This window comes from Equus caballus, chromosome 16, assembly GCF_041296265.1.
Source record: "Equus caballus isolate H_3958 breed thoroughbred chromosome 16, TB-T2T, whole genome shotgun sequence".
Classification (NCBI taxonomy): Eukaryota; Metazoa; Chordata; class Mammalia; order Perissodactyla; family Equidae; genus Equus; species Equus caballus.
In genome coordinates, this window is record NC_091699.1 from 95,838,639 (window position 1) to 95,974,449 (window position 135,811).

At 38.5% G+C, this 135,811-nt stretch overlaps 1 long non-coding RNA gene across 4 annotated transcripts; it reads right to left on the minus strand.

Moving 5' to 3' along the window:
- Nucleotides 1–13,064: 13,064 nt before the first annotated feature.
- On the minus strand, nt 13,065–94,858 carry LOC138918284 (uncharacterized). Of its 4 annotated transcripts, XR_011427415.1 has the most exons (4): nt 55,974–56,071; nt 23,955–24,122; nt 14,542–15,059; nt 13,065–13,233 (listed from the first exon to the last, which is right to left on the minus strand). It is a non-coding gene; the product is annotated as an uncharacterized lncRNA (long non-coding RNA). The 4 variants fall into 4 exon arrangements; XR_011427416.1 differs by lacking the exons at nt 13,065–13,233; nt 55,974–56,071 and adding an exon at nt 94,752–94,858 and having other exon boundaries at nt 14,304–15,059; XR_011427414.1 differs by lacking the exon at nt 13,065–13,233 and having other exon boundaries at nt 14,304–15,059.
- Nucleotides 94,859–135,811: the final 40,953 nt, after the last annotated feature.

A 135,811-nucleotide genomic window follows, 5' to 3' on the forward strand; every position in this document is an offset into this window, starting at 1 on the left:
GACAACATGGATAGACCTTGAGGGTATTATGCTAAGTGAAATAAGTCAGAGAAAGGCAAATATCATATGATTTCACTCATATGTGGAAGATAAAAAGATAAACACATAGTTACACAGAACAGATTGGTGGTTACCAGAGTGGAAGAAGGTAGGGGAGGGTAAAAGGGGCGAAGGGGCACATATGTATCGTGACAGATGGAAACTAGACTTTTAATGAACACAATGTAGTCTATACAGAAGCCAGAATAGAACGATGGCTACCTGAAATTTACATAATGTTATAAACCAATGTGACCTTGATAAAATAAAACGTTCAAGATATACTGCTGAATGAAAAAAGTTAAATTTCAGAACAGTATGTATTATATAACATCTTTCTGTAAAAATAGGAAGGTAGCAATATTAGTATATGTGCAGGAAAAAAGCTGAAGGACTATGCAGCCAGCGACTAAAGGAGTGGGATTATGGAGGATTTTGACTTCTTAGATTATTCATTTCCTTAATATTTGAATTTTAACTTTGTCTTACTGTTAAAATTATAAAAAAAATAAGGCAATTTGAAAATTTATGTCAGTAACATTGTCTTTCTCAGGATTTGACATCAGAAAAATTATGGATCAATTTTGCAGCTTCTGTTTTCACACCAGTTAGAACTTCCAAGCTCAGTAGGACTAACACCATTAAACACTGCTAGCCCAAGTCAGTCCCTAAATAGTTTTTAATTAGTCCTTCCTTAGAGAAAACATGGCTGCTATAGAGTGAAATTATCTAAACTAAAATGATTTAAGAATTCACATCATAAGACTTACATCCGCGGAGTATTTGACATCTTTCTCTGCAAATTTACCAGGAGTTTAACATTTTTCAATTTCATTTTTTAGTGACTGTATTTGTGTATAATTGCACTGTAAATAATTCTGATGAATTACCAGGAAATTTTTCTTGGCTTCTTCTGTCTATTTTTCCCCATTGAATTTTGATCTCTTTGAATTAATGAGGTTGAAAAAAGAAATGCAAGTTAGTAACTGTGCTTAACCCATGAAACCTTAGTCTAGTTGGATATTTGCTACATCAATTACAGGATGAAAAATGTGAATTATAATCACTTTATCTCGGAATGTGATGAAAATTAGACAGCCCAATGTATAGGTCAAAACAACTGTTTGAAGAAATCTTAAAAATCTTTATACTTCTCTAAAATGTCATCCAAGGTATATTTTCACATAGAATGCTTTGTTACTTCTTGTTAATACATGACACAGACTTCAGGAAACTTTCAGTTAAAGTTGACTAAGACCAACAAGCTTTCACTACAGAAAGCTACATGTAAGAGCTCCTTATGAATATAATAATCCAGGTGCGTTTCACTTTAGTCTAACGACATGCTGAGAAAAAATGCATGAAAGGCACTTTTTGACAAACGGTAAATCTGAACTATGCAGGGTAAATTGAATAAGTTCAATAGTCCCTTGTGATGTTCTTTGTAAGCTCATGATATTATTGTCTTCAACACCATTAATGTTATCTTACCGTTCTTTAGCCAATTCAGTATTAGGAGAGTGAAAGTTAAATGTTACAGAACAAATAACAGAATGTTGTGTAGGTCATTAATCACTGGAATGCAATATTTATGCACCTGTATATACAAGGAGCACCTCCAATTCTACCTTCACGGTGGCCCGGGGCCAAATCCAAACACGTGCACCAAGGCCACAATGTCCACTGCTAGACTTTAAACAAAAGTTCTACTTGTTGACTAAGCCAATCATACTCAAATTCTTAAATGCATTATTCTTAAATATATTAGCCTATCCGATGGCCATTTTTCAGTTCATACATTCCGATTATAGCCCAAAGATCCCATTGGCACTCATTGGTAGCATAGCCTTCGCTTTACCAAACTACTATTTGATCACGTAGAACCGGCTTCTAGCCTGTTCTTGGAACATTAGAGATTGTTTCTCAGAGTAGGTATTATCTTGGCGAAAACAGAATAAAAAGACGTTCCATGAGAAGAAATAATAAGTATAAAGGTTTAGAACAAAAAAAAAAATTCAGAGTGGATTTAATGCAGAATTTTCTTTAATTAATTACCCTGTCATATCTCTATAGGGCAAATATAAGATTACAAATTATTGTTTTTGTTTTTTATTTCCTAAAACTATAACATTCTTAGTATTAAACATTGTTTTCTAACGGGTTGAGCTATTGTTACAATAGTTTTTAGGAAACTAGTAGCAAAATAGCGTGTTGATAGTTATTACACGAAAAAGAAAATATGTTTCTCAATGTGCAAATCTTTTTAAAACTAGTTCAAGTATCCATTGATGACTGTTATGTTTTTCTAATGTGAGGTGAGTTTAGTAACAATTATAGCTTAAAATTGTTGTACAGATGTAAGTACTGAAGGCCCCTGTTCGCATAAATAAGTAAATGAGCATTGTTACAGCATGGACACATAATTGCCCGAACTCATTCATTCAGAGTTAAATGACAGAAAATACCATAATCAAAATTTATAAACTGAAATGTCAATTAGATCCTGCTTCAATCTCATTAAGAGTAGTGGATAAAAACCACCAAACTCATGAAAGTATTAATTACTCAGTCGTTGAAACTGCCTTTGCCCAAACCCACATGGGCTCTCCCTGTCTCTTTGCTTGGCAGGAAGAGCTTGCCCCTTGGGGCAATGCTCCTCAGTAAGATCACTGGTGGAGGAGACAGATTTTTCTTGTGTTATTTGAGAAAGAGTGATTGTGAAAAGGGAGGTAAAACTGAGAGCCAACACATGCCAGACTGATTCATTTTAGGCGTAAATATTTTTTTTATTTAAGATCAATTTTTAGGAAGCTGAGAATCAGAGAATTACTTACTTTAAAACTATCCACCTCCAAATACCATTTGGAAGTTTTCATGCCTTCTTCCTGCAAGAGTAGGATCCTTCTGGTTTGAAGGATGCAGTGTTTTGGCCTAAGGCCAAGAATTCATTTACAATTCTCTTCTCCAAGTGGGACCAGGGCCTTGTCGCCTGCCCCAGTTTCCTACAGCTTGCTACACAGCCGCAGCACCCATTCACTTACTTCCCTCTTTATCTGTGGCACCTGAAGATGTCACATGCTTCCATGTGTGTTCAACTATACATTTACAAAAATATTGGTTACAGAGTACCAGCAGTCCTGTATTGGGAAAATTCTTAAGTTATCTTAGTCTGCCATTATATCTGAATAAGTTTGTTCAATCTTCAACCCAAATTATTAAAAAATCTCTATATGGGAGAAGCTTAAGGGTGCATTCTGGCTGAAATGTAGAATCTAGTCTTGACTGCACAGCATGCATACTCCATTTTTTTTTCTTTAGAGTATATGTTATACATCAATAAAAATAGAAAAATTTAATTATTCTATTCATACTTGCATAATATTTAGAAACTATCCAAAAAGACATCAAGGCAGGGGTGGGGAGGATGGGGTGAAAGGGGCTAATACACCTTAATACACCCCGTGATGCCTCCACTCGCTGTGCCAAGAAATAAAGCTAACACTTTGGTAGCACACGCCAAGAATTAGGTAGTGAACCCGCTATCTAGAGAGGCACTTAATAAACACTATTTGATATTGATGAGTTACAATTGTATGCTTTGAGTTGATGGGAAAGAACATATGTAAAATAATTGACTGAAGGGTAAAAGTTTGCTCAGTACTAAATAATAGCAACAAAATTTTGAATTTGTGTAGCTTTATAACGTGTATCCTTTGAGCTCAAGACAAAAGACTTCTTAAAATTTTGTTTATTACATACCATTTACCAACGGACCGAGAATATGGGATTGCTTACTAGTGTATCCACATTGCCATTTTCCAGTTCCTGATAGGGCATACTAAAGAAGATACTTAAATAAGTAAATAAATAAATGGAAAACAAAAAACAGGTCAACAAGAATAAAAGTGGTAAACTTTTTGCTGGAGAGAACCAAAGAGGTATTAAAATTACTGAGTCAGAAAAATTGAATCCAGATGGTCTTGCTGATGCAGGTGGTATAATTGAAGTTTGGAATGTTGCTGGGAGGCGGCAGGAAAAGGCACAAGCCTGGAGGCTCACTTTACACCACGTCTTCCCTTATCCCGCAGGGGTTCTTGGATTACCTTCTTCTCTATTCTTTGATCCAGAATGTTCAGGGATGATGAAAGGACAAGGCAGAACTGTGGCAATGCATGGTGAGTAGTATTTTCAGGGCTCCCCAAAGCACCACATGATTTTCTTTCAATTCATCTGAGAATAAGCTGTATCCTCTATTTTCAGAGAAAATTTTGTGTTGAACAGGGTGGTTTTTCCCCTGACTTTTCATTTACATGCACTGAGATTTTAGAGTCTTTGTTCTTGCCCTTTTTAGCTTGGCGGTAACTTCTTCACTGAACACGCCTTCACTATGGAACCACTTCTTGACCACTCTTTGCGACACACCCATGAGAGATCACACACCTGCTTCTAGATCATGTTCTGGATCCTTAGGATCTCAGAATCCCATGTCCAAATGGTCCTGAGTTTCCTCCAGGCTCTATCCTCTCAAAGGCACACTGCACAATTCTGTGTATCCCAAGGAGATGGGCTTGGGTACAGAGTCCACATCTACGCACCTACAAAACAAAGCGGAGTGGTGCTTGGGGTCTGATCCAAAAAGAGGAGATAGGATTGAGGCCAAGTGCTGGCTCCCTCTCTCCATGACGCTATGTTCTGGGATGAGAATCCAAAAACTCCAAGAATTCTAACTTCAGTTGGCCTTCCAAGTCTTTATGAAGATATTTGTCAAGGTAGGAGGGTACATATTTTATTTAACAGTTAATTAAGTTGAATTATTACTGTTACATTTAAATACTTGTGTAGAATAAGGGCCTGCTTTGGTGGCTGATTTTTTTTTGTCCCTGGGCCTTACGATAGATGAGGCCAGGCCACTAAACATCTCTCCCAGCTAAGACAGCCACAACAACAACATCACCAGAGCTTCACAAGATATCACATTTTTCTGAAGATTCGGATGCACACCCAAATAACCAAAGTGTAAAGCAGAGTTTGCCAAGTGGAGATTTTAAACACAGTACAAAGGCAGCATAAGTTAGAAAAATGTCTTAGCCTGCTTACCCTCCACCCCCAAACCAGAATTTAAGACTAAAGTTTTTGTGAAACTAGATTATTTCAGAAAGTGATCTCCAAAAGTGGAGAACTGGAAAAAATGAAAGAGAAAAGGAGAGAGAGTCCATCTAAAGCTGTGTTGGTGAGTGGCTTTCCTTGGGCCGCCAGAGTTCAGTTCTGCTGGGGGCCTGCTAGCTACTCTGTGAGATGTGCCTCGGAACTGCCCACCCAAGGAAGGGTACAGAGGAAGATTTTTCCACTGGTTCCCATCTTACCATTGTTCCCATGGGTGCTAACTCCTTTGCTCTTTCAGAATTGCACCTGTGTCAGTGTGGCTGAGCAGCGTCTGTGGTCTGCAGAAGTCCCACTGGTGGAGGCAGAGAAGGTTATGGGAAGAAAGCAACAGATGCTCTTCAGTTGAATGAGATGCTTTCAGGTTGCATCTGTAGGCAGCTGGTTGCCATGGAAATGGCTAGAGCAACAAGGTAGGCTGAGAGGATGTGAGGTAGTGGCAAGAGGTTCCTGGCACAGGAGGCAACAGTTGCTTCAGTGAGGAATCAGGGAAAATAGCGATTCCATTTAAACCATGCTCCAGAGAACAGGCAGACATTGACAGTTGCAGATGGAGGATGCATTAGTTTCCTAGGGCTGCTGTAACAAAATACCACAAATTGGGTAACTTGAAACAACAGAAATTTATTTTCTCGTATTTCTGGAGGCTTGAAGTCCAAAATCAAGGTGTCTACAAGGTGGATTTCTTCTGAGGCCTGTGAGGGAGAATCTGTGCCATGCCTCTCTCCTGGCTTCTGATGATGGCCGAAAATCGTAGATACATCACCTCAGTCTTCACAAGGCATTCTCCCAGTGAGTTTGTGTCTTCGTATGGCATCTTCTTAGGAGCAAGCACCCCAGTCGTATTAGCTTAGTGGCCCACCCTGCTCCAGTATGACCTCATCTCAACTAATTACATCTACACTGACCTTATTTCAAAATGAGGTCACCTTGTGAGGTATTGGGGCTTAGAACTTCAACATAGCTTTTTTGGGGAACACAATTCGACCCATAACAGGGGAAGATCACTGTAGGCTGAGAGAATTTATGAAAAATGGTTCAGATGCTTAAAGCCATTCAGGAAATTTCAGTAAAGGTTGTGATGGGAACTTCAGGTGAGAGAGTGGAGATGGAGAAGTTAAGAAGGCATGGGCCAGACCATTAGAGTTTGGAAGGCAACAGTGTGGACTGTGGGTTTGGTCTTCCAGGGACCCATCAAAATCCTGTTCACAAAGAGGATGTGGTCTGTGTTTACTTCCTCAGGATCAGGTTGGGGATAGGGACTAGAGAAGATTCAACTAATATTTCTTTTTATTTTTCATGTTTCTTTAAAATCAAGGACTTTCTGCAGTCCTCTTTGTAACTTTAAGTTCTGTAATATACTTTCAATGGTATTAAAGTTTAAAAATAAACTTCTCCAGAGTACTCCTACTTCAGAATCCTTGATCCCTTTCACAAAAGAATGATACAAAAGATCAGTACTGCTTCCACGTGTTTCTGTATCTTAAAGATCAAGGTCAGCTTTGCAAAGAAAGAAGAATGATATGAAAATACTAAACTTTTTTGGTGAAACTTTCTGTATCTTTATTCAAATATCATTGGACACATAGAAAATCGATACACTTATTACTTAAAACCACAGTTACAATATGTAAACATTTAAATCACAATGGAAATACAGCATACTGGTTAATAATATTAGTATTATATTACATTAGTGTTATAGCATTATAATCACCTTTAGAACTACTAGAGTTTTAAAAACATATCCTTTATAATCTTGGGGCAAAGGCACTAAGAAAAAAAAGCTAAACAGTATCCATAGAACATACTACTCCCAATTAATTCCAGTGGGGAGACATGTGGTGATTAATTCCACTGCCTTGAGTGTCCACAATGATAGTTTGTGCTCACGACTTGTTGGAAATAGAAGTCAGTGAGTTAAAACACAGGAAAACATGATCAAACTTGGCATAATTGGTATCTTGAAGGGCACCTAACTCTCCCAAGCTTCACTGTCTCTCCTCCCCTGGGCTCTCCTAAGTCAGTCTACACGGTTGGAAGCCAGAGTATCTGCTCTCTACACAGGGTCTGGTTTAAGAGCACCAACAATGAAAGCGAGAACTGGACTCGGTGTTCAAAGGGCTGATCCGCATGTGAACTGGGCGTGCACAATAAGAAGGGAGCCATTTCCATATCATCACAGGGCCAGGAACAGGCAGGCTTTGACAGGGCATCGAAAATGTGGGGCCTCTTGCTGGTACCCATTCTCCTCTTGTCACAGACATCGAAGCAAGTTGGCTTGGATAAATGCAGAACTCAGCCTCACGTGGCGCTCCTCCATTACACACGTCAATATGTGGAGATTTCTGCCTGAAAGGGAACCATGAAAAATGGAAATTCAACATATGGTCGATGAGGGCTGCAAAAATCATGGAGAGGAACAGTGGCACTCCTGGGGCTCTCAGTGGCATTTTTAGGTAATTGCTTAATTGAAATTTTATTCCTTTCATTGAACCTCACAGCAGGAGAGAATCTACAATTACAAAGCATGTTTTGATATTTCCTTCCCGCCCTTTATACCGATGGGTGAAGAATGGGCATTGATTAAGGGACAGCCACAAAACACATTGCTCTGGAGGGGAAGAAGAGCGAGAGAGAGGTGTGAGAGTCAGAAGCAACACAGAAGAATTTTCTTTTTCCTTTGTATTTGTATCAGCAACATAGGAAAATAACTTTACTGAAAAAGAGTTTATCCTTTATGTGTATAAAACAAGGGCAATAATTATAGTGAAACGTTTTTTTTAAGTCAGTCCCAGTCCAAATTTTGTCATTCACGGGCCAAGTGACTGAGCAATTCATGTCACCCCTCAGAGCCTGAGATATCTATAACAGAGGGTAATGATGCAAATGTTCTACCTTCTAGGATGGCTGTGAGAGCACAGTGAGATAGCACCTGGGAAAGCATGTTGCAAATTGCAAGGCTCCTGTTCTCAGGAAACCGAATGGTTGATTCAGAGAAGGGGCTAGCCATTAATTGATTCTCTAACAGTGTGGGGGAGGGAAGTGGGAGCCGGGGAGGAATCGATAGACCCCTTATTATACTGGAATGGACTTCAACTTTACAAAACTAGTATGTAAAACAGAAACACAGTCATTCTCCTACCAGTAAGTAGCCACAGGAAAGAATTTTAATGGGAATGAATCTTGAAGGTGCTTTGGGAATTTGTTTAGGTATGTCCTCAATAGGAGGAACTGGAAGTAGCGTTGAGTTGACAGTGTCTCAGGCCCACTCTCTGGATCTTAGGCTATTAAGAACATAAATTTGTTGTTTTTACTTGTGGATGATCTTATGAGATTATTGTGCAGCTGTCATTAGTCTCGTAAATGTTCAAAGGCAACATCTGTGAGTAGTTCTTCAGATGAGTCAAATTTAAGGTTTAAATAATTTTCCAAGTTTCGTAAAAAAAGGATGTTCTTAGAAAATTGAGCAAAATAAAAGTGGATTTAGATGAACAATGACAGATAGGGTCAGCTAAGAGAAAACAGACTCTCTCTCAGTGAACCCTAGTCTCTCTATTTTTTCTCATCAGAATAAATATATACATGGTTTGAAGACCATAAGAAGCAAATAATTATAAAATAATAAACAAAGACCACACTGGGCTAATTATAATTCCACTGCATCTGATGTTGACTAATATTTTATTAAAATAACCACGTTCACATGTTTCTATCCAAGACAGAACTGAATGGATCCGTACATAGTATCCGTTTTCCCCTTCTGCTTTAGGAACAAACAACCCAATGTTATTAGGAGCAGTGACAAAAATATTTTATTTCCCAATCTTCCTTTTAGCTGAAGTTTCCATGTGATGATGTCCTGACCAATGAGTTATAAGTGGAAGTTTGGGAAGAGACTCCTAGAATGTTGGTGCCCCAGCAGGTGTTTTAGCACTGAATTGCCTGGAGGATGGAAGCCATTTACTATGTGGTGGTAGAGAAAATATCTAGATGGAGAATGAATACAGTGATCCTGGATCACCATACCAGCACTGGGTTATATTCACTTTTATTTTATGTTAGAGAAAAATGATGTGATTTTTAAAATCTTTTTAAACATTTTTAGTGCTGACAACCTAATCTTAACTGATATACCACAACAGAACAAAAGTTCTTTAAAAGCAAAGACCTTTTCCATTTTGTTCAATGCACAGCACACAGGTAGGCCCATAATAGAGGCTCAAAAATATTTGTTGCATCTGAACACCTAAATCTACCTTTTCCTTTTATGCAGTTGTTGAATAACTCTCCTATCTACCTCTCCTCCTCTTTGCTACTTTTCCTACGATAACTTCTAAATTATTTTCTTTATTGCCTTTTTGTTTGCTCTTCCACCAACCTTTCTCCTCAAATTGACCATTGTGGATATCTTGTCCCTTCTTGCTCAGACGAAAGTGTGCCTCGATGAAGAACAAGCAAAATACAAATCCAAAGGAAATGACAATTCTTCTTTGTTATTCCCTTTCAAATTTGGTTTAAAAAGAGACCAGAATGGTGGGCCACTGTATCATTCCTTAAGAATGTTCCTAGTTTAAAAAATTATAGTTCTATCTTCCCAAATGTAAAATAAATATTCCCTACATCCTTATAAATATTTTATAATGGAACTATGACTTGAAAACAAAGATTCGAGTTTCATAGTCACTGTGAACTTGAGAACATCAAGGTTTGTATGTTGGATGTGTCACTGGGGGATGTGTTTGGAAGAAAGTCTGAAGAGTCATGAGAAGATGACAATCAAGTTGGAGAGTTGGTCCCAAAGATTAAAATTCCCAGTTGATCAGGAAACAAGAGTCACATTCTAATATCCAAAGTAAAATTATAAATGGGAAAAGAATTCATGCTAAAAAGAAGAAAATGAATTAAATGTCTTCAAGCTGATTGTAAAGAAACGTGATTCTGACATTTAAATTATCCAGCCCTATGCACTTGTTTTGCATTTTTTAAAAAATTCCTAGGATAAAGGAACACAAGATGAGTTAAATTAGAGAAATATATCACTACAGGGATGTGATAAAATGAGAGAAGGAGAGTTCTTCACTGCTTGTCTGAAAACTTAAATAGTGTGTTTTTTTCCTTTACTCTGACTGCTTTTAAGATTTCTTCTTCTTTTTATTTTTTCATAGGTTTGATTACAATGTGCCTCGATGTGATACTTTTGGCTATTTATGATTTTAGGGAGTAGTAGTGCTTTTTAAAAGTCTATCTTGATATCTTTCTTCAGCTTTGGAAAATGTTTTGCCAGCATCCCTTCAACTGCTGCTCAGCCCCTTCTCCCTCCCTCCCTCTCTTTCTCTTCTACATGGATATTACCTTATTTCCAATGTCCCTTATGCCTCCTCATCTGTTTTCTCTATTTTCCAGCTTTCTTTTCTCCTTGCAGTTCGGTCTGGTTATTTTCTCCTGACCTACACTTCTGTTTTCTTATATCTAATCTGCTGATAATTTACTCACTGAGTACTATTTCAGTTATTGTATCCTTCCGTTATAAAACTTGCATTCCATCATTTTATGTATATTCCCGTACTTTCTGGAATTCTCCATCCTGTCATCTATTTTACTGAACACGTTAATTGGTTATTTTTGAGTCTCTATTTTATCATTTCAGTACCTAGATCATCTGTGGGTCTGTTTCTAGCACTTATTCCTTCTCTTGTTATCTGATCATTGGGTACTGTTCTCCTGTAGGCTTTTTTGCTTCTCTTTTTTTAAGTTGAATTGTGAACACTATATAGAAAAGGCTGCCATGGTAAGAAGTTCTGGATGACATTATATTCCTTGGAGAAGATTTAATTATTCTAGCCAGCAATTAGAGTAAGAGTAGATTCCCTTGGTCTAATCAAAGATTGATATAGTTTGAGAATACATTTCAAACTTTGTGAGAGCTTTAATATTTTAACTTTGCCATATTCCTGAAAATTTGGAGTGTTACCATTGCCTCTCGTCCTCAACAGACTCTAATTCCCAAGTTGTGCTCCTCCTGTGTTGATAGACTGCTAAAAGTTTTCCTTAGCCTTTTCCCCTGCTTTCTTCTTAGTTTCTCAGTCTCTCACACCCTGGCAGTTTAATGCTTGACAAATGCCTCAAGGACAAGAATGTTAGCCTCACTTGTCTACAGATTCATTTCCTGTAGATCTTGGTCTTTTGGGTCCTTTGGGCCTGTCTTGGTGGCCATCACATTTTTATCATCTCCTCTCAAGAGCTTGACAAAAAATCTAGCCAGACACTTTCTGCTTAGACTCTGTGCCCCACACTGTGAAATGGCAAATGCTTCAACGGGAAAAAGCAATTCCTCCTAATATGTTTCTCTTCTCTTTTGGCTCTGTTCCTCCAAATCTGGCTGCCTTTACTTGCTCTCCAGTGCCTAAATAAGCTAAAAAATTTTAACCAAGATTTTGCAGTAGCTTCTGACTGAAGGATTTGTGTGATACAAGCTATGCATCAGAGTCAGAAGATATTTTTGGAACCAGTGTTTTGACCTTTGGCTTTCCCTCTAGATCTGACTTTTTATTATGTGGGTTATCTTGTATCAAGTTGGAATTTTTCTTAATATACTAATAAAAATTTTCTTATGTAACATTTTAGAAATGCTGGCAAATTTATATTAAAAATGTGTTTCTTAGTTATTTTGTCCCCAGTAAAAGAGGAAGAAGTTGGGAGGAGGACATAAATTTATCCCTGTGGGATAAATTGTTTTTATTTATGTGCTCAGAGAGGAGTATATAAGAGAACTGGTTAAAGTTGAACATTTCTGTTTTGTTTTCCTTAAATAGCAATCCCAAAGGAATTAAATTATATTTTGGCCAGCCTCTTACATTTATTTGCCAATGGACAACTCCAAATATGAAGAAATTTTCTTTTTATTTGGACTGATATAATTAGCCTGTCTACAAATAGATTATTTATATCTGTATATTTCAGCTGATGACTTGTCTTATAGAAGATAAATCCTTACTTTAAAATGTCCAGAGTGTTGAATAGAAGATCAAAAGGAAAACAAATTTGCTTCTGTTAGTGTAGTGTGCATGCTACACTAAGGGAAATGAGGGGTTGGGTGCAGAGTGAGTGCATATACATATAGCGGAATCTCAAAACTGACATGCATTACAAAATGAGTAACCATGAAACATACATTACAAGAAAAACTACCCAAGGTCATAATAGAACCTGAGAGAAGGACATAAAACAAGATAAATTGTTTATTGGAATTTTAGGAGTAAAAGCTTTATGGATGCTTTTGCATGATTTTGACTAGATGTGAGAATATAGTTTCATAATGTTACCTGGTACATTTAACGCTTTACTCCTATTCAACCCAACTGAACTGACATAATTGCTACTTTGTGACTTAATTTAAAAAAATTATGCCCATTATAGTTCTTGTTGCAGAAATCCTTTGGTATTTTATGTTGTGCTGACAATACTAAGGTACTTATCTCAAAGAACCGTATTTTGATGTGTTTATTGACTTTTCTCCTCAATAATTGTAAATGGAGAGATACAGAAATAAAAGTTCTTTGTTCTTTGTTCTCATGTGATAGGTGTGAAGGTGAGATTCAAAAAGTGTCTTCAAAAGAGATGATCTCAGTGACAATTGAGAGAACAATGCCCGTCTTCATGGCAGCAGTCAAATTCTAATTAAACATAGCTTTAATTAAACAATGTCACTAACTATGCAGCAGTTTGAAATAAGGCATTGTATCCAGTCTTGCATATCAATTTTATGTTATTTCAACCTTTTTTTGAAAAACTATTGGAGGGGTTATTGCTTTTAAGCTTCAGGAAATTCTAGAAGCTTGCTGTTTCCTCATAACTCACCTGAGTATAGCTGAGAGTTCATGGTCATATACAAAGTCAGGAATGTGGCTCAAGTTTCAATTTATAGTCCACTGTCTTCTTTTTAAACTCCACAGTTTATTAATTAGCAATAGAAAATAATCAAACAAAACAGATTTTATCTTCAATACTCCTTCCAGTTTAATCAAACATGCTCTGGAATGGAAAGATTAATAAAAATTATAAGATTTCATCTTTGCTAATCTCCTATTGGTGAAATTGTTAGTGTAATTTCCAATCAGTAAGAATACTTGTCTTCTTTTTGCTCTTGTGGACTATTAAGAAAATAGTGAAGCAGAGTGGGTGATTACCTACTGTAATAGCATTATTCAGTCTAATACAATAATGTGTGTATGTATGTATATGTTCCTCAAAGACTGCCACAAGGATATGCACACCTAGATGGATAAGGAGCTGATTGCTAAAAAGGAGAATATGAGAAACTATAAAATGCAAAATGAAGAGATATGACTGAAGTGGACTTGAAGAAAACAGAGAATTTTCAGTTTTATTTTCAACCAATCAAGAAGGATGTATAGAACAGGTGGCATATCACACAGAAGAAAACCAGATATTTTGATCATTTGGCAAAGAGAAGGCACTTTCAAAGCAATTTTGATTCATTTGTAGACTTGTCCTAATTTTAGACTCTCTTTGTAATTTTTAATTTGCTGATAAAGTACAATTGGAAACTAACGTAAATTTTCTCCTCTGCTTTAAGAACCTTGACATTTAGAACTTTATTTTAACAATACCTCTCATATAGTGTCATTTCCTTTTATAGTCATTTAAAAGTCACTACACATTTTTTTTTAAATTTTCTGCGTTCATGGAAAAAAAATAAAAAATAGTATTATAATAAGCTGACTATTCAAAGGCAACAAAAGGGTTCCAAGTCCCAGATAGCTGAGTATACAGAAAGTTACATACTACTCTTAAAAAAAATTAAATTATAGCTGTAAAAATACAAATGGCTCAATCTTTTGTTGATCTAGCAGCTTGTTGCTATAAAAATACTGACAATTATAAATATAGCCCTTTCCCTTCTGCCCATGGGGCTGTCATATCTTCCTATGAAAGTCACAAGTGAGAGATGAATTTGACATCTTGGGCAGAAAATTAAATAGAAGCAAGAAATCAAGTATACATTCAAATCTCTCCCCTGACTCTCACAGGAACATATGAAAGTGACTTCCATAACAGTGAGATTTTCTGAGAACATTAAATTAGAATTTTAAGGACATGTTTATTCCAAATCAATATGACTCAAGAGATTTCAAAAATTCATGCCTTTTGAGAATAATGCACAGTGTCACTCTGAATAGGCAAGCCATATTTAGGAAATGTCCTAAAGAGCAAAGAGGAAAACAGGGGGAAATATTACATTTATTTTTATTCCAAAATCTGCCCAGAGCTTAAGTAAATTGAAAAGTAGAATAACTCCATCCTCGTTATGTTACCAACCAAATTCTCCCTAACTGGGGAGAGATCCAAGGAGGGGTCTCTTGCCCTTCCTCTTCCGGTTCTTCCTCTGTTCAGTAGCACAACTTTGAAACAAGACTGAAGCTGAGAGTTCAATAGCACAAGCTTTATTCAACGGTCAAAGAATGGAGAAGTGGAAACGAAGTTCACAAATCAACTTCTTAGCTCCTGGGGTGATTAAGCGGCTGTGATAAGGGGTCTAGGTGTTGAAGGAGAGGACCATTCACAGTTGTTTCTGGAAATTGGCCAGCTTTTCTGGGGAGCAAGGGGGCCGCCTCTTTTCTTTCTTTATTTGGTTATATCCTCCCATTTCCACGGCAGCTGTAAACTGTCATGGCGTCAGTGGGTGTGTTCTATAATATGATTATGTATTACAATGAGCGTATAATGAGCTGTGGGGTCTCTGTCAGGTCAGGTCGGACTGCCGTGGTGCGTTCAACCAATTTTGAGTGGTTTTGTTCATCCATCTTGTCCTTCCTTTCTTTGTGGTTTCCTGCAAGCTAAAGATAACATGTTAGGATTGTTCTGAGCAGGGTTGTGGTTAATCTTATGGGGCCAGGGGACGGGGTGACAGATATTTTTATAATCATTTCTGAACGTTTATTGAGTGCCTACCAAGTATAGAACAGAGCACTAAGTGTCACCAGCCCAAAGAGATATGGTTGTCTCTACCTGCAGGGCGTACTGTCTGGTTGGAAAAGAGGAAGAAAGTTTAAACGGACAGATGTTCCTATTACCTGTGTTAAGCTCTTGCCCTCTTTAGAACAAGACAATTCCAATAATTTTGTGGGCTTTCATTTAATAGAGAATTTTATTTCTAATTCTTGGGACAGGAAAAGACAATGGAAGTTATGGGAAAATCTACCTCAGATCTCAGTGCATCACACCCCACCGTGTCCTCGGCAGGGACTTCAGGTATCAATAACTCCTTACTGAAAGCAGAATTTAAAGGTCAGTGTGAATTGACTTAAGTTTGTGCTACAGAATTGCAAGTCCCCAATCTAGCATCACTAAGTACAATGAGAAAACACTTTACAGAAAATCTAACTTTTAATATTTTTACAGCTATATCATTTGCAGAATATGAATCATGCTGTCTAGCCACCTAGCAACTATTTATTTGATATGAAATTTTAACCTCAAATAGACATTTTTCCCAGGACTAAATTCTATTTCAAGTCTGTCACATCTAATTAATTTTCACGTGATGCCCTGATAAGAACCATGATAACTTAAACTAGAACAGGCAGGAGAGGGATGTGCTGATGGCCAGTGAAGGCTGCAGTGGGAGCTGAAGCAGCAGGTGCTGGAGGTGCTCGCTGACTCCGGACATGCTCAGGATGTTGTTTCATGGACCATGTTCAGAATGAGAAGAAAATCAATGGGCACATTACTGGATTAAACTTCATCATATGTGAGCCTAAAGAAGAGAAAAACGTCATGCGTCTTTCTTTATCCTTTGCTTTCCTGGGCTTCCCTTTGACATAGCACTCATCGTGTTTTATTGTAATGACGTCTTTCTGTCTTTCTACCGACCTGAACTGTCGGCTCTTTAAGTGAATAGAGCCTATCTTACTTACCAAAAGGTTGGCAAAGTGCTTAGATCAGAGTAGATTTCAAAAATGCTGAGGCCGGCCCTGTGGCCAAGTGGTTAAGTTTGCGAGCTCAGCTTGGGCGGCCCAGGGCTTCACTGGTTCGGATCCCGGGCGCGGACATGGCACCACTCCTCAGGCCATGTTGAGGCGGCCTCCCACATGCCACAGCTAGAAGGACCCATAACTGAAATATACAACTACGTACTGGGGAGATTTGGGAAGAAAGAGCGGGAAAAAAAAAAGAAGAAGAAGATTGGCAACAGTTGTTAGCCCAGGTGCCAATCTTTCAAAAAACATTTTTTTTTTAAATGCTTAAATTGTTGAAGGGGATGAGGATCTAAGATGGTGTGATATCTGTCAGAGAAATAATGAACAAGAAGCAAATAAGTCCCAGGATCTTAAGGTTCATGATTTTATACAGCCTGGCATTATTAAGCAATAAGAAGTGTAGAGGCTTTGGCATCCATCTAGAGATGGAAAGTTACTAGCCACAATCTTGTGATTTACAGAATAAATATTTCACAAATGTGGAAAGACAGACTGAACAGTTCCCAAGCAACCCCGGCAAACACAACTTGGAGTTGACTGAAATGTTGCTCCGTCACCAGTCTGAATCTCATGTATTCTAGAGAGCTGGTGAGTCACCTCGCTGGTGATGGAGCCCAGCCTTGAACTTCTTAGCCAATGTTTTGTCAGAGCTGTGAGCCCTGAGAGTTTGATCCTCTCGGCTCTCAGACTGTAATGCTCTCTATGTCCCAAGACACGAGAAAAGGAAGAAAACACCAACGTAGTCACTTGTTCACCATCTACTTCTCAGGGCAACTTTAATTTTCTCTGTTCGTCATTACTTACACAGTAACCCTCACAAAGAGATTAAAAGCTTCCTTTCGGTGTGAAAATTGCAGCGCATGAAACCTTTTAAATAAAGCTAAAAAGATAGTGAGGTGATGTGAAGAGGAAACATTATTCTCCCTGGAAATAGCATTTAGGTGAGAGCCAGGCTCCTGTAGGAACATTGTAGTACACGTAAATTTCAAGTTTCAAGAAAATTTTGAGATTTATCGTTCATGAGTTTCCCAAGATGACCGTGCATAAAGGGGGAAAGGGAAGGCTATTTGGCAAACAGGGAAATGCATTTATTGAACACCCACGTCGAAGTCTCCTACGAAGCACTCGTCTGCAAAGGAAGAAGTTATTTAATGAAGTTCAGAAAATCTGACTCTTTTCCAAAGCCCGAATAATAAATTAAACGAGAGATCTATTTTGGCTGAGACAAAATCAGATGACAAAAAGATAAACATTGAATAAACCGATACCATGATTTTTTTTTTTTTTGAGGAAGATTAGCTCTAACATCTGCTGCCAATCCTCTTTTTTTTTGCGCTGAGGAAGATTGTCCCTGGGCTAACATCCATGCCCATCTTCCTCTTTTTTATATGTGGGATGCCTGCCACAGCGTGGCTTGATAAGCGGTACATAGGTCCTCACCCGGGATCTGAACCAGTGAACCCCAGGCTACCAAAGCAAAGCACGCAAACTTAACTGCTGAGCCACTGGGCCGGCCCCATGATTTTCAAAAGTAGAAAAGTAACAAAAGGCAGAAACTGAATTAACTTATATGAGAAAGAAGACACAAATGCAGAGATGAAACCAAAAGCAGTGAAAGCTTAAATGCCAGAGTGTCACGCTCATTAGAATTATCTTGTGCAAATTCTATCCGCAACTGTCGTTGGAATTGGAGACACGTGTAGTTCTAATCAAGTAATAGAAATAGATGCATTTTCTTCTAAAATGTAGACATTGTACTTGTGCTGATCATCAATAATATTTATAGCTCTCCTTCTCTACACTTGTCACAATTGTGCTTTATTATTTGCATGATTATAATGATAATTTTCTCAATAGATGGAAAGCTCCAAGAGGTGAAGACCACACCTGACTTGCTCGCCATTGGATCCCCAGTGCCTGACATGGGATGTGACGCAGAGCAGGCACTTGAAAAATACCTTATTGAACTTGTAAATGAGCAGTGGTCTGCACTGGTTCTGTGAGGATTCAAGTGTAGACAGCAGTAGCTTTAATGATCACTAAACATTTTAAATTTGAAAGATAAACAGTTATGCCTTTGTAGTTTTCTTCATGTTTCTTATAGTTGGGGGTCCACTGAACTTGTATCTGAGAATTCTGAAAATATTCAGTCTCTTTTATCTTGGTGTTTCATTTTGGATAGTTTCTATTGCTCTGTGTTCAGGTTCTCTAATATTTCCTTCCACCATTTCTAATTTGCTTAATCTCACCCAGAGTATTTTTCATCTCACACATCAGCGTTTTATATTGAGAAGTCCGATTGGGTGGTTCTTATATCTTCCATGTCTCTACTTAACTTACTGAACGTGTGTAATATAGTTATAATAACAGTATTAATGTCCTTGTTTGCAAAGATGGATCTCATTTTATTGCTTTTTCTCCTCAATGTGGCTCATATTTTCTTACCTCTTTGCAAGTCTATAATACTTTTGTTTTTGTTTATTGCCAGTCATTGTGAACTTTATTGAATTCTGGATAGTTGTGTTTTCATATAAATATTCTCATGCTTTGTTCCAGGATGCAGTTAAGTTACTTGCAAACAGTCTGTTCCTTTTGGATCTTGCTTTTATAGTATTAGGCAGGATCAAAGCAGCACTTAGTCGAGACCAAATAAATATTCCCACTATTCAGCCAAGTCTCTTTCATATACTCTACCCAATGCCCTTTGAATTATGAAGTTTTCCACTTTGGCTGGTGGTAACAGGCATTACTCCTAGTCCTGCGTGAGTGCTAGGCACTGTTACTACTAATACTCTCGGGGGCTCTTTCCCCAGTCTGGGATACTCTCCTTGCATGCGTGTGTTAGTCAGTACTAAGCTGCATACACAAGGAGTGTCTTTGCTAGGTTTCTGGAGCTTTCTCTCTCTGTGGCTCTCTTCTTTCTGACAATCAGTCCTGCAAACTCTAGCTACCCCAGTCTACCCACACTCAGCTCCATTTCCTCCCACAGGGAGTCTACTGGGCTCCTACTGGGTGTCTCTCTTTTTACCTGGAAACTCTTAAGGGAGCAAGTGGCAGCATTTATTGGGCTCATCTCTTTCGTTTCTTGTTTCGTAAATGTTGCTATCCTTCATTGTCTGATATCTAGTGTCTTGAAAACTGTTGTTTTATGTACTTTGCCCCTTTTTGGGAATTGTTTCAGATGGGAGGGTAAATTCTGTCCCTATCACTCCCTCTTAACTGAAAATGGAAAGATCTTCTCATGTCTTTAAAGTCACATTTGGAACAAATGCCCTTTGAATCTCAGCCCTGCTATAAAGCCAGTGATTCTTTCACAACTTCATCTCTCAGCTCACCACACCCACTTATGTGCCGCCAACAGGCTCCTCTGACTTCTGCCCTCCAGACCTCAACTACCTGTCCTTGTTCTTGGCCTGAGCAGCCTACGTTCGACTCACACAATTTTGGGGGTGATAAAGTCTGACTACTGCCATGATCACTACAGATAGAGAAGCCCCCAAACTGGCAAGCAAAGACCATCATCCCTAACCATGGCCAGGTCAGAGCTGTGGAGGCTGTGGCTTCTTGGGCTGCTGTGTGAAAGAGTTAGGGAATACAAGCCAGGAGTGTGGGTGAGTCCATGGCCCCTGGGGTGGACTGGACCAGTGAGAGACAGCAGAGCCATCAGATGAATCACTCTTGCTTCTGCCCCAACCCCATCCCCACCTAAGAGGTACTCTCACATGTAATGATTCATGAAGCTTGTGCAGAGATATCCCATGTGACCAGACAACTGACTGCATTTTCTTGTGAAATCACAGACAGCTGGATTCATTTCCGCTCCCTTCCCGCCTCATTTCCCTTTTTCCTCCACTCTCTTTGCCTTTTCACAGAGCCATCCAACCCACCAAAGAGCATTAGTGCATATGTTATGGTTCAGACTCTGTTTTCCAGGGCACTCAAGCTAAGAGAGTGGGGAAATAAGAGAATATGAGAAAGACATTCCATTATGGAATATCTACTTGTTCCATTTTTATACAAAAATTTTAAAATCTGCTCTAGATATTTTAAATGAAAAAATAAAAATAATTTAACATGTTGAAAATTTAACCCGACTTTGCAGAGCTGGGAGAAATATTGTCAGAAACTATTGGTCTTGCTGAAAGAAAAGTTATAATACGTGGATTCTCCATTCCAGATCAGCTGCCAAACCAGGGCAGGCAGAGAATTCCATATGCAGGTGCAATGCCACTGTGAAAGCTGGAATTTCAGAGCTCTTATCTGGAATATGACCTAGAAAGTTTGTGGGAGAATGATGATCTAAACACTTGAGGCAACCTGCAGTCTGCCTGCATTTGTAAATACCAATGTGACTTTAAATGGAAGAAGCTAAGAATGTTTTCGCCTCAGTGCTCTGTCCTGTGTCACAGCTTTGTGATTTGTTTAAACAGGTTTCTTCAGCACAGTGGAGTGAGATTAAGCATGTAACACCTCATCCAAGTTACAGACTGTGCATTAGTAGAAGAAAAGATCATTTGGTAAGTATGAATTAAAAAGTAAGTAAATAAATTTTAACAGTTTATGTAGACAGTACATTTCTAACAAGAAACCCATGATAATGTCAGATTTATTCATGAAATACTGGATTAGCACAGTGGGAGTCCTAACCAAATTACGATGTTTTTAACTTTCCTTTTATAAATTATTCTTGTTTATTCATAGGAACCAAGAAAGGAAATACTGAAGCTGGAAGAAAGATCTTCCCATTTTTAAAGCAATGTTTTCAAAGAACCCCAAGACCTGGTACTGTGGGTTGAATTGTGTTCCCCAATAAAATATATTGGAGCCCTACCTCAGTACCCGTGCATGTGATCTTGTTTAGATATAGGGTCTTTGCAGATCTAATCACGTTAAAATGAGCTCATCCTGGGTTAAAGTGGGCCCTAATCCAGTGACTGGTGTCCCCATAAAATGAGGGGAATTTGGGTACCGACACAGAGAGAGAACACCAGATGAAAACACAGGGACAATGCCATGTGATGACAAAGGCATAGACTGGAGTGACACGTCTCCAACCCAAGGCATGCGAAGGATTGCCAGCAAGCACTGGCAGCTAGGAAGAGGCAAGGAAGGACCCTCCCCCGGAGCCTTCAAAGAGAGCATGGCCCTGCTGACGCCCTGATTTCGGACTCCAAGCCTCCAGAACTGTGAGGGAATAAATTTCCATTGTTTGAAGCCACCTACTCTGTGTCAATCTGACACAGCAGCCCTAGAAAACCAGTAGACTTAGTTACAATTTTTAAAGAACTTTTTTGTATCATATGGTAGATTTTATAAAAATTCAATAAAGTTAATGAAGATTTATTTTCTGGTATTATTGGAAATTACACTAAGTTAAGGAATCTTTGAGGCTTACATTTGAACTCGATGTAGATAATTTTATTGAAAAAGATCTTTTCTTCCCCACCAAGGAATTTCCTATAACTGGTATTCAGCCTAATTTACTAGGTTGTTTGCAGTTACCTAGCTGTGAATAGTGCTGTTTGTGGTTGTTGTTTTTGTAGGATGTAGGAGATGATTTGACTTGTTTAAAAGTCTTAAGGTGTAAATGAAGAGAAGGGTTCTATGCGTATTTGTTGTGGGTTCAATAACGTCCCCTTAAAATTCATGTCCACCTCGAACCACAAAATATGACCTCATTTTGAAATAGGGTCTTTGTAAAATGTAATGAGTTAAGATGAGGTCACCCACAGCTAGGAGAGAGCCATGGACAGATTCTCCCAGTGACTTGAGAGGAAACCAACTCCACCAACACCTTGACTTCGAACTTCCGGCCTCCTGAACTGTGAGGGAATAAATTTCTATTGTTTTAGGTCATCTAGTTTGTGGCAATTTGTTATGGCAGTCCCAGAAAACTAATACAATATTGAACAAATCAGGAAAATATTCTCAGAAATCATCAAGGCCAACGGGCTATAATTTTAGGACCCTATGGGATTAGGACCCCATTCTTTTGACCTCATTTTACCTTAATGGCCTCCAAAAAGACCTTATCTCCAAATACAGTCATCTGGGTGTTGAGGTTTTAATGCATAAATTTTGAGGGGCCATGATTCAGCCCACAACATTGTGATTGGTTTTATTTACTTATTTATATGTTTTTCACTTTTGTCTTCCCATAATATGACCTCTTCTTTCTGTAACCTTTTTCTTCTTGGAACCAAACTCACTACAACACTTGGCTCATATGATTCATGTAAAAGTAACCATGCCCCCATCCAAGGGATGGCACAGGCCGTACTCCCAACCATTCAGAAAACTTTATCTTTCTGTCCAGAAATGAGCATGCGACCCAATGAAAGCCTTTGTTGGAACTCTCTACAAAGAGATAGTGGCCACTATAGATGCTGTTCCCCTGGGATTGCCAGAATTAATCTTTATACAGTGTGGAGTGAGCCTGCCAGAAAATGAAGCCACATAGAGGAAAGTGAGGCTAGGGAGAGGAGAGACAGACAGAACTCTGCTAACAGTTGAACACTTGATGCAGTCTGTCAGAAGCTGGACTCATGCGTGACTTTTGAGTTACTCGAGTCAATATATTTCCTATTTTTGTTTAATCCAGATTTAGTTGACATTCTGTTAGTTGATGCTAGAGTCCTGACTAAAACTTCCAGAGTTGTAGAAAACTTGCAAATATATGTCATAATCCTCTATTTTCAGATCAATAATGATAAATCATGTGATAGGTAGCTAGTCTCCAACAAGCCTCATCTTCTAATGTAAGATGAAATCTCCTCCTGTTAAGTATAAACTGGACTTATTGATTCACCTTTAAAGAACAGAACACAGCAGAAAAGATGGGGTCTCAGTTCCCAGATGAAGTTATAACAGATTGCATTTTTGGTCTTTCGTGCTCTTTCTTGACTCATTTACCCTGTGTGGAATGAGCTGCGTGACTTGAGGCCCACCTGGGGGGACCACATGAGTAAGATTGGAAGCTGATCTTCGCCCTAATCCCCAGACCAACTGAGCCTTCAGATAGGACCACTGCCTCAAGCTGACAGCTGGCTGCAACCACATGAGACCTTGAGTCAGAGGCAGCCAGCTAAGCCATACTTGGATTTCTGATGTACAGGAACTAAGAGATTATAAATGTTTGTTGTTTTAAGCTGCTGTGTTTTGGAGTAATTTTTATACAGCAATAGATTACTAATACAAAACACTTGAAAAATAATAAATCATCAAAACTATTGTAAATGAATATTATATGGTATATTAAAATATGCTATAATATATTGTCCACAAATAGAGATAAAGCTATTGGCCACCTATGGGTTGTTTTCTAGATAGGACCCTGGTTTTCATTAACACAGAGGGTCTCATTCTGATAATCCTAGTAAAAGGAAGGAATCCTCAAAACATAGTATGAAGACAGCAATTTCTGCTTCAAAAACTTGAGTCTGAGTGCTAGGTCGACCCCAACTAACTAAGTGGCCCTGGGCAAGTCATTTAAAGTCTCTGTGCCTCAGTTTCCTCTTCTGTATAATAGAGATAAGAAAACCTACTTAAATCTACTTTCTGAGTATTAGAAATAATGTGTGTGGTGCACTGAAATCATGAGTGGGAACATAGGGCTGGAGCTCAATAATTGACGGTTATTATTCCCTTGACTGAGCATTTATCTTGAAGGTGAAAGACCAAATTAGCAATGGGAACGCATTCCTTTAAGGTTGGCACGACATTTGGATGTGGACCCAGCCTGTGAGCACTCACTTGTTAGCGTTGTGTTCTAACGGACTGGCTGGCCCCAGACCACGGACCTTATCAGGGATCATACGGAGCAGGTGTAGGAGGCAGTGACGTGCTGGCACACAGTCCAGGTTCTCAGATAGAAGGTTACTTGGAGTCTTCCTTTGAAACTTACTGGGAAATTATATTGTGCTGAGGAGAAGACATACATGTATTCAACGTGTGAGCCAAGTTTGTTTTTCCCCATAATGAGACTTTTCTCTTGCCGGTATTTAATTGAGTGTCTCCATATCCCTTTAAAATGCCCCTTTCTGTAAAGGTATTAAAGCATTTCACAGATTTATCTCCCTATTTATGCCACAGTTGCGTCTACGATTTTCTATTAGTCTAAGTTACACCAATCTTTACCACATCACCGGAGGCCATTTAGGCAAGCTTGCATATCATCAGTTTGCAAATGGGAAAATCAGTACATCTAGAGGTTAAAGCCATTTATAGTCCAGAAAAATCAAAGCCTATTATTGATTTGGAAAAATCCCTGGAGAATCTTGTCTTCTCTCTAGTTTAGAAATTTGTGAAATAAGTATTACATTACGTCAACAGAAGCATTGACTGTAGTAAACTTGGGGGTTTTTTCTCAGTATATTCAAGTCTGGTCAGATTCTTATTAGAGAATAGTGCCCAGTTCAAGAATTCATAAATAAAGAAGATTCTTCAAATAGTATTGAATAATACAAGAAAAATTAAGAACTGAGTTTTAAAATGAAGCATAGCCACCGAATTGCCATGAAGGTGGTACCTGAGCACACCAGGTATGGGGTACAATGGAAGATTTTGTTGTGTATGAACCCAGTATTTGATGTTTATTTTAACAGACCAGTAGATAGGAGTATTAAAATTAGAAGCATCATTTTTATGATTCCAACCATATGTACTTATAATTCCAACACCCAGAGATAATTTATTACAATTTGACATATATCTCTATAGTCTTTCTAAATGAATACTATGTGTATTCACTGAAATCTGTAAATCATTTATTTGGAATTAGACCAAAGATACAGTTTCGTGTGAATACTACTTTATTTAACAGGAATACAGTGTCAAACCTGGTTCAATGTTTAATATGCCCTTAAAGCAGGGTACTGTGTACACAAGTGTAGGCGGGGCACTGCCCAATTCTAAAGGACATCATTTACATCGACTCTGACACACCTCCTGGAGCTGTGACGTGACAGCCTATATTAAGCATTCTTAGAAAACATTTGAAATGGTTACACAATTGCTCATTACATGACTGCCATTCTTTATTAACTATTAGTCTACTATTGGATGTTTAACTTATTTTCATTTTTATTGTTATAAATAATGCTCTGTGAACTTATCTCTGCACTAATATTTGTATTCTCTGTGCATTCATTTAAGGAATACCCTTGGAAGTAGAAAATACGTAAGTCAACGGATGGGCAATTTTAAAAGTTCTCTAGGGCTGGCCTGGTCACGAAGTGGTTAAGTGTGCACATGCCACTTTGGTGGCCCGGGGTTGGCCAGTTCGGATCCCAGGTGCAGACATGGCACCGCTTGTCAAGCCATGCTGTGGTAGGCGTCCCACGTATAAAGTAGAGGAAGATGGGCACGGATGTTAGCTCAGGGCCAGCCTTCCTCAGCAAAAAGAGGAGGATTGGTGGCAGACGTTAGCGCAGGACTGGTCTTCCTCAAAAAAAAAAAATGTTCTCTATACATACTGAAATGTTTAACAAATGCTTCAGACTAATTTCTGTGGGCTCTATTCTTTCACTTAAGCCTGCATGTCCACTACAGTTCCTTTGGTTTCAAGTAAAAGAAATTTATTTCTATTAGAAGAAAAATTTATATCTATATCTATATCTATATATGTGTTTTGTATATAAAACATACAAGAAAATATCACAGAACCCAAGGCACTCAGGACTAGTAAAGAAATGGAACAGGAATTCAAAAGCCATTAAGAACTTAGGCAGTAACGAAATCTCCTTGTCTCTCCATTTTCATGGTACTCTCTCTCTCTCTCCCTTCCTCCTTCTCTCCAGCTTTTGGAATTTCCCAGGGTCAAAAATGTCCACATCACAGCTCATTTGATATCTCCACTCAGTTGACCAGTTCAGATCAAAGTAACATCTTTGATCGATGCTACATGTTCCTACAAGCTAAACCTGATTGGATTTTCTTATGCCAGTTGTAGCTTCTCATTCAGTTGATAACAACAAACATTGAAGAGCCACGTAGTACAAACATGACTATTATGGCCCATCACAGGAAGAAATTCTAAGAGAAAGGCCAGCACTGTGATATGGACAGACACTATAAAATATGACCACACAACGCCATAGTAAATAATCTGATTGATAGAATTGTGGATTCTACACTGATAGAACACTGAAAGTAGTCCAGTGGTTTCAAATTACCTACAGTTCAGCTCTTGGGGTCCCATGGAAGAACCACAGATGCCAACAGTGAGAGGGAAAGTAGAGAATGGATACATTGACTCTGGTACTGGGACCCTTGCTCCAACTACAGCTGTCTGCTTGTATATGTTTTATATATTGGCCTGTCTTGTAAGCTTTCAGAGAAAGAGAGAGAGTCTGAGAAAGAGGGAGTGTAGGGGATAGGAAAGGAGGGGGGGAGAGGGGAAGGAAAGCAACGAGAGAAGCATTTTGTGGCTAAAAATCACTTGAAAGCACTTCTGTACTCCACTCTCTTTGTTTTATCTAAACAGGATCTTTTCCTTAAAAGGATATGGAGGTATGGATACCCAATATTGTATTTGTTTCATCATAGGATACCACCTCTCACTGTTTCTAAAATCCCATTGATCTTACATTAAGCTCTCTCTATAAAGGTTCCTTTGGGGAGCGTCTTTTGGATACTCTTCCTTAAGACTAACACTCCTTTATAAAACATCCAAGAATAATTCTGAAACTACCCAGGAACTCTAAAGAGCACTAATCTTGCTGTGGCAGCCAATGTAGGAATTATTCTGTTTCTCCTTGAACTACCACATGCTGGTTTTAGTAACCTCCCCTCTGACGACCCCCTCCTCTCTTTTCCTCTCTCCCTGAAGCAACAACCTTGTGATCAGTCACCATCAATTCCTCTGAGGTCTTGCACAGGCATTAAATGGCACTGGTTTATCGCCTCCATCTCGGACAGGAGAGGGACGCTGCCTCAAAGTCTCAGGGTTCTTTGTTTGTTCCTCAAAAAATGGTGGAGGAAGTGCTGGTCGCCTGGATGGATGAATGAAGGGTAGAAAGACAGTGGGATTTTCCATACTGGGCTGTATTTAGTATTCTCTTATAATATCTAAAATCAAATCTAAAATTTCCTTTGAATCCATCCTTCCCCAAGACAAATTTATATTTTCCATTATCTTAAGGTTTACTATTTCATGTAAACTAATACCTGAGCTTATTATATTAAAGCCTATTTCCCATGGCTTGCAAGCTCTGAGTTACTTAAGAAAGTATCTTCCATTAACTTGACAACGAAAACCATTATCAAATAAATTATTTCTCACTTATCTGGGAGGCTAAATATTATTTTACTTCCTCGTATGGGGATAATTAATATGTTTAATATAGGGAGAAAAGGCACTTAAAATAAATCAACATTAAATTGGCACTACAATTTCATTTTTAAAAATAAAGGAAAAGATTTTGACTAGAACTTTACCTTGAAAAATGAAACCAAAATTGTAAAAATGTGATAAAATATAATCTAACATTTAACTACACTTAGTTTACAATGGCAAACATGGTTCAAAAATATAATCTAACATTTAACTACACTTAGTTTACAATGGCAAACATGGTTCAATTCTTAGGAAAGACAAAGAACAGTATTTTCTTCTTGGTATGATTCACTGACAAACTTGTACTATTTCATGATACCGTATTCTGCGCAAAACATTTTATTTTTTTCTGTATGATAATAAAGAGGATTATTTTTGCAAATATGTATATGCTTTATCAATTTTTGCAAAGATCTCTCTTAAACCCTTGATTTTTAAATCATTCTCTTTGAAATACCTATCCTGTCCTCATCCTTGTTCACTTTGTCCTCTTCTCCCATGTTAGCCGCTCATTTGCCAATGGCCTCAAGAGAGATTTAAGTATTTCCCTAATAACTCTTTCAGGGTCTCCCTGGAATCCTGTGTCTTTGGCAAAGCTTGAATTTCATCTGGCAATAAATCTGCAATATATTGGCCTTGTAAACATTGAAGAATAGAGGCAGGCCAGGCCACAAGGAGAGGGGAAGTCGCAGAATAAGGCTAACGAGAGTCCACTGTTAAAGCAAGATGGAAGTTAAAGGATGTTCGAGGGAAATCTAAATTTTCATGCGGTTTGCTTATTCATGAATTTTTTTGATTCTCTATGTAATCTTATAATGCAGATTCTTGGAAACCAAAAACACAGATAAAAAGGGAATCTGCATATAAGAAAAGTGAGGTACAATTCAATTGACCTCCCAAGATCCCTTAGAGAATTAAGGAGAAAAAAATCTAGCTCTACATTTCTTAATTTAATCTAGCTTTGCAAATCTTGATAGATTTATGTAGATTACGCAGTCAAAGTTCCTATTAAGTCATGTGTAAAAGTGGTAGTCCAAGCAGTTGAAGATGTCTGTAACTGTCTTCCAGGTACTATTAGGGCAGGTCTGGGCAAAGCTGTAAAGTAAACTGAGAAGACACTGGTGTTTACCCTCCTCCAATTCCTGTGAGGTAATTTTCTTAGGTACTTCTGTGCTTGCTCTTTCTTTTTCTATCCTCCCAATCTTGATTTTCTCGTTATCTATGGTTGCATAACAAACCACACCACAGTTTGGTGGCTTAAAGCGGTGGTGTACTATTATCTCTCATGATTCTGTGGGCTTATTGGATCCAACTCACTTGCAGTCTTATATGTAGTTCCAGGCAGAGTTCAGCTGGGGCAGCAGTCATCTGAAGTCTACACTAGCAGGACATCCCAATGACTCACTCACAGGGGAATTAATGCTGGCTGTCAGCTGGGAGCTCAACTGGACTGTGGAGCGGAGCACCTAACTCTCGCCCTCTCTGTGTTGTTTGGGCTTTGCACAGAATGGCAGCTGGGTTCCCAGAGGCAACATCCCAAGAGTGACCTCTCCAAGAGATCTGGTGGAAGCTGAAAGACTCCTTGCGACAGCATTGGAAGTTACAGAATGTCCGTTTTGTTGACTTTCTACTGGCCAAACAAGTCACCAAGGCCAGCCCAGATTAAGACGACGAGGGACAAGTTAGACTACACCTCTTGAGGTGGGAGTACTGCATCATGAAAGGACTTGTGGAACTAGAGATGCTTTTGTGGTCATCTTTGGAAAGCACATCTTCTCTGCCCTCCAAGTTGCCTCCAGAAATCAGGGCTCCCCAGTGTGTGAGCTCATTCCAGACCTGCTTTCCGTAGATATTCCCCGTTGAAAGCCTCTTTTCATCTTCTCCTCACACAAATGCACTTTTCATATACTTATGGCCTATGGCCATGCTTTCTTCTAGGAAACTGAAAAGTAATGTCAGTTAACCTTTTAATGACTACTGGAATGTGGCCTAACTTTGGTTACATATTTATCTTCCAACTCATAGTTTTCTCAGGGCAAATGATTTAACTCAAAATAATTATATGAAGAGAGAAACTTGGGAAAGTTTCAAAATATACCACAAATGGCAAATGACTTCTTAGAAGCCATGCAGTAAACTCAGAGGTACATAGAGTAACTTATTTATCTTCACAGAAACCCAATGAGTTAGGCATTATTTGTGTATCCATTTTACAGGTGAGGAAATTAATGCTTAGAGACAGTAAAGGACTTGACGAATGTTTCATAACTACTAAGAATTTCTTGGGTTTCTTCCCAGATGTGTGCAATATCCAGAAGTTGCTCTCAACCACTTAGAACACTACCTCCCAGGCTTACAAAATCTGTCCCCATTCCCAAGAATATAGAAACATTCCAAGCTCCCTTTCCTTTTAGTGTTTCACAAGCCCTTAAACTTTCATCATTTTATGAGATTATCGAATAAGATACAAAACATAATTGACTTTAACTCATCCTGCCCCTCATGATAGACACAGCGCGATACATAACAGCGGGATGGGAAAAATAGTCAAATAGGTTGATATGTTTGTTATTTGGTCAACACATGTACATGCATGCACAAACACACATTTACATTTTTATTTTTTAAAAAAAGCAGAGCCTTTAAATTTGGAGTTTGTCAAAATATTGTGCTTCAGTCAAAGCAGGTGTACCCCTATTTTACTCAAATTACGCACTACTTACATTTTGGAACCAGGGCTCAAAATTAGACTTAAGCTATAAAGTGATGTTTCCCTATTAAGAAGTACAAGGGAAAAATAAAAGAAATACAACAAAAGATTTCAAATACGTCCAGAATCTCTGTCTCAGTCTGTAGAAACTTCTGAGTGCTATTGGTATTGCACGCCTCTTGAGGCTTACTTGCTTCTCATTCTCTGTCCTTATGATTTAGGTGCAGCTGACCCACCCTTCAGTTCTAGGGGTGAAACCTGACCTAGAACTTTCCAAAAGAGTGACTGTTTCCATGGTTACAGTAATTGATTCAGAGATAGCCAGTGAAAAACCCTAACAATCAGAGTCCTCACAAAGATATTAGCAAGAACACTTAGGTAGAAGGTACTCCTTATTTGCTCTGAGAAAGCTCCTTACGAGAATGATGTAAGCTAAGCTAAGACTTACCCTAGGCTGTCACGAAACTGTGACAAGTTGTCCTCACTAACCCTCCCCTCCCTGTGTGCACGCCCTTTGCAACGTGACTGCTACTTCTTCTATCAAGAGATTAAGTGTTTTAAAACTATGTAGAAAGAGTCTGCCTGTGAATAAGTCCATTAAGAGTAAAGCAAAAAGAGATTAGGAGAAAGAGAGAGACAAAGAAAGTGAGAAAACTAACAGCTTCATTTTCAGTCCTAGGTCTAACCATGCATGAAGTCCATCAGTGGATTTTGTAGACACACGAGTAGATAAAATCTATTTTCACTTAAACTATTCGGAATGAGGTTTCCATCACGTGTCCCCATTGATCTTGGCTTACTCTCCAAATTATGTGTTCTTACTAACCTCAACTTAAAACTACATAATTCTTTTGAGACATTGAAATAATGAAATACTTGAGATAAGCTTCAAGCAGTAATTACTATATATATATATTCTTTAACTATTAAACATAATAGTTAATATTTATATATAATATATGGATACCATTTAAAAATTTGTTATATAGATAGATGCAAATATGGAGATTTGATTCTCTATTACTTTTCCTGATATTAGCTGATGTATTAATATATAATACATGGGTAACATTTAAAATTTGTTATATACATATACACATATATGATTCTTTATTACTTTTCCTGATATTAGCAGATCTATTAATAAAATTTAAAGCTAGTATCCTCAGATTCCAAACTCATAATATTTGTGGTTACTGTATGCCCAACTTCTTGACCCATCCTCAAATATTGAAATATAGCTTTTATCAGTTTTTTTATTTTTCAATGACTTTATACATTTTTAGCCACTCAGCAAATATTCATTAATCATATTTTTAAAATGTTTATTGAGCATATATCATGTGCTAGACACAATTCAAAGTACTAGAAATGCCTTAATGAATAAGATATATAAAGTTCATTTTCACACAGAGCTTAAGATTTGTTGGGGATGAGAAACAATAAACAAATAAATAATTAAACAAAATCATTTATAAATTTTGATAAGTGTTAGGAAAGATGAGAGAATAAAGTGACAGAAAGAGAGGCAGTATTTTGGGGTGATTGAGGAAGACCTCCCTGAAGTGGTGACATTTTAGGAACATAGACCTGAATGAATTATGGGAAGGAGCCAGCAATGAAAATATCTGGTTAAAAGTGTTTCAGGAAAAGGGAGCAGCAAGTTGTCATTTAAATTAAAATAGAAAAAATATGTACATAGATTCTGCATATGGAAACACACACATTTTTCATCCCTTTAATCTTTTTTGAAAGTATTATTTTTTAAACACGTACAATGTGGAATATGATGTGGTTAGACAGGACTCCAAGATATTGCCACTAGATTAGTGTTTCCTAACAGTATACAGGGAAGTGTCATAGTGCTGTGGAAACGGAAGATCTGTCTTAAAACAATTCCAGCAAGAAGCAAATCTTCCTAGTCACATAATTTGCATAAGTCGCCTCCCCCCCCTCCCCCCCAACGATCATCACAGAGCCTCAGTCCATTCAGAAGGATTCCAATGCCTCAGGCAGAAACAGACATCAAAGGGATTACAGGAAAAATTACTCATATTAAAGTGAAAAACAGACTTTCTTTTTCCCTTGCTTCCTTTTCCTTTCTGAGCAATTCTGCAGAAGAGTCATTAGGTAGTGCCAAGCAAGGCAGACATAGGGGCCAGGGTGTCAGAGCCCAAGGAGACTAAGGGGGGCGTCTACGCAGAGGGAAGATGGGGACTCCAGCCTGATGGGGTGAAAAGTTGTGTTAGTCTGCTGGGGCTGCTGTAACAAAACACCCTAGACTGGGTGGTTTTAACAACAGACATTCATTTCTCACACTTTTAGAAGCTGAGAAGTCCAAGATGAAAGTGTCAGACCATTCGGTTCCTGGTGAAGACACTCTTCCTGGCGTGCAGAGGGCCACCTTCTCACTGAGTCTTCACGTGGCAGAGAGAAAGTGATATCTCTCTCTCCTCCTCTTCTTACAGTCACTCATCCCACCATGAGGACCCCACCTTCATGACATCAGTTAACCCTAACTACCTCCCAAATGTCCCATCTCCAAGTACCACCACATTGGGGGTTAGGACTTCAATATGTGAATTTTGAGGGGACAGAATTCAGTCCATAACAAGAGGATATCTATGTGAGGGTGGGCTTCAGGGGAGAGGGCAGCCCGGCATAGAATGACAAAGCCCCAAAAGGGTAAGCAGTGTTTCTTCATGGTGAGTGAGAGGAGAGTGTCTCATGCTCAAGAAGGATGGGGAGGGTATGTCCTTAGGAGACAGCCCTGACAGAGGGTCAGAAGCCAAACAGTTTGAAGAGAGCATCTGTCCAAGGATGGTGGTGGTGGCGTGATGAGAAGTGTTGAAATCTGAATGGAGTGAGCATAATATCCTCGTGGGGAAAGGGCCAGTGACAGCAGTGGCCTTGCACAGCATATTAGGGCCCAACGTGAGTGATAAGGCCATGTAGCTTGAGTGTGGTGGTGGCACTGGGAGATTGGATGCCTAAGGGTAATTGGTCAAATAAAATTGATTGGAGATAGTGAGTGCCTAGTTTCTCAAGGTACACAAAAGAGTTACAAACAGAAAAAGGGAGACAACTAGAATGAACTCTGGTCTGTTGCATTTGAAGTAGAGATATCAACGTAAACTATCAGTTTTCTACATAGATCGATAAACTACATATGGATGTAAATCCATATGTAAATATGTATCACTAACCTCTTTACTATAAATATATATAAATTTACCTACCGTGTACATATTCCCTACCTCTCTCCACTGAGAAGCTTAGACTCACACCTTCAATTGTAATGAGCACACCTAGCACTCAGATCTTGCTTTCTAACTACCACTGCCCACTTAAGGGAAGCAGAGGTCCTTGGGCAAACGATTCAATCTATGACTGGGCAGGGAAATTACAAGATGATCCTGGAAAGACTTGCTGGGTCAGAAAGAAGGAAATTCTCAGAAAATTATGAATAAATGTCAAAAGAACAAAGAAGGTACCTTCAAAGGGGATCCAGAACCAAATCTGGGGCAGTTTTAACGTTAAAGTAAATAATGAGACAATTGGACTGCAACCTATTAAATAAAAGAAGAATCTATCAATCTGTACTGATTTGAATAAATGAATAAATTGAAATTTTGATAAGAAATTGAATATTTACCTAATTTCAAAGTACACACAAAATACTTACGAATTATAAAGGACAAAAAGTAACTTTATGGTAACAAGCCTAGCAGATGCCACCTAAATCGAGTGATCAAAGTGAACATGACCAGTGATGGAACAAATCGAACCCGTGTGTCACCTGACAGGATAAAAGGAGAAGAATGCAGAGTCGCTTTTGTGACATGCCTGCCCAAGTTGCATAACCTCAATTTGATTATGAAGAAACAAAAGACAAACTCAACTGAGGGACATTCTACCAAATAGCCTATAATCTTCAAAAATGTCAGGGTTGTGAAAGTCAAGGAGAGACCAAAGAACTGTTCCAGACTAAAGGAGTTTAAAGGATCATGACAACAAAACATCATGCATGATTCTGGACTGTATCCTTTACCTAGAAAGGACCTTTTTGAGACTATTGGCAAAACTTGAATGGAATCTAAGGCTATATGGTAGTAATGTATCAATATGGATTTCCTGGATGGTTGTACTGTGGTTATGTAAGAGGATGTCTTTGTTCCACGCTAAAGTATTCAGTGTTGACAGGGCATCATATTGGTCTCTCACTCTCATATGGCTCGGGAAAATGTTATTTATTTGGATTATTATTTCGATTTTTATAAGTTTTGGATTGTTTCAAAATAAAATCATTTTTAAAAAATTAAGTGACAACTGCAAAATCATTCAGCAACACCCAATGATAGCAAGAAAAGAATAAGAATTATAATTAGTAATTAGAGCTGTGTAGCATCAAGAAGCTCTCTCAGCACAAACCACAGAGGTATAATAAAAAGAATATCAGGGACCCAGAGCAGAGCAGCTGTCTCTCATAGGAACATTCTATGATCAATACTGGCTCAGGCTGTGCCCAGGCAGGCCCTTACTCCTCAGTGTGGAGCAATTGGAAATTAATAGCAAATCCTACCATACAGATTTTGCAGCTTATTGTAAATTCTAGGTTGTTCTCCCTAAAATATGTGGTACAATGATTACTTTTTTCTAAGTTTGCTATCTATGATATTATATTGAAAAATACTTGGCTAAATTGAATGAACTATACACATTTACATAATAAAATTCCAAAAATAGGTCTACAAAACTTAATTATAAATGAAGATGTAACATAAACATTCTCTGGATTTTAGTGCATGAGTAATGCTTTGGTGTATACTTAAGGAGAAGAAAGTAGTTCATAATAAGTCACTCCACTCTCAAGATCATAAATCTATTTGCACTTTAAAAATTTCCATTCTTCTAAACTACATCTTAATGTTTCTTTGGAAAGTGAGGACATTTACACAAAATCAGAGGATTAAGTCTCCTTGACTCATTTTGCTCTCCTGGAAAATGGGAGTTATCAGTTTTAATCGGAGGAGAGACTAATTGAAAGATTAACTCTTGTCTGTCTAGTCCTTTGAAGATTACATGTTACCCAAATCCTGTATTATTAAAGTTTATTCATCACTCTCAAAAGCCAAGTCTATCATAATATAAACTCCCCATAAACAATTTTTCACTTACAAGTGAGAACACATTAATTCTATTAACAAAAATTGAAATAAAATGTGAGATTCACGTAACCTTCCTAAAAGAAACAGCAGTTAGAATCAATGATTGTGACAAAAATATATAGAACGCTCCAGTCCCAAGTAAATTGTTTTATCTAGAGATATTATAAGCATTACAGAATATACAAAGAGCTGTCAGATTTGCTATCTCCTTATTTTACACTTACATAATATTGTGTGGTTTTTCTTCACTCTTCCATAAATATAGACTGATGCTTGACCTGAATACAATTTCTTGAAGCTTCCAAAGCTTATATCAATTAATATAACCTTCCTTTTAAATTAAATTTTTGCTTTAGTTTAATTTTTTAAAATTTACTTGGAGATATTGGGGGAAATTGTATGCACATATGCTGGAACTTCCAAAAATAATCTCTGAGTATTGCTCCTAGATAGCATTTTTCTTGGTCTACCATGACAATAAATAAAATTCCAAATTGAATCATGGACCATGATGTGCTCTTGGAATAGTGCTAAACGAATTTTTCAAAGAAGCAGGCCAACACTATTTAAAGTAGCCATGTGATAGCTCTTATTTTACTTTAGATGTTCATAGGATTATGTAAACTAAATGACAATTTATTTTATCTGAGACCAAACTGAATTCTTGGCTGCTTTCAGTGGAATTTCATATGATATTTGAATATATCTGCTGTCTCACAAACTAGTCATACAAATGTTTACTGAATGTCTTTCATAATCTCAACTCACTGATAGACGTTGGGCAGGAGTGAAGAGAATTTTAAGCACACTACTGTGTTCTAAAAAGGAATCAAAATGCTTTACACAGATAAATAAAAAAAGAAACAAGTCAGTACGCATAAAAAATAAATTAAAAAGAAGAAATATTAACCAGGGTAGGGACATAAGATGTTATGTAGTCAAGTGTAACAATGTAAACTTCCTCCCCCACCTCATCCCGTCCGCTCGTTTTTTCACTCGCTGCAGTCACACCAGCCTCACTGCAGACTTGTCAGCTCGCCAGCTCTTGGAACTGGCTCTTCCCTCCGCTGTGTTCCTCCCCCTTGGAATGCTGACCCTCTCAGCTACAACAGCACTCCACATTTACTCAATTTATTGTCCTCCTTTACTGTCTTCAAAGCACGTATCACTTTGAGAAATTATCTTTTATTTGATTGTTTGTGTTTATTGTCTGTTGAACGTATTAGAATGTTGGCTCCATAATGACAGGGACTCCTTTTTCTGCTACTGCATACCCAGTACCTAGCACAATGTCTGCACACTATAGGGGCTTAACAAATATTTGCTGAAAGAATGCACTAAATACAGAAAAGTGTTCTCATGTCATTCCTCTATACTATAGCCCCTCATATAAACATCGACAAGTTCAAAGCTCTTTGAAATTGCCACCAATAAAGACCTTACAGTACAATTCCATGCACCCTCTGTATGTACCTCTTAACCTCTCTCTCTTTGCCATCATTTGTCACCTTTGATCAGCACTCTCTTTCTCCAAGAATTTCCCATGCCACACACACTCTGTATTTTCCCACAATACAACTTTTGCTCACATTATTTCTTCTTTCCATCTTTACCCATTAATATCATACCCCTTCTTCGAGGCAGGATGACAATGTGACTTTTGTGGGCCGTAGGCACTTCATCATCGGGGCCCCTTCTTCCATAAAAATATTACAAGTTATTGTAATGGTATAAAGACAAATGTAATTCTAGTTGAGTTCGTTATTACATATCTATACTATTCCATTCAATTTTTCTGATTTTAAGAGAAATTATAATGAAAGCATTTCACTTGTGGCCTCCTAAAAGCATCACGTGTCCCAGGCACTATATTTATTGTTAGTTGGGTTAGTTGACTCTTCTTTCAAGCACAATTTAAATGTCAGCTCATCCTGGAAACCTTCTCTGAGTATGCCCCACACACACACACACACACACACACACAATGTGCATTACTCTTTTCTCTCCTCTGTTTTCACAGCACTTTATATGGGTCCCAGTAGACTTTCTAACAGACTGGAAGCAAAGATTGTGGCTAATTCATCTTTATGCTCCTTGAAGTGTTCGTCATAGACCTTGACACTTTCTAAGCAACAAGAAGTGCATTTTGATTTGATATTTAATTCAGGTACTAATAATATGGGTTCTAAGAGTTAAGGAAGTTTTCAGTAAAGAAGACAACGTTAGATGACTCTAGAGGCATTGATAAGCATCAGATCCTAGGTCATAAACTATTGAATCTGTATGATGGAAAGATTTCATGGATCGGATCTGCTGGAATAATCAGTGATGAAGTTGGGTAGATAAGTTGGGACCAGATTGAAAACGACCTTGAACGTCAGGCAGATAATTAAAGTCTTGGCGTACTAGGCCATGGGAAGACCCCGGAGCTTATGAATCAGGAGAGCGACGTGATAAGGAAAGTATTTTCATAAGATTTAGCTCTGAGTTGGGCACTGAGGGAATCAAAGCAGGGAAAGTCTGGAGGGAAAAAAACAGAGAGATTATAGAAATGGGCCAGAGTGGCTGGACTGTATGCCAAGTTCTAATTTTATTCTGTTTTCACTTGGTTTCACTCTTGACTTCATTTCACAGTAAATACAGGCAATCTAGTCAGGATATCCATTTTCTAAGCTATTTCTAAATTAAAAAAAAAAGAATCATGACCCTAAATATGACTTGATGTCTGCTTCATCAAAAACATTAAATATTTCTTCCTCACATGAAGCAGTAATGTCTTTTTAAAATTTGCATCCAATTGGTCAATAAACAAGCAAGTTTGGGATGAACAGTGTAGGTAACTTTCTTTGGCTTAGGCTGTAGCAGATTCAAATGGAAAAATAGAATGAAAATAGCTATTATGTATGTGGCAATTTGCAATTACATTATTTTATTTAATTATACCAAGAACTTCTTGGTATTACATTTAACCCCATTTTACAGAAAAGGAAACTGACAAGTTATGGCTCTAAGAAGAAAATCTAGGGCATCTGACACAAAGCCCATCTATCTTCTGTTGATCTGCTCGAGGAAGGCAAAGCACACACATGAGACAGTTGTATCAGAAAGCGAGAGAGCTGATGCCACAAAGTCCAAACGCCTGTGCAGGAAATAAGTTCTCATGGAAAAGTTGACACCGTAGCTGAGCTTTGAGATTGTAGCCCATTCAGGGCTCATTCCAAGTGGAGTAAACAACATGAATGAACATGTGGAGGTAAGAATCATCTTGCCATATGGCTGGAAAAGTGTGTAAATAGTAATACCAGAGGAAAACTGTGTGTTGAGCAGTAGAGAGAATCAAACTGCATCAGAAAGAGATGGTAAGATAGAAAAATGGGATATCAAGAAGTCCTTCAAGATGTCTGGTCAAGTCGTCAACCAGGAAGAGGAATGTGGAAGGGAGAAGAGAAGGGAAGGAGGGTGACGAGAGAAAGGACAATGACTTTAGTGTTGAATGTGCAGCGTTCACACAGTTATTCTTTCTGTGCAGCTGTCCAGTGGACAACTGGGGATGAAAAACACAGGTGAATTATAAACAGGGGGACAACCAGCCCCTAGAGTAATCCATTACCACAGACAATGCGGTCGTCTATCAGGGAGCCTGGAAAAATATAATCACATCTTCAGAAAAAGGACATTTAGAGAAACAAATGAGTTTTATAGAGGGCATATATTCCCAAGTAAATAACGACAAGAAAAGACTGTGGAGCTGGTTAAAACAGGGATGAGGTGCAATTGTGGAAAGATAGGATGTTCAGGTTTTCTTCTCCATCCACCGTGTGTAGAAGGAACAGAAGGAGAAGATTTTAGATTCTGCTCTCAGTAGTAACCACCAATGTGTAGGGAGTACCTATGCCACAGGACATTCTCTGTAGGAACAGGGCTGGGGTGACTGGTCAAACCTACAATATGCCAAGGGTGAAAACAGACCTTTGCCATGTGCTTTTGAATTTAAGCCCCTGACACTCATGTGGTGGTCATTATTATTTCCAAGTTGGAGAGGCAGGAATGGAGTCCACACTACTTGTTCACTGGATTGGAGAGCCAGTGTTCAACCTCAGGTCTCGCCAGAGTGCCTGGAACATGACTCTTACCTGCTAAAGAGTAAACCTCACTAAAATTAATGGGCTGTGGGGAAACCTTGATGCTGGAGTACAAAATGGTAATTGATTGTGTTCCAAATTATAGCTCACGTTTCACCACAAGGCAGCAAAGCCGAGTTCCTCACCCACTCTAATCACCATTGTTCAGTAACAAGAAATTAAAGATATTTAGCATTTATTAAAATAATTAAATAAACCCACCCTAATTCTGTTCCTCTTTTTCTTTCTAACCCTTTAAAAATATCTACAATGTGCAAGACTGTATGCCTCATCTCCAATTCTTTTCATAAGCAAGTGGAAGGAAGATGTAAGTTGCAAACAAGTAAATAAGAAATAAGAGAGTTTACTTTTCTCTGGTTTTCCTTGGCTTCTGGTAAGAGCCCATTTAAATATTTTGTGGTAAACTCATTCCTTTCCTAGCTTTCAGATGGTGAACTTTTTAGTCATCGTTTTAAAATGCCAACACATTTGTTAACTGGAACAGCCATAGACAGGCCAAGAGCAATAACTCTTATCATATTTTTCTGAGAGAGTGAATCTATTTTATACCATCTTTGGATACAATGTAAATCTCAGAGAGAATCAGAAGCTAGTCTGCATTTAAATAAATTAACTTCATAGTTACCGAAGTAATCATGATACTTGGAGCCATAAATTAGGCTGATTTAAAAGAATTCAGCAGAAGAACATTCCAAAAGTGGTTACAGGACCAAGAAAGAGACTGAGCTCTTTTACTTTTAAAGGAAGTTATTTTTCATAGCGTTAGCTAATGAAGTTCATGTTTTCACTATTACTGTGATGCGCTTGAGAGCCCAGCAACGGCAGACAACTGTATGACCATAACAGCACGCTGTAGGAATCCTCCTCATTAAGAACACATTAAAAACTTTTTTTCCCTTCAAAGTTTCTGTGGGAAGAACTGAATATGATATGTTCTCCTGAAATAATAAAATATGAGGAATGAATATTTTTATCACTTTTAGGCAATTTATCAAAGAACTGTCTTATAATTGGAACTGCATTATTACAACATTCAGATATTCAAAGCAAATGTAGTTTTTTCTGCTATGATCTGATTTTCCTTTGAGATCTTCATCTCTGAGTAGTAGAAGGGAAAACAAAACACTCTTTAAAATTCCTGGACTATAATATCTCATCTCTTTGTCATTAAACCGTCTTTTATGGTTGCTTCTGTCCTCAGAGAAGCCTTTCAGATGCTCTCCCTTCCTCTATGCTTGTTGGAGACACTGTGTCTGTGTATAAATGAGCTTTCTTAGTTCGATTAGGTTGAGGTAGCAGAGAAGAAAGCTCAAAGCCACAATGTTTTCAGGAAAGTGTCTCTCCACAATAGACATTTTTTTCTCTTCTGATGGGGTTTGTCTCCCCTTGCCACAGTCTGATGGAGCACACAGCTTGGGCTCTCTACTTCCTCTTCTTTTCTGCATCACATCTTGCTTCTTCCCGGGAGACTTAGCCTCAAAACAGAATCCATTCCACACTGGGGAAGGAACCCGAAGATCGAGTCCAGACCACAGGCTCCAGATCCCTCAGTGGAAGCTATAGAAATTTGGAAATTCCTGGTATATTGCAACAACACCAAAATTTTAAGGCTATTGTCTTGCTAAGAACAGAAAAATACAATTTTGCAATTCAAAACTAAGTACCGCTGTTCTCCTCTCGCTCACTCTTTTGTTGTTGTTTTATTCTCTGATGTAGCAATGCTAATCTTCCTTGAGGCAAAGTGAAACCATGTGAAGGCAATATGAAGGATTAACCCCAAGAATATTAAAAAGAGAATATCATATTAATAGACATATTTACATGTATTACCATTATTTCATTTATAAATGCCATGGAGAAAAGAAAAAGAAAAAGAAAATAGTACATCTTTGCTTAATATGGTTCCATCGTGCCCCTTTCTTATAGGGTCAAAACTTCACAGTCAGCCATTCAGAATTTTTCATAAAATTACCCATCTCATTTTACACTATTTTGCTGTAAAACGCATGCTCAGAACACAACAGATTAGTCTTTGTTTCCCTAAACAATGTCTGTTTTTCTCTTTCATGTCTTCACTGAAGCCATCCTTACCGCCTGGAACATCCTGCCTTGATAAATATCTTTGGAAGCCTTTTTGCTCATTTGGGCTCAATTCAAATCTCATCTCAGCCATGAAGCCAGACAACGTTGATAACTCTCTACCTCATACTCCTGCATATTTCTATCATATATTGTATCTCTGTTATAACAATTCCTCTTTTCACAATATGTATTACAGATGCTTCTTAATTGGTCTGTCTTCCACACTAAAGGGAGCAGCTGCATGGCAAGAACTGTCAACAATTCATCTTCGTTACACCCACAATACCCAGCAAGGTGCCTTACACATGGTACATGATACATGTGTGCAATCATACATTTCTGGGATGTTGGTTGGATGCAAAAGTAAGAGAAAGAAGTCTTCTAATTAGATATTTGTTATAAAATTTAAAAGAAGTATGCCAGGCCTTTTGGAACTAAAAAGAACCTAATGTAGAAATTCTATCCTTAGTCTATACAACACAGAGAACTTCACAAAAAACTGAGAATTAAAAAAAAAAGAACCACTTTTCTAGCAACTGACATGAATAGAGTCTATTCAGAAATTTTTCTTTAAAATCGCTACTTTTTACAAATAATAATGTATTTTCTTATACCACTTGGAAAATCACGTAAAATTAGGTATTCAGATCTCGATATCCAAATGTTGAAACAATATAGATTTCTTGAAATTTTTTTCTTTTTTCTTATGGAGGTAACGTTGATTTATAACTTTTTTAGAGTTCAGGCGTACATCATGAAATTTCAGCTTTCGTATATGCTACTTCGTGTTCATCACCAAAAGTTTAGTTGCCATCTGTCACCATAAACATGTGCTTCTTCACCCCTTTGGCTCTCCCCCCACCACCATCCCTCTGGTAACCACCAGTCTGTTCTCTGTATCTATGTGTCTGTTTCTTTATCTTAATCCTACAGTATTTGTCTTTCTCCATCTGACTTATTTTCCTTAGCGTAATACCCTCAAGGTCCATCCATGTTGTAGCAAATGGTAAGATTTCATCTTTTTTGTGGCTGACTAGTATTCCATTATATATATATATCACGTCTTCTCTATCCAATCATCCATCAATGGGCACTTATGTTGTTTCCAAGTCTTGGCTATTACGAATAATGCTGCAACAACATAGGGGTGCATATATCTTTTCAAAGTAATGTTTTCCAAGATAGATTATTTATTGTAACTTCAGAAGAGCAGCTACAATGATGAAAGGGTCAAAGATAGTAATTCAAGGATAATTAAAAGTAAAAAATTAATACAGATTAATTTATGCCTAAAAAGTGCAGCTTAAAGTATATTAACATATTTAAAGAGTGGGAAGGCAAGAGGAGAAAATTTTTTTTACAAGAATATAATTAGAAATAATTTAAATAGCCAAAATGGTGTGATATACTAGGCAGAAAGTAATGGCGACACATTTTTGTTGGTTAGGTAGGATGAAGGCAGAGAGAATATGCTGAACAGAGCATATCATCACTAGGAAACACACTGATATTAGTGTCGGCAGAGTAATGGCCAGATGACTGAATGGGCCCAATGTCTCCCATGTCCACAGGCCCTATATAAAACACACAGAAAATAAAACAAGAATTGTAAGAAATTTTAAAGAGGGACTAAAAATAGCTCATTATTCATAAAAATGTCAAGAACTAAAATAAAGAGAAAATCACAATTTTATTATAAAAGAAAGACTTTTTGAAGTTGTAATGCACATTTGCCATATCACCCATGGACATTGTCCTCACCCATTACACTACATGGCTCTCCAAAGCAGCATATAGAGAGTCGTTCTGAGTCAGACCATTTAGTGAGAAATGCTCTCCCTGACAGTGGTGCCAAGGGACACTTTGCTGATGGAAATAATCAACTACAGAGTCCTCTCTTCCCACTGTCATGCTTCATCCAATCACTAATTATTTTCCATACTTTCATTATGTGCAAGACTTCATCCTAATTTTTGTATTCCAGAAGATAGAGTCATAGCACCTGCTCTTAAGAAGCCACAATCCACTCCAGAGGACATAAATATACCACTACTATAGGAGAAGAAGTGCCACCAGAATTTCTTCCAGGATTTCATAGAAGAGATTACAATATTCTAGCTCAGTGCCTTGTGCACAATCAATATTTGTCAAATGGATAAATGGGTGAGTGAATTCATGAATCCAGTAATTTACCTGAGTTCCATATGAATATATTTATGATTTTTCAGCTTCTATTATGTCAAGATTTAGAGTTAGCCCTATATTATTTACATATAAGTGCATAAAAATGATGCACGCAAGCTTCCAGGAATAGCACTGTTTTTTATGATGCTTGAGCTATTACTAAATGTATGTACCACAAATGATTTTTTGCACTTTGATCATGTGCCTCTTTAGCTTTAATTACATAGGACTTTAAATGTCAGAATTTCCCTTTTTTCCTCAAAGATTTTCCTAGATTGTGATTGTCCCCCATCCTTCTGGCTTCAGGTTCTCCATCTCTTTTGTGGCCTTCTCTTCTGTCTATGCCTTATACTTGTTCTTGCCAGAGTTCTGTCCTTGGCTTTCTACTCTCTTCGTTGTACATTTCACTCTAAGTGAAACATCCAGCCCGCTGGTTTCAGTGGCCCATTGTCCTCATTCCAGGTTAGCTATAGCTTCTAAGTTGAGACCCATACATCCAACTAGATACTGTAAAGCTACACCTGGGTGACGTGACACACAGGTACCTCAACATGGACAAGTCCTAAAATTCTAACACCTAAATATTTCTGGATTCCATAATCTACACATTCTGCTCACTGCCACCCACTTGGGCGAGTCCCTTCTTATTTCTCAGATGGACTGTTCAATATCGCTTTTCTGATTTTTCCATCTCAGGCTTGCTCCCCTACCAGCACACCAGGATCCACCCTCCACACCCCTGAGAGACTGATCTTTAGAAAGCTAATCTGATTTTGTTACTTCTCAATTGAAAATAGTTTGATAATAACTCCTAACTTAAAAAACATTTAGCATGTTATGTGCTGGCATCTATGATCTGGCCACTACCCACCTTTCTACCATCACTTTAATCATACTTCTTACTCTCTATAAAGCAACCGTTAGTGAACTTGCAAGTTCCCCGGATGTCCTCTTTTGGTTCCATGCAGTTACAAATGTTTCTTTCTCCGCCCTTTCTCTCTCCTTCATCTGGTTAATGCCTACTCATATTTTCAGTATTTCTCCCAAGATATCTCCTTCAGAAAGCCCTCCTTAGCCACTGCAGTGTTCTACGTGTACACCAAACGTAGTAGACAGATTGTAATCTATGATGCAATCTTTGCTGTAGGCATGAGTGTTCCTCTGAGATCAATTTAAGGCTATGAAGACCTTTCCTTGCTACTGGCAAAACTGAGTGCAAAGATGATAGAAAGATTTAAATTATCATAGCTGCATATATTAATAGTTAAGAGTTACTGATCTAAAGATATGAGTTTTAATCTTGATTCTCTGAGTTACCAGTTGGGTGATCATAAGCAAGGTTTTATTATTTTGTTTCGGTTTTTAGCCTCTTAGCTTTCTACTCTTTGAAGCGGGTGTAGTTAACTGCTTCACGGGTTTTTATCATATTAAATAAGATATTAAAAGTGAAGTACTTGTTATATCACATGGAAATAAATAATCACCCGGGAAATCCCTCCTAATCATCTACTAAATACATTATATATAATTTTTAAGAAGGTATAGTCTGAAATACTTATGAACAAAATTATATTGTATCTGTGATTTTCTTCAAAATAATCCACTGAAGGGGAAAATCAGGGGTGTGCTAGTAGAGATGAAACAAGATTGTTTGTGATTGCTAATGGCTGAAGCTTGGTGATGGGCACACGGAAGGTTCCTTCTACTGTCCTCCCTATACAGGTATGTGTTTGATATTTTCCAGAATAGAAGCTCTTTTAAAAAAGTATACCGCATATCTACTTTATTATATTTCATACTTCAGTGCCCAAGGGTACATAATTTCTTTTATTATGATCAGATGAAATATTGGCTTGCATGTAGGAATCCCATTGTATGAAAAGTATATCACTTTCACTAGAATTGTCCTTGGTAAACTGAGAACCTCACACTGAAATGTATGAGGAAAGTGACATCATTAAGGAAACAACTGATCCAGGACTCCACTCTTGTGTTTACTTCAAGGACATATGACCTCATGTGCTCAGGCTGGCAGACATACTCAGAATATATAAATCACTTCTCTCTCTCTTTCTCAATGAGCACAAACAGTTGAATTCATGTAATAAATATAAATGCCTGTATGATATGATAGTAGCATGTATGGTTATAGATAGCAGAATTGTATTGTTTCCTTGTCGGATTGACAACTGCTCTAAATTTTATATATCGTGGATCCTTATACAATTAATCTAGAATTCATGTGCATTTTACAACAATTAAGGAGTGCTTTTTCCATTTATAATAAATGCATATGCAGCACTACATAAGGGAAGAAGAATTTGAGTAGGTATCGGGAGACTGGGGTTTTAAGGTCGGTTTCAAATTCTCCTACTACCTGGCCATGAGCACGTCACTTAGTCTCTCTGAGCCTGAGTTTCTTCATCTGTCAAGTTGATGCGCTAATGTCTCATTTTCAATGTATCTCTGACAAGTAAACGAAAGAGGGTGAGAAGAATTAATGTTTTCTGCAACTACCATGTGCTGGTCACTGTGCTAAGTTCCTTAATACAAAAAAAAAAATCCTTCAGTGTATATTATTTTTCCTTTTTGTTTTTCTGCTGAGGAAGATTTGCCCTGAGCTAACATCCCTTGCCCATCTTCCTCTTTTTGCTTGAGGAAGATTCCCCCTGAGCTAGCTCACGTTTGTGCCAATCTATCACTATATTGTGTTTGGGTCGCTGCCACAGCATGGCGACCAATGACTGGTGTAGGTCCATGCTGGGGATTTGAACCCTGGCTGCCAAAGCCAAGCACACTGAACTTAACCACAAGGCCCTGGGGTGGGCCCCTATTTTCCCTTTTTTAAAGTTTAGAAAATTGTGGTTCAAGAAGAGCAAACAGGTATAGTGGTTAAGGTCACGTACTCTGCTTTGGCAGCCCGGGGTTCACAAGTTTGGGTCCTGGGTGGGGACCCAACACCATTCTTCAAGCCACGCTGTGGTGGTGTCCCATACACAAAGTAGAGGAAGACTGGCACAGATGTTAGCTCAGGGACCATCTTCCTCAGCAAAAAGAGGAAGATTGGCAATAGATGTTAGCTCAGGGCCAATCTTCCTTACCAAAAACAAAAAACAAAAGAAGAAGAGTAAACAATGAGATACCCTGGATAAAAGGACTGAGCAGGTGGCACACAGTAGGCATCCACTGAAGATTTGCTTCTACGCCATATTGACCACATCCTTTGCTTATGCTTATAATGCATATTAAAATTGCTTTGGAATGAATAGACGTTAATGGTCAAACCTAAAATACCTAATGACAGGTCTTTCATCGGGTTGAAAATGATATCATATTCTTCTGTTGCTTTTTGTGTCTTGTTGATCCTCTTCTTTCTGTGGTTTTTAGTGTTACATTGTGATGAATCCATGAACTGACCATGAGAAATTCTCAGAGGAGAGGTTAAAGACAGATTTTACAATTAAATATAATAAAAAATTTATTTGAAAATTTGAGATGTGTAAGAATTAATATACACGACTTTCATGTTATTTGTACAGTAAATAACTGCATGAATAAATATAGAAATAGATTGCGATGCTTCTGAGTCGTGAGTACACACATCTTTGTTATTTTCCAGAATCAAAGTTATTTTTAAAGAAAAATTTTATGTTCCATGTAGTCTGACTTTGTAGAGTTAGGAGGCATTCATGCTTGAGAATTTTAGTTGAAATGAGACATGAAATTTTTTGAATTTTGAAGTATCTATTGGAATGCGATTACATTCAATACTTGAATTTACATTTGTAGTGTGTTCATTGGGAGTTCTGTAGCTTTTGACTTGGAGAATTTAAGACTTTGTTTGCAAACTGGAAGTCATGTTCTAGAGGCCAAAACAAGTGAAATTACTCCCCAGGACTTTTGGAAATTGTTCAAATAATTTAACGATGCTTTTCATTGTGTTTATGAAACCACGAATATTAAAATGGTAAAAATAAAATCTTACGTAATTTCAGTTTTTCAAAAATTTTTCCTGCCTTGGTTTGTTCAGTCCTGGAGCTTAGAACCTTTATAGAACTTACATGTATACACCACAATAAAGAATGAAATTTAGCTTGATTGGAGCTTTTCGTTAACATTAACATCTCTAGATGATTTCTGACCTTAGATGTTTTCTTCTACTGTCTCTGTATGTGGGGTCATCTGCATGAAATCCCTGGTACTTGTTCAGTTATCAAGCCCCTGGCACAGTGCGTCCTCTCTAACTACTAACCTTCTCTGTGCCCCTTAGCCCAAGCACTGAAGCAAATTATTCTTTATCAAGCAAATCATCTCAAAAACCTGAATTTTGCTAAAGATTCAGAAAAAAAAACTTAAAATTGAACATCACACATAACTCCTCCTAAATTTCCTCAACCATGAATCTTGATTTGGAGTTTAAAAAATATGATCACAAAGATGAGTACGTACGTCATTTGCCTTTCCCCAGCAGGAGAGGGGAGAGGACATGAGAAATGACAGCTGTGGGAGCTTTGACGTCCTCAGAATTAAGCTTCACTTTAATTTAAAGATGCAATATAAATAACACTACGAGTGATCAGTGTGTTATTTATCTGTCATTGATATGTCTCCCATGTCCTTAGGAAACCCTTTCCTGTAAAATCGATAGCAGGGTTGCACTATTACTCACCTAAAGACAAGATGTAATCACTTTTTATCCAATACCACTATTCCTTTTCCTTCCCTTCTTCTTCCTCCTCTTCTTTTTCTCTTCCTTTTCTTTCCAAACAAGTAATTCTAAAGCCATTAGATGTCGCTGGTACAGGTAAGTGTCTGCACAGGTGATGGGGGTTGGAGGGAGGGAGTCCTCTAATGAGGAGCAGTCTGATTTGGGTATCTGAGTCCAAGCATGGTAAAGACGGCCTCCTTCCCTGAGAATAACCAAGCATGGTATCATAACCCCAGAATGTGAAACAGGATCCACATATGGACAGTCTGGCATGAGAGGTCTGGCAGGGGGAAGAGGGTATTTATAAAGAAGATGAGGTGGCAGTGCTGATGAGAGATTAACTGCATAAGGGGAGATCGATCAAATAAGAGAGATATTTAACATGATAGGAATCAGCTTTCTCACTGTCACAGAAGGGAGTTCAAATATAGAAAGGGGAAAACTAGAATTAACCTTGTATAGAAATCAGTGGTATCAACGTGAAATAGTGGTTTTCAATATGCAGAGAAAGTCAGAGAAATAAATACTGATGTAATTCTGTGTTTAACATGTGTATGTACGTATTAAGTGTGTGTGCGCATATACGTACATGTATACTTAACTGTGTCCACTGACACATGTGGGGCCAGTGACACACTCATAGTCATGAGCACACTTACACTCAGATCTTGGCTTCTAAACACCATTCTCCACTAGTAAGAAATAGGGCTTCTTGGAGAAAAAGCTAACTTTAGGTCTCAGGCAGGGCAATACAAGATGAATGAAAGCTATCCTTTCATGCCAGAAAGTAAGCAAGTGTTCAAAGAACAAGGAGACACGTCAGAAGAACACAGTGTAACCTTGAAAGGTATTTACTGGCCAAACTGAGGAAAAGTTGTGCTCTTGGCATACAGATAGGTATATAGGTCAAATGAGCAAATGAAGAGTCCAGAAATAGGTATATACATAAGTGGTCAATTGTTTTTTGACAGTGATGCAAGATAATTCAATGTGGGAAGGATAACCTTTTAGATAAAGATGGTAGAACAATTTTGCCATATGCAAAAAAGAAATTCCCTCAGCTCTTATTTCACACTCGATTAAAAAATAAACACAAAATCGATCATAGACTTAAATGTAGGAGTGAAACCTATCAAATTCCTAGAAGAAAACAAGGTAAACTCTTGCTGAACTTGGGTTTAACAAAGATTTTTTTTTTTAATGGTTGGCACCTAAGCTAACAACTGTTGCCGATCTTCTTTTTTTTTTTTTTTTTTTTGTCTTTTTCTCCCCAAATCCCCCTGGTACATAGTTGTATATTTTAGTTGTGGGTCCTTCTAGTTGTGGCATGTGGGACGCTGCCTCAGCATGGCTTGACGAGCAGTGCCATGTCCACACCCAGGATCCGAACCTGCGAAACCCTGGGCCACCGAAGCAGAGCTCAAGAACTTAACCACTCGGCCACGGGGCCGACCTCTAACAAAGATTTTTTTGGTGGGGGAGGAGGACTTTTAATATCTCCTTGCTCACATTTCTTCTTTTTTTTTTTTTCTTGAGGAAGATTAGCCCTGAGCTAACTACTGCCAATCCTCCTCTTTTTGCTGAGGAAGCCTGGTCCTGAGCTAACATCTGTGCCAATCTTCTTCTACTTTATATGTGAGACACCTACCACAGCATGGCTTGCCAAGTGGTGCCATGTCTGCACCCGGGATCCGAACCGGCGAACGCCAGGCCACTGAGAAGCGGAACGTGTGAACTTAACTGCTGTGCCACCGGGCTGGCCCCCCTAACAAAGATTTTTTAAAACACAAAGCAAAGCATAGTAATCATTGTGAAATTTTGAAAAAACTGGATTTCATAAAAAATGTTCTTTAAAATTTTGAAGAGAACTTGAATCAAAAAATATATAAATCACTCTTGCAACTTAAGAAGACAATCCAAATGGGCAAAAGAAAAAAACAAAATGAATATGAAGAGACACTTCACTAAGGAAGATATCTGAATGGTAATGAGTACATGAAAAGATGCTCAACAGTGTTAGTCATTGAGGAAACGCAAATAAAAGCCAGAAAGAGAGATACTACACTCAATAGGACGGCTAAAATTTTTAAGACTGACTATACTCAAGAATCAGTGAGGATGCAGAGCAGTCAGAACTCTTATACACCTCTGGTGCAAATGCAAAATGGTACGGTTATTTTGGAAATTAGTTTGGCAGATTTTTTAAAGTTAGTAGGACCTAGTCATTTCACTCCTAGGTACTTACCCAAGAAAAATGAAAGTGTATGTCCATACAAAGAATTGCATACAAATTTTCACAGCACCTTTATTCGTAATAGCTTAAAAGTGGAAATAACTCAAATATCCATGAGCAAGTGAATGGATAAACAAGTTGTAGTATAGTCATGTACTGGAGTACTGCTCAACAACAAGAAGTAACGAATTACTATAACATCTACTCAAGTTCTTTCATTTGCACTATTCCTTGAAATAAAATAATTTGGTAACCTCTCCACCAAAAAGTAATGAATTATTGATAAATGCAAGAAAATGGATAAATCTCAAGATTGTTGTGGTGAGTGACAAAAGCCAGGCAAAAAAAGAATATATAATGTAAAATTCGATTCATGTGAAATTCTAAAAATACAAACTAATATCAAAGGCTGCAATGAGAACACAGTATCATTTCAGTGATATTCCTACCAAAAAAGCATAATAAAATCCAATCATGAGAAACTATCAGATGAACCCAAGTTGAGAAATATTCTAGAAATAGTGGCCTATAATTTTCAAAGCTTCCACGAAAAGTCAAGACAGACCAAGGCACTGTTCCAGGAATCCAAAGAAACACGACAACTAGATGAAAAGGAAGACACTGAACTGGGTGAGTTTGTTATAAAGGCGTTATTGGGACAATCTGGAAATTTGAGGATTAGATTGGACTAGACCCAAGGGCCTTATTGGAACTATTGACAATACTTGAATGGAATCTGATTGGACATAGTAATGTGTCAAAAGCCATACCCTGTTTTTTTTTATCTTGCAGTTATGTTGAAAAATGTCCTGGTTTGTAGGAAATGCTAAAATACTAGAGGTGATGAGGCATCAGGCTGGCCACCTACTCTCAAATACTTCAGGAAACAGGAAATTTTTCTTTGTCTACCATACTTGGAATGTTTCGATAAATTTCCGTAGATAGATATAGATAGAAAAATTCTTGCTTATTTATTATTTCAGCCCATTTTGATCTCTTTAATCCTATGCAGCAATTCAGAGAGTCCTTTCATTTAATTCTCAGACTCTTCTGATAGAAATTCTCAGATTTCTACCCTATGGCCCCTACCTGCTCCTCTCAAGACTGCATCCAGGTGCGTAGAAGCAGGAAGTCTTAGGGAGAGTAATTACCAAATGAAATTGTGCCTGGACAACAGACCCAAGGTCATCCTGAGAAAACCAGGAGGGATGGTCAGTGTAGGCTGTGATGTTAATTAGACATCCTCAGTTTCACTCCAGCTCCTCTCCATCTTCTGGTCTCCAAGTGAAGGACACTCTTCCGCTGCTCGCTGTGCTGAGGAAAGCACAATCTGGCATCCTCCCTTGGCTTTCACAGACTTTACAGAAACTCCTGAGATCTGCTTGGCTGTGACTCCCATTTGGACCAGTCCCATGAGGTTCTTCCTGAAACTGTTCATCTCTGATAAGCTCCCAAGCCAGTTCCACCACCTATGGGTCATACCCATGCCACAAGGGAACATGGAGTGGCTCGGAAGCTAAATACTAGGCCTTCCTCTCTTCTCTTCTCACATCTCTGGACTTCTTTGTTACAGCATCAAAGACATATTCTCTTTCTTTTGTACTCTAGCCTCATGGCTAAACCTTAATATCACACACGAGTACCTTCTCAGCACCAAGGGAGATGATCTAAGATCTGATTATTAAACATTGTCCTTCATATTGTTACATATGAATTAAAGGAATTTGGAAATTGCTCCCTCTCTCTAAAAGAACCTGCCTTTTGTGATGATGCAAAATCCTATTTTGAATGCCAGCTGTTGAATATTGACCTTTGCTTTCTCATTGCAATCTTTTTGTGACAATCATAACACAAGTCTTTCCTTGAGTTGGTCTGAGAAAAGCTCACGGTAGAAAGACCAAAGAAGAAACAAAACACAAGAGTATTTTTTCTAATGTTTCCTTCATGATACATTTAAGTTAAATAACTTAAGTTCTCTCGCATCACTGCTGGAAGTGCAGTAACCTTCTCTAAACTTCCAAGGATCCCAGGGATATGGGAGGGGTGGATAGGCACTTTTGATGTTCATCTCTTGCTTCTGAATACACATTTCTGATACTGGTTCAATTATCAATCTCCTCTTTGCCTTCTTGTCTACTAAACACTGTACTCTCTCTACACTCCATCCCAAGCATTGGCACTGACCGTTGTCTATCATTCTGCAAAATATCTCATATGGTTGTTGTATGAGATAAACTCTGAAGGTTCAAGGAATATAAGTACAGGAGTGAAAAAAATTAAAATTGAATAACAAACATTGTTCTTTCTGCACCTATCTATAGATCCAGAGTTGCTCTCCTTCCAGCTTTCCAACACCTGTTGAGAAATCCTCAGCCCTTCTGACTGCTTTCTCTCTATATCCATGAATTCAGAAACTTTTCTTTTTTATTTGGATGGGATGCTCATTATTTTGTTATTCAAAGAAACTGCTCCCTCTTTTTGCATCAAAAATCTCCAAATCAGACAGGATCTTGAGCCTTCCCTTACTCAGCAAGGCTTCTCTTTAAGATCCCCACACCCCACCACCACGTGAAGGAATTCCTCCCTCGAGGAGCTCTGCCGTCCTCCTCCAGCAGAGGTCTAGAGCCAAGTAGCCCAAGGCTTTAATCAGGCCTAAACATTTTATTTGTCTGCAGGATCTGTGTCTTTGTTTTCCCCTGTGTCTGTTTCACCACTGTATTTTGGAAGCAGGCAGTTCACTTTCTAGTTTTCCAGGTCCAGAGACGGAAAGAAATTTTGCTCCAGGATGGATCATACCCAAAGTATCACTCATAACAGACTTAAATGATTTAGATGATGAAATTGGGACTCGGGTGTTAACAAGATTTGGATGAGATTTTGGATTTGAGTTGATCCTGTAATAGGTTGAGACTTTGGGGGATGTTGGGATAGGGCAAATGTCATGTGGGATGAAAGTGAGCCTTTGAGGTCAGAAGGTGGACTGTGGTAGATTGAAAAGTGCTTCCCCTCTCAAAAAAAAGATATTTACATAAAATCTCTGGAAACTATGAATGTTACCTTATTTGGAAAAAAGACCTTTTCAGATGTGATTAAATTAAGGATCTTGAAATGAGGAGATAATCCTGAATTTTCTGGGTGGGCCCTAAACCCAACGACATATTTCCTTTTAAAAGAAAAACAGAGGGATAATGAGATGGAGAGAAGAGGAGAAGATGCAGACAGAGTCGGAGATTGGAGTGACGTGGCCATGAGCCCAGGAATGCCAGGACAGCAAATCTAAGCTGGAAGAGGAGAAAAACAAGCTGTCCCCTAGCGCTCCCAGAGGGAGCACAGCCTAGAAATTTCAGATTTCTGGACTCTAGAACCATGAGAGGGCAAATTTCTGTGTTTGTAAATTATCAAGTTTGTGGTAATTTATTACAGCAGCTTCAGAAAACTAATGCAGTGCCTTTCGTATCTGTGTCACTCAATTACCACGAGCTTTAATATGGCTAGTTGTAGGAGTAGGACTTATCAATATTTGCTTTGGCTTTAAAAAATAATAAAGACTAGAATATTCTAAATTGTATACATCCATTTATATACAAAGACTGATTCAGAAGCTAAATATTGGAAGAAATATCACCGTAATATGCTTTTGGGAGAGTGAGAAGGATTATCTGAAAATAAATTCCCCTTAATTTCATTAGATTATTTACAGGATAAAAATGCCTCAGATATTTACTGAGATAGACCAAGATCCACATTGCTGTGGTCGTTGTGGATCTTAGTGTATTACTGGAGACTCAGGAACATTTTTGAGACATAACAGGCCATTCATTCATTCATTCTTTCTTCATTCAACATTGATTCGATGGTTATTGGTCCTGGGCACGACTCTAGGCCCTGGGTTTACAGTGCTGAGCAGAACTAACAAAGCCTCTACCTCAAGGCATTTATGTTCTAGGGAGGGAGACAGATGAAAAATAGATAAATGAATATCTATCATCAAACGGTGATATATGTAATGAAGTAAAATAAAGCAGGATGAAGAATGCATAGAAACAGAGGCTGCTTTTTTAGCCAAGACCTCTAACTTTATCTTCAATGTCCGTTTTCCTGAATGACAGTAGGAAACATGGCTACCCAGGTAGGAATTATATTTCTCAGCCTCCTTTGCAGCTAGGTTTGCCTTCTAACAACGTTTTAGCCAATAGAATGTGAAGAAAAGTGAATGTGTGCAGATTTCAAGACATATAATAAAGAACACCCTTCTTTCTTGTATAATATGTATACAAGACTTGTATAATATGACCCTAAGATGAAGTTTACTGTGGGGCCAATGATTGGGCTTCCTTTACAAAGGGTCTGAGGTATGATTTAATAGAGTTTCAGAGGCTTATTTTCTTGGGTAATTTCCACATTCTCCTGGGTAATTTTCACACTTCATAGAAGGCCCAGCTATAAATAAAGCTAATAGAGTTTCTTGGCAAAATACAAGAAAATCGAAGTCTAGGCAGCTAGTTTTTAAAGAAACCCTAAATGCCAAGTAAGTGTGCCAGTGGTTACAAATGGTGCCACTGGAAACAAAGAATTGAGGCTAAACTTGAAGATTTTCAGAGGATTCCCCAAAGAACAGAAAGCTAAGGAAAGGCAAGGGGATGTTTGTTATGTCTACAGAAGAGATGGAGTGCAGAATCCTAGAAATGAGAGAGCAGTGAGTTCTCCACACAGCAGAGGATTAGAACCATCAATGGACCATCGTGGAGGGCAGAATACACAGAAGGAAGGGAAGAGGAGGAAGGGACCACCTATTGAATGTCTAACGTCGGCTTCCAAGCCTTACACTTAAGATTCACAGAACCACTTTTATTTAATCCTCACAATACTGTTTTGAATAACTAATATTATCCATGAAGTCATGCTAATCTATCTCGCTCCCAAATCCAAGCTCTCTCAAGGCAATTTAAAAGGAGGGGGGTAGTCACAGAGTCTGTAAGCATGAGCCATGAGCTACACCCAGAATATTAGGAACAAACTCAGAAGGAATTTGCAAAAGAGCATCAGGGTAAGAAATGTCTTCCAACCCTATGACTACCAGCTCGGTCATTTCAATTATTTGAAAACAAGGAAGGAAATACCAATTGCCTTAATCCTTCTGAAAGCATACTCATGATTAGGGTAAATCTTTGTAGTATTCCACAAAATAGAGAAAATAATAATGTCCTACCTGATGACCAAGTTGATTTCAGATTCCAGAAACTGTATGAGAGATCCTACCAACAACGGTATTAGAATGAGGTTCTCAAGAAAGGCGAGGCAGTGGAAACTTGGAAACTAGCAGTCATTTCAGAGGAAGTAATGATCATGAAAATATGCTCCACTTTGGTTTGGTCTGGCCTTGAAGTGAAACTACGTCAACAAAGAATCTGGTGTGAGCCACAGAAGAAAGCTTAGCTTTTGATTGTGGGTAGACAGGTGGCTTGGTCAGCGTCTTGGTGTTTTGTTGTGTTTTGCTTTTCAGTCCAAGATGTACAGCTGACATTTACAAATCACAGGTCTTTGAGATGTGTTGCATTGTTTAGGAATTTAAAAGAGATGGTGAGGGGGCCAGCCCCATGACCAAGTGGCTAAAGTTCTACACACTCTGCTTCAGTAGGCCGGATTCTCCAGTTTGGATCCCAAATGCAGACCTACTCCACTTACCAGCCGTGCTATGGAGGTGTCCCACATACAAAGTAGAGGATGGTTGGCACAGATGTTAGCTCAGGGCAAATCTTCCTCACAAAAAATAAAAAATAAAACAAAACAAAAGTGATTGTGAGTTTTTGTTATTGCTGTGTTTTTTAGTTTGTTTTTTACTATTCTTCATCCCTGGGGCATACATACAGGGAAATACAGGTGAGTGAGACCAAGGTCTATAGATCCTCTGCTAACATTTCTTCAAAGATGCTGGAAAGGAGACAAGCACCAGTGTTTTCAGCATGCAACCATATCCAATAATATATCAATTATCTCAGCAAGCACAAAGGAGCAGAGGAAAGTGGTTTCCTTTCAGATACTTCGTCTGCCAAATTTCTCTGGGTGGGTTTTCTTTGTATTTTAATCTGGCAATAAATTTCCTGTTGACATAAACCTTGTCATCTTGTTTCACTTTGTAGAGGGTCCAGACCAACCTTACACATTAACTGAATTTAGAAAAAAAAAAAGTTATTACTTGGATTTCTTTTAACCAAAAAAAGTTTTTATTGAGTTTGTCAACTCAAAATGCAAATTCTCCTGTTATTTTATCTCAAAATCAGTTTATTCAGGAACAGCCAAAAGAATTGCAATTCGGGATGTGGGTACTACCGTGAACCATAGGAAAATCCAGAAAACCAAGGAAAGCAGCTGCCTTTATAGAGACAAACGGGGAGACGGGAAGGGATGTTCTAAAGCAAAGTCCAGTGGGGGAGAGTAACAGTTCAGCAACCGCTTCTCATTGGCTGAGCTGCAGTGTTTCCCATTGGCTGGGCTGTAGCATTTCTCATTGGCTGGACTGCAGCGTTTCTCATTGGCTGGGCTGTAGCATTTCTCATTGGCTGGACTGCAGCGTTTCTCATTGGCTGGGCTGTAGCATTTCTCTTTGGCTGAGCAGCAGCATTTCTCATTGGCTGGGCTGTGGAATTTCTCATTGGCTGAGTTGCAGCATTTCTCATTGGAGCTGCAGTGTTTCTCATTGGCTGAACAGCAGCATTTCTCATTGGCTGGGCTGTTGCCAGGTGGGGAGAGAAATCTTTTTGCAGTGGTAAAGTAGCTTTACTTCCTGTGGAAGATGCAACTGTCTGTCTCTTTCTGTTTGGAGTAATTGACGGTGTGTGATAGGTCATGAGAGCTTCCCATCAGGCCTTCTGATTCCAATATAGAATAAGATTTCTTCCATTAATTTCAACAAGTTGAACTATATAAAATTCCTGATATTGAGCTATTATTTATTTACTTGCTGAGGAAGATTCGTCCTGAGCTTGCATCTGTGCCAAATTTCCTCTATTTTGTAGGTGGGTCACTGCCACAGCATGGCCACTGATGAGTGGTGTAGGTCCTCTCCCAGAATTGAACCCAGGCTGCCAAAATGGAGCACACTAAACCACTAGGCTGTGGGGCCAGCCCCTGATGTTGAACTATTCTTTGCTTCAAAATTGCAATTTCATATACTTCAACTGAATGTATTCCTGGTACTTTTACTGGGAATAAGTGATTCCCTCACTAATATCTCTACAGCTCAGTAAGATTCTGGAGTATATTCTTGATTATGAAAGATAAAATACAATTGCGTTATAAGAGATTTTCATCTAAATTTTTGGAAGTGATAGTATTTGTAAAGCATAGCATTCTATCAACCACAAACTTTATTAACTTTGCTTGTTTATTCTACAAGTATTACTGAGCATCTACTATAATATGGTGGTTTTAAAATGTGGGATCTAGAGTCGAAATTCATGGACTCTAATCCTGGTTTCCCCACATTTCAGTGTGTGACACTCCATATTGATTTCTGTCTTCATGTCAAATGTTCCTTTTCTATCAGTGGGGGCAACAGAGATGATATCTGACTCAGAGAATTGTATGGATGAGGTGAAATGGTAACTGGGCCTCACAGTGCCCAGCTCACAGTAACCACTCAGTAAATGTGAGCGACACAGGGAATCCTGTTGTCCTGGGCTCACAGTCTAATGAGGAGACAGATGTAAGGCATCACAACTGTCCTAAGTTTTGAAAAGGAGAAGCACGTCATCCCACATGGGTGGAAGTAAGAGTGCTCTGTGGCAATCAGGAAAAGCTTCCTTTGGAAAATGAGAACTTAGCTGAGTTCTCAAGGATAAACACTAATAAATCAGGTGAAGTTTTGATGGAAAACATTCCAGGCAGAGGAAATTCCATGCCCTATATTTTGAGAAAGTGTCACATTTTTGGGAAACTGAATAAGACCAGCAAGACTAAGGTGCCAAACCTCTGCAGGTGAGGCAGAAGTGGGGACCCCGTCACATAGGGTCTTTTAAGCTGTGTAAACTCCTTTAAATAGAGGAGTGAAGTCATTGCCCGACTATAATGCATAACAGGAACCTTATTCTTCTTAAAACGTCTGGTATGACTTATTTGTTTTGTGGCATTTATTAAAAATAATTTGATGTCCTTGGCTTCCTGCAACAGTTACAATTATTTTTAAATGAAGTATATGTGGACGGAATATTTTCTTTGGTCCAGTTTCTCCACTTTAAATACATATATAATTTCCAAAGTTAGCTAAAATGTGAGACTTGAGGGCACAGTTTTTCAAACTTCCAAGTTTTCCCAAGACTTCTGACACCAATTACTAGCTCAGAGGTGTTCCCTAACCCACTGTCAGCATTGATAATTCATTAGAGGGACTCACTGAGAGCTATTGAACACATGGTGATGGTTTTTTACAGGGAAGGGTTACATTAAAATCAGCCAAGGGAAGAGATGCATAGGGCAGAGTTTGGGAAAGTTCTAATTGTAAAGCTTCTGTTGTCCTCAGGATTCATTACCCTCCCAGCAACGGCATGTGACAATACACATTGAGTTTTGCCAACCCAGAAAGCTCACCTGAGCTTTGGTGTTCAGAGTTTTAACTGGGGCTTCCTTATGTGGACATGACTGGTTGCTTGCCTATGTGGCTGCACTAGTCTGTAGCCCCCTGCTTCCCAGAGGTCAGGCTCATACCCTATGGTCCAAGGGGCCCACCATGAGTCACCTCATTAGCATAAAATATCATATGTGGCCTAACAGGCTCCCCATGAGTAACAAAGACATTCCAGTCGCTCTAGAAATTCAGAGTTTAGAAGTTACTTCCCAGTTGCTGGGGACAAAGTCCAGATCTTTCCTTTGGCTAGGTCAAATGATTTACTACAAAGACCACTCCCTTGCCATTGGCCAAGGCTCTCTTACAACAAAACACCAATATACACCTGTGCATCTTCATTTAATATACTTTTCTGTGACAGACACAGCGATAGAATCACTATGAATGTGCCTCACATTTAGAGGAGTCAGTGTGGGGTAGGGATAGGTTTAAAGAAGCAAGTAATCTATCCTATGAAGTCACTACAACATTTCGGTATTTTTGTTCCTTGATTTGCCATTATTTGTACGTTATGATAAACTTGTGCAGAGTTATTTAGTATAGAAATTGGTTGATGATTGGCTAAATCCAGTTTTCCCTCAGGTCATTTTCCATTATTATTACATCTTGAGGAGACTTTAACTCATATTCCCAATTTGGCCATCAATATCAGCGTTATAACCTTACCAAGAACGCCAGTGTTATACCGTATGACAGTATGGCGGTAGATGTGACTTAATAAATAAGAACAAAAGGATACTGCCCAGTACCAAAGTCCTACTAAGTCATTAACAATTAGTGCAGTCCACCAGCGCATTGTGTAACTGAAACGTCTCCCAGAGTGATGCCTCTCAGGTGAACAGGTCTCCCTCTTGCCTGGTCAGGCTGCAAAGGCAGAGGAGATCTTCACACTTTCAATCCTCTGGTACAATAAAACTAAGAGACTCTATCGTCTCTTGTTCTGGGCCTTTCTCACAGTAGAAGCACATGGTATTTGATTTCCCTCATTGCATAACCCGTTTATTTATCCCCTTACCCTTAGCTACTATTCCTCCCTAGCTCCATTAACTGTTCAGTTTTACCCAAACTTTACAACCTTTGGAAAACACATAAGGTTGGGCCACTGAGCAGATCCATATTGTCAATATAATACTAATCTGATAAGTACTTCCCCCTCAGTCCACTCCCATCATGCAGCGTAGGACTATATACCATGTAACTAGCAGGTGATCTCAAACACTAGGCTACTAGAGGTACATTCCCCGTGAAGCCCAACTGCCAGATGGGGTGAAGGTGCAACCCAACTCATCAGGCCTTTAGGACTTTTGACATAAAGGTTTAAAGATACAGTTACAGTTTTTTGTTTCAGGATTGTCCCTGCTTCTGGCACCAACCATTGCAGGCCTGGTCCTAGGACCATGGCATTAGGTAAGAAGGAAAAATAGTTGAAGTGTCGTAAGGAAAAAAGAGAACAGTGTCCTACCCCTGTGGGAAGCATTGTATAGTCGCACCAAAATTCTCCCTCTCTGCTTTCTCCCCAGATACCCAGAAAAGTGGAGGAATCTGTCTAATGGGGACCCTCCATTGGACCCCTTCATGCTGAATGTGAGAACGCACTCATGAAGGTGTATCAGCCAAACCATCTTGCTTTTATCCACCCCATTTTAAACAAGAAATGTTCCAATTGCCCTTTCCAGTTCTCTATCAAACCATTACTTTGAGGATAATATCTCTCTGGCCATTCTTGGACATATGAGCTATAAAGTGCATTCCTTGGTCTGATGGAATGAGAGTTGGCAGTTCAAATGGGTGTTTTCTAAAACCACTCTCAGTTTCCGTAATTTGCTAGAAGGCTCATAGAACTCTCTGACAGCTATTATAATCACAGCTATGTTTACTACAGGAACATGATACATTAAAATCAACCAAGAGAAGAAACAGAGTAGAGTCTAGGGGGACTCCAAACACAAGACTTCCATTGTCCTCAGGACACATTACCCTCCTGGCATTGATGTGTGGCAGTTTGCATGGAGTATTGATGACCTGGGAAGTTCATCTGAGCTTCAATATTTAGATTTTTTATTGGGGTTTCATTACTTGGCATGACTGATTGATTGATTACTCTCGTGTTTCCACTCTCCAGAGCTCAGGCTGATAACATATGGCCCGGGAGCCCACTGTGAGTCATCTTGTTAGGATAAACTATCATCAGGTGTGGTCAGAGGGACCCACCATGAGTCATCTTGCTGGCATAAACTGGCAGATGTGGTTTACGAGGCCTACCATAAATAACAAAAACACTCTCATCACTGCGGATATTCCCAAGAGTTTAGAGATTACCTCCCAGGATAAGGCTAGACCCCTCTTCCAGCAAGACCAAATTCTTTGCTATAAAATATAATCATTTTAAAATAGACAATGCATGGAATTTCACTTTTGAAGTTGTGCTTTTCTGAAATGTGCACTTTTCTTTAGCCCTCTAGGGAACATAGGTTCAATTTTCAAGTGAGTGTGACTGGCTATGATTTATCCATTCTGTCCTTCACTCTTACAAACAGACTAAGAAATGGTGAAAATGAAATAGGAAACAAAAAAAGGATCAACAAAGCTAAACTGAATTACTGTTTCTCTGAGAAAACTATAGCAAGGTTGATGAAGAAAGAGGAGGAGAGGAAGCTGGGGGGTAGTGAGGAAAGAGAGAGGGAGCTTAAAGAATTAACATTACAAATCTAAGGGAGATGTAACAGGTGAAAATTTTAAATAGATAATATGAGAACATCATGAACAACTTTAGGCCAGCAAATGTGAATACTTACATAAATTGATCAAATTCCTAGAAACCGAATCAAAAAGAAAAACACCATAGTCCCATAACAATTAAAGTGTTCTAATTGCTAATGAAAAATCTTCTAACAAACCAAAACCAAAGATAAAACAAGTCCAGGTATGGCTTTTCTAGCAAGTTCTACCAAACACTCAAGAAAAAAAACTTCAATCTTACAAACACTGTTCCAAAGTATACATAGAAAAAGAGGAAACATTTCCCTAAAGCCAGCCCAAATACAAAGGGAGGGCATGTAGACTCCACTTCTTGTGGAAGGATTGACAAAGAATTTGTAGCTCCTCTTTAATGCACCCCAAAGCGGCTTTCTAAAACATTGCACTAAGGAGAAGAGCATCACTGGATCTCTACATTTCTTTCTAAGAAAACAGCAAAGTAGAAGTATGTGTACACACAGCAGGAGTGACTTAAATTAAACTTACAGTAGAATCTATTTTATTGGTGTGTTTTACGATGGAATGTTCAAACAAATGAAATGGCTAATACTATGCAGAAATGGAGGATAACAGGCCAAGTTCAGGTTTATTGGGGGGAGTTCACTCCATCATATTACATGTCTTAACTTGTACTCCCATAAGTTGATTCTCCCTGTGCTTTGCAATCTTTCCCTTTGTTACATTTCTGCAATATAGCAAATTCTCTTTAAGAAAAATGTGTGTATTTCCACTTAAGTATACTTCCTTTTCCAATTATTTTATTGATATCATATTTGTTTTTACCATTGTGTAGTTTCAAGTGTACACTATTATATATCACTGTATAGACTACATCATGCTCAACACCAATAGTCTAATTTTTATCCATCTCCATATACATGTGCCCCTTTACCCCTTTCACCCACCCTTCCCCTTCCCCTCTGGCAAACACTAACCTGTTCTATTTATCCATGTTTTTGTTTATCTTCCACATATGAGTGAAATCGTATTGTGCTTGTCTTTCTCTGTCTAATTTCACTTAACATCATACCCTCAAGGTCCACCCATGTCATTACAAATGGGACAATGCTGACTTTTTTATGGCTGAGTAGTATTCCATTGCATATATATACCACATCTTCTTTATCCGTTCATCAGTTGGTGGGCACTTCGGCTGCTTCCACATCTTGGCTATTGTGAATAATGTTACAATGAACACAGGGGTGCAAAAGCTCTTTGAATTGTTGACTTAACATTATTTGGATAAATAGCCAGTAGTGGGATAGTTGGATTGTATGGTTTTGTTTTTTTTTTTAAGATTGTATTTTTTCCCTTTTTCTCCCCAAAGCCCCCCGGTACATAGTTGTATATTCTTCGTTGTGGGTCCTTCTAGTTGTGGCATGTGGGACGCTGCCCCAGCATGGTCTGACGAGCAGTGCCATGTCCGTGCCCAGGATTCGAACCAACGAAACACTGGGCTGCCTGCAGCAGAGCGCGCGAACTTAACCACTCAGCCATGGGGCCAGCCCCAGGATTGTACGGTATTTTTATTTTTAATTCTCTGAGAAATCTCCATACTGTTTTCCATGGTGGCTCCACCAGTTTGCATTCTCACCAGCAGTGTGGGAGCGTTCCGTTTTCTCCACATCCTCTCCAACATTCGTTATTTTTTGTTTTGTTAACTATAGCCATTCTGACAGGTGTAAGGCGATAGTTCCTTGTAGTTTTGATTTGTGTTTCCCTGATAATTAGTGATGTTGAACATCTTTTCATGTGCCTGTTGGCCATCTGTATATTCTCTTTGGAAAAATGTGACGTTCGTATCCTCTGCCCATTTTTTGATCAGGTTCTTTGCTTTTTTGTTGTCGAGTTGTATGAGTTCTTTATTCATTTTGGAAATTAACCACTTTTTGGATTGTGATTTGCAAATATTTTCTCCCAGTTGGTCAGTTGTCTTTGCATTTTGTTCATGATTTCCTTTGCCTTGCAGAAGCTTTTTGGTGTCATGAGGTCCAAATAAACATTTTCTCTTTTGTTTCCCTTGCCTGAGTAGACATGGTATTTGAAAAGATTCTGCTAAGACCAGTGTCACAGAGTACAATGGTTATATTTTCTTCTTGGAGTTTTATGGTCTCAGGTCTTTCATTCAAGCACTTAATCCATTTTGAGTTAATTTTTGTATATGTTGTAAGATAATGATCTACTTTCATTCTTTTGCATGTGGCTTTCCAGTTTTCCCAGCACCACTTATTGAACAGGCTTTCCTTTCTCAACATTGTATGTTCCCAGCTGCTTTGTCAAAGATCAACTGTTCATAGATGTGTGGTTTTATTTCTGGGCTTTAACTTCTGTTCCATTGATTTGTGTGTCTGTTTTTGTGCCAGTACCATACAGTTTTGATTACTGTAGCTTTGTATTATGTTTTGAAATCAGGGATTGTGATGCCTTCAGCTTTGTTCTTTTTTCTCAAGATTGTTTTGGCTATTCGGGGTCTTTTGTTATTCCATATAAATTTTAGGATTCTTTGTTCTATTTCTGTGCAGAATGTCATTGGGATTCTGATTGGGATTGCATTGAATCTGTATATTGCTTTAGATAATATGGACATTTTGACTATGTTTATTATTCCAATCCAAGAGCATGGAATATCTTTCTATTTCTTTGTGTCTTCTTCAATTTCTTTCAATAATGTCTTCTGGTTTTCAGTGTATAGGTCTTTCACCTCCTTGGTTAAATTTATTCCTAGATATTTTATTCTTTTTGTTGCGACTGTAAATAGGATTGTATTCTTGACTTCTCTTTCTGTTAGTTCCTTATTAGTGTATAGAAACGTAACTGATTTTTGTAAGTTGATTTTGAATTCCCCAGCTTTCCCTTAGTTGTTGATTATTTCTAATAGTTTTCTGGTAGATTCTTTAGGGTTTTCTCTATATAGAATCATGTCGTGCAGAAACAGAGAGAGTTTTAATTCTTCCTTTCCAATTTGGATACCTTTTATTTCTTTTTCTTGCCTCATTGCTCTGGCCCAAACCTCCAGTACTATGTTGAATAGGAGTGATGAGAGTGGGCACCCTTGTCTTGTTCCTGTTCTCAGAGAGACAGCTTTCAGTTTTTCACAGTTAAGTATGATGTTGACTGGGGGTTTGTCATATATGGCCTTTATTGCATTGAAGTTCTTTCCTTCTATACTCATTTTATTGAGAGTTTTATCATATATGGATGTTGGACTTTGTCAAAAGCCTTCTCTGCATCTATTGAGATGATCGTGTGATTTTTATTCCTCATTTTGTTAATGCAATGTATCACATTGATTGATTTTCAGATGTTGAACCATCCCTTCATCCCTGGTATAAATCCTACTTGATCACAGCATATGATCCTTTTAATGTATTGCTGCATTCTGTTTGCCAATATTTTGTTGAGGATTTTTGCGTCTATGTTCATCAGCAATATTGGCCTGTAACTTTCCCTCCTTGTGCTTTCCTTGCCCAGTTTTAGTATCAGTGTAAGGTAGGCCTCATAGAATGAGTTAGGAAGCATTCTGTCTTCTTCAATTTTTTGGAATATTTTGAGAGGGACATGTATTAAATCTTCTTTGAATGTTTGGTAGAACTCTCCAGAGACACCACCTGGTCCCGGACTTTTGTTTTTGGGGGAAGTTTTTGGTTACTGTTTCAACCTCTTTACTTGTGATTGGTCTATTCAGATTCTCTATATCTTCTTGATTCAATTTTGGGACGTTGTATGAATCTAAGAATTTATCCATTTCTTCTAAGTTATCCAATTTGTTGGCATACAGTTTTTCATAGTTTTCACTTATAATCCTTTGTATTTCTGTGGTATCCTTTGTAATTTCTCATCTTTCATTTCTAATTTTACTTATTTGAGCCTTCTCCTTTTTCTTAGTGAGTCTGGCTAAGAGTTTGTCAATTTTGTTTATCTTCTCAAATAATCAGCTATTAGTTTCACTGATCTTAGTCTTTCTACTGCTGTTTCTTAGTCTCTATCTCATTTATTTCTGCTGTAATTTTTATTATTTTCCCTCCTTCTGGTAACTTTGGGCTTTGTTCTTCTCTGTCTAGTTCTGTTAGGTGGAGTTTAAGATTACTTATTTGATATTTTTCTTGTTTGTTGAGGTGGCCAGTGTTGCTATAAATTTCTCTCTTATAATTGCTTTTGCTGCAACCCATAGGAGTTGGTATGTTGTATTTTCATTTTAATTTGTCTCCAAGTATTTTTTTTTATTTCTCCTTTGATTTTTCCATTGATTCAATGGTTGTTCAGTAGCATGTTCTTTAGTCTCCACATTTTTGTGGATTTCCCATCTCTTTTTGTAGTTGATTTCTAGTTTCATAGCATTGTGTTTAGAAAAATATGCTTGATATAATTTCAATCTTATTAAATTTACTGAGGCTTGCTTTGTTTCCCAACATATAGTCTATCTTTGAGAATGTTCCATGTGCAATTGAGAAGAAAGTGTATTCTGCTGTTTTTGAGTGGAATGGTCTTTATATGTCTATTAAGTCCATCTGGTCTAGTATTTTATTTAAGGCCACTGTTTCCTTGTTGACTTTCTTTCTGGATGATCTCTCCATTGATGTAAGTGGGGTGTTGAGGTCCCCTTCTATTATTGTATTGCTGTCAATTTCTTCCTTTATGTCTGTTAATAGTTGCTTTTTTTATACTTTGGTGCTCCTGTGTTAGGTGCAGATATATTAATAAGTGTTATTTCCTCTGGTGGAATGCCGCTTTTATCATTATATACTGCCCCTCTTCTCTCATTGTCTTTTTTACCTTGAAGCAGGCTTTGGCTGATAGAAGTATGGCAAAACCTGCTTTCTTTTGCTTGCCATTTGCTTGGAGTATCATCTTCCATCCCTTCACTCTGAGCCTATGTTTGTCTTTAAAGCTGAGATGTGTTTCCTGGAGGCACCATTTTGCTGGGTCTGGTTTTTCATCCAGCCAGCTGCTTTGTGCCTTTTTGTTGGAGAATTCAATCCACTTACATTTAGAGTGATTATTTATATATGAGGGCTAATACTGCCAATTTATCTCTTGTTTTCCAGTTCTATATTTCCATTGTTTCTCTTCCCTTATATTTCTGATTTCCATTTCAGTTTGTTGGTTTTCTGTGATGGTTTTCTCAATTTTCTCTTTATTTATGATTTGTGGCTCTATTCTGATTCTTTTTTTAGTGGTTACCATGAAGTTTGTATAAAAGATCATAGATGAGATAGTCCATTTTCTGATAACCTCTTATCTCCATTAGCCTAAGCAGGTTCCACCCCTTATCTCTTCCCCTTCTGAGTTGTTGTTGTCACAAATTCTTCTTTTGTGTGTTGTGAGTTTGTGACTAAATTGAAGTGCGTATAGTTATTTTTGATACGTTCTTTTCCTTTTTCTTTTACGTCATAGTTAAATGTTTGCTAACCTATTCTGATAGACAGATGCAATTTTCTGATTTTGTCTGTCTATTTATCTCTTTGCTCAAAGCTTTGTAAAGCTTTGCTTTTTTGTTTCAGTTAGGAGGGCTTCCTTCATCATTTCTTGTAAGGGAGGTCTAGTGGTGATTAACTCTCTCAGCTTTTGTTTATCTGGGAAAGCTTTTGTTTCTCCACTGTATCTGAGAGAGAGTTTCACTGGATAGAGTATTCTTGGCTGAAGGTTTTTGTCTTTCGGTATTTTGAATACATCTTTCCATGCTTCCATTCTTTCCTAGCCTGTGAGGTTTCTGCTGAGAAATCCACTGAAAGCCTGAGAGGGCTTCCTTTGTAAGTTATTTTCTTCTTCCTTGCTGTCCTTAATATTTTTTCTTTGCTGTTGACTTTTGCCAGTTTTAATATTATATTCCTTGGAGAAAGTCTTTTCGCAATGATGTAATTAGGAGTTTTATTGGCGTCATGTACTTGTAACACCAGTTCCTTCTCCAGATTTGGGAAGTTCTCAGCTATTATTTCTTTGAACAAGCTCTCTGCTTCTTCCTCCCCATTCTCCCTCTGGAATACCTATAATCCTTATGCTGCTTTTCCTAATAGAGTTGGATATTTCTTGAAGAGTGTCTTCATTTTTTTAAAATCTTAGTTCTTTCTGCTCCTCTATCTGCAGCATTTCTATATTTCTGCCCTATAATTCACTAATTCTGTCCTCCATAACAACAGTTCTATTTCTCATGGTTTCTAGATTATTTTTTATCTCATTAACTGTGTTCTTCATATCCAGAATTTCTGTTTGTTTGGGGTTTTTTTTCCAAGTTTCAATCTCTTTGATGAAGTATTCCTTCTGTTCATTAATTTTATTCCTGAGCTCATCGAACTACCTTTCTGAGTTTTCTTGTAACTCATTGACTTTCTTTATGACAACTGCTTTGACTTCTCTGTCACTTAGACTGTAAATTTCTGTGACTTCAGGATTGGTTTCTGGAGACTTGTCATTTTCCTTCTGCTCTGAAGTGTTACTGTTGGTCTTCAGGGTGTTGATGAGTTGATGAATTGGCCCTTTGCCAGTGCATTTGTGGTAGTTTCAGTTTGCAGATTCCACCTGCCACCATGGGGGGTGAGGGGAGCTGGGGCTGTATTTTCTCTTCCCACCCTGTCTGCTGAAAGTTGTGCGAGTAGGGCTATTCTGCACTTATGCAGGCTGGCTGCAGCTGCTCTGCAGGTTGTGCTCACATGGGCAGGGCCTGTGTGCTGGGCAGGAGGGTCAGGCACCATAGGCAGGGCCTCTATGTATGGCAGGGGACCAGCTCAGCTGCTGCCCACTAGGAAGGAGGGGTGCCTATGTGAAGGTTGAGCTGCCACTCGCTGGGACCTATGGGCTGCTGTGCTCCATGGTCAGGGCGCCTTCTAAGCAGAGGCATGGCCATACTTTTTATATACTTTTTGTCTTTAATACATTTACACAGATTTTTATCCTCTGTTACAGACATTTCCTTGCATACAACAGCATTAAGCAGTTGTTTGTTGAAATTCATGAAATAAAAGATGAACATAGAAAAGGTCTGAGAAGACAATAATCTGCTCTGTAATTTACAGGAAGCAATTACGTCAAACAAGTATAATGATGGTGAGGAAGAACAACACCTGAGCTCACTGAAAACCTTATGAAGGCTATTTGCCAGTTTCCCTTGCTGCTTCTATTTAATCTCTAGGGAATTATTGCACCACAGCTATTTATTACATAAATTTCATCTGCTATATTTAACATTGTAAAAAGTTAGAAAAATCTCAAATTTGGTTTTTAGTTCATTCTATGGTGTATATATGATTTTTGTTACCTCTTAGATATGGGGACCAGCAGGGTCAAAACTATGTTAATGGCAGAATTCTAGTATGACATTTTTTATTGATAACTCTGTAAAAGTCTTTTATCTATGAGCTCGATGAATTATTCTCTGTTTTTAAAATTTATTTCAAGAAAGTTTTTGGGAGGGATGGATTATAATTATACAAGTATACATCCTTACACATTGGCAGCTATCTAAAATTTTATGTTACCTTCCTTCATTCCTGCAATCTTTCAATCATGCAGTCAAGAAATTTTAGCTGAACTCTTGCGATGTTCCTAATACTATGACAGGCACTGAAAGTCAAACGATAACTAGAAAATGTTGTCAGATAAAGTACAGGATTCTCAGTTAAATCTGAATTCTAGATAAAAACATACTTATACTAAAAATTATTTTTTATCTAAGATTAAAATATAACTGGAGGTCCTGTAATCTTATTTTACTTTATTTTATTTATTTATGCATGCTTACTAAATATGACAACCTTAGTAAAAATAAACACTATTCCTGGTCTGTTATAATTTGAAGTCTAGTGAGAAAGGCAGATTCTAATCAAATAATCTTACAGGTGAAAAATTAAGACAGATAAGTGTTACCAAGCACAGGTACAGAGCTACAGAAGGAGAAAATAACTGGGAGAGAAACCTGGTCAGGAAGGGGACATCAGGGAGGACTTCCCTGTGGAAGCAACAATGGCCCTGAGTTACTATGGGGAGGGAAATAGATGCTCTAACACTGTTACTTTTAGATGGCAATTTTAAGTTCAAGGGGGAAGGGTCTAACCTCAATGGTGCGAGCAGTTGAAAGGCTGTCTGCTCACCGTGATGCAGAAACAGAGCTTTGTTTCAGGGATGACCCACTGTCTTTCCCATTTGGTATCTGACTCATACTGAAGCTGGAGGCCACAGGTTTTAGCCCTGTGCATAAAGGTGGCGCATGAGAGTTCAATTTCAACATTCAGTTCCTAACACTACGGACATTTTCTGAGATCAGAGAAGAGAAGGTGCTTGCCCCATCAGGCCTTTTGGCCTCTGCTTCTGCCAGAAGTGAAAGGGAACGTGCCTGGTTCTAGGGAGGAGAGGAGACTTATTCAGCACAGGCTGGTGGGAAAAGCACAAATCTGTGAACCACACACCTGGGAGTTGCCAGACAGGATTGATGCAAGGAACCACACCCTACAGTGCCTCTGGCGGGATTCAGGCTCTCAGACTTGCCCAACTAACTGCCCAGCTTGTAATTCCTCCCTCTTTCCAAGTTTCTCTATGCATGTAGTATAAAAAATGGTCTTGTATAGTTTGCATTAATTATTCAGGTTTTGAATATGATCATTGTTCGTCATCATCATCACAAAGAGAGGAGTCCTGCCCCAGGTTTATATATTCATTCCCATTGTTCAGTCTCCTGTAATTATCTTATTTATCTTTATGATGTCTGCTAAATAAAAGGAGGAGTGATAGCTATTATACCCATTTTTATGGATGCAGAAACTCTCTAGGTGAGTGGCCTAAGTCCTTGTTCCGACAAATCCACAGCAGGACTGACTGTTGACCTTATCTCCCACCTTTGTCTGGAGTTGTACCAAGCTAGTTACAAGTGCAAAACACACATTGACTGACTGAAAAATAATTACCTTGGAAAAATATTAATAAGTACAAATAATATTAAATCACAAAGTATGTGATCGATTAGTTAAAACATCAAAGTAAACTGACATTTATAACTATGTCAAAAATGCCACTTGTTAAATTATAAAATTATATGATTCCATGATTTTATTATTATGGCAATGGTATTATTATTGACTACAGCTCTTTGGACCCCAACAGGAGAATATGCTCTAAATTTTACTAATAAATTATGTGTATTAGAAATCTGCAAATGTGAGAATATTTGTTTTTCTCCACAATTGTGAAGTATTTTTTATTTTAATAAAGGAATGGATCCCTTCATAAAAACTGATGCCCAAGGGGGAAAATTGAAGCAATATGTGTTTTTAGTATCTCAACCTCTTTGTACAGCATTTTGTTTTCTAAATAACAGTATTTTTAATAATTATGTGTATATCTTATTTTATAGCAATTTAATGTACATTTGACTCTAAACTGATGTAACTATCAAATGTATAAAAGATCTATGGGTTTTGTAATTATCTAATGCTGTATTTTTTTTAAAAAGCAAAGACTTTATTTTTCTGGGAAAATTCTAGAAACTGGAGTACTTGTGGGTTTTTGGGAAGCTTTTGTTTATTCAACTTTACGAAAGCTAAAGAATTCCCTGCTTATAACTGTAAACTCTACTATTGAAAGCCTGTCTCTCTGTGTAGGTTTGTATCTTGTTTCTTTGGAAAATGGGCAAGTAAACATCAAAAAAGAATGATTATTTCCAGGTCAAACATCAAAAATGATTTTACGTTTTTTTCCAAATTGCACGTGTTCTTTGGAGCTGCCATAGAGACTGCAGCCAAAAGGGCTCTGGTCCCTCCTCAGTCCCTCTCTCTGCAGTCAAGCCACCCCACTGTCATCTGTACCAGGGGAGGTTTCAAATGAAAAGTGTTCCCATAAAAACAGTGACATTAGGAATTGCAGGGCAGAAGAATATCCCCCCAGAGATACCAGACCCCCAGCACGGTTTTTTCCATCTGCGTATGAGATATGCCCACCAGGTTTGAAATTAATTGCCTCAACCTTGAGGGTCTTTTTTATAGTGAACATACATGTGGTTGATGAGAACGTGCTGATCTATTTTAGATAGACTGAGAGAAAGAGACAGAGAAAAAGAAAGAAAGAAGGAAGGAAGGAAGGAAGGAAAGAAGGAAAGAAAGAAAAAGAAAGAAAGAAAAGAGAGAGAGAAAAAAAAGGAAGGAAGGAACAAAGGAAACAAAAAAATATTTTACAACTGCTTCACACCATCTTTGCAGTTGCACAGAATTCCCTCTTTAATAGCGTGATGTGTAAGATGAAGGGCACCCAAGCCCAAATTTTGTTCCAAGCTCCAGGGTGCCAGCAACTTTATACAAACAATCCTGTGATGTTGATATATTGGCTCTATTTTACTGATGAGAAATCTGAAACTCAGACAGATATTGAAGTAAAGGGATCTTCCAGCTAGGCCAAGAAGAAGGCTTTCTAAGGCTTTCCTGTTGCCCACATGGGTCTGTCAGACAGATTTCAGACTGAGAAATGTGCAGGACTGTTTAGCTGAGAAGCAGAACAGTGAAATGTCTTTGGAAGCAAAGTGGATCTAACGGCAGCATTCTGGGTTGAGGCGCTCAGAGTGGACACTTTAGATGTTGATGGTGGTTAAGAAAAGTGCCCCAAACAGAAATTTGTAAAGGAATTTAAGAAAGCACACCCTAGCCTTCTTCTTCCTTTGTCCAGTCCAGCCCTACTGCATGCCTGCCCATCAGATGTAGGTGTGCAAAATGATTGGGTGGTGCCAAAGCCAAAAATCCACCTGCTTCCCAATTTTATGTAGAGTAGTGCTGTTGGTGCTGTTGGACTCTGGTTTATGTGGACTCCACCGCTGCAAGATTTCCCAAACTCTGCTGAACTTCATCGCTTCCAATCGCTACCGCTTTCAATTCCCAAATTTCTACAAACTCAAAAAGCTCCTCCTGTGATTTGTCCTGTTGCAATTTGGTTTCTTACTATCGTCATTGCTTCATCTGAATATTTTCTGAAAGAGTCTTAGAAAAGTTAATGTTTTATGATGTGCCTTTTTGCATTACAGTAGTCCCCCCTTATTAGCAAGGGATACGTTCCAAGACCTCACGTGGATGCTTGAAACCACACATAGTACGGAAACTTACATATATTGTTTTATCCTATACATAAATACCTATGATACAGTTTAATTTATAAATTAGGCACAATAAGAGATTAACAATAAAAATGGATAATAAAATAGAATAATTATAACAATATACTGTAATAAAAGTGAAGTGAATGTGATCTCTCTCTCATGTCTTGTACGGTACTCATCTTTCTTCTCATGATGTTGTGAGATGATGCAATGCCTATGTGATGGGACGAAGAGAGGAGAAGAATGTAGGCATTGTGACGTGGCGTCAGGTTACTACTGACTTTCTTACTGTACGTCGGATGATGGATCATCCATCATGATTGTGCCAATGGTTGGGGATCCCACCAAGAGATGATTCAGGTCCTAGGCAGTGTGGCGTGAGATTTCATCAAGCTACTCAGAACAGCATGCAATTTAAAACTTATGAATTATTTCTGGAAGTTTCCATTTAATATTTTCAGACTGAAGTTGACCATGGGTAACTGAGACTGTGGAAAGCGAAGAGGTGGATAACAGGAGACTACTGTACTAAGAAGGAAAGATCATCTAAATTATATTTTAGTGCAGACTCACCATTGACTCTTTACAATAAGCACATTCCAGCAATTAGTGGTAGTATCACATTTCAAAAGCCTTGGAATTATTTCACTTGTCATGATTTTGGATCCATTTTTCAGATTCTTACCTAAAATTAAACTACTTCCATGATGGTATGGTCTTGATCTCATAATTAACACTACCTTCTCTCTTTCTATCATTTAAACTTACTACAAAGAACCAAGAGAGAAAGTGACTAGATCCTAGAGAATTAGTTCATTATACAAGCTTCATTTTGGTAGAATAATATTTTGGATGTTCTTACTAATTCAGAAGACATTATTGCCTAATGGGAGTACTGGAGTAACAATGCTTACCAAATTCCAGTTTTGTTTTACCTGAAGGAAGTAAATTGGCCTTACAAATTTTTTTCATCCCCAAAGCCCCAGTGCATGGTTGTATATCCTAGTTGTAAGTCCTTCTAGTTCTTTCTATGTGAGCCCCTGGCATAGCATGGCAACTGACAGACTAGTGACGTGGTTCCATGACCAGGAAATGAACTTGGACTGCCAAAGCAGTAAGAGTGTCAAACTTTAACTACTAGGCCATTGGGGCCAGCTCTGTTTTTGCAATTTTTTAATCATCCACGACTGATGTCTCAATGTTTTCCTAAAGATTGCCATACTAGCACTTACATGCAGAGAATATTTTAATCCAAGTTAGGAACCATTAGGACCTAAAGAAAAAGGTAGTGGGGGGAGATCTCAACAGACCATTACCTGACATTTAACAAGGGTATTTGGAAACATTAATTCCTGCAAAGGGGCAGAACCCACTGAGGCACTATGCATTGATATCTGAAATAATTCTTTCCACCAGTGTTACAGGTCACCAACAGTAGAGGCCCTTCTCACCACAAATATCTGCTTAGTTTTTTATCTCCTTTATTCAACTTAAATGGATTTTGTAGAAATTTGCTGTGTCACACTTCACGTCATAAACAGAAAGGTGTGTCTTTGGACCAACACCAAGGAAACCAAGAGAACACATGAAATGGACTATCAAGAAAAGTCCTTTGTAATTATGAAGCATTATGACATATTGTATCCTGTAAGCATCTGGACACATTCTAAAGTTATAAGATATGCATTTCTTCCCTGGTGTATGATGCTTCCTTACACACTATAACAATAATCTTGTAAATATTAGTATTTTACTCGATTGTATTGACTATTATCTTTATCACGTGTCCTTTCAGTCTGAGAAAAAAGCGAACTAATAAAATAGATATTTCCATTTTGCATAAAACCATGATGTTAAAGAGAATCAATCATAGAATGACATTATTTATGAAACTTCTGATTTGCTCAGATGACTGGACCCCAAATAATAAGACTAGTTATGAGTATAACACCCAATTAATATTCTGAGGTCCCAAGAGAATTGACTTGCTTAAAAAATTAAAACGAAACAATGCTCTATGTTACATTTCTGTATCTGTTGGATTTAGTTTTTGCAAAAGTATCTATCAGAGGCAACTCTTCTATCTTCTTAGTTTAGTGGCTTGGAGTAAGAAGGAGGTGAAAGCAGTGGGAGGAGAGAATAGCGATGGCAAGAAATTTTGAAATCTAATAGAAACCAAATAGTTTCTTGAAAATCATGCTCAAGGCCAAATTTTTTTCATTGTGAAAGAAAGAAATAATTTCAGTCAAGTTTCATATAGTATTCAAAATATTTCCATGATGTAACTGGTTTCTTGGGAATATTTTTGCTGTTTTCATTTTATTTTTTGGTTGCTGATATGTCTGTTTGCTTGTTTTGAACCTAGGATTATATGCAGAATCTCAACAATGGTAAACCATGAGATTCGGAGAGCCTTGTGGAGAGCAATCTGGCTCAGTTAATTTCTAGGATGTTTGTCTGGTTGCTAACAGACTACTTAGATATTGAAGTTTAGCCCAATTCCAATTATGCAAATAGAAATCACTCGTGGCCTAAGAATTACATCCTGGTGTCATGTTATACCAGAGGGAACATGGAAACAACCAGTCGTCAAAGAGTTTGAAAACCTGTAGCTAAAATTAACCATTACACATTCCAATGTAGAAAGCTAAGCTTGGATATTGAAATACTTGATAGTGGAGGAGGCTTGAAATTACCCAAAACAGCCCACTAAAACAGACCATCGTTTCCAATTTCTCCATTCCTGTCATTGTTGCCAGTGTTCCCCCAGTTAGCCAGGCTCACAACATTTAATTCCATGCTTTGCTCGACATCCTAAGCGATCAGGCACCTTTCTTTTCAGCTGTACCCAAAGTAGCCTGATCTTTGTCATATTTTTCTCATGGCATTTTAATAGGCTAATTGTGTCCCCTGTCTACATTCCTTTTCACCAAAGGGGAAAATATTGCTTGTTGATGCTACTTTGATCTTTCTTAAAAAATAGACGGTTGGTAGATAGAGAGATAGACGACAGATAGATGATAGTTAGGTGATATATAGACAAATATATGATATATAAATAGATGATACATAGATAGATATAGATAGATGATATAGAGTCTATTGTTTGGGATCCTGATAACACCTCAGTCTAGTATTCAACCTCTTTCTCTCTCCTAGCCCCACTGTCTGAGATCCTTATAGTTATAGTCACATCTCCTCAAGTTACCGCCATTTACTCTTTGCCTTTTCTTGCTCTTGTTCCTTCCTGCTATCCCTTAGAATGCTCAGCTTCTCTCTATGTGTACAGTAGTTCTCTCTTATCTGCAGTTTTGCTTTCCACAGTTTCAGTTACCTGCAGTCAACTGCGGTCTGAAAATACTAAATGGAAAATTCCAGAAATAAACAATTTCTGAGTTTTAAATTGTGCACCATTCTGAGTAGCGTGATGAAATCTCCCACTGTCCGTCTCCGTCCCACCTGGGACATGAATTATCCCTTTGTCCAGTGAATCCACGCTGTAGATGCCACTTGCTATTAGTCACTTAACAGCCCTCTCGGTTATCAGGTTGGCTGTTGCAGTATTTCAGTGCTTGTGTTCAAGTTACCCTTATTGTACTTAATAATAGCCCCCAAGCACAAGAGTAGTGATGGTGGCAATTCAGCATGCCGAAGACAAGCTGTAAAGTGCTTCTTTTAAGTGCAAAGGTGAAAGTTCTTGACTTAGTGAGGAAGGAAAAAAATCGTATGCTGAGGTTGCTAAGACCTACAGTAACTGCTATTACAATATATTGTTATGATTGTTCTTTTTTATTATCAGTTATTGTCATTAATCTCTTACAGTACCTAATTTATAAATTAAACTTTATCATAGGTCTTTAGGTATGGATAAAACATAGTATATATAGGGTTCAGTGTTGTCTGTGGTTTTAGGCATCCACTGGGGGTCTCAAAACATAGCCCCCATGGATAAGGGGGGATTACTGTACATCTAAATTCTAAAATGCTAAGACTAAAGTGGAGTTAAACTTCTCTGAAGCCATCTCCAGAAATTTACACTTAAGTATCTTCTCTTTACTGTTTGCACTTGCAGAACATTTCAGGAAATGGCCAGTATCAATATACTTGTTTTCAAGTAGCTTACTGTATGGAAGTTAAATTAGGGATGGACTGATTCTTGTATTTCTTTTCTGTCTCACAAACCAGAGATTTTTAGATTGCAGGTCATGACTCACTTACAGTTTATAAATTCAATTTAGTTCAATAATAGGCCTTTTTTCAATAAAGTAATAGATTAGAATAGAAAATATAAGAGAGTGGTGCCTACGTAAGGATGAGTATTGATTTGCAACTCTTTTGTTTCAGATAGATCGATTGATAGATCAATAGATGGATAGCTGATGGAGACATAGATAGATGGAGAAATAGAGAGACAGACATTTGTATTTTGCATCCCAATGTAAAACGTATTTTTTACTGTGGATCATAGTCATAAGTGTTTTTTTAAAATTTACCAAAATCATGTTTATATTCATTCATATATTGAGTTATTCATCCATTCAACATGTTGACTACACTGGAAATATAAAAAATAATAAAATAGTTTCTATCTCTGAGAATTTAGCATTCTCTTAAGAGAAATTGATATTATAAAAGCTATTTTAGTGTGATTATATAAATTCCAGAATGCAGAATACAGACCATTTTCTGGGAACGCAGAGGAAGAAGTAGCAACAGTTCCTCAAGAGTCTGCTGTTGACCACATTCTTCATTCTTCTGGGAAGAAATCAGCAAGCTCAGTTTTAATTAAAATATTTTTTAAGATGTTAGTCCCATGTCCGTTTTCTTCTCTTCTTCTAATGTTATATGGTTATTGGCAAATATTTTGAACTAGAGTATAAAATTCTGTGTGGCAAAGTTGTAAAAATAATAAATTCCTTTTTAACAGGCTTGAACTATTTTTAAAAATTGATACTTAGACATACTTCAGAAAAGCTGTATCTATTTAGGGGAATAAATTGACGGAAAAAATTGACCTCCATAAAGTTGCCCTTCATATGAAATGATAAAACTTGGTCAAAGTAAATCATCTGTCTTAATCTTTTGTCATATTATTAAAATAATATGCAAACATATTGCAACATAATATAAAATTTTAGCAGTAGTGTACACAAGAAATTCCATATAGATAAATATTGATGCCTAAAAGACATATCGATGTGTCAAAAATATTTTGTAAATACAGCAGATTTAAAATAATAGAGACTGGTACTATGTTTTAATTTTTCTTTCCCCAAAATGCAATATACTTAGAGTTGATTGTATCTACCTTAAGAGCCAAATAAAGAAATATTTTTGTAAGAGGATTTTAAAAACACTTAAGAGTCTCTTTGACGTAGCAGAAATTAGAATTCCAGACAGATTAAAAAAGAAAACAGCAGAGTGTCCTTCTGCAAATGGAACAAAACACGCCACCAATTTTTAAATAGAACGCTTTCTTGACACCCCATTAAACATCCCCCAAATGTGCGACCTATCTGCTCCCTTGGATTCTTCTGACGTGCTTTTTGAATCGGTGGTATTTATTCTTTCTCCAGCTCTAATTAATTTCTGTCATTATTCTTCACTTGGAGTCCATTAGAAGTTTTTATATGTTCTGGTTCCAACACATAGTTTTAGAGTCAAAGAGCGTCTCTGGACAGTTAACGTCTATACATACTGCCCTCCCTACGCTACGGCGTTAACTGGAGCTCGTTTTCCATGTTGTGCTGCTAAAGCTTCTTGTGCAGCACATTTCCTACGGCTAAATCATGCTATAAAGTCATGGGGAACTGTTTGCTTTATTTGAGAAATCAAGGTCCAGAGTCCAAGCCTCTGAAGTTTATGCCCATATTAGGAGGTTGACTGAATGACCTAAAAAAAAAGAATTCTCTATTTTATTTAACTTTCTGAAACCACTTAAAAATTTTATTAGTTAAATTTTCAATACATTACATTTATATTAATAAGTGTAAACTCTAGTAATCAAATCTCCAGGTCACTAGTTTTTCTAGTGAAACAATCTAGATTTATTTGCTAAGAAGTTCTGGGTTTCTCATAATGAATATTATGTGTGTGTGTTATAAATCTGAGAATTTGTATATGATCTACAAAAATTAGTTTTATATATTGAAAATATCTATTTGCTTCCTTGAGATTTTTCTCTTGGAGATTGCGTAGCATTTTTAGATATAATCAATTTGTCTTAATTCTTCTATCTCCTCTGGTATAAGATATATGGTTAATTCATCCAGACCAAGAAATGATAGCGAACAGTTGTAGAGAGGTTTATACTTTCAAAGACTCATCTCATACGCCAATACAGTGGATTCTTCTAATAATCATATGAACTAGACATAGCATGAAATACTTTTGTTGCCACTTTACAGAGGAAAAAACTGAGGCCTAAATAGGTGAAGACATTTGCTTAAGAACTAGGTAGTAAAAGGTGGAGATAGGACATAAATCCATTTCCTGTAACTCCAAATTCCATGTTTTGCATATAACCTGAGTATATAAAACAGCAAAACCCCAGTTGTATTAGTGGGAACTCTCCAGAGAAATAGAATCAAGAGGAAACATACAGATAGATATAAAAGGAGATTTATTACAGGAATTGGTTCCGTCATTATGGAGCCCTGGAAGCCCTACAACCTGCCATTTGCATGCTGGAGACCCAGAAAAGCCAGGGGCATAATTTAGTTCTTGTCCAAAGACCTGAGAAAAGGAGACTGATGGTATAAGACCCAGTCTGAGCCCGAAGGCCCGAGAACCAAGAGTTTCAGTGTTTGAGGGCAGGAAAAGTTGGATGTTTTGGCTCAAAAAAAGAGCAAAAATTCACCCTTCCTCCCCCTTTTTGTTCTATTCAGGCCCTGAATGGATTGGATGATGCCCACCTGCTTTGGTGAGGGCATCTTCTTTACTCAGTCTACTGATCCAAATGCTAATCTCCTCCTGAGATGCCCCACTGAGACAGACACACCCAGATAGAATGTTTTACCAGCTATCTGGGCACCCCTTAGCCCAGCCAAGTTGACACATACAATTAACCATCGCACCAGTATATTTAGAATTGTCCACGGCTGCTGACAATATGCTGAGATTCATTGTTTGAAAGCTTCATAAAGTCCTATTTCTGCCCAGATAACTAAACCCTCTCTACTCCCTTATCTCTTCACCTCTACCTAGCCTGTCTGCCTTGGAGTTTCTTTGTCCTGAATCCTATTTGATGAGAGTTTGGGAACTTGCGGTGGTGAAAAACTCTGAGAAACCCAATGTTAAGTTAGTACCTAGGGAGGAAAATCTGGTCAGGGGATGGATCTTCTGGAATTTAAGGGCCTTCTGTTGCTGAACTCTGTGCTGAGTGCTCTCCATATGGTAATGCTCCTATAACAATTGATGACTTAGGCATTCGCAACTCCACTTTAGGATGAGTTAGATGAGATATGGAAATGTTGCTGCCAAATTCCCTGGAGACGCAAGTAGGAGCCTGGCATTCAATGCAGCATCCATGTGGCCCGAAGTCCAGGATCTTTCCACTATATCTTTCTGTAGGAAGATGCCTGTAAGAGTGTTTGTTCTGAGATGTGGATTTTCTGAAGAATGTTGTTGACTTGTTGTTTTGTTGACCTTTGTTCAAAAGTATAGGAACATCCAGTGTTTTTTAAGCAAGGAATTTATATCAGCCATTATTTTCACTTAACTAAGTAGACAGCCTGACATATACAATGAGCTTAGAACTTCCTTGCTCAGATCATAGGAAAGGATTTGCTCTGAGAAACTGTGCAGACTGTAGTTATCAATGAAGACTGAATTGAAACCAAAGGCAATTTTTATGACAACTGTCAGAGAAAGTCAAGGTTAAGCTTCATCACATAATGTCGGTTTATAGATTAGCTGTACTCTGTAGATGACATATTTAACTCATGAGAGCTTTTGCAAACCCAGCAATAAGGCGGGAGCTGGCAAAGCATAGCTGCTAGGTGAGGACAATCAGAAAAAAAGAAAGGCAGAGGGAAATCCTTGTTAAAAACTTAAATAAGCATCTGTCCCTTCAAAGAAGTTGTTCAGAATTTCACACCAAGCCACCTAAATAATATAATTCTAATGTCCACACTAACAGTTCATAATTCATCTTTTTAAAAAGTCCAAATGACTCTTTAACTCTTATATTTATTTTTTTGTTTGTAGCACATGACACTTCAGTCAGATATGTTGATTCTGAAACAATAGAGACATTTTAGAAATAGACTAGTGTGAAGTCAGGGAGATCGACTGGTCTGTAACTAGTAGTGTTCACACAATAAATCAGGACTCCCATGTTTATAGAGAAACATATACAAGTAAAACTCATCTTAGGAAAGTCAAATATATAAATGTTCAATTTACAAAATAGATAAATCATGCTTTATTTTCATTGTAGAAAGGATCTATTGCCTTCCTTCTAATGCAGATAAAATCAATTTCAGTTTATCAGGACAGCAGGAATATTTGCCACCAAACGTCCCAGGCTCTAGTGAGTGTTCAATTTGAAGAATGTTCGTACTTGACTGTTGACTTCATTTTTGTAATTGCTTTAAAAGCATCGCCCTTTATCCCCCAAAAGTCATTCTCCTGCCTAAATTTCTAAGTAGACTTGAAAGGTATTTTTGTATATGCAGCATTAAAATATGTACTGATCTTTCAAACTTAAAGCATCAGGGGAAATGTTCTTTTCCGCAGAGCAACTGGCTCCAAGAACAAGCTAGACTGAGGACCAATCTTCAGAATGCTTGGAACTTTCACAGGACCCCAGAGGAATCTCCCTGGCTCAGGCCACTCCTCCTGTTCAGTTACTTCCCTGGGAATTATTAGACTTCTTTTTTCTGTAGTGTGGAAATATTAACCCTTCCAATGACTTGCTCTTGAGTCAAGTGATAAAAGTACATTGACTCTGTTTGTTTTGTGATTACCCTTCATTTTTCAAGTGGCTAAAGAGATTGAATAAATCTTTGTGATAAAGTAGTTTCCACCCAACATCTTAATCTGCTGACAGATGAGAACTAAAAATACCTCTGGCATAAAAGTTGCAGTGGAGAAACCAAATAAAGAGTCATGTTCACCAACCACTGGAGAATCCCCCAAAAGGCAATACATCTCCCATAACGGATACAGTCATAATGTTAAAACTACTGGTGAAAAAAATCTCACCATAAACTGAGGAAAGAGTACAAATATTTTAATGATAAAACTACCAAAGCATGCTTTTCATCTTCAGGCTTCTATGAAATGAACTATGACCATAATATTTTGGTGCAAAAAAAGACCTTACAGTAAAAGATCATAAAGAGTGTTTTATGCTGACAAAAAATTATCTTCATATTTTTGTAAAACTTTTGAGCTTGACAATTTCAAAACTAATGTTGGGAAAATCAGCCAAAAGTTTACAAAAAATAAAGTTAGATTTCTGCCTCACATAATATGATAAAAAAAATCCAAGTGGATAAAAGAGCCTAAATCCTAAACCCATAAGAATCACATACTAATAACTGTAAAAGTAGAATGAACTATAGATATATGTATCTATAATCATGATAGGGGAGGATTCTCCTAAGAAAAACATAAATGCTAGAATTCATCATAAAAATATTCAATATTTACTTTAAGAAAAGATTCCTTAAACAAAGTTAAGACAAATTATAAACTGAGCAACATTATACAAAGTGAATATAAAGGATTAATATTCAGAATATATAAAGAGCTCCTGCAAATCAATACAAAAGGACAACCAAATAGAAAAATCAATGAAAGAACAAAAAATACAAGTAATAAATGTATGGAAATTATAAATAAAATAAATTTAATAAAATTATAAAATAGTCATAAACTTGTGAAAAGATATTTTCCCTCCTTAATGATAAGGGAGATAAAAATGAAAATAACGTTATGTCTTTGTTTGACCATTAGATTAGTAAAATATTTATAAGACTGCCAATATCCAGCATTGGAGAGAAAATGAACATTTATAAACTGTTGGTAGGAATATCATTTAGTGATTCACGCCTTTTTAGAAGCAATGTAGCTGGAACATTCTTATTTTAAACATTAATACCAGGATGAATTCAGTAGTTTTGATCCTAGGGATCTATGCTAAAAATCTAGTTGTATAAAACTATATGTATCAGGGATTTGAATATGATATTACTCATAATAGGGCGCAAAATGTTGAGACAACTTAGACCCTGGGTTCTAGAGTCAGACAGCCTGTGGTCCAATCAGGGTGCTTTATGTACTAACTAGATGACCTTTTATTTGACTCCTTGATTTATTCATCTGTGAAATATTTGAGACATCATAAGGATTAAGTAAGATTATACAAGAGCTTGGACCTTAGTAGCAGAGAATACACATTGTACCAATAAACTCAATTAAAATCACATTTCCCAGCCTTGCTTGCATCTAAGGATAGCCAGGTGACACACTTCTGGTGAATGTGATGCAAGCAAAAATTTCCCTGAGCAAGTACGTTAGTTCCCTAGGCTGCCCTAATAAAATACCACAGACTGGGCAGCTTAAACAACAGATGTTTATATTCTCACAGTTCTAAAGGCTGGAAGTCTGAGATCAAGGTGTCTTCAGATTTAGTTTCTTTCGAGGCCTCTCTCCTTGGCTTGCAGATGGCCGTCTTCTCCCAGAGTCTTCACATGGTCTTCCCTCTGTGTGTGTCTGTGTGCTAATCTCCTCTTCTCGTAAGCAACAGACACGTTAGGTTAGGGCCCACTATAATGAGCTCATTTTAACTTATTTAGCTCTTTAAAGTCCACATCTTCAAATACAGCCACATTCTGAGATACTGGGAGTTAGGACTCCAAAGTACACGTTTAGCGGGGGGACACAATTCAGCCCATAACAGCATGGCTTCCAGAAAACATCTTAACGGTGTCATAAACTGTATTTGCATGTTGTATTTCTTCCTTCATTCTGCTAAGAATGTGGATGAAAGGGGTGAAGATGGAATGGCCATTTTGTGACCTTGAAGGAAAAGCTAAAAGAATCTCAGAATCCTTGACCCGACATTCTCAAACTGCCAGAACGTCATCAGCTCGCCTTACCTCTGAACATCTTGATAAGGGGATGGTTGGTGGGGAGTGGGGGAGTTAGAACTTATCATGTTACTTAGAATTCCTGTTACACGTAGCTAAACCCAAATCCACACTGAGATGAGTAGCGTTCAATAAATTCTAATTCCCAATAATTATAATTAAAAGCTTTTTAAAAAAAGAAACCTAAAGATCCATCAATAGGAGACTGTTTTAAAAATAAATTAATCCATATTATGAAATATTATACAGCTAGTAAAGAAAAACACAGGGAAGATCCATATCAACTAACAAGTAAAATACTCCAAGATCTATTGTGAAGTGAAAAAAGGAAGTTGCAGAAAAATAGATGCATTTATTTTAAAACTATACATAAAGTAACTATGTGTCTAAACGCAGCAAAGTTCTATGGGGACACAGAGCTGCATTATTTCAACCTTTAATAACAAACATGTATTAGTGCACTAAAATACAATCAAAAGGGAAATATATTTCGTAAAACTAATCAAATTACTCCTTTCCTTGCAATTCTGTACAATTTGTACAGAATGCCTCAATTAAAATTTTTGAATTGCAAAAATCAAACCATATCTTAAATCACTAATTGACTGAAAAAAAACAAATTTTACTATAAACACTAGAACTTTTACTTCGTTAGGAAAGATGCCACAAACTACTTTAGGGGCTGTTTGCATCATTCTTTTGAGAACAAATTTTTAATTTAAACTGGCTTTCCATGAAGGGACAAGTCTGTTTTCTGAAGAGTTTAATAAATTATAAATGTTGTAATAAAATTATATTTAAAGAGAATTCCATTTACTGCATGACAGTGTGAGGAGTATCATGGACCCATTCTCTAGTGAAACTGGTAAAAAAATATTTTAAAAGAAACAACCATTTAAAGACTTTGGAAATGGTCTGAAGTGCATACAGCAAGTGAAGAAATATTGATTCAAGAAAATCTACTAAAACTCACTAAGAACAGTAAGAATCTGTGGTATTTGAACAAAGTTGAGTTCCCTCCCCACTCCCCCAGATCGGTGAAACAGAAATGCCAGTCGGGACAGGTGAACCTGAGAACACATGGCTCCCTCTGCCTCCCCAGCTTCCAGTTAGAGGACTATCTTGCTAACAGGGGCAAGATGTCAGCATTTCACATTCTGACTCATCCTGTTGCTGAGGAAATGCCAATTAAAACTCCGTTGATGGTTTTTTGCAGAAATAAACAAACCCATGCTAAAATTCATATGGAATTTCAAGGGACCCAGAAGAGTGGTAACATTTTTTAAAAAGAACAACGTTGAAGGACTCACACTTTCTGAGTTCAAAATTTTACTTAAAACCTACAGTAATCAAAACTGTGTGGTTCTGGTATAAGAGTAGTCAAATAGACCAATAGATTAGAGTTGAGAACATAGAAATAAACTTGTACATCTATGGTCAATAGATTTTTGACAAGGATGAGAAGACTATTCAAAGGAGAAGCACCAGTCTCTTAAACAAATTGTTCTGGAAAACTGTACATCAACATGCAAAAGAATGAAATTGGACCTTTACCGTGCACAATATACAAAAATTAACTCAAAATGAATCAAAGGCCTAAATTTAAAATCAGAAATAGGACTCTTCAAAGAATGTATAGATTCATATACACATGACCTTGGACTTAGCAATGGAATCTTAAATATGACACCAAAAGCACAGGCAACAAAAGAAAAAGTAAATTGAACTTGATTAAAATTTAAAACTTTGGTTCATCAGAAAACACTAGCAATAGAGTGAAAAGATAACCCATTCAACAAATGGTGCAGGAACAACTGAACATCCACATGCAAAAACGTGAATCTAGACACAGATTTTACACCCATCATAAAAATTAGCTCAAAATAGATCACAGACCTAAATGTGAAATTCAAAACTGTAAAACTCCTAGAAGGTAATATAGGAGAAAACCTAGATGACCTTGGGTATGGTGATGACTTTTTAGATACAACACCAAAGGCACGATCCATGAAAGAAATAATTGACAACCTAGACTTCATTAAAATTAAAAACTTCTGCTGTGCCAAAAAGTGTCAAGAGAATGAGAAGACAAGCCACGGACCAGGAGAGAATATTTGCAAAAGACTTATCTGATGACTATTATTCAAGATATACAAAGAGTTCTTAAAACTCGACAATAATTAAACTCATTAATAAGAAAACAACCTGATTGAAAAATGGGCTAAAGAAGATATACAGATGGCAAATAAGCATATGAAAAGATGCTCCATGTCATATGTCATCAGGGAAACACATTAAAACAATGAGATATCACCACACGTGTATTAGAATAGTCAAAATCTAGAACACTGACATTAACAAATGCTGACAAGGATGTGGAGCAATAGGAACTCTCATATATTGCTGGTGGGAATGTGAAATGATACAGCCACTCTGGAAGACAGTTTGCTTGTTTCTTACAAAACTAAACATACTCTTACCATATAATCCAGCTCTGCACTCCTTGGTATTTATCCAAGGGAGTAAAAAATATGTCCACACAAAAACCTGCACAGAGATGTTTATAGCAACTTTATTTATAATTACCAAAACTTGGAAGCAACCAAGATCTCCTTTGGTAGGTGAATAGACAAGTAAACTTGGTACAACCAGAGAATGGAATATTATTCAGCACTGAAAAGAAGTGAGCCATCAAGCCATGAAAAGACACAGAAGAACCTTAAATGTATTCACTAAGTGAAAAAATTCAATCTGAAAGGTCTACATACTGCATGACTCCAACTAGATGACATTCTGAAAAAGGTAAAACTATGGAGAAAGTAAAAAGATCAGTGGTTGTCAGGGGTTGCGGGGAGAGTGAGAGGAATAAGCAGAGCGTATAGGATTTTCAGGACAGTGAAAATACTCTGATGATACCATAATGATGGATACATGTCATTAGACATTTGTCCACATCCAGAGAGTACAACACTAAGAGTGAGTCTCAATATGAACCGTGATCTTTGGTTGATTATGATGTGTTCATGTAGGTTCTCCCATTGTTGCTAATGTCCCGCTCTGGTGAGGGCTGTTACTGCTGAGGGAGGCTGCACATGTGTGGAGGGGCAGGGAACATAGAGAAAATCTCCGCGCCTTCCACTCAATTTTGCTGTTAATCTAAAACTGCTGTAAAAAAGTTGTCTTAGAAATTTTTTAAAAAGACAACCCACAGAATGGGAGAAAATGTTTGTAAATCATACATCTGATATAGGATTAATATCCAGAAGATATGAAGAACTGGCACAACTCAACAATGAAAAGACAGAAAAAAAGAGTAAAAATAGTCAAAAGACTTGAATACACATTTTCCAAAAAGATATACACGTGTATAAATGGCCAATAAACACGTGAAAAGATGCTCAACATCCCTAGTCTTTAGGGAAATGCAAGTCAAAACTACAATGAGATACCATCTCACACCCATTAGGGTGGCTACTATTGAACAAAAAACAACAGAAAAGAGTAAGTGTTGGTGAGGATGTGGAGAAATTGGAATCCTCATACATTGCGGTGGGAATGTATAATGAGTGGTGCAGCCATTGTGGAAAACAATTTGGTGAGTCCTTAAAAATTTAAACCTAGAATTACCATATAACCCAGCAATTGCACCTCTAGGTATATATCCAAAAGAGTTGAAAAGTGGGACTCAAATACTAGTATGCCAATGTTCATAGCAGTATTATTTACAATAGCCAAAAGATAGAAACAAGCCAGTGTCCATTACCAGATGAATGGATAAATAAAACGTGGTATGTAGATACGGTGGAATATTGCTCAGCCATTAAGAGGAATTAAGTTCTGATACAAGCGAAAATATGGATGAACTTTGAAAACATTAGACTGAATAAAATAAACCAGATGTGAAAGGACAAATATTGTGTGATTCCACTTATATGAAATATCTGGAATCGGCAAATTCATAGAGACAGAAAGCAGGTTAGAGTTTACCAGGGGTTGAGGGTGGGGCAGAATAGGGGGTTATTACTTAATGGGTACAATATTACTGTTTAGGAGTGATGGAAAATTTTGGAAATTGAGAATGTTGACGGTTGCACAACACTGAGAATGTAATTCATGCCATTGACTTGTATACTTACATGTGACTGAAATGGGAAATTTTGTTATACATATTTTAGTATAATAAAAACAGTGAAAAACAAAACAAAAACTGTTTTGTAGAAAACATTATTAAAAGAATGGAAAGACTAGCCACAGACTGGGAAGAAATATTTGCAAAACATTTATCTGATAAAAGATGTGTATGCAAAGTATACAAATAACACTTAAAACTCAACCAAAAGAAAACAAATAACCCAACTTAATAATAGTCAAAAGATCTGAACAGACACTTCCCCAAAGAAGATAGGCAGATGGAAAATAAGTATATGAAAAGATGCTCAGTATTATTTATCATTATGGAATTACAAGTTAAAACAACAATGAGCTATCACTACACACTTATTAGAATAGCAAAAATAAAAAACACTGACACCACCAAATGTTCTCGAGGATGTGGAGCAACAGGAACTCTCGTTCATTGCTGGTGGGAGTGCTGAATGCTACAGCTACTTTGTAAGATATTCTCGCAGTTTCTTGCAAATAAACAGAGGCTTATCATAAGATCCAGCAATTGCACTCCTGCGTATTTACCCAAATGAGTTAAAAACTTACGTCCACACAAAAACATACACACAAATGTTTAGAGGACTTTATTCACAACCATCAAAAACTGAGCACGACCAAAATTTCCTTCAATAGTGACAGGATAAACCAACTTGGCACATCATTAAATGGAATACTATTCAGTGATGAAGAGAAATGAGCTCTCAAACCATGAAAAGACACGAAGGAACCTTAAATGCATATTGCTAAATGAAAGAAGCCAGTCTGAACAGGCTACATACTGTATGTTTCCACAAGTATATGACAATTTGGAGAAGGTGACACTATAGTGATGGTAAGCAGATCGGCGGTTGCCAGGGCTTCAGTGGGTGGCAGAGGACAGCTGGGTCATAGATAAAACAGGAAATTTTAGGGTGGTGGAACTATTTTGTTTGACACAGTAGTGGTGAATAAAAGATGCTAAGTGTTTGTCAAAATCCATAGAATTTTATACACAAAGAATAAATTTTGTTGCATAAAAATCTTTAAAAATCATTTAGGAGCTTGGGGGATTCCCAAATGCAATACAGAAAGTGACAAAAGAATTTAAATGTATTACAAATCGTAACTTGGAAGACATTCTGCAAAATAACTGACCAATAATCAGCAAAACTGTCAAGGTCATCTAAAACTATTAGAATCAAGAGAAGTCTGAGGAGGCATGACTGTTAATCTAATGTGGTGCCCTGGATGGGATCCTAGAACAGAAAAAGGAAATTGGGACACAGTTAAGAAAAAGAAAAGACAAACCACAAACTAGGAGAAAGTATTTGCAAAATACGTCTCTGATAAAGAACTTGTATCTAAAATATACAAATCACCCTTAAAACTCAACCACAACAACAAAAGAGAACAAATTTAAAAACTGGGCATGGGGTACATTTAAACTCCCTGTACTATCTTTGCAATAATTCTATAAATCTAAAACTGTTCTAAAATAAAAGTTTATTTTTTCAAAATGCTTAATAGTTTCATATCCACTTAAAAACAATCCAAATATAGGACTTCATCTCATCTTAGAATAGACAAGTTGGGACAAAGCAGTGAAGCTCATTTATGCTGCATTGCTCCTGGAGAATGAGTGACAGTCTCTTGCTTGTTTGATTTTTCCCTAATGCCAAGGTGTGTGTGTGTCTCTGGGCATGTGGAGGGACAGTGGAGGAGGGAATATAAAACATTTCTTCCATTTTATGATGCTGCTTTTTCACTTTTCAAATTTCTAAAGCCAGGATGTTTTCTACAATTGATGGAAACATTTAACACAGAAGAGTTTTTGCTCGATTTGCTTTGGTTTCTCTTCTGTACTGCTGTTATTAAATCAGCTGTGCATCTTACAATCTATGATATTTTATAATGAAGATGGTATGGGGGCTCCATACAAGTGTAGAGAACAATCATGTCCTTCCCAACAGAATTTTCAGTTCCCGTTTCAGTTCACATGACAGGCCAACTCTCCCCCGAGGAGGAAGTCTCATCTGTTTATTTTTATACGCACAGTTGTACTTTGTTAGCGCATGGGTCAAGGTCTACTGAACACAATTTTCCCCTTTACCTTTAAATACCATTTCACATGCATAGGGCCAAGGTCTTCTAACTGTCACCAGCCAAGTAAAAAATACCTCCAGCTGAGGGTGGATGAATGCTGTACACTTTTTTGTTTCATATCAAGCTCTAGAGAACCGATTGTGATATTTGGGTAATTAGTATCAATACTGAAACCTGTCCCAGACCTCAGCAAAGGTGAAAAATAGGTGACATTTGCCTTTTTTGCTAGGCACACTCTCTCACAGATGGATGCTGCCATCCTCCTCTCCTCCTTAAGGCCCCCAGCTGTTGATGGAGACTCCTTGAAGCGGATAGCCATCCACACTCCTCAGGGAAAGATTTAATATCAGATTCCCTCCCTAAGTTCTTGCATCCATGGTTTCACACCTATAGAGACTCCTCCCTCCTTCCCGATGTTACAGATGGCATCTTTGACAATGTATTAATACTATTATATTAACACAGGGGTTAGCAAACTACCGCGAAGGCCCAAATCCAGCTTGCTGCTTGTTTTTGTAAATAAAGTTTTATTGGAATGCAGCCACGCCCACGTGTTTGATATTGCTCAAGGCAGTGTCTGCTCTTCAATGGCAAAGTTGAGTACTTGCGACAGAGACCAGCCTGTAGCCCACAGGGTCTAAAATGTTGACTATCTGGCCTTTTACATAAAAAGCTTACTGACCCATATTTTAATATATCATTTGTATTGGGGCATAAGAGTAATTTAGGAAGTCATTGATTTGAACGGGTCCTAGTGTGTAACAGGACGTGGCCATTACATTCTACCTGGCTTTTAGTTTACGAGGGCGTTGTGGAAACAATCCATTAAGCAAAAGCTGTGATAATAATGTTGAGATAGAGCTTATGAAATGGAGAATGCTGAAAGCACGGGCAGCCAGCATTTCAGCAAGATACCTGACAAATATATCGTGCTGGACTTATGGTTGAGATTGAGAAGTAGTGGTCAAATTGCTGCAAGACTGGGTGGATTTCATAAACGTTATTTTAAAATAGTTTATGCGAATCCAGATAATGATCATCTGGTGGTATACTTTACACAGTCCCGCTTTATTAAATAGCTTTATTACAGACCATTGTAAAGACTTTGCTGCATGCTGATTAAACCTGTAAATAAAACATTTGAGAGCAATGGATAACATATTTACTAACAGAATAGTGATCTTAACAGATTGAAACAAGGGGCTAACTATACCCAGATGTCATCTAACAGGAGTTTAATGACAAGTCCTCACTGTGGTACGCAGAACCCTTCGTGCAGCTGAAAATATGGGTTTCATAGCTTAGCAGCCTGTGTAGGAAAGGTATTAGGGTTCAGCTGACGGTAAACTCAATACGATTCCCCTTTGTATGGCAATTGCCAAGGAAAGTTCGTTATATTATTATACATTAATCAGAAATCCTGTCTAGAAGGAGGGCGGATAGAGTCCTACGAGATCCAGATAGCGTGTTGTGTCGTGTTGACTGTTGACCTTTCAGAGAAATTCTCACAAATTGGAGCAGGTCTAAAGGAGACCAACCAGAATGGCAAGGAGCTCGAAATTAAGTCATGAAAGTGAATGCAATAGAAAAGAACTATTGGATCTGGTGTCTTCAAATGTTTCAAGAGAGGACCTGAAGTTTTAACTTTGCCTGTAGCACTGATCTTTGGTTCAACATTAAGTAAACAAACCAAGGAATAAAGAAACAAACATACCGTGAGAGTTGACTCAAAAGACTCATCTGAGTGAGGTTACATTCGTTATCCCCGGGGTGATAAAAGCAGACCACGAGGTTCATTCAGGGTTGGAAATTAAACTAAGTTTTTCCTAAGACCCCCCTCCTTAGGAAATTGTAAGATTCATAGTTCTTTAGCTTTCAAATGCTGAGTTGTTGATGAGGTTTACAGGACATGCCTCACGACAGGCACTTGCCCTGACATTCTAGCCCTTCAGGAGCTGGCTCCTCCCCGCATATCCACCTTGGTCTTCCAGTTTGCCAGGCTTGCGTCTTACAAAACTGGGGAGACATAATCATTTCTGACCTGCAAACACAACAATTTCATATTGTGAAATCTACTAATATAAATTTTCTCCAGGCATGCTTTAAGTATTTCAACCTGCAGGCATATATAGTTCTGTTTCTCCAACATGGGGTAACTCACCAGGACATTCTGTCTCCCCCTCTGCTTATCTAAGACTCCCTTTCTTTTAAGGTTCAATTTGTCCACTCATCTAGGAAGTCCTCTTTCGGGATTCCAGCAGTCTGATTGTGTCTTTAGGATTTCTCAGCCAGGACAAATGATACTGCTTTGCCTGGTTATTTGCCTTTTCCTACATGAGCCCTGGCTCTTATGAGTGTCATAACCTAGCTTGCACTGACCTACCATGTGCTTTCCCACATGTTAGGGCCTCGGTATGTAGCTGCTGATGATAAGGCTGAAAAGTCCACTCTGCCTCTGAATAGAACTGATCCTGAATGAAACAATGTAATGAGGTAATTCCTCACAGATTCCCTGACCCATGAGTCACTACCAAATGTGATTATTATACAGTTCTCATACTTTGCAATCACCAGAGACAAAGCTGAGCATTTGTAGGTACATGCATATTAGGCAGGCTTTTGGCAGGGCTGGTACTCGGGTTGTTTGTGCAGAATTATGAATTAAGCAGTTCTGCCAAGGCAGATCTAATGTTCTTTTTCTGTGCAATGAAGAAAACCTTCAATTTCTACATTCACTTCCCTTTTCATCCCTTTCTCTCCCTGAAATTTGTTTTGCAAGAACATTTTAATGCATTTATCTCTTTCTCTCAGCTTGTGAAATTACTCATCCCTGGGATGCATAATTGAGAGGTGTCCAATTACCCCCATGGGATCAGAGGCTTTATGAATCACTCCAACAGGAAAAAAAATGTTTGTAAAAGAAGCACTAGATTTATAGGAAAAGGGCACAAAGACTTTCTTAATAACCCGGGCTCTTGGCTTGGGCAGGCCTCCCAGGGAGAATTTCTATACATGCAGGCTGCAAATGACGTACCATCAGCAGCATTTAAATGTGAAAGTGCCCTCGTGCAGGCAGCTGGTCTGTGACCAGGAATTTACAGGGTACATTTTCATTGCTTTCTTCTCCTCAGAAACCTAAGACTTTGACACATTGGAAGGGGTTGTCTTTAAACCTCAGATCAGTGCATGGCAGATCTTTAAAACTGGAATTACAATTCACCAAGCAGAAGGACTCACATGGCCTGGGAAAGGAATAATTATCTTTAAAGGAAAGCATCTAGGACGAGTTGGCCGACTGTGAAGCTGAAATGCTCTGTGCCTCGTTCAGGAAACCACAGTGATTTCTTACTACGTGGATGGTTACTGCGTTCTACTTGAAATCAGGGGTTTTATTTTACTAACAAGAAGTTCTGGAGTTCTAGATTCATCACAGTCAAGACATTGTGTGTGTGTGTGAGGTCTTTATAATTTAATATATATTCATTAAAATCGTTTTAGGCTATAAAGAAACATTTTTGAGAACACTAGTGGCTCCTTGTTATATCAGGAATTATTGGAATTTCGCTAAACGATTTTTAGTCTAGTAAGCCCCTTTAAATAAAATGGCTGATATTGGCAATAGTGTTGGGCCTAGGAAAAGTATGATTTGTGGCTGAAAACACTAAGAATTCTGGTTCTCTATAAGGTTCTCCCTGGTGCTCCTCTTCTCTCCATTTTCCTTTTGAAGTATTCTAAGATATTTACTTTTTAGAAACTGCTTTCATGAAAATATTGGAAGCTCATTCAGATAAACGGAAATGAATCATTGAATGTAACAAAAAATATCTGAGCTGCAACGGGGACTAGAATCCCATCTAATCCAACTGCTTTATAATTCCATGGAAATGAAACATAGTCCAAAAAAGTTAAGCGTGCAACCAAACTATTGAAAAGCATGAGTCATAGAAATATCTCCGTTCCTTCTCACCACCACCCTTTTAAGTCTGTTTTATCAAATACTTCTTCCCTGCTCTGGGATGAAATCTTAGGCTGAAAGTATTGCTTTTCCAGCTACTGTCAGATATTAACCAACGGTGTGAAAAAAATAGTCTAATTTTTCAGACATTAAAAAGCTTAAAATCTGTATCAGGCAACTTAGGTTACCGTAAGAAAATACCATGGATTGGGGGCCCTAACCAACAGAAATTTATTTCTCACAATTCTGGAGGCTGAGAAGTCCACCATCAGGCTGCTGGTCAGCTCAGTTCCTGTCAGGATCTCTTCCCGGCTTGGAGATGGCCACCTTCTTGACGTGTCCTCACATGGCAGAGAGACAGAAAGAGACGAGAGATCTCTCTTCCTCTTCTTATAAGGTCACCAATCATTTCAGATTAGGCCCAACCCTTATGACCTCATTTAACTGTAATTACCTCCTAAAGGCCCTACCTTCAAATTCAGTCACACTCGGGGTTAGTGCTTCAACACATGGATTTTAGGGGACACGATTCAGTCCGCAGCAAGATCGAAGCCTCACTGTCTTCTCTAATTCATAGCTAAAGTTTGGGGAAGGGATCAGCTTTGCTCGGGTTTATTTTATTATTCTTCCTGGCTTTTGCACTCCTCTCCTATTCACAAAGGTGCCTCGCTCCTCTGTGGTGTAGAGGAACGATGGAGAAAAAAAGAAGGGGGAGTGGTATCAACAAGTTCTCTCTCAGCTGTCTCCATGCATGTGGGGAAATCTTAAAGTGTTAGTAATTGTTAGGGTGTCTTTGGAGGTTCTTCCAAGATATGTCCCCTTGACAGGGATCCTGCTGAGGACTCCAGGCAGTGTGATGTCTCCTCCAGCTGACCATGTACGACGCCTTCCAGCTGTCCCATAGACTCTCCCTGTTGTGTCACCTCACCCTTCCTTTGACTTCCTTATTCAGAGTCCCTTCCAGATAACTCAAATCCAGCTTCCTTCCATGGGGCTGTGGCAGTGTCTACCTTAGCCCGTGAGGAAGAAATAGTAACCAAAGCGAGCTCCTACTATGTGCCCAACCCTGTTCCAGCACTTAATATATTTCAGTTCGTTTCATTCTCACAACACTCCTTTGGATTATCTCCACAGAGCCACAGAAAAACTCGTTAGGCAGCCGTGAGCACGAGTTAATAAGTGGTGGAGGTGAGATTTGAACTGAAGCAGGAGGAGTGCCTCAGAACATACGTGCTGAAGCTCCATACCACATCAAGGGAACAGCCAGGAGCGCTGTTTTCCCTCCAGGTCTGTCTCCTCACACCGTCACCTGGAGCAGCTCCAGCCTCAGTTAGCTTTCCAGGCATGAGTCGGGAAACCCAACCCAAGGAGCACATGCTAGGTTCTGCAAGGATTTCATGGGAGCCAGCCTCACCGGGTTTTGTGGGAAGTACCACCTGCTCTCCTCCACGAGGAGGAAGAGAATACCATGGCCCCAACGTCTCTGAAGAAATTCTCATTGATGAACTCTTTACAGAGTCCTTATATGGTTTTGTTGAGCTAAAGATCAAAGAACCGATTTGGGGACCCTCTCACTTGTAAATCCTACTCAGACAGCCCAGAACTTCCCTTTAGACACAGGGTACTTGGTACCTGGTGCCTTCATCTTTGGGGCCTCAGCTGAAACTGTCAAGAGAGGAAACATCCCATTTTAACACTCCATTTGGTAAACTGTTCAGAGTCACATAAATAGATAGTTGTAAAGCCAGAAAGAAAGTTGTCACCTGGCTAGAAATAAATTGTTAGTAGATCTCCAGAGAAACTTGCATTTTCTCAGGGATCAAGCTAAAGGGTAAAATGGCAATATATGGGTATACTTCTGTGTTTGCGTGTGTGTGTTTGTGTGTGTGTGTGTAATCTGTCTGCTATTCATTCTGCCTTCTCCCTTCTTCCAATAACAGCAAACTGATTTTCTTCTGAGGAACTCCTCGCCCATACCTCGGGCTGTGTGATTCAGGCAAGGTTTACCCGGTTTCCATAGTTCTAGGGATGGGTCTGTGAACTCAGCCCAGAAATTCCATTTCCCAGGCCACAACAACTGGTTGAGGGATGTACAAGGGACATGATTTAGTACAGTGAGAGTTTCCTTAGAGTTATTTGGGAACTTTTAGAAAACAGGTACTTTATTTATCCTGGGCTTGCTGACTTGGTTAAATCTAACTGGTAGTCAATTTTGCCACCTATTGAGATGACCTACCTAAGCATGAAGCCAAAACACAGGAAAACAATCCAAAAAGAGAGAAAGAATCACCATAGCATAATGGGAAACCCTGGATCCAATCATATCTGAAGGCAAAGACCTGAAATTTTCCATTTTATTGAATCAATAAACTCATTTATCAATCACCTTCCAAATAAAAGATCATGATTGAGTATTGTTTTCAACATTAGCAAAAGATGAAGAGTTTTCGCAAGGCCTATCATTGAGTGTTGATTGATTTTCCTGACATTCCTGAAGGTCTATTTCACATGTGGTTGATTTCTATGCCCAGACACTGTCAGTGCCCCATCTATATCTGTTTGGTAATCACATTTCTGCATAACCATTGTCTTCCATCTTCAAGCACCTGAGACTCTTTGCTTGAGCACTTCAGGCCATGGAAGACTTTTCTGCTCATTTGCTGTAGGCCCGAATTTCTGGGCAGTTTATGCCTCTTGGAAGCAGCCCTCAACTAATGACTGTCAGAATTTGGTGGATAAATACTCCGGTTCCTTCACCAGTTATTTGAGATGACACACAGCCTACCAGAGGTCCCTAACAAAACGGAGCCACTACATCCATAGAGGTAGCCTGCTCAATAACAAACCTTTAATTGGCTTCCTTCTCTATCCTGTCACCATTTCCCACCTGCCTATGAGCTTCTTGAGATCACCTCCGAAAGAAACTACTTGCACTTGGGTCTGCTTTTGGGAAAACCCACCTAAGACACTTTGCACTGGCTCCCTGTCCTCCCACACACCTACACACTCAGCGGTGATGATTCGCACAATCACTGAACATAGACAGGTGTCACTCCCCTGCGCTTTCAAAAGCGCCTCAAATGCCACTTCTCCGAGGATCCATCTCCTGGGGCCAGTGAAGGCACAGAAGATTCTTTAGTTGTTCCTTTTTCAATTCTGAGGCTTGCAACTACTCAATACATGGGAGGACCTTATCCTAAGACTACACCTTGTCCCATCTCCCACAACCACGCCAACTCTTCAGAGGAAGCAAGACAGAGGAGTGAGACAGGTAGCCCTCCTAGAGAAAGGAACTACAGAGTTCCCTTGACCCTCTGAATATGAGAGGCTCTTTCCCTTTTACCAAAGGGAGAGAAATGGGAGAAGGATATAGTTTCCATAAAATTTATCCTACATTCTGGGACAATTTTGAGAGTAAAATAATTACTCCAGGACGACTGGTGTAAAGTGGGACTGTCACATGCACCTGGGACATAAGGTCACCCTAGGTAAGATGCAGGATAAAAACAAAGGAGCAGATCTCTCCTTAAGTGAGAGGCTTAAAAGTTTCCCCAAATCCCTCTGCTAAGCAGGACTTTAACCCTTCCAGGGCGGCCCCCTTCTCTGCCAAGTCTTATATCCTAAAATCACCTTTCCATTCACCAGCATGCTTCCTATACTCCCATCTATTTTCCACCTCCTCAAGAAAGGTTTATGTTCTCTAAAAGGATAAGCACTTTACCTGCCCTCTAGGAACATTTGCATTGGAGAAGATCATGTTTGTTCAATTATCGAATATACTATGTAAAAGAAACAGAGATAATGTGGCAAGTCAACATTTTTGAATAGTATGGAACAGATGTTTGGGGACAAGGAAACTTTCATAGACTCTGCTAAAAAAGAAATTGAGCTTATAGCTGTAGGTTTCCCGGTGTGGAGATTGCCTGGGGAGTCTCAGAATAGCTCCCCGCCCCATGTAGACAGCTGGTCCCTGCCCTGCCATGTAAAGGGTGCCCCCTGGAGTCTCACAGGGAGAAAGCCCTGCCCTGGTCCTTGCCTCCAGGACTCAGACAGCAGGCATAGGTAGAGTCTATCTACACAGACAGTTTGTGTGCTGGGATTCGGGTCCCCACCCCCCAAAATTGTCTACGTTCTAACATGGTCATGTCTCAGAGAATCATGAGTACGTTTTCTTCCCTCCCTGATCAGGGTGCCACTGCTTAAGCATTTTTCGTAAATTACGTGCAGCAATTCTATCTTTGCCCTCGTCTTATTGCACAATCTCTCCCAGTTATTGCTGTTTCCTTCCATTTTATTGAACCAAGAAAATAGAAGCCCATACCTATTCGTGCACGCACACACACACACGACATACACACCCTGTCTCTATGCCCTTTAGACATAGGTTTTCCAAAGAAAACAAAGACGATTCAGTCCTGCACAATTGCTCAGGTAATGTTTCAAAAATTTCCAATGTGTATTTTTGCATCTCTGAAAAAAATCACCTTTGCCCTGAATAATAACATATGTCTAGGGGGAAATTGTAAATTCCTAGTAGAAGAAATTCAAAGAGAAAAAAGCCAAGCTGATTGTTTCTGTTAGGAATTGAATTTTGCTGCTAGGAACAGAGAACTGATTCTAGTGACTTAGACTTGGGAGTTTCTTCTTTCACTAAAGGAAGTCCAGAAGTGGACCCTCTAGGATGAGTACGGTGAAGTCATAAAGTCATTAACAGCCCAGGCTCCTATTTTCTTCCTCCACCATCTTTAATGTATGGCTTAAGTTTCCAAGGTCGAAAGATGGCTCATGGAGTGCCCCCATTGTATTGGCATCCCAGAAAGAAGTAAAAGATGGGGCTCTTTTGAGGTTTGGGGTTCCTCTGAAACGCAGAATATTGCTAAGTAAATGACCAATCTCTCTTAAACCTTTGTCTAATATGGCTGTTTGCTAAACAATCACTTAGGTTATTGCTCAGTCTTCTCTTGGGGAAAAAATGTTCAGTTTCTTCTACAATTGATTTGTCCCTGTGCTCCTCTCTCTAGGGTGATAAGCAATCTCTGGAGGAACGAGTGTGTGGCTTGGGTGACTTGGCATCTTTGGCAGGAGAGTGCCATTCCCTGCCTTCATGGTAGGCCTTTGCTGACATCCACAGAGCTCTCATGCCCGGTCCCTGACATCCTACTAACTAGATGTCTTACTAGCTGCCAGGACCAAAGATTGTAACAGTTGAACTCATGGTTCATTTTTGGGCCACAGTGAAGCTTGCTATATCTCTACCTTCCTGATTCAATTTCTTCTCAGCTCTTACTGGATATAGACCATTATACCATCTCCCCATTCTAAATATACTCTCTTACTTGGAAACCCACCTATCGCCTGTGCTCTCATCTCAACTCAGTGTCCTCACTACATGGGAAATGAAAGAGGCTCTGGAGTGACCCTAGAAACTCCATGTGTCTGACTATACCACTCTCCCCTCTTAAATGAACCAGGCTGCCCCCATGGTAGTGTGAGCTATCCTACACAGCAATCTCCTCCTTAGGTACCATGAGGGAAGTAAGGTAAGAATCCACTTCCCCTGGGTCTACCATCATTTACCAAACACACTCTTCTCTCTGGGTCAAAGCTATAAGAGAGAAGTCTGGATATAGTACCTGACCTCTTGTAAACATTAATGTGTTTTCCACTTTTGCCATTCTAAATACATGAACTCATAAGCTTGGCACTAATAGACCTAAAGTATCCATCTGCTGAAGGAAGATTAGAATTTATTACAAAGGGAAACCATTTATTACAGTGAGAATGAAAAAAGGAAGGAGATATTCTGCTTCTGATATGCAAATAGCTTTAAGCAGTAAGAAAAGTGCCTTGCAAGCCAGAACATTGTCTTGAAAAATGATCTCCTAAACTTTTTTCATCTGTGTTCCTCACCCTCTTGCATTTCAATAACCAAGTCTGGAGGATCAGCATCAGAGTTTGCACCCAGCCCAGAGAGAACATCCCTGTCTCCATTACGGCTTGAGATGAGGTCAGAGTCATAAAAGAGTGTGGGGCAGAGGTGAAAGCTCCCAGGAGATGGCAGGAAGAAGGAGAGGTGGAAAGATAACAGAAGAGGAGTGAGAAGAGATATTAGTTGACTAGAGAGAAAGACTGTCAGTCATGTTTTCAAGCCTTTTCAAAGCTTGAGTCTTGATCATCCAAACCAATCTGATCTTGTCAGGTGGAGGGGGCCCTGAGATTTAGTTTTCTTCGTCACCTTTGTTTTCTATATGCTATATAAAGGACATGGACGTGGTTGAGAATCTGGTATGGATTCTGGCGGATGGGATGTTTGGCAGGGACAGATGATTTTATAGGAAGAGCTACAGAATAGACCACCAGATGGAGCCCAAGTGAGCATCACAACCTGCCATTACAGGGGTCTGTGGTACCATCAAGGACTGAGGTGGGGCCATCATTTCTTTATTCTGTCCACCAGACTCTTACCAAGCTGTCAGAAAGACCAGAGCATGCACCACCTCACCCCAGGCACAAATTGGCGCAGAATGCTAAGTGGATAAGCAAGAACAAGGTAGAAAGAGGACATTGCCCAGAGACTGTGTGGGGAAGGGCAGTGGAAGTGTATCAAAGGGCAGCAATGCTTCCCAGTCACACCCCTCTCCCCAGACACTAAGTCATCACTTAGGAAGAAAAGCATAGGAGAAGTCGTGACTCAAATTGAGCCTTTCCTTTTTCCAGAGAAACTGAGTATTAATTACCTAAAGGAATTATATACATTATCTAATTGGTTTCAGTTTTAAACAAGATTGGGTGTTTAGTAATTTCTTTTCCTAACCTCTGATGAATAGAGGTTGTCTTTGCCCTTCTAAGCCACAGAAAGAATTAGGTTTTTGACTCCCATTATATTAGGATTCTTTCTCAAATATTAGACTCAAAATCCCATCCAATCACTTGCTCCTCCATTTCAACATTCTGAAAAATAAACAAAGCAGGATATGTTTTACAATAAACCTGCTTTGGGTTGATTTTTAGGAATAGCTACTTCCAAATCCTCATTGGCTCTGTTGATGAGCTGAACCAAACAATGAGGAAATCTTGCACATATTGTACATAACTTAAACATTTAACCTGAGGCCCACTAGGCCAAGTCTTTCTTGTTTCTTTTTGTCCTTATGACCTCTTCTTCCCATACCTTACTTTTATCCACTAAGTAGTGGGCTGTATAAGCCTTTATATGACACATATAGAACAATCCAGTGCCTGTGTTAAAGGAAGGAAAATAGAGGTCCTTGAATAATCTCATTATATGCTCTTTATTCCGCCTATTAAAGACTCAATCTATTATGGCTCCAAGTCCTTAAAAGGGAGTGAGGGCATTACTCTGTGCACTAGAGAGCAGTGGCCCCACTTCACTCCTCTTACTTCCCTTTTTCTTTGAGACATAACCAAGAGCCGTCTCTGAAGATTCTGGTCGTTAGGGAAGTGTGGCTGCATGATCTTCCGTTCAACACCTAAGAATATTTGCAGGAAAATTGCGTGAAAGTTGAGTCTTGAATGTGATTTTACTTCAGAGTCATGAAGGGCTTTCCACAAAGTAAACTTTTTTGCCACTTTTTTCCATGCTTCTCAACTGGGATATGAGTTTTCACATATGTGGGAGTGCGCCAGCAAGCGGGAGAAATCACCAACTAACATTTTCCCAAAGAATCAATTTTATACATAAAGACTTGAATAAAACTCATTATTAAATTCACATGAATTTATGCCAAAGCAGAACTTCAAAGTAACTTCATACTTGAAGCGGGTAACTTCAAGCTATAGTTTCAAACCACCCCACACTCTCCCACTGCACTGCCCTCCATTCCTCAGAGACACCTGCTGTCTCCCTCCATGGCCAAACTTCCTCATTTCAGAGATGGGAAGCTTTGGATTTCTTCGAATAGGCCCAAACTCAAGGGCTATCAGGGTTAAGAGCGCAGTGACTCTACGGAAATTTTCTGCTACTATGACCCAGTAGTGAAGTCGGTGCACAGTCAAGACACCTGACATGCAGGGTCATGATACAAGTTCTCAGCGGCAACCAGAGTTCTTGAATATTTAGATATGAATTTTCCATATTTAATGAGCTAAGCAGTACCAATTAAGTTTTGAAAGAAGTAAGATTAGGAAATTGTACTCACATAAATTATGTTATTATTTAGGCCTGATTGTGTGTGTGAGTGTGTGTGTGCGTGCACACGCGTACGTGTGAGCACACGCACATTTTCTACTCCAGAGTGAAGTTTGTGCTGCAAGCTACTGGCTTGGTAAAAACGCTTTGGAAACATAAGTTCAGTTCCAGTCAAAACATTTAGACCTTCATTTCAATCCCATAATAGTTAGCTTAAGTAATGTCTAAATATTTCTTTAAGCCACAATATCCTATTTTCAGCAACGGACTGTAAATCATAACACACTGTATCTGCTTCTTTCAAACTTGGAATGAGTCCCTGTGTGGAATGGCTGTGAGCTCCTGTGAGATTTGTCACCTGCACTGAGGTATAAAGTAAGACTGGCAGAAGGAAATATGTTGGAATCCATGCTCTGATGGAATTATTTAGAAAAATGCAGTCTGCATGCCCTGCACCTGATCTGGCTTTGTCTTGGCATTTGCTTCACATTGGGCAGAAACACCTCTATGACTATTAGAAGGCCAAGAGCTGTCTTTGAAATTACGATGATGTGCAATTCAGGAGAAGTTATTTCAGTTGTCAACATACCGTCACTCAACTGGCCGTAGTTAAGAAAGTATATAAATTCCAAAGACAGTCAAAACATCTGGCTTCGGATGCTTCTCCCTTCTGCAAATTGATGTGCTAGCTGCTCATGGGTGAAAGTACATAGAGCACATTTTAGTGACATCTGTTTCCAGTTAGGGTTAATTGACTTCCATTTGTGTGTGTGTCTCTCGTTTTTTTCCTTTTTTTTTTTTTTTTTTGCCCAAAATATATTAGAAGACACAGATAGGGAAAAAAATGCATTTGCAGACAAGATTTTGTATTTCAATGCTTGTACTAAGAGGGAAATATACAATTAATATGAAACTATCTGGAATCTTTCACTGTACGTCCCAGTTACCGCATTAGGTAATTTTTACGTTCATCTTTATCAACCACAACAACAACAGCACTATAGGATCAACCTTTTCATTGGCACAGTTTTCCACTGGAAACGCAGCTTGCCCAAGGGCACAACTCTAACAAAACGAACAGCCAGGATTCTCATCCACGTGCTTTGATGCCAAATCCCACATTGCATATTTGCACCGATGGATTATAACATGTCATAGTGACCAAGCCATCATGTGGCATTGAGAGTGCTGTGCGCAGAACCTTACACAAGGTACTTTCAGAATTAGAGAAAACTTACAGAACTGGTCACATGATAGTCCAAAGGCATTTCGCAACAACATTTGGCAAGTGATTGGAACTGAGTTTTTATTCCAATAATCTAGGTCACTTTTCACGAGTCTCTAAATTTCTCTGAATATGGGTTTCCTAAGGTAAGTTGGTTATACCTGGCTGACATATCCAGTAGGATTTTTATGAAGATCCGGAGAGTTAATCTTTTTTTGTTGTTTTTAAGATTGGCACCTGAGCTAACAATTCTTGCCAATCTTCTTTTTTTCTCCCCCCCCCCTTTTTTCTCCCCAAATCCCCCCAGCACATAGCTGTGTATTTTTAGTTGTAGGTCCTCCTAGTTGTGGCATATGGGATGCCACCTCAACGTGGCCTGATGAGTGGTGCCATGTCCACGCCCAGGATCCGAACCTGTGAAACCCTGCGCTGTCGAATCAGAGCGCGCGAACTGAACCACTCGGCCACGGGGCTGGCCCCCAGAGAGTTAATCTTCATCGAAATGGTTTGCATGCTTTAAAGAGTGATTTTCCAAAGTATCAAGTCAAAAACTCACTTCCTAGAATTGGTAACAGATGTTCTGATTGAAGAGTTCCCAGGCAAATTAGTTTGGGAAACTGTGCACACTGCTGTTGATATCCGCCGTGCAGAGGACATTTGTTGTCTTATTTAGAATCTCTGCCATCTTTTTCTGGAAATGGGACCCGTTCTGTTGGGGCATCGCTCCCTCCTCCCACTCCGCACACTGCTGGTGGAGCTGCGGACCCAGGATGACACAGGGTGCACGACCTTCTGCCCGGAACATCTTAGTCACTACAAGAATTGTGGCTAGCAATATCTGAGGATGTGAGCCCAGAGTTCTGGTGGCCAACCTGCAGTGGAGACAACATCATGTAACTTGCTTTAAGCTGCTTCGATTTGGAGCTCCACTTAATATACTCTTCACAGGGATTCTCTATGACAAACACCAGAAAATACTAGCAGATTCCAATGAAGAATGGTTTGAAAAGTCAAACGTATGAAATGGATTTTTATGTTTTCCTTAATTTAAGCCATACTCACCAAGAAGCCACAAAAAAATGTCACTTTTTTTTACCAGAAAACTGTGATAGTAAATAGAAGAATTACTGGGCTAGAATTACTTCTAATGATGTAAAGAGAGAAATAAAGCATTAATAAAGAAATTGACTAAGTATTCTGTAATATTCTTTTTAATTTTGATATTCTTAGGATATTTTTCCCAAATGCTCTAGCCAATAGTTCCTTTGTTGCTTCTCATAGCAATATTCTGAGCAGATCATTGCTATGTAACTATTAACCACATTTCCTATATATTCAAGGCCTAACAAAATGTTCAGGGTTGTGTCAAGTCCCTGAAAACCAATGTCTTGTTGATTAATTTTTCAGCCATCACACCATGATAATTTTGTTGTCTCAATATGATAATGGGTCAAAACATTTCAGATTTACTTTATAATAATTTGTTGGGCAAAAACAGAGAGAGAGAGAAAGGAAGTCTTCAAAATGTAAATGATATTCTAAAGGCAGGACCATTCTAGCCTAACACTGTGACTATGTGGTCTTAAAGTTAAAATATCCTCAAAAGGATAGATATTTGGAATGATGGAGTTTCAGCTTAAGCCTAACTTGATCTTCATCAAATATCCTGTGTATCAGGTTATAGAGGTTGATTGGCTGAGCCTGCACATTCAATGAAAAATGCTGAATTAAGTGGCATCTTCTGGTACTAATTAGTAGCCACACTCTCAGTAGAAGGCATGACTTTCCAGAAACGGTAATGTATCTGCTAGCGTGCTTTTAATGAAAATAGCGGAGGATGCTATTCAAAGTAGCTTAAAACATAAAATTTTATCATTGACCCAAGATCTGTTCATCTTTTCTTTCTAATTCCTCAGCTTTGCCCACAGGCTTATCTCTTCTATCTGATCACAAGTTGGCTGCAGCAGCTCCAGACATTGCACACTCACCCAAAAAGGACCATAAAAGGCTGTATCTTTTCCTTGTGCCTCTCATGAATGGGAATAACAGTTTTCCCAAGTGCCTCCTTGCAAACCTTCCTTTCTAGCTCATTGGTTAGAATTGTGTCATGTCACCGTTTCCATTTCTATTACTGCAAAGATGGATGGTTGTCATAAACTAACCAATATTTACCCTTCCGTGGCGGAGAGAGGCCAGACTCTCTTAAAGTAAATGGTCTCCTGATAGTTCAGCAAGATCGTGCTTCTGTGTCTCCTGGTCAGGAAGCAAAGATGGAAGACAGCAGCGCCTACCATAAGTCTCTTGAAAATAAATTTTCCAGTATGCAATTACGAAAAGGAAAGAACAATTCAAAAGCAGAAAATGTAAACTTAAAGTAATTTGAGGAAAATTAAAATAAAAATTACTTTAAAAAATGTCAATAAATAAATAATCCAGCATTTTATGTTGTCAGAATTAGGTTGACAGAAAACTGGTGCAAATAAAAAGAAAAAGAAAAAAAAGTTCATTGGAAAAAAAAAAAAAAAACCCTTCACAGCTAAATTGAGAGAAAAGAGAGCCACATAAATTATCACAATTTTGTTAACATTATCCTCTCCTTCCCTATGAAACGGGTCTGCAACTGGCGCCCAGACAATATGCTCAATTAGATCCGCAGATTGAAGTTTTCTACTGCACTTAGTTTGACCACTTTATGGGTAAATTTTATATATATATATGTAGGGAGACTTTTTTTTAAAGAACTAATACTGGTTCTGCAGAAAGAAAGAAGCAAAACCCAATCTAGATTGATCTTGTTTATAAAAAAACATTCCTTACAAGATGTGTTTTATACACACCTGTGAAATATTTATCTCCCTGTAAATGAACGCGTTGGCATTCTGCCCCACAGAACTTAATACATTTGAAATCTAAGTATAGAAATGAATCCTTCCTAATCCCTTTCATTAAAGCAGATGTTTCTATCTTCTGACAAAGAAACATTTAATAGGGGCTCTAATTATTCTTTCCCACCTCCTCCTCCACCAGAGCCTGCGTTTTGGGAGAAGTTAAAAATGAGCCTCCTGTTAGATGTTAGAGCAAAGGCCAGGCACTTCAGAGGGCAACTCACCCCAAGGGTGAGGATGTGGTTCGTTGGGAGCAGAGAGGCAGCAAAGCAGGCCCTGTGCTGTTTGCTCTCTTCTGAAACTGCCTCGCTCCGCCACTTGAGCTCCATGGTCTTTCCTCCAGGATAGAAAACACTCTACTTTCCAGAACTCTCTCTACCATCACACATGGGCATGTTCCCATGTCCTTCAAACCTCTGGGCTTGGTATAAATTTCCTGTTGGTTCAGAGTGTCTTTCATGGGCTGGGTGGTTAAGTGTCAGGGCTAAGGAGATACACATCACCATACAGACCACCAATTTAAAAGAAGACTGATCCACACATTCTTTCATTATTCACTTAATAAGTACTTATTATCTGCTAGGAACTGTGGCTAAAGATATCAAGAATACCTCTACACTCAAAGAGTGGTCCCCATACTCAAGGAGCTTTCAACTAAGCGAGAAAGAGACAAAAAGGTAACAAGAAATAACGACAGGAGGATTAAGAGGTGTCATGAAAGATGTACAATGTACAAGTAGGCCACCAAAGAGAAATTCTCCCTGAAAGGTTCAGAAAAAATAAACGGTTGAGGGAAGATATTTTATTCATAATTAATATAGGTTCACTATGTTCCACTGTTACAAAATGAATGCAGTCTCTTAGCAAGCGGGTAAGTCCCTACCTGTAAGTAATCTCCAAGCAGACCTAAGACTGGATTTACGTAGTCCTGCTTGGTTGCATAGATTTAAATTTCACCTTCTCTCGAAATAATATTTTTAGTCACTAATTTTACAATCTGTTCTTCTCTCCTTTGAAAGATGACAAAGCACTGCAATCATTATCAATGAAAAGAGTTTCCTGTCGTTATTTCTTTAACAGAGAGAGACAACCTAAGCCCAAGCTCAGTAAATTCATGAGATGGCCCATTGGGGTCCTTAAGAGGCTTACATGAAACAGACTTGGAATCTGTACACAGTGTCAACAGGCAATGAAGTGAAAGGGATGTAGTTTATGTTCTATCCATTCTGCAGGTATCTTTTTGACTCACTGCTACAAGTAACGGTAAAAACTCCTCTTGACCTAAAATAGTTTAAGTTGCCAACTGCCCAAAGGAGGCCGTAATCCATGGATCATTAACCAGACAGACAGTGAAAGCTCATCCTGTCATATTAAAGCTTAGTAATAGACTGTTGATTGTAGCTTGGTGAACTGGTGGATGGGAATTCTTCTGAATTCTCAAAGGGGCTTCTCAACTGGGAAGAACAACTCAGTCAAAACTCAGTATTTATCCCAGATTCCCACAAACACTTCCCAGAACTGTACCTGTCTAGAGTAGGAACTAAACTAAACTAGTTCTTTCAGGCCCCCAAAGTCACAAAGCCTTGGCTCTAGAAGGTCCAGTTTCGTTCACTGCCAGGCCCACATATAATGTGCTTAATCCTTCTTGACTGAAGGTCTTTGCTGCTTCTGGCTTTTCTGCAAACTTCCACAGACTCCTCAGCAGTGGCCTAAATGCCATGGATTTCTCTATGTTGATATTTCTCATTCATACTTGTGATATGCAGCAGGAGCAAAGAATTCACAAAATGCAAAGAGATGAAGGACCTAGTAAACAACGCCCGTGACTTTGAATTACCCATTCCTAGTGTTGGGGAAGTAGATTCTAAAAGTGATGATCATGAAAGAATATGCTTCAACTGAGAGTTCTGGGAAAATCTAAATAAGTTGCAGTGGCCAAGTCAACAAGGGGTTCAGTTTGGTATTTAAGAAATAGTACGCTCGAGGATTAAGGACTTCTCTTAAGGAACTTTGCCCATTTCTTAGCCAGCCATCACATACCTGAGAATCACTTGGTGCTCCTGGAATAAGGTAGGCCCTAGAAGAAAAAATATCCTGCAGAACTATTCCAATTAGATCCCTTTAACCCTAGAATCACTCATTCACTCAGAAAGTTTGTATTCGCTCAAGATTGGCTACATGATTTGGGGGGTTTAGTGAAAAGTGAAACTGTGGGACCCTTTCTTTAAAAATTATTAAGGAACGGAAGATGGTGGCAGCAGAGCGTCAAAGCAAGAGTGGGCCCCTCTCAGCTCGGGGCCTTGCGTGCTTGCACACGTCCCACACTCAGGAAGCTTGTGTTCACACCTACTGGCCATGGTGCTAAACGACACAGAGGTCAAAATATAAATAAGAAGTAGTTCTTGCCTTCAAGGAGGTTATAGTCTAGTAGGAGAGGTGAGACGCGCCCAAAATCCCTAAGTCAAGGATGGCTAATTGCATAAAGAGTGTTCAATACTCAGGTTAGAGGCAGCAGTGGAGGAGGACATTTGCTTTCGCTGCCCGGGAAGGCTGTTCTGTACGGGAACAAGTCCCACTCTCACTCCTTGCCATGCCTCACTTGTCTTTCTCAGAAAGCTCTGCAGTGCATTTCGAAACGCTGCTCCCTCTGACTGAACTGATTTCCACCTAATCTTTGCTTGGCTAATGCTGCCCACGCTTTAAATCCCACAGTATTACTAACGGAGAAACTCCGAATTTAAATTAGATCTTCCTGTTTCGCTCTCACGGCTCTCTGGATCTTTCCTTCTAAGTGTTCATCATAAATTTTTAGTTTTCTGTTCAAGGTGCTGATTCCGTCTTTATTTGCTGTGAGTTCTGTAAGTGCAGGGACTGTGGCTCAGCTGTTCACAGGCATCCCCTCACCTCCTAGCTGGGGGCCAGGACATGGTGACACTTAATAGGTACTTGTTAGGTAAATACCCATTAAATAGAAATCCTAATGGAAGTGGAGCTCGGGGATAAGAAGCTGCAAGGGAGAAAATGTAAATAAAAAGGTTGAACAAACCCACAGTTATAACTGGAAAACAGTGAAGAGCCCACTTTGGCCGGAGAGTGCGTTTGATTCATGGTAGGAAATACAAGGAATTAAAGTGCTTGGGGCATGGATCGGTCATTTTGTGGAAGTGCTTGAGACACTAATTGAGGAGTTTGTATGTCAGTGTAGGTAACGGGGGATGGCTAGAGGCTGGTGTTGGACTTTTTTTAACCCATAACTCTTTTACTAAGCAGGAAATACAAAATAGAGGAGTATTTTAAACAAAAGTGCCTCTAAGCACGTTATGGGCTTGTCAGAGTGGGTTTTTGGAAGAGGTCACTGTCTGAAGAGCAAATTTAAAGACAGTTAAGGCAGGAATTTGAATAGAGGGAGAGGTTTAGGGGGGATATCTGGGACCAAATATGAAGGCAAGAAAAACATGAGATTTTGTTAAAACAGTGATTGAATTCAGTCATCTAACTGTCAATCTTGCGAAACACTTTTTGAAACAACTATTCTCGTTTTTTCTAAGCTCTTGTTGAATTAATAGAGAAACTATTAACTACGGCACATTTGCCTAAAATAAGGAACTTACATTGAGAAATGTGTGTAAGTTCAGTCTACACTAACCACACGCAGAGTTTCATTTTCAGTCATTTTAACTTACAGAACTGCAAAGAGAGACTGAATCTTCAATACTGTTGCTTTTTTTGGAGTGATTTTTAAATGGATTCTGAAAAGATTACCATCCACTACAACTCGTATTACTCAGAAGCATCCTAAGATGTTCCTGAAATTGAAGTATTTAAGGAGGAAAAAAAATCCCACTCCCCCCAAAAATTCAGGACCTAACAAAAATAAAATACGCCCTTCCTTGGAAAAGACTTTTTCTGTAAATTGGATGTTTGAAACAGAAACTAAATAAATCATTTGTAAAATACACAAAAAAGTGTGTATATTCAACCAGCATCTATCAAACACATTTACTAAAGTGATTTCAACTATTGATGTTAGGGAAATGTGCAACCATACCTTTACTAAAGGGAAAGAAAATGCTAGATTCATGTCGATGAGAAATTATATCTCTGCACTGTCCTTGATAGGCTGGTCACTTCATATCTTGACGTGTTGCAACTGAACAAGGTATATGAAGTTGGATGACAAGAACAGGATTGTTGAAATTTCATGATTACAACACACGCTTTAAAACTCAAGGCTTCTATTACTGGGTTTATGACTCAGATGTCATTCCTAATAAGGGTTTTTTTTTGTTGCCGTTCAGTTTTTAAACTCCTACTAGCTAATCTATGAAGATGAATCATAGCCAGCTTTAGATCTTTCATCCATTTTGAGACTTTCCTTCAAACTACCCAAATTATTAATCAAGCCTATGTATATGAGTAATTATTCACTCATAGTTTCAACATGCATTAATCATCCATAATGTGCCAAGAACTGTGCCAAGTGCTGATGAGACAAAGAATAATAAGATAATATGCCCAAAAAAATAACTTTCAGTGCTCTATCTTCTACTTTGATAATTGTTCAGAAGAATATTGAACATTTGGTTGGTCTCACTATGTAAACTAATAGTGATACAAAATATTTTGCTTCTCACACCAAGCGGCTCATAGATTCTATTCCTGAGGTTTGAATAAAGCAAAATACACTGCAGATAAAGTAAACTATATTCCTAGATATCTTTTCAGACTCTGGAGGGAAAACATTGGCTTTGCTGCAAGCTAGCGAGGAGAGAGATGAAGAACACATATCTTTCTGCAAAGACATTCTCTGTCTCTGTCATCGTAATTGCATCACATTCACTTTTTTCCATTTAATTTTTGCTATTTGTATAAAAAGAAAACTTAGCAAAATGTTCCTAAATTCCCCCTCATTTTCTGATAAAAGCTTTGACACACAAAAGTATACGGTCTTTTTGACCTTAGAGAAAATATCCACGGTTAGATAAAAGAGAAAATACATTGAAAGGGTTTTCATTGAGTGGGATGAGTAAGCATTCACAGATTTTTCCTGGCACCAGCATCAATTACAGCACCACTGAGCTTCAGACAAAGTAAGCCAAGTTTGATTCCAACTGCCCAGTCTGCAGCCTAACTGCTGTTTCCCACATCTTGAAGAAACATGTAGGATTTTTGATCAGTAATGTTAACAGCTTCCCTAACTTGGAAAAAATGTGTGGAAAAGAAACAAAACCAAGTGGAACAAAGCAATATTTATAAATATAAATACAAATGAAACTTAGTTCTCTTCCCACTTTCTATTGTTTTAGGAGCATATTTGTACTTATTTCATATTGACAAGTTGTGTCAGAAATTGAAGAAGCTCCGGCCCCACTTTGTGCTGATGCTGACGTTACAAACAGGGAGAGGAGATAAAACTCTGCTCTGTAAGCCAAAAAGTTGCTGACATTACCATGCCCCTGTGATTCAGGCAGACGCCTCGATGGCCTCAGGCGTTTATGTGCTGCTTAAAGCGCTGTTACTTTAAGGACTTGGTTTTGGGGAGTTTCTGCTTGTTTGTTTTGGTTAGATTTTTGCTTTTGGTGCTTTTTTCTTTGCTTTTATTTTTTAATCTATAAGGTGAGTCATGGCTTCCTGACAAAAGAGAAGAGAAGGTTAAATTGTTAATATTTAAAAGGAACACTAAAGGGAAGCACTCTGCTCACCTCCCTGGAAGGCTGAAGGGCGTGGCAAAGGGACTGGATGGAGGGGAGGGTCAGAAGGCACAGACACAGGCCTTGCCTTTAACAGGAGATTATTGCAAAAGTGAACCCTCTCTGTGTAGGCCAACCTGAGGCCTTACTGGGTGGCTGAAAATGCCCTGAATAAAGCAACAATGTCAAACACACAGTAAACAAGGGCTGGACCTGTAGGGGCTTCAGATTGGATTCCAGTGAGGAAACCTGCGCTCTAGCTTTGATTTAGCTGTCACTGTCTATAACACAGATTCTCAAAATGTGGCGGGTGCTCCTGGATGCTACATTAAATCATAGATCGCTGGGCCCCATCTGCAGAGCTTCCGATTCAATCAGTCTGGGGTGAGGCCCAAGAATCTCTTCCAAGTCTTCAAGTGAGCTGGTGTTTCTAATGAGACCGCTGAAGGAGGAGTTTGAATGAAACAAGGGGCCATGGAGGGAATGAATGTAAATGTGAGAAGCCACCACGATAGAAAATGAAAGAGCTTGCAGGAGAGAGAAATATGTCCTGCCTGAGGCGTTCAAGTTGGAAAGAAAATGATAATCATCATAAACGCAGTTCTAGCTAAACTAAAAGGATAGGAGCCTCATCACTGTTTGCTTTTTGAACTCAAAGATCTTTTAGTGTCCTTCTCTGTACCATTGAGATTCTAAATACTCCAAGTACAAATTTGATTATGACTTTATTAAATTTGGTCTCTATATTTCGATAGCACAAAATTGAAGTCCGTAGAGAAAATTAGAAGATGTAAAAAGAAAACCACTTTGAAAAATCTCAACAAGAGTGACTTTCAAAAATAATTACGTGCCCTTAGGAATCTAGCGGTAGGCTACCACCTGCTATGGATGCTCAGGGGTCCTGGGCAATGAGCAGCATGTTGGTACATACATGTTGTAATATACATCCAATGGCAGGGATGCAAGGCAAAGGGAACCAGCATTCACTGGGCACCTACTCAGTGCTACAATCTCTTCTAGGTGCCCTTCGGATGTCTGTGCCCTTTATCCTTACAACCACGCTACAAGATGTTATGATAAAACACTTTACAGAGGAGGAATCCGAGACTCAGGAAGATGACAAGACTTGCCTGATGCCACATACCTAGTAAATGTGGGACCTGGGAAGTAAGGTCTGTCTTACTCCGATGACCCTTCTGTTTTTCATTGTGTCACTGGCTTTCCCTCAGCTGGGGAAGTGAGAACATTGAGAGATCTGTCTTGAGGCTAAACTCTTCCCTCATCCTACCTTCCTGTCTGAAAGTGAGCTTACCAAATTCTCCTTCTTCTTACAGTCAAATAACACAGCCACTATCATCCTAGAAGACACACTGAGCATTTAGCTATTTCATCTAAACGCTCTAGAGAAAGTGGGGTAAAATGCCGACAGCAGAAGTTTGGGGGGCCAACTAACCTAGATTTAAATCCTAGTTCATTCCTTGTCATTCTGCTTTTCTGGGGAATGCACCAGGGTGAGGTAAATCACATTTCATTCATGTGAGAAAAATGAGACCAACGTGCATAACTGAGAATCAAATGGAAGAGCGCAGTTCCTGACATGTTGCACACATTACACAAATGTTATTTTCTCCTACTTTTTTCTGGGTAATGTTATAAGCCAAAACACCCAGAAATGTTATTACTACTTGTTAGCCACTCTCTTTTGTTTTTCTCCACAGTCCCTTATCTTCACTCTTTTACTTTTGTTTCCTGTTCCACTGGCCTCTTCCGCTTTGCGAGGCCTCCAATCTTGTACTGAGCAAAAAAAATGTCTTTTGTCTCCTTGCTTCCTTAAAAAACACTAGTGGAGATCCTAAGGGTCTCTGGAGCAAAGATGCTGTCTGAACACAAAGTTTAAGCAACCTGAAACTGCACACGCGTAATCATACTCCATAATTTAGTTTGTTATGTTTATATTTCCTTGAAATTAGTTTTAATCTTTCCTGATTATAAAAATAAATATGCTAATTGCAGAAAATGCTAAAAATACAAATATTTATTTAAAAAAGAAAATGTCTACCAAAATCCTTCAGTCCAGGAAAATAATCTACACTGTTGTATTGTCAAATATTCCCTTACAGGCATGTGCTCACTCTGTGTGTGTGTGTGTGTGTGTGTGTGTGTGTGTGTGTGTTTATAATTGGGTTCTTATGGCTTATTATACTTGAAGTTATGTCGTATTCTTTTTCCCTTGTCATTAGAAAATAATTTAATAACATAGTTTTCAATAGTGGTATAATGTTCTATCATATAACTATTCCTGCCTTTTTTATTTCTCTGTTTATAATCTCCCATAGGAAAAGAGTCACAATATAAATATCTATTTAAATTACCATTGCTTGAAAAGTAGGACTAATGAGAAAAGACATGGTTTAATGCATGTTCAATCTCAATGGTTTACCTAATAATTTGAAAAAAAGTGTAGAGCATACAGCTATGTATTTGGCAATAGCAGAATTAATTAAAATATTAAAAATTCAATATCACTCATTCAGTGACTCAGGAAAAGTTTTATAAATTCATGTTATATATTGTTATTATGAAAATGTCCACTGATATACTATTTTTGTTATTGTTATGAAGGTAATCATTTTCTGCAAGTATCTATTGAGGCAATTGAAAATAACAATAACTTTGTATCTTTATGTTTCTATGATACCAAAAAGATTTTTCAAGAAGGAAAATACTTGTAGCCAGCCTGGTGGCATAGTGGTTAAGTTTGCACGTTCTGCTTCCGTGACCCGAGGTTTGCAGGTTCAGATCCTGGCCACAGACCTACACACTGCTCATCAAGCCATGCTGTGGCGGTGTCCCACGTACAAAATAGAGGAAGATTGGCACAGATGTTAGCTCAGCGACAACCTTTGTCACCAAAAAGAAAAAAAAACACAAAAATCTCAAAGGAAAATACTAGTTCCTAACCTTCTACAAAATGTGTATAGCAGATGGATGGGGTTTATATACCCACTGAAAAAAGAAATTTTCAGATTTTAGATTGTAATTCTTTTATTGTTTCATATTCAAATTGCTCTATTTACTCTTTATTCACGCCTGCTATGTAGTTCAGGTAATTTTTTGTTTCAGTGATTCTGTTCTCTAATGTGCAAAATGAAGACAGCTGAACTAGACCATTTCTTAGAACCACATCAGCCCTAAAATCATGAATTTCTGTGTTTGAAAACATTGTAAAATTGTATTAGGTGCCTTGTTTTTTAGAACAGGAAAGAATATGCTTAAAAAGCTTTATTAGACTTTTCTCAGACATACTGTTGTATACCAGTTGTATCAAAACTTTAGAAATTAAAAAGTTGCATAATATATCTTGGTTAACTATAAGCACTAACTATATAGAACTATATTCCGAGTCTTTCCATAATTCATAGTAATGATCATTATTAATATTTATTGAGATCTACCAAAAGGTCTGTAAGGAGTATTGATCCAACTGGCCAGTGACTGAAGAAGTCTAACGAACAGCTCCAATTTAATACACAGTCATGCAAACATGTAAGCACAAAACATTCATTTAAAAATAATCTTCTTCGTTAAAAAAATTCCTGTTATCAGAGCAGTATTAGGTTGATAAGACAGCCATTTCAGTAAGGGACATGACTGAAAATATTCCTTATCTTATTAGATAAAAGCTTACACAGGAAAGGACACATTATTCAGAATTTTGATTTTAAATATTTGATAGTATAGAATTTTTTTGTTATTGGCTCAATGAATACATTCCACAGAAAGTTACTTTTGAGGAGTACTGGAGGGGTCACTGTCTTATGGCAGGAAGGCAAATTACAGTGTACATTCTTGTCAGCAGTGTCTCTTGGGCTTCTTTTTGCCTCTTTTACCTAAATCCACTTTCACTTTCTTTAATTATATCTGAACAACATTAGTGTAGTTGGTGGAAACACAGGAGAAAGGCAGTCAGAGCTTTCGCTGGAGTCCTGTAGATGAATCTGTCGTTTGTTGCTTACGCCTGTCAGAGGCGCACAGCGGGGGCCCTGGAGGGTGACAGAGCCCACGGGAGGATCCCTCCACACATCACTGTGACCAGAATGGCTTCCTCTCGCCTCCTGTGTTAAAGATTGCTCAGCCCTTTTCAAGGAATATGTAGGAAGATGTTTGAGGCGCAGCATGCTTTCCTTATTTTGCTGATAAAGAGTCTCTGGCATCAGCCAAGAGACTTCCTGGAACAGTGGCCGTGTTTAGTGGCCAGCTCCCCTGTCCTCTAACAAACCCTTCCCTTCACTGTTTTTCTGAGCAGTTTGCTTATTTCCATGTTAGTGTTTATTTCTTTCTTCATAAAAGGCTAAAATGCCTTGCATTTTGGCCAAGTGAACTAATTTCATTTTTTGGCTTCTAAATTACTTAAGACAAACAAAAAGTGTTGACTGCTTGAACTTTCATTTTCGTGTCAATCTATGTTCCTGATCTCCTTTCTGTAGGAGCTAACATTTCTGAGAGTATAAAGAGGCCAACATTTCACTAATAAAAATAAATAAGAAGGCACGGCCGTTTACTGTTTTCAGTGACCAAAATTTGTGGCAAAAAATCAAAATGTATGTGTATCCAACCTACAAAATAGCTGTAGTTAAAATATAAGCTGTTTAACATTAACTTCAATGTTAGCAACCTTAATGTTAGTCTCCATAAGCCAGGGCCTTGCAGAAAGCCATAAAAGGGAAGGAATATAATTTCGTTTGCTGGCACTGACTGAAAGCTAAAATAGAATAGTAACAGAAATCATATTTGCCAGTTCAAACCGAAGGAGTTGTGAAACCTCATCTCTGAAGATTGTAAGTCATTGTAAAAATGTTGTAGTTACTGTGTTGTTAACAGTGTTTTAAAGGAGTTGAGACTTTTGTTTAACCAAAAATTATTTAGAACAACAAACAGCAATTAAGTAGCATAGAAAGATCTAAATACATGTTTCAAAACATATTCCATACAGTTATATGGAGCATTTTTTTTTTTTTTTTTAAAGATTTTATTTTTTTCCTTTTTCTCCCCAAAGCCCCTCCGGTACATAGTTGTATATTCTTGTTGTGGGTCCTTCTAGTTGTGGTATGTGGGACGCTGCCTCAGCGTGGTTTGATGAGCAGTGCCATGTCCGCGCCCAGGATTCGAACCAACGAAACACTGGGCCGCCTGCAGCAGAGCGCGCGAACTTAACCACTCGGCCACGGGGCCAGCCCCTATATGGAGCATTTTTAAATTTAGCTCCAGTTGAAATATGGTAATCTATTTTCTATTCCCTGAGGAGAATTGGGATTTTTGCAATGATAGTTTTTAAGTGTGGTAATATAGTTTTCAAGTAATATTTTTGAAATAATTTACTTCTTTTTCCAATTGATGCTCTGGAAGGACAATAAAACTGCGTCTTTTTTATTTCATAAATTCTGAATTTTTTAAAGCAAATTTTGGCATGTGAAAATTAAAGTCCACTTAGAGTAAGACATGACTTCATTCCTACAGTGAGTTATTGCTCTTTTGAAAAGTGGCTCATTGGTTATCACTTGAGTAACACAACCCTTTCAAGTATGTGTATGTGTGTATGCAGATTGCACATATTTTGCAAAATTCCTAAGTTTGAATTACAGATATGTATATGGAATTGTAAGACACATAGGGAAAGTTTGAATAACCTGCCACTTTGCCAGAACTCTAAAAAAATTAGGGCCAGCTATGGAGTCTCTTTGCTGAAGTGTGCACTAATGCACACTTCAGTTCACCTTAAAAAATGACTCTCAGTGTTGACTACTGAATTACGTCATTACATTTTTGTGGATTTTCAAATGCAAGTGTGAAGCTCTATGAAATTATTTTTTATTCCTTTTCTAATTACAACTTTTCAATCTATATAATATTCAAGGAACATAACAGGAATGTAAATCAACTTATATCTCTGAGGTTTTTTTTAATGAAAAGAAAACTAAACTTTTCTGACTTTTTTCTGGGATTGCTTTCTTATGCTCCCAAAAACAAATTTATCTTAAAATTTAAATTCAAATATAAAACCCCTTGCCAAGATATTCATTTAGCTTTTTTTTTTCTTTCAGAGAACTTTGTTCCCTGTGAGAACAATTTCTACCACTGAGGCTCTGAGTCCCCAAATAGCACAAATGTGGAAAAAATCGGTTTTCAGGAACCTAAATACTCATGTTCTGTATTAACTGGATTTACTGATGCCTCTCCTCTCCTTCTTTCCATCACCCTCATTCACACACACTTCAGCCAGCCATCAGTCAACCAACACTATTTCCTCCCTAGATGGAGGGCTTTGCAGGTGCCTTATGAGTTGTCCATAGCCAAGGCAACACAAACATCATGCAAATGAGTCCCTGGGATACATGTTAATAAAAGGTATACAATGCGATGCTGTGAATCAGCTGGCTTCTTTGTCTCCAAATACTGGACTATGACACGTTTGCAGAATAAGCTCAGGCAGTGGGTGAATGTACATTCAGCTCCATGCTCCGTAGGGAAATAGAGTTGCTTCAGAATCCCAACAGCAAAATATGGCTCTTCCAAACCTAGAAGAGAAAATCTTGACCCTGCCTCTTCCCTATTTTAGTCGTTTGGTTAACCAAAGTCAAGCACCCTCAAACTATTTGGGGAAGTAGATTCTTTTGTCGGTTTGAGGACTTCTCTAGACTTCTCTTTTATATGCTCTCCAGCTCTAGGTTGTCATGTTTCCTGGTGTCTTCAAACACCTGAAAAGACAAAACCTCTGTTTTCAGTTCTGTGTGAGTTTCTTGCCACACTAAGAATTCTCTATCTCAGTTGACTATTGTTTTTCTTTTCTTGGTTTCCGTCCATGAGTTTCTTTAATTTATTGCTTTGAATTTCTATATCAAAGACCATCCATTTCCTGTATATTTCCCTCCTCTATCTTCTCTGCATCTATCAATGCATCTGATGCCCACTATTCTTGAAAGGATGAGGGAATAAGACATAAGTAGAAGTTGAGGGGTTGCTTTAAATCTCAAGAAAGAAAATTATTGATGTTACACCTAGCTGGTATGAATCTATACACTCAAGTATTCAAGAAATTGTGTATTCTTTTACAATGATAATTTTCAAAATTTAATTCTGACTCAGACCCCTTCCCATTGGGATGACACGAAATTCAAGCCCGGACATCCTCGGCACTCCTTATCTTCCCTCCCCTCGCCCCATCCAGGACTCAGAGTTGTATCAGAGGACAGAAATCAAGTGATATGCAAAGTCAGTAACAGGTGGTGCCTTTTCAAGAATTTGCTCCTTCCCTGCTTAGGACCATCTGATAGCTGATCCTGCTTTGACAGATCTGTGTTTTCAACAGAAGCCACAAATCTTAATTTTTATGTGAATTCACCTAAACTGTAAATGTTTATTTAAATGATGGCCACCATTTTAGAACTTCTGTCTTGGACTGGGATAAATGCCATAAGGGCACCTGCCATTGAGATGCTTCTGCTTTCCGTCTTACCTGAAGACTAGGGGTCAGATTGGCTACCTGTTTTTCAACTTTTCAGGGCCAAGGGCTCAGTGGATATGTTCACTTAGATAGCTTCTTCTCAAACATCTGGTGATTATAGTTTATTCTGTAACACTTTGTGCTTCTGGATTTTTCTGGTACTAAATGCTATGCACTTAGGGATGACAATAACACATTAATTATATCAAATAATAGTATTGGTGAGTTTTAAATCAATTTGATTTAAAAAGTATAAATGAAGCAAAGTTAAACCATGCTTTATAGCAATGGCATTAGTTTTACTATCAAAGTTATAAAGATGGAGCACTGCCCTGAAGCCTTTTCTAAATGTTTCCAGTAGTTCAGCAGTTAGCCACAAATTTCAGTGGCTTCTGGGTTCAGACTGATCTACTGCCTGTGCTAACATTTTGAAGAGCTAACTCAGTGGTTTATGTTGGGTAGTAAAGCTCTGATTTTCTCTGAGGCAGTACCAGGGATGAATGAGTCCCCTGGTTATGCAGGTGACTTGGAATCAGGAGTTGACTTATCCAGTGTGTTTAGGGACAAAACTACCAAATTAAAGTTGAGGCAGGGGATTCAGGAGAGGGAGATGCTGGCAGAGTTTGCACAGACGACTAAGACATGCTTCAGTGTTAATAGGAGATTGTTTCCTTAGGGGCAAATGCAAAGTAAGGTTAGACAACAAAGCACCAGCAGGGTGCTTCTGAGACAGGAGGTGCTCAACAAAGGTTTAATAAAAGGAAAGAAAAGTCTTCTCAGATTGGGTGGAACTGGAGAAAGTGTTTGGCACATTGGTTTATTCTTTGCAGAAATTCTATAACTCCAACACTATGGGGGAATATATGCCTACAAGGAGGCACACTAGGGGCTGGGACCACAACGCGTGATGTGCTTAGCTCTTCCAGGCAAGAGCTAAGAGGTGAGGTTTGAATCTGGACATGGAGGATGGGAGGAATGGAAAATCAATTTGCAAGAGATGATAGAGAGTAAAATGTATAGGATGTGGTACCAAAGATATAGAAAGCAATCAGGGGAGGGCAGACCGGACATAGATGCCTAATTTTAAAGACTGCATGGTTAGGAGGTTGAAGACTTTCTTAATCAAAATTTGGACAAACGCAGAGTTAGTTTCAGAGGATCTAGAATCTGCTCTATTTTGAAAAAGTCACTTCACGAGGCTCTACATCTTAAAAGTCTCCATTGGCTCCCTAGTACCAACGGGACAGATTGCAACCTCTTCTACTTGGTCTAAAAAGTCCTTTAACACAGTCGCTATACAGCACCCTGAATGCTTGGTGTTCTACATTACTCAAATACACGACATTATTTGCTGTTCCCAAAACATGCCGGGCAAGTACCTCAGGCACGTGTCTCTGTCTGCCCTGCCCATCTTCCTCTACTTGCCGAGCCAACACATCCTAGTCCCACCTTGGTGAAGCCCTTCCCAGCTCTCCTTAGCAGAGATGATCGCTCTTTTCCTCTCTGCTACAATAGCTCTGATTTGTCACTTCAATAGTGTGTTCTATCTCTAGTCTATGGGCTTCTTTAGGAAAGGGACCATGTAATATTGACCTTTGAATTGCACGTACCTCACGTAATAGCAGCTTAAAAATTTGTTGATAAGATGATTTGGACAGTTGAGAAGGATAGTGGTTGTTGGAGTTGGATTAAACGTTAAGGGTAGTTTAGGGAGAGACACTGGATACGGTCATTTGTGTGCTTATCTGGGAGAAAACTGTTCCAATGAACCAGTGAGGGGAAGCCTAGGCTCTGAGTAGCTGAAGAAAGAGAATGCCCGGGATGGAAGAGGGAGCAGAAAGAACAGACTACCTTTTAAAGGAGTCTAGCTGTGAACTAAGAGAGAAAAAGGATGGCTTCTTAAGTTGAAAGCAATCATGAGAAAAGTTTATTTAGCTTGGTGACAATTTGGGACTGCATTTATGAAGGAAAAGAGAGGGATTGACTGAGAAAAGCAGGTGAGAGGAAATTAAAGGAATTGGAAGGCAGTGTGCAGTAGACGGGAGGAACTGGGCTGCAAAATATAAGTGGTAAGGTTTAGCAGGGAGAACGGAGAGATCTCTTTTCATCTAGGACAACAACAGGGAAGAAAAGGATCACTGAGATGAGACTATCTGATGTTATAGGAGAGAAGTGGAGAATTCACATTAAACGGCCTAAATCTTCCCCGTGAAATGGGTGTAAAGGTCACTTGCTGAGAGGGAGACAGTCAGAGGTAAGTTTTAGGTAGAAAACAAGCAATAATGAAGTCAATAGAAAATAAGCCAATATAACCACAAAAATAGTACTGAGCAACACTGAAAACCCAGCTGAGGTCAGGGAGCATAAGTTTATAGTTCCTGCAATACCCATTGTTATATGACATCCTGGGGCAATATGCGGCAGCAGCGGAATAAGAGTGGAGGAAATAGACTGTGGAATGTGTCCAGGATTGGGGACTAGATAACGATGCTAATGGAAGGAAAGCGTAAGTGGTTGATCATGGGATTTTGAACTGGGTAATGAGGCCAAGGAGGCAGTGGGATTTTTCATACCTGAGGACAGTACGAAGGGGTGAGAAACTAAGAGTCATGAGAGGGACACAGCAACAGATTCCATAGAAGTATGGGGGCTCATTATGTGAGGAAGAGGATATTCGGACTGAGAGGCAGTTTCAGAATTTGCTATCTTGAAGAACCAGTTCTGGGTAATGACCACAATGTCTCTGCTGGAGTTGAACAATTGGGCCAAGGAGGTTGGAAGCATCACCGATGATCACAGTGGTAAAGGATGGAATGAAAAGACATAGAGTTCAATGCAGGCATTGAAGTTGAAGCCGAGTCTCCTGGAGGTCAGTAGATGGAAGCTGTAAGGAAAGCAGGACGGACATAAGGGTTTCAAAGGAGAAGGGCTTAATGAGTGGTGGTTGCAGAACCATGGAGCCTGAATGAGAGTTGGGAGCAAGAATAACGTCTTGTCTTCCTGGCTCTGCTTTGGGAGAAGAAGACAGGTAGAGATGTCCTTTTGAGAAGACAGAGGGAAGTGAAGGAAAACCAGCAAAGATAGAAAGAGAGTGTCCCAGGCAAAGTTTCTGTATGTGAATGAATTTGTTCACAGTAGCCAGAGGTTAAATACACACCAAGGTAAATATAACGAATACCAAAAAAATAATTTCCCATTCAGAGGTTACAGTTAAAGACATAAAATGTTAAGCAAACACATTATTTTGTAGCTAAATGTGCTGTTACTATTCATGGAATACTTTAAAATAACCTCATATCTCAAAATGTCGTATAACCAATAGGGCCTAGCCTAGCATTAATTTGATTCTTGACATATGCTTTACTTTAGATCATAATTTTGGGATGCTTCAAATTTTCTAGATTTCCTCCAAGATATAATCTAAAATTTTAACAGATAATGAAATAATTCATAATAGTTCAATAAATTTAGTAGTTTACTAAATTTTACTGAGTATAAAATATATACCAGGTACAGTGCTAAGAACTAAAGATGCTAAGGGGCTCATCAGAGAATGTTTCCTATTTTAGGAATGCTGAGGTTTTGAACCATTTTTAATTTAGTGTAAGTATGCAAATAATATTTGAATGTAATCGGCAAATTGGTGGCTTTTAAAAAATAGATTATTTTGAACTTTGACCTTATTTTTAAGAGGTTCAAATTTAAAAACAATATTTAACGATTATGGTGCTATTTTAGAACATTAAAATGTAATGAAACTAGGCTGTTTATGAATTTTTATGCATAAAAGTCTTGAATCTAAAGCACTTCATCTTGAATGTAATTATTTATGCTCTGAGAAGATTTGGAAAATGTGGGTTTGTGTCTGTCATATTTATAATTATCACTGTTTTATAAACTAAATAAATATTCAGAAATTAGTTCCTTTGGGTAGAAAGTAGAGCATCTCTCTAATGTCTTACATAAAACTTCTAAAATTTTTGTGGTTTTCATATTATCTGAAGATTTAATATATTTTCAGCTTCCAGGATATTGTAAGTTAAAAAGCAAAGTCATTGGACCATCAAAGAAAAACAATTTTGAAATGTAGTCCTTTACTGTGGTGAATATGGAAAGCAATCTTTTGCTTATCATATAATTGTCCTATTGGGTAAAAGCAGGAAGACTATTTCCTGATTAAACAGTGACCAAACAGCTCATTGACCCTTTTGTGCCTTTTTTCTAAAGTCACAGTATATGGTTGCCATCACAGAGTCACAGCAGGTACAGGGCCATTGGTGAAGGACAGTGCAGACTGTCAAGGCTGCTGTTTTCATTATTATGCTGGTTGCTGGCTCTGTTAACCTGGTCACTAAATTAAACCCACCACGTTTACATGTTCTGTTGTACAAAGCAGTATTTCTCCACATATTGAAAGAAAATTGGTAAAGTAAAATGTTAATTTTTCACTTTCTGTGATTATTTTCCCACCAGAGCTCCTCTAGCTGCCGGTACCCATTATTAAATTGGCATAATGAGTCTGTTCAAATTGGTATGTTCCTGCCTAAAACGCTCTTGGTTTTCTCTGTCATCTGTACCTCCCTGACCGGGGTCCTTTGAAAACAACTTGAGATAGCGTACAGAATTGTCATCATTCAGTAAGTTTTTTTTTTTTAAGTTGATAATTTAACTCAAAGAAAATGAAAATTCTCTACCATTTTTACTAATTGAGTGGGCTTGAACAAGTGGCTAAACCTTTAAAAAAAAAAGATAGGGATGCTTATTTTGAGCATTAAAGGAAGCCATGTTTGTACAGTAGATGCTCAACAAATGTTAGATTCCAATTAACTGATTTGTTATTTGGTCAAAAAGGAATTGATGCCACAGAAGTACAGGAAATTAAAGGGTAGAGGAAAAAACAAGAAGAAAAGAAAAAGAAAGAAATACAGATAGTTTTGTCCCACCAACCAAGTTTCTTTAGATCCTTTTATTCAGAGAATTAAATAGGCTCTTCCCAGAATAGTTAAAACATATAGTTGTTGATTTAGCAAGTGCTAGGAATAGATTTACTTAATAAAGCACTATTTCAATAGAAGAAATTGGATAGCCTTATGGATACATTATAATAAAAGTTGAGTCTCATATTCTATCATGTTGGAAATCTTTAAAATAAGCATCTTCCCTTGTCAAAAATCACGTCTAATGCTGTATTTTTACATAGACTTCTTATTCCTGACAACAGATTAGGGGGAGGAGGTGGTAAACGTGGTCGAAGAAGTACCTTATACACTATGGAAAACAGTATGGAGATTTCTCAAAAAGTTAAAAATAGAAATACCCTATGACCCAGCCATCCCACTACTGGGTATCTATCCTAAGAACCTGAAATCAGCAATCCCAAGAATCCCATGCACCCCTATGTTCATCGCAGCATTATTTACAATAGCCAAGACGTGGAGCCAACCTAAATGCCCAGAAACTGACGACTGGATAAAGAAGATATGGTATTTATACACAATGGAATACTACTCAGCCATAAAAAAGGACCAAATTGTTCCATTCGCATCAACATGGATGGACCTTGAGGGTATTATGTTAAGCGAAATAAGCCAGACAGAGAAAGACGAACTCTATATGACCCCACTTATAGGTGGAAGTTAACATATAGACATGGAGAACCGATCAGTGGTTACCAGGGAAAAGGGGGGTGGGGGGAGGGCACAAAGGGTGAAGTGGTGCACCCACAACATTACTAACAATAATGTACAACTGAAATCTCACAAGGTTGTAATCTATCATAATCTTAATTAAAAAAAAAAAAAGAAGTACCTTATATTTCTAGGCTGCCCAGCAGATTTCTCAAAGGTGAACTATGAATGAGAATCATTTTTTGCTGGGTTGTCAGAGATCAGGAGGGAGTAAGTTTGGCCAGGAAAATGAGCCCCATACTTCTGATGCCCTGGAATGAAGGAATGAAGGAATGAAGGAATGAAGGAGGGAGGAGGGAGGAGGGAAGAGAAAACCTCTATCTCCCTTTGTCAGAATATTCAGCCACAATTCCTGCCCTCTATTTGCTAACCACGTGTTTCTTGTCCTCCTGCTGACCTGACCATTTATTGCTAGATGCTTCTTGGTTCTCACTTAGATCTCTGCCTTTACACTTGACTAAAACCTGCCCTATTCTATTCTCTTTTCCTCAAGGATATTATGTGCTCACTTCCAGCCAATGACTGCCTTGCACCCAAGGTCAAACCTTGTTCCTCCTGCCTTGCGTTCTTAGGCACAGTCGCAAAGCTTTCATTATTGTTCAGTTGTCAAGATCTTCCTCGTAGTTGTCTGCGTCCTTGTCTGTATCAATAAAGGGTTTAGATCACATATATTAACAGAAGCCTAGAAAAAAAATAATTTTTTTTCATTTTCTCATGTATCAAGAGATCTGGAGATAGTTGTTGGTATAGTACTGCTTCATTGGCTCAAAAATGTTAGGATTTAGTTCTCTCTGATCTTCTTGATGTTTGTGATCACAGGATGTCTGTGCTAGCTTCAGTCTTCAGGTCTGAATTCCAGACAAGACAAAGGAGGACGGGGAAAGGCCTGGGGGCCACAGACCAGCTGAATCAGCTCGTCTCTTTAAAGAGCTTTTGCAAAACTGCACCCTACAATCTCTACTTCAATTTCACTGGCCAACAATACCTCTAGGGAAGATTACAAAGTTTTATATTTTAGGTAGGCTCGTTGGCCTTGACACAAATATTTTATGTTTTGTCAGGAATGGGAAGAAGAGAATGAGTATTAAGTAAGCAACAAGCAGCATGCACTGCACTGTCCTTTCTCTTCTCTTGGATCCTAAGCCTTTATTCCTAACAGAAGGAGCACAGGACTTTGGATTAAGAACCCTGAGTGTGATGGTTAATTTTATGTGTCACCTTGGCTAGGCCACAGTCCCCAGATATTTGGCCAAACACAAGTCTGGATGTTGCTGTGCAGGTACTTTTCAGATGTGATTAACATTTAAATCAGTAGACTGAGTAAAGCAGATTACTCTCCACAATGTGGGTGGGCCTCATCCAACCAGTTGAAGGCCTTAATACAAAAACACTGAAGGCCCACAAGAAAGAGGGAATTCTGCTTCCAGACTGCCTTCAGACGTGAGCTGCAAAATCAACTCTTCCCTGGGTCTCCAGCCTACTGGCCTGCCCTGCAAATTTCAGACTTGCCAGTACCCCCCAATCATGTGAGCTAATTCCTTAAAAGAAACGTCTCTCTCTCTCCCTGAGAAGTTTTTCTGGAGAATCCTCACTCATATGCTGGATTTGAGATTCAAGTCCCAGGCTTACTAGCTAGGTGACTTTGGACAAGGTACCTGGGACTCAGGATTAGTTGGAATAAATCAGGAACGTTAAAGCTGCGCTCTAAAGAGCTTGAATAGCTGTGTTCATGGTGGTGGGGAGAAGAACCTCAGACCTCATTTCTGTACTCTTGTTTCAACTTCCCCTTCATTTCTATTTAGTTGTGTTGTTTTTTTAAATCAAGCTTCCCCACTATATTCCACTTGAAGAAATGGATCTAGTGATTAAAAAGCACACCAAGTGATCTTTCACTTTCATTCTATTTCTAACAAATGAGTATCATGATTCAATGGACTCAGCTCAAGACACGCTGGGATCTCTAACTGGTGGGACCAGGAGGGGCTGTGGCTAAGGAGACTGATCCCCAAAGCTCATGAGCTCCCCCAAAAGCATCCAATGCCCCAAATAACAATGCCTGAGAGGAGCTGCCAACCTAGACTAGATTAGTGTGAATACAGGCGCTCCGTCTGCCATAGAAGGACAGCCGTGAGAGTTTCCAGTCGCGTGGTTAAAGCCGTTGTTCAGTTTGGTCTGAGGCTGCACGAGTAATTCTCTGCCGCGCCACCTCTGGTGGGGGAGATGCTCCTGCTGCACTCGCTCCTGAGCAGACCTCTTCAGGAACAGAGGGGTTAATCTTGACATGCAAGTCTCCCTCCGTTATCATAGCAGCCCGGCTAAGGCAGGTAAGGTCTGACACCAGACCCCACGACCTTTTTATTGTCTGAGACCCTTTGCTCACAGGAGATACTCAATAAAACTATGTTAAATAAATAAATCCTCTGTAACAGTGCGGCTCCAAATATGAGTCCAAAGGTCAGCAGTGTTTGAAGGTGAAAATATCTTTTCCATGTTCTTAAGGAGATGTTCTCATTAAAGTTTAGGAGAATATTTTGCCCCCAGAAACAAATCCTTGTTTTTCCAGTTGAAAGAACATTTCTGGAAAAAAACTTTAACAAGAGAATTGGTATAGGATGTTTTAGACTATCTTACCACGCTATATGAAAAGACTTCTACAAGGAAACAAAAATCCATTTTTATCATAATATGGTGAAATGTAATACAAGCACAGTTTGTTATTGAAACTACCTCTATTATTGACCCAAACTAATTCTCTATGAAATTTGACCAGCTTGCCTTTTGCTTTTCATTCAATTTATTCTATAAGAGCTTTAGGAGAGGTAGTTTTAACCAAAAGGGTATCAGATAGCTTAAAATTAATAATTGAAAATCTGTGACAGTGTAAGTAATTAAGAGCATTATTATTATTGTTTTTTTAGTTAGCAGTCTTTGGCTTCAAGTGTTGAATCTGAATGTTGACTAGTTGCGTGAACTTGGACAAATTGCTTAATCTCTGTAAGTCTCAGTTCCCTTACTAATTAAGTCAGGGTAATAATAATAGTACCTGCTGCCTGATAAGGGCTGATCCTGAAGATTATATGAGGAAGTCTGCATAAAATACTTAGCTAAGTGCCTGGTACTTGTAAGGAGAGTTCAATAAGTGCTAGTTATAATTTTTCCATTTGAAACAAAATGATGGCTAGGTTGAATAGATATAAATCACCTTTAATTTCTACACAGAAGTGAAATCTTGTAAGTGGGTAGTGATTACAACGATGTGTTTACGGAGTTTCTTGTTTGTATGTTAAAAACATCTTGATAGCATCGTGGTCTAAAAGGGCTCTGCTCACTGTGACTTTGAAGAAACGTTCTCATGAAATGAGAAGCCATACCTCAAATCAATCAATGTAGGATGAGAGAGGAGACGAGGTCAGGAAAATCAGCATGACGGAGGTAGAGTAGGGAGGGAGGGACGGAGAGAGAAGGAGGGAGGGAGGTAGAGAAAGACAGAGAGAGGAAGAGGCATTGCAAACGGTTTAGGACAACTGGTTTCTGGGTAACTGGAACGGAACCCTCAGCACTGGGGCTGATTAATGATTGTGCCTCTGCTCCCCTCCCCAGAGACCACCTCCACTGGGCTATGCTTTGTTCAGGCTCTTCTTTTCCTAGTAGCACCCTCGAGGTTGTCCCAAGGTGATCCACACAAGCTGCTTTCAAATTACCTGGAGGTTAATAAATTGCAGCTCCTGCTATTTTGCTACTTATAATTTAGGAATTCAAACTCTATAGGATCTCAGCTAAGGAAGAAATGAGAGAAGTGAAAGTTAAGAGAGATATTAAGCCTTACTTAGGAACGGCCAAAGTGAAAACTTACCTCCATGGCCTAGGCGTAAGTTTTGAATTGCTAATATTGTGAAATGAGACGAGACGAGTTTTTCACCATAGCCAAGGGGCTTAAAGCCAGGACTGAAATCAGAAAGACTACCAGCTGAGAGGAGAAGGTAAAAACAGGGCTGAGGAACGAGGCCTGGTTGCAGGAGTGAAGAGGTGGGAGGTCTCTCATGGAGATGCGCATTGTTGGCACCCATTCAAGCTGAGAGGTGAGTCCAGCAGAAGCTGGGATTCTGAGACTCTCAGACTTCCAGAGCATCTTGATCCATACCTCCATCCATGCTGCTGTCATAGGAAGTCTGTCTCTGTCTGTGGGATTATTTAGCTTTAATCACTACTCAATTAGCAATACCAGAGCTGCTCACAAATTTATATTCAACTAACATTTACTGTGTATTTTTTCTCTTCGTTCTTACTCTACAGTCAGAAGCAGCATGTTTTAAGTTAACATCTGTAACCAAGGATATAACATTTCTACTTTTCAGTTTTTTCCTTTTGCTGTCACTTGTTCTGGTGCAAGCTCTTCATCTCAGCCAGAACGAGCGGAAGGGTCAGTAACTGAGGAAGGCAGTGTTCATTCCAAGGGAGTGTTTTATCTTGGGAAATCCTCAAACAAAAGTCTTGTAGCAGACATGAAAAAGCCTTAAATTCTATGTACTGAAGAATAATAGTCAAAGCTTCTTGCATGAAGAATTCATAAATATGCCATAGTTATTGTCATTTTCCTTGTTCCCGCTCTGAATGACAGTGTGATGAACTGGAAAGGGCCGCTCACGGGCCACACGGACGACCACTGAACCCTGACTCCCACTCACTCTAGTCGTAACCCTGAGCAAATGACTTGACCTCTTGGAGAATCAGTTTTCTCTTCTACAAAAGGAGAGGCTGCCCATTTTGGAGAACTGTTAGAACGAGATGAGAAAATGTGTGGAGAGATTTAGCACATGATAAGCATTTAATAAGTTATTATTGCTTCATCATCCTTGTTATCACTAATCATGTTTTCCCATATTGTCAAATCACTCTAAAGTATTGGTGATTTTGCACATGTTCTATGAAATTATCATACTTTAATAATTAGAGAACATCTGTCATTGGACAGTGCTCTTGAAAAGGTATAGATCTAAAGTACAGTATTTATAGAATTTGTGTGGTGGTGATAATCGTTACTTTTACTTTCAGAATCTTGGTGCTCAATTCTTTTCTTTAAAAATTTGGTTGTTTAATGAACTCAAAGACAATTCCTGCACTCAAGAAAAATAAACCTAGTATGGAGTATGGACGAAACACAGGGAAGAAAAATCCAATGGGTGCCGTAAACATGATACGAAGTAAAGAGAAAGTTGGGTAGATGAAACAGCAAAGGCTCGGACGGCTGAGGAGAGATTTAACGTGGTGTTATCAGGAATGGGATGAAGAGGGGGGAATTTCCGGCAAAGGAGCCAACTTGATAGTGGATACAGGAAACTGGCACGCTTGGTGATAAAACTGTAGCATGCTGTAGAGCAGCTTTCCCAAACTCTTTTAGTAGACCAAAACATTTTCCAAATAAAATTTCACGAAGAGCTCTAATATGTAAAACATTTCAAAATAATAAGTAGTTAAAGTTATTCTGTAATTTCAAATTTAGCATAATTGCTCCTGTAATGCGCTGGTCTAATGTCATGTAGACATTTGAGCCCCAGGATAATGGACAAGAGTTGCAGTCTCGGGGATCCATTGCACGTGGACCAAAATTTCATGGAACTCCTGCAGCTCTTTAGATCGTTGGGATTCCAGAGAATTCATTTGAAAAACCACTGGGATAGAGGAATTTGAAGTACAGCCTGACAGGTTTGTCTTAACACAGTTACAAATAGGAGCCTTTGAAGGATTCTTAGTGTGGGAATGATATACGACAGCTCTGCTCTAGAAGATTAATCTTTAGGATAAACTGGAAGAAAGAAATCTTAGAAACAAGGAGATCTTTTAATTATCAGGCTGTTGAAACAGTGCAAAGGGGCTGAACTAGGGTCCAAAATTAGGGTGAGGTGGGAATGAGGTATTCGTTAACATTCTAGTTTAACTTGCAGTTTTATTTTCTAATATGAAGACCCTATTTTAACTCTACAGTCTTAAAGGTGCTATGGCTATTATTACTTCCACATTAAACACATAAATTTTGTTGGTTTTTTAAATTTCAGTACTTCGGAAATTAACTGTTACATAAGAAATGGAAACTTTTGTGATTATTCTGGAAAGTAGATTTCTAGAATAGCTTTTGGTTGGAAATGCTGACCTGAATTTTTCCCTTTTTTTTCCTTTAGGGTTTTGGTTCTTTAGCTCTTGGTCCATACAGACTCTTAGGTCACTCTCTTCCGTACGAGATAAATTAGATATAAATCACATGTCATGCTTTGAAAGTAAATTCAAAATTTTTAATAACTTGATTTAAATGACTCCAGACCCTTTAATTTCTATTTCTACTTTTGGTTACATGAACTTAACGTAAGACAGCATCTTAATTTTCCTTAAAATCTTTTCTAAAGTGTAGGCTTTTCATCTGACAGTGGGACCAGAGTTTAGAGAGAAGAGCTTATAGTAGCTTTTTTGCAAGGCTTTAGAAATCAGAAGCAAACATTTTGAAGGCATAAATACTATGTCTAAAGGTTTCATAACTCCTCATTTATCAACCGTCACCAACAAAAGTAGTATTTCATACAAGCGAAAATTCCAAATAGAAATTATCACTTTAGATGCCTTCTTTTTCCACTTCCATCACTTTGAAGGAAGTTTCTTGAAAAGTATCCCACATTCCTTTGCTTTTGGAACTACAGTGATATTAACAAAGTCTTCTTAATGCTTTTTTTCAAAATTTAAATTCCTTTGTGGCTCATATTTGGCCACTTCTATTTCCAAAGTGCCTAATTTCTTCAGGTCTCTCATTTACTACCCTGAGTCAGCCTTTTCAGAACATCGAAGCAAATAATAAACAAACAAAAAAGTTTTTGACAATAGCATAGAAAGTAAAAGTCAAAAATAAATGATAATCCTAAAGACCACTTTGTGACAGCCATGTAGCAATCAGAAGTATTTTATTGGTATCTTTCATGTTGACTCCAAAATGGCAAGGTTATTGAATAATGATTACTGATTAAGTGGAATATTACTGTAATTTTCTGAAACAGTCATAGCAAATACTTAACCTTGATTCTGGGTGATCTATGCTAAAATATATGATAAGAATAACATAGGGAAATATCCTAATAAATTAAATAAATTAAGCATTGTTGTGAGAGTCATGGCTGCATGGAATGACGTCTGCCCAGTGTTGGATATGGTACTTGCTGTTACAGAGGAGGTTTATTTTTCTGAGCAGTTACCCCTGTGCTCCCATTGCACCCTGCTGTGTCCCATATCGTGGTTCATGTCATGTTTTTTTGTAAAATTTTCATTTAAAATTTTTCTGCCCCTTTGGACTAAAAGGAAAAATCTTAAAGAGAAGGATATGCCTATTTTATAGATACAAATAGGTACTCAATATGCACTTAGTTTCTGAAAAGAATATTTAAGGTCAGTCTAAAACCAGACAGGTGCAAGAAACTGAGACAATAAGGAATAATTCACTCTCTCTGGTTCCAGTCCTTGAGGGAATCTGCTAGATAAAAACAAAAACAAAAAACCAGCTTCTGCCAAGCCTGTATGTTATCTCTATCGTGACTTTCCAACCTCCTCCTCCAGCACTTCCGCAAAACGGTTTAGTGATTCTCTGCACCAGGCAGGCCAGTTCTTGGTGCTCACCACATGCACCATGAAGGCCCTCTTCTTTACCTTCTTGGACCCTTCTGGAGTCTGGCCCCGGCTCTGACAAACTGACCCTCAAGTACTTGGGGCAGAGAGGAAAGAACACAGAATACAGTGATCATTTTTATTTTGCAACCAAAGGCTTATGAACCTTAAAGGTGACAGAGAGGCAGCAGGCAGTCCCACGGTTGCTCCCTTTTATCCTTCTCATCGCGTGCTCTGTCCTAAGCTAGGCCTTATGTGCACATCCTTAATTAGCCTGATAAGTTACTTTAGACCCATTTTAAGGACAGAAAACTGAAATTGAGAAGGGTCAAGTAGTATGTCCAAGGGCACAAAAGAGAACTTTGTAGATCCAGAGTCAAAGCCAGGCTTATTCTATCCCACAGTTCTGCAGACAGCATCTTCACATTTCCTGGTCTCTCCTTCAGTTGCAAGGAAGTGTACATTTTCAGAAGCACCTAGCATTTTCCTGAAAGCCCCCACCCCCCCGCCCCCTGCCGACAAACTGTCCTCTCTAGTTGCCAAAGCCCTTTCCTTCCAGATTCTGTAAACCTAGAAGGATTAACCCTTTAGGTTACAAATAGCTACATATGGAAACCAGATTGATACACAGCAGCCAGGAATTTACATTTTAGTAATGAGGTTTGGAAGAACCAAAAGTTTTCAGGAACATGCTGGGATTTCAGACGCTAAGACCAGATTCTTGGAAGGTATTTGGGGGCAAGGATACTTACTGGAGACCCATCAAAAGCAGAAAGCTCTTTCCTGAAGTTTCCATAATCCAATCTTTTCTGGGCACAGAATGACAACTTACAGCTGACATTAGTGGTAGTGGAAGAGTTGCTCTATTTAGCAGGGAAGAAGGACATGTGATGGAGATGGTTGATGTCTCTGTGTTTAAGATGCAGACTGAACAGGAAAGATGAACTCTTGGAAGTACAAGACAGACAGGAGGACATGACAATTGAAAGAAATGTCAAAAAGAAAACAAAAGCACTGGGTTTTCTTTTCACAGAGTAACAGTTCCCTTACCATGACAAGAGACAGAAGGAAAATAAGATTTCATGCCCACAGATGACAAGCAATTTTCTTCAATTTACGGTATTTCTCTAGTGTGTTACTGTCCAATAGAATTTCTGTAATGACGGAAATTTTTTATGTCTCAGTTGTCTAATAAAGTACCCACTAGCCACATATGGTTATTGAGCATTTGAAATGTAACTAGCACTACTGATTTTTAAAAATTTACATTAAATTAAATTTAAATAACTTCATGTGGTTAGTGGCTACTCCATCAGACAATGCAGCAGGCAAAACGGGAGTTGAAAGCATTTCTCCACCTTTCATTCCTGTCAAATTAAATGAGATGAGTTTTCGTTGTTTTTATTTTTTCTAAGCATTGCGAAAGATTTGAGGTTATATTGCTGGGAGTACAAGTTAGCTTACACCTGTGAGAAATCTAAAGCAAGTGAGATGGATCAGACTTCCAAGCCTGGATCCGTAATTTCAACTCTCACAAATAGTGTTATTAAAATAAAAATAAATCCACAAGTATGCATTAATAATATCTGGCCAAAAACAGCGTGAAATTCGTTTACATCAAATAGGATAGGATATTAATGAGTTAAAGTAAAACTTATGTAAAATAATAGTTCCATTTGTGCCATAAAAGAATGTGCTGTCTAGGAAAACAGCAGCCAGTGAAAAACTCCCTTCCTTAGCGGTCTCACGTGGAGAGGGAAGGAGGAAGGAGAAAAAGAAAGATGAGTATCTGCCGCAGGCTTTGCAAACTCAAACGTCTGCAGGGCCTGGGCAAATCCCATAAATATGTGACTTGCAAAGCCATGCCACGTGTGAAGCAGAGAGCACTCACCCCACTTCCAAAGGCATTTTATGGCTCAATTACATCAGGGGGCCACCTGCTTAGCTTATCTGCTCCCAACACCCAACACCGCCACCACTCCCCAGCCCACCTGGGGCAGCCACCTGACCTCTTACAAGCAACTTCGAACACCACAGTACTAAATGATTTCTAAAGTTTCCTTCAGTGCTAGCACCCTTTGATTCTAGGATTATCAATCCAGTATCTTTGGTGGGAGAAAGAGTGAGCCTTGTTTTAATCAAAATGCTGTATCTTGGAGTTTTAAGGCATGAGGATAACTTTGTAACTACTACAAGTATTTACAGGGTGGTGATTTGGAGATTATTGTATGCAAAAAGTTTTTCCTATGTAAAGTGCTATTTACCGTTTATTCGCACATTAAGTCTGAACGTCCAAATTAGGGGGCTGCTGTGGGCATAACCTAACTAGTAATCTATTTTGCATAACACCACCAGATATCCACCCCCAATAGATCCAAGACATAATGTGCTCAATGGGCGTTTAATGGATGAATGGTGCAGAGATTTCTACAAGTGAACAAAATCAAACTTTTGCCCAGTAAGAGTAATTACTCAAAATCTTCATGCTGACAAACTTCTGAATCCTTTGATGGCAGCAGTTCCTGAC